General features: G+C 41.8%; 1 protein-coding gene across 6 annotated transcripts; it reads right to left on the reverse strand.

Moving 5' to 3' along the window:
* Positions 1 to 16,662: 16,662 nt before the first annotated feature.
* Positions 16,663 to 73,990, reverse strand: ZNF644 (zinc finger protein 644). 6 transcript variants are annotated; one of them, XM_064147981.1, is made up of 10 exons: positions 73,541 to 73,709; positions 51,025 to 51,066; positions 38,167 to 38,240; positions 34,852 to 35,662; positions 33,619 to 33,726; positions 32,627 to 33,182; positions 31,832 to 32,437; positions 28,806 to 28,928; positions 21,613 to 21,715; positions 16,663 to 21,156 (listed from the first exon to the last, which is right to left on the reverse strand). In XM_064147981.1, exons 4-10 carry the CDS (start codon positions 35,629 to 35,631, stop codon positions 20,964 to 20,966), a joined length of 2,469 nt encoding a protein of 822 aa, XP_064004051.1. In that variant the 5' UTR covers positions 35,632 to 35,662; positions 38,167 to 38,240; positions 51,025 to 51,066; positions 73,541 to 73,709; the 3' UTR covers positions 16,663 to 20,963. The 6 variants fall into 6 exon arrangements, with proteins under 6 accessions (XP_064004051.1, XP_064004047.1, XP_064004046.1 ...); XM_064147977.1 differs by lacking the exon at positions 73,541 to 73,709 and adding an exon at positions 73,842 to 73,990 and having other exon boundaries at positions 33,619 to 35,662; XM_064147976.1 differs by having other exon boundaries at positions 33,619 to 35,662.
* Positions 73,991 to 118,976: the final 44,986 nt, after the last annotated feature.

Below are 118,976 nucleotides of genomic sequence, written 5' to 3' on the forward strand. Positions count from 1 at the left end.
TGTGGTATTGCTGTCGACATATTTTCCCCTGTTGTAATGTTCCATGTACATTTATGTCATTTATAAAATACAATTAACAGACATTTTGGAACCCACAGTGTCCCAAAGAAGGGAGTAACAGAAGTAGAGTAACTGTGTACTTTTATTTCCTGTGACTATGCTGGCTGTGGTGACCCACTCACTACCAGCAGATGAGCAGCACAAAGGAAACACAATCCTGAATATTTAACAAGTGTGATGAAGCCATTCATAGCTCCATTTAGTTTAGCACAGACTGTACAATGAGGTTCAGCTTCTCTCTGCCTGAAGATGTTGAACCCCATTTGGCATCACAGCACACCTTACCTTTCCAGTAAGGCACTGTTATGACCTGCTGGCTCTTCCAGCTACCAAGGAAGTATCCAATCATGGTCACTCAAAATGAGCTAATGGAAGGGTTGTACCAAGTTGCTGTCCTTCCCTGAGAAAAGTCACTCCAACTTACACCTAACTTCACATCCCAAAGAAATTCTTTATGGGACCACCTGCCTCTTGTTTACAGTGAAAGGAATGGAATACAGACTGCCACTTCTGCAACTGTGCTCCCACAGAGCCCAAATTGTGGGTTTTAACATTTACAAACAGTTTTGTGCAAGTAACTGATTCTGCTGTAAAGAAAATGAATGAAATCAAAATGAGCAGAATCCCCTCCCGTTTAGATTAATCTGAAACAATAGTTCCCAGTTTTCTTTCCTCAAACAAAACAAATCCCAGACATTTTGCAATGGGAAAGATGCTTTGTTTCATCCAAAATGTTTCAGCCACTTGCAATAAGGGGAAAAAAATCCAAACCACAAAGGAAGTAAGAGGTTGGGTTTGCCACAGCTGCTGTCATGCCATTTTTATCCACTAACCCAGTAATTAGGGCAGTGACCCAGGATGTGGAAGATCCATGTTCAATCCTTTCACTGCCTGAAGGGATTTGAACCTCCATCTCTCATTTCTGAGAACAGCACAAGAGCTGTGGTGCTGCAGGGGCCTCATCTCTGCTGTCTCCTTTCACTCCGTCTTTCCTGGACAGGTGCTTCACATTGGCTAGACACCGTGTGTAGCTTGGATGTCCCATTTCACCCAGGCACAGCCCAACTCCCAGAGTGTGCAGTCACTCCTCTACCTTTGCCCTGCAGCTTGGTGAGTGCAGAGGTGCTGTGTGCCAGATGGAGGAGTTTCAGTATGTTAGATGACTCTCAGATACACTGAAACACAGCCCTGTGAGGAGAGGCTGAGGGAGCTGGGGGTGTGCAGCCTGGAGAAGAGGAGGCTCAGGGCTGACCTCATTGCTGTCTACAACTACCTGAAAAGAGGCTGTAGCCAGGTGGGGGTTGGTCTCTTCTGCCAGGCAACCAGCAACAGAACAAGGGGACACAGTCTCAAGTTGTGCCAGAGGAGGTCTAGGCTGGATGTTAGAGGGAAGTTCTTGGCAGAGAGAGAGATTGGCATTGGAATGGGCTGCCCAGGGAGGTGGTGGAGTCACTGTCCCTGGAGGTGTTCAAGCAAAGCCTGGATGAGGCACTTAGTGCCATGGTCTAGTTGACTGGATAGGGCTGGGTGATAGGCTGGACTGGATGATCTTGGAGGGCCAAGGGATATGATTCTCTCTCTCTACTGCACTCCCATGAGACCTCATCTGGAGCACTGCATCCAGTTCTGGAGCTCCCATTACAAGGAGGATGTGGATGTGCTGGAGCATGTCCAGAGAAGGGCCATGAGGATGCTCAGAGGGCTGGAGCAGCTCTGCTATGAGGACAGATTGAAAGAGTTGGGGCTGTTCAGTCTGGAGAAGAGGAGGCTCCCAGGTGACCTTCTTGTGGCCTTCCAGGATCTGAAGAGGGCCTACAAAATAGCTGGGGAGGGACTTTTTAGGCTCTCAGGGAGTGACAGGACTAGGGGGAATGGAGCAAAGCTGGAGGTGGGGAGATTCAGAGTGGACATGAGGAGGAAGTTGTTGAGCATGAGAGTGGTGAGAGGCTGGAATGGGTTGCCCAGGGAGGTGGTTGAGGCCCCATGGCTGGAGGTGTTCAAATCCAGGCTGGATGAGGCTGTGGGCAGCCTGATCTAGGGTAGGGTGTCCCTGGGCATGGCAGGGGGTTGGTAGTAGATGATCCTTGTGGTCCTTTCCAACCCTGAGTGATTCTATGAATCTGTCTATATAGACAAGAAGTCTATGTATAAATGTATTTATAGAGTCCTTGTTTAATTCAAAATTTCTATCAATGCACACCCTTTCCCTGCCATTAAAAATATCCCCCCATAGTAATTTTAATCTGAAATCGTTCAAGAGAGGAAAAACCCAGAGATTTTGAATCCTAAGTAGGAGGAGGGGTTTTGTAATGAAGCTTCACAGCGAGTGCAAACCCAACAAGAAGTTGCTCAGGTTCCCTCAAGCCTGGAGATGCAGCAACAGCCTGCAGATGCCTAAAACCTTGCACAAGGAGGCATGCACCCTTCTTTAGTCTGCAACACCAAACCACCACAAACCTGCATCTGGTTCTCATGAGTCCTCTTTGGTAAGCAGAAACACAGACACTGACGAGTCATGGCACATATTTAACCATGTCCTGCTGCCTGTGCTGGCCTCAGGCCACCACTGGCCCAGGTAACACCAAGCAGAGTTGTTGCAGCAGCGCTAGCACTGCACTGTAAGCTGCCTTCACAAACAGGTTGTGCTAGTTTGAAGCAGGGTAGAATGTTTTGGTGAGAAAAAGTAGATCATAGGCTGTGAAAGGAAAACAACAGTGATGTCTACTCCCCTCACAGTCTCGCTGAGATGTATGGGAACAAGAAAGAAAAACATTAGAGAACACTCTCGCCTTTTTTTTTTTTTTTTTGCTGCACTCTCTGGCTAGGCTCTGACTGAGCTGCATCTCCCTAACCTCACCTTCCACTCACCTTTGCTTCTTAACCTCTTGGCTGAACCTCTGTTCTTCTTTAGGACTGGGGTAAGGTTGAGAGGGGCAGGGGGAAGGTGCAGGGGGAAGGTGCAGGGGGAAGGTGCAGGGGGAAGGTGCAGGGGGAAGGTGCAGGGGTGGTTGAGAGCCCCTCCTGGGGACTTAGGTTTCTGGGAGGGGAGTTGTGTTTCTGTATTACTTTTACCTTGTATATTTCTGTCTATAACTGTATATGCTGAAAGTATCTGCTTGTATATTGTGCCAGCTGTAAATAAATAGCTTCATTCATATTCCCAGAGCCTGGCTGAGTCTAGTTGGATACTTCTAAAAGTGGGGGGGGGGGGGGGGGGGCAGGTAACACCCAAACCATCACACAGATCCAGAAAGAAAATAAAGCAAGACAAGTGAAGCTTTCCTACACTCTTAACAGTTAGCCCAAACACACTGGTTAGACCACACCTTGAGTACTGTGTTCAGTTCTGGGCCCCCCAGTTTAAAAGGGATGTTGAGATGCTTGAGCGTGTCCAGAGAAGGGCAACGAGGCTGGGGAGAGGCCTTGAGCACAGCCCTACGAGGAGAGGCTGAGGGAGCTGGGATTGGTTAGCCTGGAGAAGAGGAGGCTCAGGGGTGACCTTATTGCTGTCTACAACTACCTGAGGGGTGGTTGTGGCCAGGAGGAGGTTGCTCTCTTCTCTCAGGTGGCCAGCACCAGAACAAGAGGACACAGCCTCAGGCTGCGCCAGGGGAGATTTAGGCTGGAGGTGAGGAGAAAGTTCTTCACTGAGAGAGTCATTGGACACTGGAATGGGCTGCCCGGGGAGGTGGTGGAGTCGCCGTCCCTGGGGCACTTCAAGGCAAGGTTGGATGTGGCACTTGGTGCCATGGTCTAGCCTTGAGCTCTGTGGTAAAGGGTTGGACTTGATGATCTGCGAGGTCTCTTCCAACCCTGATGATACTGTGGTAATGTTGGCATGATCCAGAATCTTGGCCTGAGAATCCACCTGCAGAGTCATGGGCAGGGCACTAGTGTGATCCTACTGACTTACTGCTTTGAAGTGAGATGTAAAACACTAATACTGTCACTGGCCAGCAACAATCCCTGCCAAGAACTTCCCTATTCCTAACCACATAGGTGGCACTCTTAATGTAGTTTCACTTGGAGCACCAGATGCTCTAATTACATCACCCCGGTCTCCTGCAAGGTGTACTAGATGAACAAATGTTACATCTGTAACAGCGATAAAGACTGTTTTTAATTGCAACCATGATGGTTTCATTTTCAAAGCTCAGGAATCCTCTCCAGCAGGCCCATTTTACATTTTTACACGACCCCAGAGCCTCTGTGAGGGATTCCTGAGATACATTCACTTCTATCTGTTTACAAGAAGTTGCAGGCACATAAGGCCATGAACATTTCTTGCCCATCTGCTCCATAAATTTTTCTGTAGGGCTTACTGTAGAACGCAGTAAATGAGTTATAGGTGTTCAGCTGTTGCTTTCCAGTTTTGCCACAGTCGTTGCTCAGTATGTTACAGGTAGAATCCATACCTACCTTAGCCTGCTTGATGCGATCTCCTTTCCAATGACGCCGTTAGATCCAGCACCCAAATTACTCTACCTGCATCACTCCTAAGGATTCTCTTGTCAGACCCCACCTGGAGTACTGTGTACAGTTCTGGAGGCCCCAACACAAGAGGGGCATGGAACTGTTGGAGCAAGTCCAGAGGAAGGCCACGAAGATGATCAGAGGGCTGCAGCAGCTCTGCTACGAGGACAGGCTATGAGAGTTGGGGCTCTTCCGTCTGTGGAGAAGAGAAGGATTTGAGGAGACCTTGTAGTGGCCTTCCAGTATCTGAAGGGGGCCTACAGGAAGGATGGGGAGGGACTATTGACAAGGTCTTGTAATGACAGGACGAGGGGTAATGGGTTTACACTGGAGGAGGCGAGATTCAAACTAGATGTTAGGAAGAAGTTCTTTCCAGTGAGGGTGGTGAGACACTGGAACAGGTTGTCCAGGGAAGTTGTGGATGCTTCCTCCCTGGAGGTGTTTAAGGCCAGGTTGGATGAGGCCTTGAGCAACCTGCTCTAGTGGGAGGTGTCCCTGCCTACAGTGGGGGGTTGGAGCTGGATGATCCTTGAGGTCCTTTCCAACCTAGACCATTCTATGATTCATTTATCCCAGTTATATACAGGTGCTGGAAAGGACCTTGAGGTCTGCAAATTATTTTACTGGAATGTTATAGAAAATGGATGTTTTAGCCTTAACTCTGGTGACATGATTAAACTTATCTTGCAGCAATTAGAAATTCAATGCCTTGGAGACTTGAGATGGTTTGGGTGTTACCTGGCCCCCCGACACACACACCTAAGAAAATTACCCAGACTAGACTCAGAGGCTCTGGAAAATTGAATGAAGCTTTATACTTACATCTTAGCACAATATACAAGCAGATATTTATAATATATACAGCTATAGACAGAAATACACAAGTTAAAAAGTAATGCAGAAACACAACAGCCCTCCCAGAAACCAGAGTCCCCAGGAGGGGCTCCCAACCACCCTTCAACATTCTTCCCACCGCTCTACCTTACCCCAGACTTTGCCTTATGTTTAAGGTAGTTTGAAGTGTCAGACAGGGAATTAGGAAGCAGCTGGATTAGTCACACAGATGACAGATCAGGTTAGAGGGAAGGTCATGCAGCCCCAGAGACAGAGAGACTTTGTTATCTGTATTTATGTTCTTGTTCTTATCCATCTCAGCAAGCCTATGAGTGCAGTAGACATCACCATTGTTTCCTTTTCACAGCCTGTAATCTAATTCCTCTCACCAAAACATTCTAGCTGGGCTCAAACTAGCACAAGACTTATTAGCAATTTTCAGAGTATCCTTTTTGTGTTCTTACAGTTGATATTTTTATCACTGCTTGCCTCCATCCTCTCCAAGTATAAAGGGAACTCATGAAAAGTAGCTCTCTACCAACTGTAAGAGTAGTAGCAGTAACATCCAACACAATGAGTGAGAAATAACTCTCAGCTGCACAGAGATCAGAAAGCTAACATCTCTATCAGCTAGGACAAACAGCTCTAACACACTCAGTATCACTGCTCTCGTTTACTACAGGTCACAGAGTAGAACTTAAAAAGCCAGCCCGATACCTCACAGTATCACCAGGGTTGGAAGAGACCTCACAGATCATCAAGTCCAACCCTTTACCACAGAGCTCAAGGCTAGACCATGGCACCAAGTGCCACGTTCAACCTTGCCTTGAAGTGCCTCAGGGACGGTGACTCCACCACCTCCTCGGGCAGCCCATTCCAGTGTCCAGTGACTCTCTCAGTGAAGAACTTTCTCCTCACCTCCAGCCTAAATCTCCCCTGGCGCAGCCTGAGGCTGTGTCCTCTTGTTCTGGTGCTGGCCACCTGAGAGAAGAGAGCAACCTCCTTCTGGCCATAACCACCCCTTAGGTAGTTGTAGACAGCAATGAAGTCTCTCTTGATGCTTCTCATTTCAGGGCATTCATTGTGCTTGAAAATCCACATACAAAAGCAGTGAAACACAGGTTAAAGGGAGAAGAAGCACTACCTGATACGATGCAAACATGCTCACCTCTGAGTCACAGCTTAGCCACCCATTAAACTTCCACCATCCTCCACGCTTATTTCAGAGCAGTCCACTTCACAAACACCATTTGGGGCAAACAAAAGAAGGGCAAACAACGCAGCGTACCTCCTGCTCTGCAAGTATTGCCAGTCTTGCAAAATTGCAGGTCCTTTTCTCCACTCTACCTACTGCTGCCTTAGCACAAGGAAACGCAGAGCTAGCCCTCAGTGTATGCACTACTGAGTCTTCTGGCAACTGAGCCTGTCTGGCAAAATTAACTTTCCAAATTTCTTCATCATCAGAATATCATCTGTGACCACAACTTCAGGAATTCCACGTGGTGAAAACTTTTGCTGCATCATCCCAAGCTGCCTTGTTTGTGCCGTGAACATGAGGAAGCTTAAGACACAAGCATTTGGCTGGAATAACCATTTGTGGGATTGAGTGTCCACAGCAGAGCTGAGAATGTGTTTCTAGAGAGCACCAACATCTGTTAACGTCTGCTTCACTGATGCGTTTGGGCATTCCTCTGTTCAGGTGAAGCATTCAGATGTCTTCAACTCCAGTGCCTCATTTGCCTTTAAACTGTGCCTTTTGTCCCTGGTAGTTTGTTCTTTACACGGGTGAACGATCCCAAACCCACCTACATTAGGACTCCCTAATTTAAATATTTAAATGTTTGGATTTATATATTTAAATATTTAACTTGCAGGAACTATTTATAGAACTGTTATGTCTATAAATTATCCATTTCCTTGTTTACTTGACAGAATAATTTTCGTTGGTGGAACCACTGGGTCCAAACAGAGCCTTTCCAACACAGGCAATAAAATGATAGAATCACAGAATGACTTTGGTTGGAAAAGACCTTCAAGATCACTGAGTCTAACTCTTGTCTAACTCTGCCAAGTCTGGTGCTAAACTGTGTCCCTTAGCACCGTATGTACACATCTTTTAAATGCCTCCAGGGATGGGGATTCAATTACCTCACTATGAAGCCTGCTCCAGAGTTACCAAAAGAAACTTCTTCACTGAAAGAGTTTCTTTTGCTATCAGAATTAAGCCTACCCTAATGCATAGAATCATAGAATCAACCAGGTTGGAAGAGACCTCCAACATCATCCAGGCCAACCTAGCACCCAGCCCTCACCAATCAACTAGACCATGGCACTAAGTGCCTCAGCCAGGCTTTTCTTGAACATCTCCAGGGACGGTGACTTCACCACCTCCCTGGGCAGCCTATTCCAATGCCAATCACTGTCTCTGTCAAGAACTTTATCCTAACATCCAGCCTAGACCTCCCCCAGCACAACTTGAGGCCATTTTCTCTCAACATCTGTTACTGGAGGAGAGAGGCTGGCACCCACCTGGCTCCAACCTCCTTTTGAGTAGTTGTACAGCATGAGGTGGTCTCTCCAAGGCCTCCTTTTCTCCAGTCTAGACAAGCCAGTTCCCTCAGCTGCTGTTCTCCAGATCCTCCAACAGCTTTGCTGGCATTTCTGAACCTGCTCCAGCACTTCAATGTCTTTCTTGTCGTGAGGGCCCTAAAACTGAGCACAGTACTCACGGTGTGGCCTCACCAGTGCTGAGTACAGGGGGACAATCACTTCCCTGGTCCTGCTTGTCACAACTGTTCTTGATACAGGCCAGGATGCTGTTGGCCTTCTTAGCCACCTGAGCACACTGCTGGCTCCTGTTCGTCCAGCTGCCAATGAACAACCCCAGGTCCTTTTCTGCTGGGCAGCTTTGCAGCTATTCCCCCTGAAGCCTACAGCATTGCATGGGGTTGTTGTGGCCCAAAGGCCAGACCCAGCGCTTGGCTTTGTTGGAGCTCATGTAATTGGCCTTGGCCCATTGATCCAGCCTGACTGAGGCAAAAGGTACTGAGTACCTGCTGAGTTGGCCTCGCTTAGGCTGCACAGGAGCGGGAAAGACATGAGCTTATACCCACATGGTACACAGGTGGTCCATCTGACTATTGAAGCTAAGCGTGGTGCTTGTGTCGTGGAGTTCGGTACAGGGGTGTGTACTTCTGCTAGGCTTACACAGCAGAGCATGGGCTGCCCACACCCACTGACAACTGCCCCACTTAACCTCCCTTTGTGCAGCTAGCCACAACATTTGCTTGTTCCCAGGGCTAACCAGCCCGCCCTCCTCGCACAGCTCAGAACTTTCGCTGCTAGCCTCCCAAGGCCACTTGTCTGCAGCTGTGCCTCCTTATCAGAATGACCTAAGTCTGGTCAGTTAGCCCTGCTCAAACCCCAACAAGTACCTCAGCCCTTTCCTCATCCTACATGCTCCTTCCTGCATCCAATAAAGAACAGAGATTCTCCTCTGTCACTAAAGAAAGCTAAGGAGAGAGCCAATTTTCTTCTGTAACTTCAGGTATTTGTTACACCTTTGCCTACTTTGAGCAAGAGTATGATGGCTCTCCACAGCCCATGCTGCCCAGAACATATCTCACCTAGTGTGCTTGAGAGCAATAAAAGCACACAGTGGAGATCAATAGGTGTGTGCCCCAAATACACCATGTCCTTGGTTTTAATCTCTTTTGAATGCCATCCTCTCACATGAGGTAAAATTAGGGCCACATTCAGGCTGTTGTTATCAGAAGGTGCTGTGTCTACGTTCAAGCAAACATGGTGTGTCCCACTGGGTTATGTCATAGAATGTCATAGAATCAACCAGGTTGGAAGAGACCTCCAAGATCATCCAGGCCAACCTATCACCCAGCCCTAACCAATCAACTAGACCATGGCACTAAGTGCCTCAGCCAGGCTTTTCTTGAAGACCCCCAGGGACGGTGCCTCCACCACCTCCCTGGGCAGCCCATTCCAATGCCAATCACTCTCTCTGTGAAGAACTTCTTCCTAACATCCAGCCTATATCTACCCTGGCACAACTTGAGACTGTGTCCCCTTGTTCTATTGCTGGTTGCCTGGGAGAAGAGGCCACCCCCCACCTGGCTACAATGCCCCTTCAGGTAGTTGTAGACAGTAATAAGATCACCCCTGAGCCTCCTCTTCTCCAGGCTAAACAGGCCCAGCTCCCTCAACCTCTCCTCATAGGATTTGTGCTGTTCCAGGCCTCTCACCAGCTTTGTTGCCCTTCTCTGGACACATTCCAGCACCTCAACATCTTTCTTGAATTGAGGGGCCCAGAACTGGACACAGGGCTCAAGGTGTGGTCTGACCAGTGCTGAGGACAGGGGAAGAATAACCTCCCTTGTCCTGCTGGCCACACTGTTCCTGATGCAGGCCAGGATGCCATTGGCTCTTTTGGCCACCTGGGCACACTGCTGGCTCATCTTCAGCTTACTCTCTATCAGTACCCCCAGGTCCCTTTCCTCCTGGCTGCTCTCCAGCCACTCAGTCCCCAGCCTGTAGTGCTGCTTGGGGTTGTTGTGGCCAAAGTGCAGAACCCTGCACTTGGCCTTGTTAAATCTCATCCTGTTGGCCTCTGCCCACCCATCCAGCCTGTCCAGGTCCCTCTTCAGGGCTCTCCTACCTTCCAACAGCTCCACACCTGCTCCTAGCTTGGTGTGATCTGCAAACTTACTGATGCTGGACTCAATCCCCTTGTCCAGATCATCAATAAAGATATTGAACAGGACTGGGCCCAGTACTGATCCTTGGGGAACATCACTAGTGACAGCTGCCAACTGGATGTGCCACAGTCCTGCAGCCGAGCCAGATGGCTGGTGCAGAAGCTGCTTGCAGGAACACATCTCTGTAGAGGAGGATGTTGCACCGTACTGGGTGACCAGGCTGTCACTGAATGCTGCTTCGTCATGGTATTTAAATCACATTAAAGCTTCCTTTTATTACATACTCCCTTGGGATTTTGCCTGGCTACATTCTAATTACCAGCCTTGCTGCAGCACACGTGGGTTCCACAGCTCACTCCTCCTGCTCATTTTTAGGAAATTATTTATCTTGAACAACACTAAGATCCCTTTTCTGTTGCATTTGCCATTCTAAAGCCAAAGCTGGGTTTTGTGTGGGAGAGAGACAGCAAAATGGTAAGGTTTACATATGTTTTTAGAAACAGCAGATACACCTCTTACAGGTCTGTGAAGTATCACAGTATCACCAAGGTTGGAAGAGACCTCACAGGTCATCCAGTCCAACCCTTTACCACAGAGCTCAAGGCTAGACCATGGCACCAAGTGCCACATCCAACCTTGCCTTGAACAGCTCCAGGGACGGCGACTCCACCACCTCCCCGGGCAGCCCATTCCAGTGTCCAATGACTCTCTCAGTGAAGAACTTTCTCCTCACCTCCAGCCTAAATCTCCCCTGGCACAGCCTGAGGCTGTGTCCTCTTGTTCTGGTGCTGGCCACCTGAGAGAAGAGAGCAACCTCCTCCTGGCCACAACCACCCCTCAGGTAGTTGTAGACAGCAATAAGGTCACCCCTGAGCCTCCTCTTTTCCAGGCTAAACAATCCAAGCTCCTTCAGCCTCTCCTTGTAGGGCTTGTGCTAGAGATGGACCTTGTTAACCTGTGCAGGCAGAGACCACCTTTGGGTAGGGAGGTAGTTCAGATCTGCAGGGTGAAGAGGGGTTAAGCAGTCTCACCTTTGCAAGTCTTCTAGAAGTAACACAGACTTCTACCAAGACCTTCTCTAGTTAAAAATGATACAACTAACACTCTCACAAGGGCAGAGGAAAGGGACTGAGGGAGTACATACAGAGAAAATAAAAGTGCTCACATATTCTCTAGATAATAAATAAGCTCCCAATGAGAACAGCAAATACCAATGTTGGTCTGTGGGCAGCACATACTGTCATTTGCTGGCACCTGGAGTATGAAGCAGATGAAGCTCTAAACATGCTCAGTTTTTGTTGTGATCCCAAACTGGTCAGAGCTCTCTCTCCATGCACAATACTAACAGTAACAGCAGAACAGATTTGTCAACTTCAGTCAAATCCCCAGAGATGGAAAGCTAAAATAAAGCACCTAAATGCAAAGTCAGCCCCACTGCTTGTGGATGGAGAGCTCTCACTGGCCTCTTAGAGATCTGTCTGAAACCGGAGCCAGAGCTAGGCACCCAGCCACTAGCTGAGTGCCTAGCACTATATAGCCATGATTGACATTTTCAGTTAAGGAAGGCATCAACAGGATAAACATCTCCAACTTCAAAAGAAAAATGGATATGTCCAGTGGATTCCAGTGGATTCCAAAGGCTGAGTCCACTATACAATGTGGCACCTACAGTAGCAGATATCGCACACATCTAGGCTACAGATACTCTTACATAACATACCTGCTGTTTTCAATTGCTGAGGCACCATGAAGAAAAATATAGTCTGGACCATCACACAACTTCCACAGCCCAGCACACAGTATGTGTTGCAGCAAGACCAACTGAAAAGGCTTCCCTTGCCTCTCCCCACCCTTTATGAAATTCTGTGCCAGCTGCTGCATATTGCAGGAGATTACAGAAACCTGCAGGGTGCCTATTTTGTTTGCTGCTGGCAGTGGAGGGGGCTGCTTACTCAGTCTTGGTGTATTTCTACATCTAAATCTGAAATCACAATTTAACTGTGAAATAAATTCATGCTATCACCTTCATCATTTCCTAGTAAATGGGCTGAGGTTCTTATCTCCAGTGTTTTCACCAGTTTTTAATAGCTGTCCCTGTTTTACTCTGCTCAAAGCAGCTAACCAGCTGCTCACCCACAACGACCATTCAAGCAAATGGAACTTTCTAAATACTTCTATGGTTTCAGAAAGGCTACCAGGAAAAAAAAAACAGCCAAACAAACAAAAAAATCCCCAAACCATAGAGACAGGCCAGCAAGTCTTTATGCAAATGAAACAGAAAGATTGAACAAAATGCTCATGTTATGTAAAGTAGAATCATAGAATCAGTCAGGGTTGGAAGGGAACACAAGGATCATCTAGTTCCAACCTCCCTGCCACAGGCAAGGACACCCTACAGTAGCTCAGACTGGCCAGAGTCTCATCCAGCCTGGACTTAACCACCTCCCTGGGCAACCCATTCCAGCCTCTCACCACTCTCATGCTGAAGAACTTCCTCCTCACATCCAATCTGAACCTACCCATCTCCAGCTCAAGAGAAAAAGAGTTCAGCTCCCAACAGCAGAGTCAGTCCCAGAGTTCTGGCTGGCACTAACTGTATGACTCGTGGTTTTCATCTGGGTATTTCTCTTCCAAAGTGGCTCTAAAATCAAAACATCTCCTCCTCCCCTACTACTTAGGTACAGACAGCTACTGTCTCCATATAAAATAATCCAGAAATCAGGCCATGAGCTATGCTTTTAAGAAGACTAAGCAGTACTCTGCCTGTGTTCACAATGACACAATATATAGGACTTTCCCAAAAAAGCTTCACTGCTGGCAGCCAGTGGTAAAATAAAGTCCTAAAGAACAAGGAAGATTAAAACCAAAGAATAAAAAGCCAATCTGGATATATGCAAAAACTGAGGAAAGAGAAAACAAACCAAGCTAGGAATGAAGATAATGAAAACAGTCAGGTTAGTAGCCCAGTGAGATGTGGCTAAGCACAGTCCCCAGATGGGAACCTGGGCCTGAGGGCAAAGAAATGAATTTGAGATCCTGAAGAACAGTCATGTTCTGGGTCAGGGTCTTTAGTCACTTACTAGCAGTCATGGTCAGCTGCAGTCAGAGAACACTGGATATTGTAGTGAGAGCTATCGTAATGAGAGGAGAACATTATGAAATTATGGATGCCAAATGGCAAAGAAAAGATGTTTCAGGCACTCAGTGGTAAATCCTGCTTGAACAGAACCTGGAGAAGTCACATTCCAGTACCAGTTTTGTGACTGAGGCCATATGTGGGAAGAGCAGCTCATGTCCCTTCATGACTGGACCAAGTGTCTATAGATTTATATGCAGTACTTAAAAAGCATCCAGATGGCAAAGGGAATGGATATAGCTCATTTTCAACACAAGAAATAAGAATTAAACCTTCTTTTCCCTGTTGCTGTCTATTTCTTTAACAATTCAGGTTTGGAACTTAGTCTTTGGCTGTTCAGCTAAGGATAATATTTGCCCTAACCTCCTTTGTGCCAGGAACCCAAATACACCCCTGAAGATTTGGAGGCTTAGCCAAATGCAGCCATCAGCTGGATTTCAGGGGCTAAAAATGTCAACCTCAGGCTCATACTGTTGTCTTCTGTTTAGTTTCTGGTACAACCAATGGGGGGGTTGGGTTGTTTGCTTTTAATACACTTATTTCCCTGTTTCTTTAGCCAAACAAGGCTATTTTCCTCCTACTACTTTCACAGAGTTGTGGTTTTGTTTGCTTTTTTAGGGAAGAGACAGATGAAAGAATTACTTCTTGTCAGTAAGCCTTGTACCTGGGTGACATCTAACTCCTTCTTTGGTTAAAACACAGGTTACTGGTGTTAGCTTGTATTCTGTTTCATCAGCCACTTCTGAAGCCATTTCAAAAGGCACAATGGGATTCAGAGCTTCAGCATTTGTTGTTACAGCAATGAGGATGGATTTGGATGAGTTTGAGAGAGCTACAGACACGATTCACAGCTGCTGCTGCTGACTTAAAGACATGCAACGAAATGTTTAGGCTACATGAAATGCTAAAACCCATGTCAAAGGTTAAAACCCCTGTTAAATGTTAAACTGGTTTCCAGTTTCAAATAATCAAGTTTTGTAAAAGTGGTAGATTATATTTAGGACCACTAATCATACACCTCATGCAAGCATGTCTCGTGCTGTAGGGCTCTGACACAAAAGCAGAGGATTAGCATCAGCAACTCGGTATGCAAACCTCACATCTTGAGTTAAAAGTGTACTTTCAAGTGAGAATGTAAGATATGAAGGACAACTACATTGTGATTTACACATGCAGAACATAAGCATTTTGGAAGTGGTGAGAAAGCTGCAAGGCTCTCTGCTGTCTACAACTACTTGAAGGGAGGCTGTAGCCAGGTGGGGTTGGACTCTTCTCCCAGGCAACCAGCAACAGAACAAGGGGACACAGTCTCAAGTTGTGCTGGGGGAAGTATGGGCTGGATGTTAGGAGGAAGTTCTCGCCCAAGAGAGTGATTGGCATTGGAATGGGCTGCCCAGGGAGGTGGTGGAGTTACCATCCCTGGAGGTGTTGAAGAAAAGCCTGGATGAGGCACTTAGTGCCATGGTCTAGTTGACTGGGCAGCACTGGGTGCTAGGTTGAACTGGATGGTCTTGGAGGTCTCTTCCAACCTGCTTAATTCTATGATTCTGTGCTCTTTTGCTGGACAGTAAGAGCTTTAATTTTGAGGTCTCTGGGTGCACAGTTACCAGGGATGTTACTTGTTTTACTTGTAGCAAAAGAGTGGGCAGAGTGGACAGCAGAAAAGGACTTTCAGGGTTGTTAAAACAAACTTGGCTTCCACCTAGGGACTAGAGAGACACATTTATTTTGAGTTTCATTTCTAGCTAAAACAGCAGCATGCCAGTCTTCAGGCAACATGTGCAAACCACCTTCGTAACCAGTAGCACACCACACAGACCCCTCTACCTCCTGTTTGAGCTCGCTGGAGCCACCTGCATTAAGGCTAAGGCAGGCAGAATTGCTCCCCCAAAGGGAAAGCACTGCAGCCACACACAAGCTGCTTGGACCACGAGGTTTTTCTATTTGATGCCCTTGAGTAAAGTATAAAACTACTAAGTGTTGTAAGGTTCTACAAAAAAAGCTGTTAGCTGGCATATGTTAAAATCTTAGTATGGAAGGTAAGCCCCTGAAGTTTGCGTTCATAAATACAAGCCCACAGTGCAAAGGAGGACCAGTGCCAGAATATCAACCTCAGCAAGAGAGTGTAGAGAGAACTCCAACTCCAGCTCATCTAAAAAACAAAACACAAACCCAAACCAGCACCCAACAATATTTTATGCTAAATTTGAGCAGTCTCTGCTTTTTTGTTCTTTGTGTCTGTGTGAATGGTTGTGATAGGGCAATGAATTCTTTCATGCTGCAGCAAGAGACTGTGAGGAAGGGCAGGGTGCTAAGTAGACTGGGTTTTCCAGAATGCTCTGGGTCCAGGTGCATGTGGAAGCCACTGTACAGCTAGAGCTGAAAGGAAAACCTGCTTCCAGTTGGGAAAGAAATTACCAGTGAAACTAGATCGCATGCTAAATGGGAGGACACACACAGAGGAGAGCTGTTGTGATTTTGGCTTCAGATTTGTGCTCCTGGCTATGGCAATGCTCCCTCCACCACCAAACTTTACCCTTGGTATTCAATGCTGCAATGTAAATAACCTCCCCATGCCTCACCTCCCTGGATTTTCAGAAGGCTACAAATTTTCAGAAGCCAGCAAACTTGCCTTCTTTGCCTCACCATGCAACTATACAGTTTAGGGTGGAAGCTCTTGGTTTAAGCAATACAGAATTTCTTAGATTGGAAAAGACCTTCAAGATCATCAGGTGCAACCAGTAGTTTCACAATGACAAGTCCTTGACTAAACCAAATCCCTCAGCACAACATCTAATCACTATGAATCGCTCTGGTTGGAAAGGACCACCAGGATCATCCAATCCAACCTTCATCCCAGCATCCTTCATCACTAGATCATAGCCTCAAGCACCACATCCACTCTCCTCTTAAACACCTCTGGGGTGGAGGCTCCACTACCTCCCTGAGCAGCCTGTTCCAGTGCCTAACCACCCGCTCAGTAAAGTACTTCCCCCCAACACCCAACCTAAACTTCCCCTGATGCAACTTGGGAACATTTCCTCTTGTCCTATCATTAGTAATTCAGGTAGCTGTAGAGGGCAATAAGGTCCCCTCTCAGCCTCCTCTTCTCCTGACTAAACAACCCCAGTTCCCTCGGCCACTCCTCACAGGTCATGTTTGCCAAACCTCTCCCCAGCTTCATCACCCTTCTTTGCACCTGCTCCAGCACCTCAATGTCTCTCCTGTACTGTGATGACCAAAACTGGACATGGTACTTGAGGTGTGGTCTCACGAGTGCTGAGCACAGGGGCACAATCACCTCCCTATTCCTGCTGGTCACACCATTTCTGATACAGGCCAGGATGCTGTGGGCCATCTTTGCCACGTGGGCACCCTGCTGGCTCATGTTCAGCACATCCCATGCAGCTCATCTCCAAACAACAGGAAAAGACACCAAGAAGCCTGCAGTGTTAGAAAGGAACATTTTATTGCAAGAGATTACAGACCTGGCACTATGGCCAAATGTTTCCATTACATCAAAATTGCTACCCATGTATCAGGCAACAGCACCTACAAAGCATGGTGGGTTGAAATAACTTGAAATCATAACGTAGAGAGCTTTAAGTAAGTACCATCCTAAAAAGACTTTTTTTTAAGAAGACAATCCAAAACTATAGAAACCAATTTTTTTTAAACCATGAAATTGGTGTTAGGTATCCACACATTAACTACTGTGATCAAAAGTGGAAGTCTGTTAACCATAGCACTCAACTAAACAGGCTTTCTTTGCAGCCCTTACACCATTTAGTCAAAAGCCAGTACTTGTTATTCACTGCTCATCTTTCCATATTTGTTCAGCCAACATTTATCTTCTGTAGGTTTTCAGAACCAAGTAGAAGATTTAATTAATAACCCCTCTGTAAAGCATGTAGGAAATCTAGAACCACAACTGGCCCAGAAAAAGCACTGAAGTAAAAATAGCTTTGCAGTAACAGATCTCCTCATCTCAGTTCTGTGATGCTGACCTTTCAAAACTTTGGATGAATGAACATCTATGAGCCCCAGGTTCATAAATCCTGTGATCCACTTTCCTCAAAGACCTTGGTGATTTCCCTGAGTGTGGCTGAAAAGGTAGGACTCTGAACAGGCACATTGCTCAAACATGAAGTCTGGCCAGGACAAAATCCCAAACTGCTGCAATCTCCATCTTTGGTGCATTAGGTGCTCACCTTCCCTTCCCAAAGGCTAGCACTAGCTATTATCTGGCCTATGCCTTTTCTCCCATCAAGGCATCAGCAGGTCATATCCTTGCCTTGTGGGACTAGTACACCTAATATGGACTCACACAATCCATATGAATTAGTACACAGCAAACAGTAGTAAATGCCCAGGGATCTTTGTGAGCCAGTAGTTGTCATCTGCTTGCCTCAGCTTCCATTTTCCATCCATGCAGCCTGAAGAACACTACCACTTGGCAGCGGCTACCACAGGCACTTTTAAAACCACCTTTTCAAGGAACTCAAACAATATAACTTTTAAGATGCTTTCAAAATCTCACTGGGACCAGGGGATAGCGGGAAATGACCTTAGGAAGTGTGAGGGGTGGTCTTCTACAATTTCCCAGGCTTCTCTAGTACTCTCAAAATTCCTTCACAATTTATTTTCCAAAGGCTGCTAGTTAAGAGACCTTTACCAGAAACTAGGGTAACTCCAGAAACACGTAATATTGTGATAAGGAACCAAAATCAACACAATAAAAACCACTACGCCACTGCAACCTTTATCCCAAAGCAATCTAGCTAATGAGAACAGACTAACCACTCGTGTTTGTATGTGCCATTCTGGAAGCCCAGCTCCTTCGCACAGACTTCCATAGAACCTATCAAAGCCATGCATCTTGAAACATGAGATTCATGTCATAAAGTGACTGATTTCATTAACTCTCTTCTACTAAATTATTTAGAATCTCTTTAGCTCTGGAAAAAGGAATTTATAGTTCCTTGTAAGTAGCGACAGAAGATCTGGATTTCTGAGCAATAGAAACCAAGGAAACAAATTGCCCCTCTTGAGGAGTAGATGCTAAAGAAATCTTAAAGGTACTCAGTTGTTATTCTTATGTTTTTAAAAATAAGATCTTCGGTCTGAATCAACTATATATGCAATTAATTTAATCAGAAGAGTTCTAACTATATATATATTTAAGCTATTTTGTCAAGGATCAGATGCAAGTGGGGCACAGAGCTCCAGTGCACCTACTCAGAAAGCCTGCTGCTGGAAAACTTCTGCTCCTCAGAGAAACAATCTCATTTTGGAAGCTATCAGGCCCAGAGCTCTCCACTCTTCAAATGAAACCTTGCACTTTAGTGCAAGCTCACAACTGGGGTTTAATGACTTAAATAGAATTAACTAGGTTTTTATTACTATGAACCTAATAAGAGATTTTTGCTACTGCTAAATTTCACACAGTATGGCTTCACCTTACAGGCATTCTTAACAATACTAGATAAATATCATTTGCACTTCATTGATTTTTTTTTTCCATCTGTTGAACAGCCACAAAATATGGTGCTCTCACAAGCACCTTTTTTGGTGATAAGGGTAAACAAGCACTCTATTAAAGCATTATAAACATTCAAGGTGATTTGAATCATTAATCTCTGCTTTGTTGGATCATATTGATGTAGATCTTCCATTTTCACAGCGTAAAGAAAAACATCCCGCAAACATCCACTAACTTAGGAATTTGTTAGTCTGCATATACATAACTTGTCTGCACTACACTTCAAGATCCCACATATCTCTCCTAAAAATCTCTTATTTTCTTTCTTTAGCCTTTGAATGTACTGATGTAGATCTTCCAGTTAAACAAAATAAAACAACAAAAGGAACAAACGTGGACAAAGCTAAAGTTATCTGTAGGAACTCGTACAGTAGCAGTAATTTAATTACAACTGTGGCAGAGCTAGGATGGCCTTGTCTCAAGAGTCTGTCCTGCAGGGTTATGCATTTTTAACCCACCTATTTTTATCAGAACGTTCCAAGCCTTGTGTCTTAACTCTGAACTGCACACATGCAGGAAGACAGACACTTAGTTCTATTTTCCACCAATCAAATGTAATGCGTCTGTGAACAAGTCAGTTTATTGCAAATAAATGTACTTAAGATCATGAGAAGATTCTAATCTCAAGCAAGACAAATCAATTTCACAAACTTAATTCACACAATGCAAATAAATGCTTCACATTATAGACATTTAGATTTTCTTTAAACCTTTTTTATTTAGAGATTTTTCTGGTAAGGAGATATACCATAGGAAAGCAATTTTGCTGGCAGTGAGGTATGTATATACTCTACCAAAATACTCCTCTTGTTTGAGCTGCTTTTAACTTTATTTACATATAAAGAAAATATCAATGCATATTCCTTGGCTTAACTACAGTATCTGTTATCCTATTTGAGCAAAATGAAATGTTACTTGCATACAAAATTGATTTGTAGAGGAATCAGATTCGATTTAAACAAAAATCATGTTCTGAAGACAGTTTAAATGAACAAACACAATTCAGCATGACCAAGACACCTGCACCATATTTCCATCCTCACAGCACATTTATTTCAGTAATTCTGTAAGTAGGTCCTTAGCATGAGCATAGTGTTACAGTTTTCATACATATAATCACATCCAAAACAAGCTCTAAAATTTACGCTGTAAACATTCTCTTCATATGTGGAAATAGTTTATGTTCAAATCTTCTAAAATGATCAACCTTTTAAACAGAATTATAAAGGAAAAGTCTACTCTAACCGTGTAGTGAGCAAGGTTTATTAGTACATTTCTACAGTGTTAAATAAAAAAAGTAGAGAGGCAAACTTCAGTAAGCAAGTCAGACTTTAAGTAAATCATCATAAGGAAACAAACTTGTTAACAAAAAGATGCTTTGTAATAAAGAAAGCTGGGTCGAGTCTATTATGATACAAAAACGTAAGGGTAACTATGATCTTTGTTGACAAGTTGGAGGTAGCATGGATGCACCACTTTATTGTCAGTGAGAAATGCGACTGAAGTAAAGAATATTTCCTTACCACAAATTTCCAGTATTATGTACATATTTCTCTTAGAAATTTGTTTAAACAAGTTTCCCTCCACTTTTTAGTACAAAAAGCCTCATGTGATTTAAAAAAAAACACTTACACACCTAGATAGAAGAGTACTAATTGCCCTATTTGAATGAAACAGTCTTGAACTATGAAGTACATGATATTTAATGCCCTAAGTTGAGTAAATTGTATTAGCAGTTCTCGGTATGATACAAAACACTACATACATACAAACAAAATAGAATAATATCTTATTTTACTATGTAATTCTCTTTTTTTTTTTTTTTTTTGAATAAACAGAGCCTTGGTTTGGGTAACACTGAAGAGAAGGTGGTTTGTTTGCTTTATTAAAATCTGTCTTGTTAAGTACCCATGTGCAACAATTTAGAAAAGGGCTGCCGTACATGTAATGGTCTTGGATTGATAGAGAGCACAGTAACTGACAAAAACCATAATAAACCTTAAAAACACATCTTCCACTCTATATAAAATATAAAGACTACTTACTGTAACTGTTAAGTATTCAATTTATTTTGATGTTACTGTAATCCACTGCCTCTAGTTTTCTGTCTTTAGCATTTATAAACATAATTTAGTGTAGCAATTTATTTTAAAAAATGACAAAGTATTTCAAATTTACATCCAATTAAAATTTAAAAGGTTGCCTTCTTCTATGATGCTGCTTCTGCCATCAGTAAAGAAAATGAAGTTTCAGTAATTGAAGCAGGCTTTTTAAGTAGTGATGTGACTTCAACCATGCCAGCTCCAGTCCGTGGAAGATTTGCGTTAACAATGTGTCGCTGCAAGTGCTTTATCCAGTCTTCTTGAACAGACAAAGGTCCTCGAAAGACCAGACCACAAAACCTAGGCAAACATTAAAATTATTCCATCAAGATATAGCTAATTCTACTAAGAATATAAAAACACGATGGGGAAAAGTCTGAATTTTCTTACATGTTTAAAACTTTAGTAATTGAGTTGATTTATAATAACTGTCACCTCAAAAACACTGCAGTTTATGCAACTTACACTCTTCCATTTTTAACACTGGCAATAACAATCTGTTGTTCTTAAAAGGGGTTTCTTTTGAAGGACATGACCCAGCAAGACTTTAGCTAGAGAAACAGTCAGCAAACTAATACCTGAGTATGATCAATACAAAACCTCTTGGTCAAATTAATGAAAATAGGCAACTGCTTCTCCCCCCCTTATTGTTTATTTTAATCACAAATCAATTTGCAAGATATAATCTTAAATCTTCTAATTAAAAATTAGCAAGTTCTTAAGAATATGTAGTTTCAATAAAAGAATCCTATGTACCTGCATCTGAGTATGTAAACTTCATCAGCACTATGAGGTAATTGCAGCATTTTTTTCTTGCTTCCAGATCTTGACCTTGACTTCTTTTGCTTACAGTCTAAAGCTAAGAAGAGAGAAATTTTGGTATGTGAAAGTGATCATTCAATGAGTGTTAACCAAACAGAGATATTTAATAAACAACCCCTACAGCAATAGTGAAAAGCCATCTACTTCCTCGTTATTTTAACATAAATCCAAAACAATTAGAGCATGCTCAAAGAAATGCAAAACTACATGAAGCTATTTTTTTTTCAGTGTAGCACAGTGCTTGTTCTTTAAGAGACTAGATAATTGACATTTGGCAACGAACTGTTGTTTCAGTATCAGCAAACACCTACTAACCTACTGCAGAATTAAACAGAACCAAAGCACCACTGAAAATTCCCTTTCATGCATAAAATGCTATTGAAATCCCAGAACTTGTTTTGTAGCTAAGTATCATCGTGTAAGACCATTCATGTTCAACCAGTTACAACTTCACAGAGTTGTAGTTTTCAGAGAATACAACCAAGGGTTTCTAGTTTGAAAAACACCACCTGCAATTTGTTTTCAACAGAAAGCAAAAGTTCAATCTTTTACGAATGTCAAAATAAGCTTTCCCCTTGATCCTGTCTGAATTCTAATGCATCTTACAAAAATCATGCATTAATCCTTGGCAGTAGGAGCTGGTATTAGGACAATCAACAGGGAAGGCAAGGCCACTCTTAAAACTGAGTTTCAGCATTTGAAACTGCATATGAAAATGTGTGTGAATAGGAAACACATAGCAAATGAACTCAGTTAGCACTAAGGTCTGTACCTCCCATAACAGATGTAATAGGAATCTATAACAAAACCAGTAGATTCGAAGAAGCAGAGTTGGGGGTGAAGGGATTAAACTGAGTTAATATGGTTATGATGAAAACTGCTGATAAAGTTCAAGAAAAATCAAGAAGTTTGTGACTGCTTGAACTGAGAAGTGTATTTAGCTGCACTCTGTTCAAAAAAACCCAAGACACTGACACTAAAACGTCACAGAAACCTGAGTGAGGGTAACAAGTGGTACTGTTGACACCAAAGGGCCCAATGTAATGCTACTGAAGCCTCTTAACAGTAAACTGGAAAACAAAAAAAGGGTTACACTTCTCTACATTTTGACTCCTCTAATACAAACCAAAAGGATAAATCTTAGTATTCTGAAGTGTAAGAAGTCATCTGGTGAGCTAAAACATATTGTTTTAAAGAACACACAGTCTTAACAGCATCCTTCATTTTTCTGGCATGCTCCAAATGAGCACTTCTCAAAGCTTTTAACCTGTGCCCAAACTTTCAACTTGTAGATACGTCAGACATTACCCAGTTCCAGTCCCAAATTTAAAGATCCTTACAGCTCCTAAAAAACTCAGAATGAATTTTTGGTGTTTGAAGGTACTAATCAAACAAGTAGAACGCAGATACCAACTGAAAGAGACTTCTTTCAGACCCTGGGTCAAGACATCTTTAGGATGAGGCTAGAGTGCACTTTTTTATGATAGGAAGAAGGAAAGAAGTCTGGATATAAAGGCAGTAACTCAAGGTAGCAGGTGACAGAGAGACAGAAATGGCCAAGAGAACCTCTGGAAAGGTGAACAGGGGAAGGATTCTTAATACTTTATGCTCTCATTGGAAGTATATGCTTCATATAACTAGGAAGCAAAAACAAATGCTGCCTTTCAGGCTACAGGAACTACAAGTAGTATAAATATTTTACGAACCAAAACATCAGCAACATTACCATCAGAAATGTAAAGAGAAAATACTGAACCTAGACACCCATTCTCTGAAGAGAAGTATTTGCACGAGGGCCAACCTATCTGGTGCAGTTATTGCAGCAAAAGCTACAGAGACTTTCACAGGAAGGAGGTCAATGAAGTCAGTATTAGCTGAATACAAACACATCCGTGAGTTCTATCTGATGTCAGTTGAGGTCCATTGATATGAGTTAAAAAAAAAACCAATAGACAGAAGGCTTTTCTCCTAGAGAAGCCTACACACGTTTGAAACAAAAACTAGCTTATTTCCTTTGTGTTGGCAAACATCAAGAAATCTGATTATACTCATATCCATCCCAAAGATTTCAGAGAGCTTTCACTTTCGTATTGGAACTGAGTCAGTCTTCTGCAACAGAATTCCTGAAGCCTAATGGGTTTGTGTGTGTGTAATCTTTGAAGAACATCCTCTCCCCTCGCCCCCCAGTGACTGTGCAATCGAATAGGCAGCAACACACAGAGAAAACTGCCACAGCATACCGGGAGAAGTAGTTTCCACTTCCTAGAAAGGTACCACTTCCAAGAACAAGAAAGCAAAGGAATGTGCATCCTCTCTGAGCCATTCAATGAAGGCTCTAAGAAAGAGAAGTTACAAAACAAGGACAGCAAATATCACAGTAACAGACATCAAGAAAAAAAAATTAGATTGCTCAGTGCATTTTGAGTAATTTAGCTAAGACTGGAAGGAGATTTGCCCAAGGCAAGAAGCTGCCACAAAAGACAGAAAATACTACGAATACTACTAAACCTGTGTTCTGCAAGGAGTACTTTTTGTTCCCTTTGTCATTTCAACTAGTCCTTCACATTTTAGGCAGCACAAAGCATGTTCTGAAGTTACTCCAATGAACTCCAGAGAAGCAGGAAAGTAGAGAAAGAGTCAACATCTAGGTAAAGCTGGCTGAAAAGAGTATTTCCAACACCAGTTATCAGAGACACGTACCTTTAACTGTCATGTTAATGTCATTTTCATCTATCCAGACAGCAGCACATTTAAATGAAGTCACATGCACACACTTAAGTACTCTGCTGACACGATGCTTACAAGTATCAAGTAAGACATACCACTACCTTATCTGTAAGAAAACGTAGCCATGTTCTGATTAAAACTCAGTTACTGCATTTACCATCAAGAACCACGACCTCCTCGGCAAGTACTGAGTTTTGGGAGGAGACCAACGTTAATTTAGGTCTAGCAATCTGCACGGCAACTGCAGCAAATTGCCAGGGAGAGGTAGGACCTACCTACCATTAACACCTACTTTGTGGCTAAGGCAACTCTCAAACTACCATCCTTCATTCTCCATAAAGGCCCACATCTCTTTGGAAGAAGCCTCCTTCCTTCAAGTTGGGCCACTCCATGCTTCTTAGTTGCTATTTGAAAAGCTTTTTGGAAACGACTACCTACAGCACTGCATCAACTCTCTGAAACAGCATGACAGGGAAACAACACATTTAAAACAAAGACAGTCAAACTTTGGATCAATCTCGAGGCACTCAAATTCAATATCAGAACACACTATTCAGAAAAATAAATGCCAGACATAAAGAGGTTGTCTATAAAGACCTCCTTAACTTCTGTGACTACTTATCAAGAAGGACGATAAGCAGGAGGTGATAGTAGGCCCAAATGAGCACACCTAAATCAACATGAATTAGCTAAGGCAGAATCAGAGGTCTTTCATGCCATGACATTTGATCTGAGGTTCAAAATTACAAGTGCATCTGTGCTAATTGGCGTGCTCTGTTTCCTGATGCCCCCTGACATGGCATAATCATTTTATGAAGGCTGAATACTAGGTCTTTATTCAGACTTTGTGACTTTTATCATAGCGTATGTAAGCTAATACAAGTGATTGCACATATAAATGGATCTGATTTACCACTTAAACCCACTGCCACATAGAAAGTAAACAGCAAATCATCTTTCTTGTGCATTTATTCACTAATGTTTCAAATGCAGTAATTTGCTATCTATCCTCATCACTACTGCACAGTAAAATACATTAAAGGAAGGCCACCAATTATTTGCTCCCTGAAGGACTCTATAGGATACTAAAGATTATTACATTGTGCCACTTGATCAGTTTTAAGTGTAACAGCACAGAATGAAGACATGGAAAGCCAGTGGATCTCCAATTTCTGCTGTGGCTGCATATGCTTCCTTAGTAAACTTGCCAAAGCTGCAATTTTGAGAATGTGATATTAGAAGTTATTTGGCATATTGCTGGCCCAAAGGCCAAACTCCTTGGCTTGGTATTTTATTGCTCTCTCCCAAATTCCTGAAAAGGCAGTTACTATCTACAGAATCAAGGGATAAAGAAGAGAGTGGTGATTCCCAGATGATGATAGCTGGTAAGACAGTATGTGAGAAGAGATCTCAAAGAAAAGATGTAAAAAGCCAGGGTTCAAGAGAGTATTGAGGGACTAAGGGGAGAAAGAGAGGCCTAGAGAGAAAAGGAAGAAAGCTGGAAGAGAACTGTATTAAGAAGAATGAGATGCACTTGGAAGTTGTTGCACAGGTCTGTGTTGTTACTAAATCCTCTGAGAAACACTGATGTGTTGCTATTAATTGAAACAGGTATAAAAATGAGATCAGCATCTACCCAAGATGAGTGACCAAATCATTATGTTGTTCCAAACTGGGACTGCCTAACGGAAAATAAATTAATGTTCCAGTCAGACACATGAAGACTGTCATACAAAAGCAAGTGACTATCCAAATGAACCCAGACAAGCATTTGCTATGCAGTGGATCCAAAGAGCTTACTCACAGGCACAAATTAAGTGTAACAAACACTAACTCTGAACAGCCAACAGTCTAAAAAATTCCACTTCTAGAAGGCTTTTCTTGAGTTCATTCTCAGAATTTATTATTATGCTTAACTACGTTTATTATGCTGCTAAATCTATCAAGTTGCATTAAAAAGGGTAAGATTTAACTAAACAATCACATTACTAACTGAAGTGGGGCATCTGTTGGAAAAGCAATATAGTAGTAGTATCAAAAACATGCAGACAAACCGAAAACCCGAGCAGCAAACTAGCACGCAAGGTAACATAGTACCAGCAAAGGTCTCACTTTACTGACATGCAGGGATTATGTACTCCTCTTGCTAAACATTAATGCCTAGATAGTTCCCATAAAAAATGCTGAATAAAAGAATTACAGCATTCATGTTTACACACAATTGCTTAATTATGGCAAGAAACTGAGAAAAATAATTCAACCAACATGATTTCTTTTCAGTAGTTTGGTTTTCTCCAGAAGGCACAAAGGCTTCAGGAAAACACGTTACAGAACCTGTGTAAATATATCCTTGTCACCTCCATACAGGTTTTAGGCTGAAGCAAAACTGAACACACCCTGTGATTACTCTCAAAGGTAGCCATTTTTTTAATAAGAATAACTGAGATGTCCTGCAGAGTGACACTCACAGCACAATTTACAACTGATGTGTGATGGTGTAGTCTTGCATTAAAATAGATCTCTTCATAAAGTGGGATATTAAATAAATCCACTGTTTAAAAGTGTATTCTCTGGTCTATGAGCTTTGCACTGAGCTTGCTCAAAGGAAAATTTATCAAGCAAAGCTTACAAACTTTGCAGTTACAATGGTTCTAGTAGTACTAAGTTAATAGAGATAGACATGGACTACATAAAGGTGTAGCTAGAACTTAAGCCTTTAAGTCCATGGTTTAAGTGGAAGAGCTTTATCCACACATTACAGGCTACTTATCTGGCTCAGCTCCAGATACCGAAATGAAGGGTTTGGTTTTTATGTTTAAAGTTTTTCTCTCATTATCCCCTCCCAAGCTTTGCTTCTAACCTTGTTTTGTTTCTACCCTAATTTTAAACAAATGTCTAGGTCCAGTGACACAAGATTCAGAAGTTTTCTTTCAGGTCTTTTAAGGAAAGTGATAACTGTTCCTACGAGTATGGTGCTACTTCAGTAGCAAAAATGCTTTTCTTAAAGAAAACGAAAATCCCTGAAAGAACCTTAACAAGCTACATTCACTCTTCCCATTTAGCAAAAGGGAAACTGAGGTACAAGGAGCTTGTCCAGGATGCAATCTTGGAGTACTATCCTGATTGCCAGAGTTTTTCCTCCATGGAAGTGTTAGGATTTTAAGGCGCAATTTAAATATCTAGACGCTGAAAAATAATTCAGTGTAGGTATATGAGCAAAGTAACTCACTACAGGGATAATATCAAATCACAGCAGTGGGAAAGGAAGTCCACTGTTACCACTTTTCTACCAAGTAAACGTGAAACCTTTGAGGATCGCTAGCTAAAGGCACATACTCCTACATATTGGATATTACTGTATCTACTGACTCCCTTCTAAATCTACTTTGTTGTAGCATTAACTTAGCATTTTACAAGACCTGGCAGTCACAGGCCCAGTTTGTTAAAATATTTCTTTTAGCTTTCTGCAGGGAAACCTGAAACTCATTTTGCCATTCCTAATACAACAACTTAAATTTGCAGATAGAAAGAATTACATGTTTCTGAAGAACTGTATGAAAGTCCATGCTTACTGACATAGAAAGCTGATGGTTGCCCTTCTTAATGAGTATTCCAGATCTCTTGTCTCTGAATTTTCTTCACTATATACCACCTCTGCTCCCTAATTTGCTGATGATCATACAAAGTCTCACTAACGTCAGCTGTAATCCAAGTATCTCAGAAACCTGCCTACAGCCAAGTAAACTGCAGGTCTCTGGAAAGAAGTAAAAATGTGGAATAATAGATGAAATTAGGAACTGTATGTACTTTAATAAAAACACATTATCATCACTGCCAAATGCTGTACTACACTCACTCCATGACAGACTAGGCAGTGTTTGGGTTGTGAGCCAAAAGAGAAATGAAACCAACTACACACAGTACGTTGCTATAAATACAGACACTGTAAAATCACTTGCTTTTCCTATTTTAACTACAGTATTCATAGTAATTAGATGTGCTAGACTGTAAAAACTACTTGGTGGCTCTTGCAGGGCTTTGGAATTTCTTTTTTTCTGCTCTCATTTTTGAGAAGCTTTTATACACTTTATTAGAAGGCCATCTAGCCAGTTTGGACCTTGCAATACTGTAGCAGAATGAATTTAAGAGACCATCTCTTAGCTTTGCTTACATACCTTAAAAGTGTTGGATCCAAAATAAATGAGTAAGAATGAAAATCAGACATGAGAGTGGACAACAGCAACATATCTTTTCTTACAGGTTGCTGAAGTTTAATGGTAAATAAATTGCTTATTAGCAGAAGCTTCAAAATTATTTTGAATTAACATATGCTTTTGTCCAGTCTGATGAGGAAAATGTATCATAGACAGACTTGCTTTTACATCTGTAACAAAACATACCTGTCCCAGTCAAAAGTCCAGCACTCTTCTTTCGTGCATAAGCGCGTAAGTGGTTGGACAGGCTAACAGCACTTGTAAACGTCGTATTGCAATGCACACACGTTCTAAGCTTCACAGGCATACCTATCATTCAAAAGAAAACTATAATCCAGTTCTCTCTTCAAAAAAATGAAATTCTCAAAGCGTTGTAAAAAGTTTTCTGCAATAAAGATGCTTTAAAATATATTCACTGCATTGACGCCATTGTTTAGTATATTAGAAGGATCCAAGTTAACCGTCATTAGTTTTCCATGTAGCGCTTTAAAGCCAAACCACGTTACTTGAAAAAGAACAGAAAGGAGGCAACTTGAGCCCATTAGGCTACTCTGCATTTAATACCTACTATCAAGTTCCTATAGATCTCCATGTTATGAAAATTCTAATCCCAAAATACAATCCTGCAATTTCAATAGCACAATTCCGTTGAGAAATTTCAGAGCTTGCAACATTGCCAATAAAGAGAATTTTAAAAGTCTAGTTGACAAAGCAGTAATTAAAAGTGTTTTACCCATAAGACTGAAGAGCTCAATACTAAATTAGGCTGCTGTTGAAGGCTCATAGAAAAAGGTGGTAAACACACCACTGAACAGCTGTTAGACAAAACATTTTGTTCAGTGCGTTTTCTGTTCATTACTTTATGCGCAATTGATAATGAAAGTTAATGATTTGAAGTTTTTTGCTAAAATCTTTGTGCTAAATAAATGATCAACAAAGCAACGTGCTATTTATCACAGGGAAACAGTAAAACAATACTGAACTCCTCACTTACCAGACAAAGACACCATTATAACCTATTCTCTACTCCACCATCAAGTTTTCCCTTCATTTTACAGAGACAGAGTGTTTTGGTCCACTAATATTTCAAGTTCTCTTCTAACAAAAAACCTAAAACTACTCTGATGGAAAGCCTCTTTTTGCAGGAAAGAAAGAATCCTATTCTACAGCAGAAGACATGCTGTTTTTTAGGAAAGTTACAGAAGAATACCTGGTTGGTAAAAAACTTTAAAAAAAAAAAACCAAAAAAACAACTAAAACCAGAATTAGAACTATTTGCCATTTTAGGAAAAACAGAAGAATTTCAGCTTGATGTTAAATATTTTCTTAAAGTAACTCAACTGGCACAGTGCATTAGTTGTCAAAATCTGCTACCTCAGCCACAGACTTACAGAGCTCCATCTGTAACTGTTAGTATTACACAAGCAAATGTTTGGTTTTACCTGGTTGTTCATCACAACCCAATAGATGCTACCTAGTATACAGCAGCAAATGCTAACCAGAGAGCAATACACAGTGTCAGGCTTGTCGAGCTATTCCTATAAGCATTGTTTTTCATATTATTAAGCCTGTGAAAGATATCCTTCCTTTATGAAGCAATCTCCTATCCTGAAGGACAACCACAGATATCCAGAAGACACTAAATGTAAATCTGTTCCACTTCTACTGCATCATTTTAGAAAGCCACCTTTGTTAAGAAATTAATTGCCACACCTTTGCAGTCCCCTGAAAGAACTTCTGAACACACTGAGTTGCTGCTTTTATTTGTTTAAAGGAAGACAAGAATACAAGTGAAAAAAGAACTAGATGCTGCCAGTTTTACTAGCCTGTGCTGGCTAATAACAAGAAAACCAACAGAACCAAATAAAGTCGGGCTATAAAATTAAGATCCTGCTCCTCAATCTAAAGACTCCTGTAGCATCATAAAGTGGCGTCCAAACAAGAAACGGGTAAATGTGAGCTCTACATACAGATTAAAAAGGATGATGTAAGAATCTCCCAAGACTAGGCACAGCAGTTATGTGACAAGTAGGTTAAAATTATCACTATAAACCCCTGCTCTATTAGTATATACAGTATCTAGGAAGTTGAATACAGAATTGTTTCATTAGCACAACTGTCAGTGGAGGGGCAATTTCTGTCCATACCAGTCAGGGGCTGTACCTTAGAAACCAACTGACTATAAATGTATTCCAGCAAAGCTTGAACCAGTATGGGTCTTCACTCAGGATAGAAAGGCCCTAAGCAAGCATTTCTCACAGCAGCCACAATTTTGAAACAAACAAGAATTAATCTATATTGTAAGAGTACACTTGCCTAAAAACATCACAATTAGTTGACAATGATTCACCAGTTTGGAATACTATGCATTTATAATGGTATCAACAGTTCTGTTAGTTTGAGTAAATGCTACCTTGCACAAACCTCAAAGATTTAAACGAAGCATTTTCCAAACCAGCTGTTGTAATGATCAAAACCAGGGTTACAAGCCCAAACATTTCAGAACTGTTAGACTACCAAATATACATGGACATTTCAATTTGTTACAGCAGGATGTGTCTTCTTCCCTACTGAGGCTCATTTTCTGTTTGCTTTGAATTTGTATGCCCAAGCGTAAGAAGAACAAGAATGATGTCCCATGCAAAAAAAACCCCTCAGTTTCTGTTTTTGGTTTTTTTTTTTTTTCTTTTTTAGAATTGGTTTGTTTAGTGTTGGGGGCTTTTTTTGTTGCTGTTTTTTTTTTCACATGAGAAAAGACATGTTATATAAATTTGATGTGCTACTTCTTGCAGTCAGTGTCCTCTGCAAATCACAGAATCAGCCAGGTTGGAAGAGACCTCCAAGATCATCCAGTCCAACCTAGCATCCAGCTCTATCCAGCCAACTAGACCATGGCACTAAGTGCCTCAGCCAGGCTTCTCTTCAACACCTCCAGGGACAGTGACTCCACTACCTCCCTGGGCAGCCCATTCCAATGGCAAATCACTCTCTCTGTGAAGAACTTCCTCCTAACATCCAGTCTATACTTCCCCCAGCACAACTTGAGACTGTGTCCCCTTGTTCTGTTGATGGTTGTCTGGGAGAAGAGGCCAACCCCCACCTGGCTACAACCTCCATGGAACCCCAAATTACATACTCTGCATTTGTACATATTCTATGAATTAAAAGATTCTTTGGAAATGTTGTCAAGACCACGAGAAACATCTTCTTACCTGACTGCATAGTCAAGTCCATTTTTTGTGGCTGGTACATCAATGGACTGTCTTCATTTAATGGAAGAACACATTTTTGAACAAACCTCTTTCTTGCAGTTTGATTATGAATCTTTTGAGGGGAAATAACAGGATTCCTTTCTTCTCCTAACCTCTTATTTTTCAGGAGTTCTATCAGCGTCAGTGACTGATTTTTTTTTCTTGCATGTAGTACTGCTTTTGTTGCATCACATTCATTTAGGAAACTCAGCCCTTCCTCCTCTGATGCAGACACAGATGTATCTTCAGTCTTTAGGCCATTATGGTATGCTTCGAGAGGTATAACATTCTGAGACAAAAAGTCATCATTTGATGCAAATTTTTGAGCAACAAACGGTCTGGGAATAATGCGTCGACTGTTCAAAGCCTTTAGGATTTTTTCATACTTATCTTCATTTTGCATCATCTCGTTCAGAACACAGATCGGGGACTTGTGTGCATCCCACTTGGTTTTGCCAAGCCTCTTCAGGTGCCCTCGCACATGATTAGACAATCCAATTTTAGTATCAAACCAGCCTCCACAGAGCTGACACGTGTGCTCAGAGGAAGTTTCAGATTTCTCAATCGCTACAAAGAAAAGAACGATCAGGTTTTTAGACAGTTATATACAGTTAACCGCTACAATATTGAATCATAAGAAGTGATGCTTTACAAGACAAAGCAAGTCTTGTTCAGTGCTCACTACATCACTTCATCCCCATTACTTGACACCCCAATTAAAAAAAGAAACAATCCACCACAGAAAAACCACCTTACCTTTTCTAACACGTTTAACAGGAGTTCCTGTTCCAGTTCTTTTAAAGTGTTGCATTTTGTCACTTGTTGCTATCTGTTCTGGTGAAACAACATGACGGGCTTCATAGCTTAGTCCAGCTCTGTGAAGATGTCCTCTGACATGATTGGACAATCCAACACCTGTTTCAAAGGTTGCTGGACAGTATGGGCAGGACTTCTTTTCAAGTGACAAATCAGTCCAGTGGAAAACTGAATTATGCTTTGGCAATGCTGATCCTACGTTTTCCAAATTCTGAGGATCATGCAAATCATGCAGGAAGTTATTACCCTCGGCATCGTCGTAATACTCAAAATAAAAGCCATCATTCTGCTCATAACTAAGTGAAGATTTATCACCAGCTTCATGATCTTCCATTTTACCTTTGAATATGGGGAATAGGTTTACATGCTCCTGATTAATATCACTGTAAGATTCATCCTCCATAGACTGTGTAGTGTATTCACATAGTTCAACATTATCCCATGAACTTTCATCCTCCGTTTCATAGCTGTCTTTTTTTTCAGCAGAGTTTAGTTTCTGTAAAACAACAACAGCCATTTTATGTAGAAAATCTGGACAGCAATCCAAATACTCTCCTGTAACAGAGCCTTCCCTCCTGGATTCTTTAACCACTTTTTTACAGCTACACGCCTATGATCTTTACAGCCTTCTGCCCCTTTGCAAGCATTATTTGAATCCATGACAAAACAATTACTACGGGAACTACTCGATGAAGAAAATAAATGTAAGAAACTGACAGATTTGGACTCTTCCTTTTTTAAATGCAAAGGGTAAGAGTCACTAGATTTGTTTAACATCACACTGTAGTTTCCATATTTGTATCTACATAAATACTGCTTTTTTTGACACTAGCTTTCTGCTTTGCCGCTTGATGAAAACATTTAGGCTTCTGGTCAATGCTATTCCTAACTTAAAAGTTGTTGTTTGTAGAATTTAGATTGCATACACTTACAGATGACTGTGAAACGCTCTTCCGAGCCTTCTGTATCCTGTAGGGCCTCTTATGAAGTTTTGCGAAGCTACCGGACTGAGAAGTAGAGCCAAACGATCTTCTTACATCCTGTTTTAAAACAGAGTTCTTTGGAAAAGTAGAAGATTGTTTCATCAACTGCTTTGTCCTGCTACCAAATTCTAAAGATTCTTCTATCATCCTGCCTTTTCTTTTTTCTAGTCTAAGGTGGCTACCAAAGGGATCAATGCATGATGCTGGGTGCAAATATTCCATGTGTTTTTTTAAAATGCTTCTAGCTGAAGTAGTAAATGGACACATCTTACACATATATGTTGATGATTTTTTTGAGGATGCCAAATATGGATTTTTCAAGGATGCCTTTTTCTGTGCTTTCCTCTGGGACATGTCGCTACCGATAATGGAACATTTGACTACTGCTCCGTGAGCGATTCCTCGATGACATTCCAGTTCATTTTCCGTCACAGCCATGAAATTGCACTCCTCACAGCAATAATATCTCTTATCTTTTTCATGGGTCTTTGCATGCTGCACAAACGTTTTGGGACAATTGGTACCAAACACACACTGCGGACACTGTAACCGTGCACTCCTACCCTCATCCTGAAGTTCTTTCAGCTCACGTATTTCTTCCATCAGTTTCTGCCTTCTTTCTTGGTGAATTATCATATGTTTAAGAAGTGAATTACGATCTCGAAATGTCCTTCCACATTCCCTACATGCATAGGGCCTGGGGACGTTAAGATGTCGGAAATGACTGTTTCCATCTAAATGGTACATCATATGCCTATGCAGATGTTTCTTCTCCCTAAAATTCACATTGCACTTTGTACAGGGATAAAATGACGGTTCATCGGCACTAAAAGTAGATGGTGATTCAGAATCATTCTGTTCACATTGATTTTGTAAAGTGTTGGAAAGAAAAGTGCTAGTGTGAACAGGAGAAGTATCTTCTGCACAGTTACTAGTAGGACTATAAATGAGCTGCTGGATAGCATCAACAGCTTCCAGCTCCTCATCTGCAGATTCAGGCTTTACTTTACTCAGTGAATATTTTTGTGGTTCTATTTGCAGGTCCTCATTCTGCTCTAGGAAGTCAACATTTAACAGCTTTGATTTACTAGGAATACAACTGCTATCATCAAAACAGTCCTCGGTATAGCGTGTTATTTTACTAACATCCATTTTCCTTTTTCGCTTTTTTTCTGAGCCTACCTTACAGTGAACAGGAGACTTCTCTACTGTTTCTTCATTTGTCATAAGGAACTGGATGAACTCTTTCTGTGGATCCCAGCTGGGATCACATCCCGATCTGAAACCACCTGTACCTGAGGAAACGCCTGTTAATGTATCGACACAATCATCTTTTACTAGCGAATTTTTGTCATCCTCACAGACTTCTACGGGGCCTACTAAAGTGCTGTCTACACTAGTTCCGATGGACTTCTGTGAATCACAACCAACTGAAGAAGAGGTAGGTAGATTTTTAATGGAATGAGTCAGGCTCTTAGCATGTGCTACATCAGGTAACAAAAATAAAACTTGGTGCTGATTTGATTTCTGTGTTGTACTCTTTGCAGGCAGCTGATGATCACGAACCACTGTTAAAGTTGAGCAGGAATCTGTGTGGTGACCTACAGGCTGTCCGGTGGTTAATGAAACACTGCCTTTACTCATAATGGAAGTCTTAGTTGAGGTGGAGTGTGAAACTGGTCCATTAACAGCAGTTCCTCTAGACGAGATAAAGTTTTCGTTAGAAACAGTAGGAGCACCAGCGTGTATAAACAGAGAAGTCTGGCCCCCACTTAAGGCTTTTTCAGATCTGTCCCTTGATAGCTCCTCAGACAGAGTCAATGTATTGTTTGTCTGAAATGACGCATCGCTCTCTTGTGCTTTAGGAATGCCACCTTCTTCCTCAGATATGAAATTATCATCACATATGATTTCCTCTTCTTTAGCACCAGTGACTTCAGTATTTCTCTCTATATCATCCATATTGCTGGTCTGTCCATTAAGCACATTTACACTAAAAAGCAAACAAGAAAACGATGAGACAATCACAGAAACAATGTAATTTTCACCTACAGTTTTCCTTTAAAATCACCCTTCTTCACACAGTCATCTTAGAATCAGAATCATCATAGAATCATAGAATCAAACAGGTTGGAAGAGACCTCCAAGATCATCCAGTCCAACCTAGCACCCAGACCTATCCAATCAACTAGACCATGGCACTAAGTGCCCCATCCAGTCGTTTATTGAAGACCTCCAGGGACGGTGCCTCCACCACCTCCCTGGGCAACCCATTCCAATGCCAATCACTCTCTCTGTGAAGAACTTCCTCCTAATATCCAGCCTATACCTACGCCGGCACAACTTCAGACTGTGTCCCCCTTGTTCTATTGCTGGTTGTCTGGCAGAAGAGGCCACCCCCCACCTGGCTACAATGTCCCTTCAGGTAGTTGTAGACAGCAATAAGATCACCCCTGAGCCTCCTCTTCTCCAGGCTAAACAGGCCCAGCTCCCTCAGCCTCTCCTCATAGGGTTTGTGCTCCAGGCCCTTCACCAGCTTTGTTGCCCTTCTCTGGACACATTCCAGCACCTCAACATCTCTCTTGAATTGAGGGGCCCAGAACTGGACACAGGACTCCAGGTGTGGCCTGACCAGTGCTGAGTACAGGGGAAGAATAACCTCCCTCATCCTACTGGCCACAATGTTCCTGATGCAGGCCAGTATGCCATTTGCTCTCTTGGCCACCTGAGCACACTGCTGGCTCATCTTCAGCTTACTATCTATCAGTACCCCCAAATTTTTAACAAGTTCAAAATATAGGTTTTGGATATTCAAGATACATTTAAAATTAATTAATGAAGCAATAAAAAAAAAGATGTACTATTTTGCTATGCTATAGTAATACAGCAAAACCCCCAGTATCTCAGTTCAAAAAAAAGCCTGACAACCCACACGCAAGCAAGACGGCAGAAACAAGACTGTTAAAACCTGTTGTGCTAATTTGAGCCTAGCTAGAATGTTTTGGTGAGAAGAACTAGATTACAGGCTGTGAAAGGAAAACAAGGCTGATGTCTACCTCACCCATGGGCTTGCTGAGATATATAAAAACAAAACCCAGAAAATAGATAACTCCACTTCTGCTGCTGGCAAGCTCCAAGCTGCATCTCTCTTTCTCTAACCACACTCTCTTTGACTAATCCACTTTGCTTCCTGAGCCCCTGGCTGAACCTCCATTCTTCCTTGGGACTGGGGTAAGGTTGAGAGGGGTAGGGGGAAGGTGAAGGGGCAGTTGTGAGCGCCTCCTGGGGATTCAGGTTTCTTGGAGGGCTGTTGTGTTTCTGTATTACCTTTTACCTTGTATATTTCTGTATATAACTGTATATACTGTAAATCTCTGCTTGTATATTGTGCTAAGCTGTAAACAATAAGCTTCAACCAATTTCCAGAGCCGGCTGAGTCTAGTCTGGGTGATTTCCAAAGTGTGTGTGTGGGGTGGGTAACACACAAACCATCACACCTGTGCAAATACATTCTACATGTACATAGAGTTTATCCTTAGCTGTTTACTAGAAGTGAAACAAGTCAGGAGTAATGGCCACTTGGACATCTTGCCAGTCATTGCAGTGCTTGGTTGCTGCTGTTTGTTTTAAAGAAAAAAAAAGCCCCAAACAAACCAACCAGTAACTGTAATTTTCTTTAAGCACCTAGGAAACTAAAATAATCCTTATCTCAAGGTAGCAACTCTTTCAGAGTGTTTGTATACAACTGATCTGATGCTACACAGAAGCCTGCAAAAGTGTTTATAATGGTATTAAAGGAGAAGACACAATATCTGACACACATAAGAAAAGTTCAAATTCTCTGAAAAAATTACATATGTTCCCATTCCTTTCTCACATCAGGACTCTCCTAGCTTTAAAATAAATAAATCAGTTATACAAGTTCATTATAAATGATCAGCAAATAAAACAGCACCTTCTCAAAAACAGAAAATTTGCAATTGGAAAAAAAAAAATAGGATTTACCTACCAGAGGAAATCACTATTTTGAATCTAGAACATAACAATAATAGTATCTACTAGTACAGAAAACTAGCACATATCTATTTCTTCTGGAAGGGGCCTTGTGGACATAAATGTCTTCCTACAAATGACTTTCATTCATACACAGACCCATACCCAGCCATGCTCAATGCTTAGTAAGCATAATGGGAAATTGCCTGCACATGCAAATCTGCATGTAATAAACAGCAGCATGAACTTAAGTCCTCAGGCATTTACTTCCTATATGGGTCCTTAGAATACAGTAAGCAGAAGGCATTAAAACACCCATCTAGATATCAGAAATATCTATTTTACAGAAATTACGTATTATATCCTTAAAGAGTACTATTCACTTTGATCTTTTGGGGGATTTGATTTCTACCATCACGTGCTTAGCTTCAGTTACTAATTAACACTTTGATTAGAGTTAAAAGGAATTACTTAGACTCTCTGAATTAAGATGTTTTAACTCACAACTAATATCCATGGCTCCCTGCAATGGTCCTTCACCGAAATCAAGAAAGACTACTCTTGACATTCTTTTTTTCCTAAGGAGAGAGAACAACCTGGTTAAACAACACTCCTTTTATCTTTACACATTACACACTAAAGCGAGTCCAGCACATCTAATAGGTTTTCAATTCAATATTATGACATCTATCCAGACAATTCAAAGTTAGCTATGGTCCCATGGAAATTCTGTTATTGTCTTTGTTTTGTCTAAAATCAGTAAAAGGAAAAAAAATACTTTAGCCTATTTTAAATTTTCAAAAATACAAGTATGGTTTATTTACAAAATGAGTCATTTACTATTTCAAAGATAAAGTTAATTGTCTTTGGGGTAGAAATATAATGAAAACATGTTGCAATTAAAAAACTATTTCCTTTGCTACTCAGTGAACTACCTACTTTAGAAACACAGCAACATTCATGAAAGATGAATATGAAACGTTCAAAGTGTATTTGGCTGTATTATTTATGTGTAACACACCTTTATGCAAATATTCTACTAGCCACTCCAGTTTCTCATCTTCCCATTTCTTAGATTTTTGCATTTCTTTGCTGTTTTGAGATGGGTCGTTTGCCACCACAATAAAAACTTCCGCTAAGATCATATTCAAAGCTATCACTCTAAAATGGTGATAATGCACCACTCAGCAGGAGACTTTATGTCACCTACACAAGTTAGCAATACACAGTGCAAACGCATACTAACAAGCAAGAACACAAAACCAAATTAAAATATGGGAAATCTACAAGGATGCACAACAGCTCCAACCATTGCAACTGAATCATGTAAGCTTCACACAGTATCAGGTAGCAGAGCATAAAAATATTCACAGAAAGTTTAGAACAAATTTAGTAAACCAATTTTGCCCCAGATGTGCATTTTCCTCCTTTTACTACTACAGAGGTAGACAAATGTATGCTCAGTCAATTTGAGAGCCCGTATTAGCTTTTCTCAACAGGAAGCAATGTTGCTAACAAAGTGGTAAATTCAGTGATAATGAGTGGCTTCGCTGTTACCACCTCTGAGGTAAAACCTTCTATGTTCCAAGTTCCACCCATCTGTTCTGGTGTGAGAGGTTCAGAGGAAAAATAGACCCTTCCCATTTAAAGTGACTTCATTGGTACCTCCTGAACAGCAGGGAGGCAAACTGAGAATTTCATGCCTGCTTGGAGACTGCAATCCTCATTATCAGAATGGCTCCAGAAAACTTTTCACAGGCTTATCTGATGAAGGCAAACCCTTGTCGCTCTTTACAAAACCATACAGACACTAAACATTAGTGTTGAAGCTCAAGATAAAAAGGTGTCCAGGACCCCATATGATCACCTTTAAACCAAAACTCTCTTCAGAGTTATCATGAACGATATCCAAAACATGACACTGTGCAACAATGTAGGAGATTCCTTTTTATGTAGTATATTTATGAAGACTATGAACTATTCCATACAGATCTGATTAGAAGCCTTTCATACAGCTGTCCCTACAGATTTTAATGTCCTAATCAAGTCTGAAGCGCTTACTGTATCAATAACATCACTGTTATGTTTTACTCATTTTCTGCTAATTATCAGTTTTTTCCCAGCTACCAGGGTGGTACAATTCACTATTTTATGTGCAGGACAAGAAGCAGTTTTAACAGTAATGTATTAAAGAAAACATAACAAAACATATACAGTATCTTTTTAAATTACAGTAATTTAGAGTCTTGCAATAATACTGAGTCAAGATGCGATATCTCATTTACATTATCTATTCCACATGCAGAAATTTATGCAGTAACAAGTTTAACTAGACACATGTGAGAAAACAGTCTGCATAATGCCATCATTTTTGAGGAAATGTTATCTAATTTTAGGATCTATTCAGGAAGTTTAACACCCAAAAAGAAACATCATCTAATCTGAACACTTGGGGATTAAAAAGTCAGTCATTGTGAAAAGTAAGATATAACCAAGGCCATACATTATTCTTTGCATGCTTCTGTCACAGTTTTGAAAGTGTCTGCTATAGCATATCAGAAGCACACAAACATTTATGACAAAATATACAGTCATGCATCGTTACCAAGTGTATCTGAGAAATTAAAAATTAATCAGCAAGATCAAATTTCGAACTTGCTGCAAGTAGTGCTTGTTATATCCTCTACCAGGGCAAGCACTATACAGTTGTGGTAATTTGGTTTTAAGCACATAGTGCGATATACCCAGGAGATAAAGTGTAAAAATGGCAATGTTCAAAAAGCCTATCCAGGTACACAATCCCAAGCTTGTATCTTTCAAACATGCTTTATCTAAAAGACTAGGCCAAATTAAATGCAATTAGTTAAGCCTAGAATGACGGTAGTGCAGTTAACAGTGTCACTCTTGGTTTACATGATACGCTATAGAGAAATTATTTCACACTGAAATGTAAAAACCAATTATTTAGCCAACTAAGCCACATCCCACTCCTATTTAAGTACTTTTTAATTTACATATATTAGGTTTTTTTTTGTTGACAAAATATCACTATCTAAAATCATAATGAGTTCTGCAGATATGATTGCCTGTGGCCAGACACAGTAAGCATTAAAAAAGTGTAAGGTCAGACCTATCTTCAAGCTGACAGATCACAATTTAAATGCCTTAAGCTAATCTTACTGTCTCAAAAATCTTGAACATCAGTATTTTTGCAAACTATCAGCACTTGCTATAACACCCTTGCTACACTACATCTTGAGGTTACTACAGAAGAAATGAGGTGATAATTGCATATTAACATAATTATGCGTTAATTCCTTTGAGCAAGCTTCCTAGGTCACTCAGTAATTCAGATTAGATGCAACCTTCCCACCACCAATTTATGATGTCCACTTCCTGTTCATTAATAATTATTTTTGACAGAAATGCACTTAATGGCATTGTTCTAGGTACACTATTAATTGTATTTATTACCATTAGCTTTACAGCATTTTCAAGTTCTTACCTCATAATGATGCTTGCTATATGACAGGGTCACACACCAAGTTAAGAGTACTGCCTTCATGCAACACTAGTTCACTAAAGCTTACACTCCTGTTGATAAGCATACTACGCTCTTGCCTATTAGCAGTTCTAGTCAGAGATATGTCAGTTTGGTACAATCTCCATGTTATTTATAAGGATTTTACAAAAGATCTGAAAGCACACTGGAACTGAAAGATTAAGACAAGAATTTGGTTGAGTTCATGAAAGGCATCAAGTGTTTTCCTGCATTTTCCTATGAAGTTTCTCATTAAATGCATAAATTTAAGCCAGTGACCTAAAAGCACAGAGTGACTATTAAGTGGTACAAAACCTCAGAAGCAATCTTCTAAATTAACTGAATTTAATCAGCCTAGTTACTAGAGAACACAAATAAATATAGTGTCTTTCAGCAGTGCTGTAATGAAGGCAAAAATATACTTGTCCTCTGCTAAGTAACTTCTCATAAGTCAAGTTCTTTGAGTAGATACGTGAATTAGTAGGACATTAAATGAATTATTCAACTATTCAAGAGACAGGAAAGGTGTTAAAGGCTTGCACAGTTTCCATTTAGATTTTTCTTCAAGACTATTATGTAAACAGGGAAAACGAACAAAACTTACCATTTTACTGACAAGCATTCCTGTAACAAAGCTTCCTCAAATGACAGAGTGTATTGAAGACGACTGCACCAACATCACAGATTTTTTAGGCAACAAACAGCAGACCAGGGAGAGCTTAACTACATGATGACACAGGACTGAGGAATTATGCACCTTCTTATATTTTGTCCAATTACAGTCTACTCATTTGACAATCACAGTAAAAGTCAAGCAGAGTTTCTACCAAAAGTGAAATGTTTAAGCAGCTTTGGAAAATGACAGTTTGTAGAGAGTAGGAAATTAGCATAAACTAGCCATATCTTGAGGGGGAAAAAAGGTCATTTAGAGGATAGCTGCACAATATTTTTGCCTCTTCCATGCAGAAATGCACACGGTTCCCATCTCCTGAGTTTTGGATGTTATCCAGCAATGTGACTATCCAAAGTCAATAAATTAATAATATGTTGATCACTGGAAGAATGTTTTGTTTTCCACTTCCTTTTAAAATAGATATGAAGATCCACCCTTCATATAGAAACACTGCCATAGCCTGACAACCAGAGGAGTCAGTGACTCGCCTTCCTCCAGCTTCTACTCACGTTTGCAAACTAAGTTGTTGAGAACACGTTCCCTTCTGCACAGAAGAGACATGGACTATCTGTAAACTGCCTTACTTAGCTTTGAAACCTACAAATTGACCTGGACATGTCTGGATTTATTTTTAAACTTCTGCAGTGAAGAGACAGCTTGTTTAAATATGCACAACACCATGAACACTGCCCTCCCACACCTACTTTATATACAAGTCTATGGTTACTAATATAACTACAGTCTGAAGAGTTCCACTGACGACAAGTTATCTTTCATTCAGATCCATAGCTGTTCACATGAATCCAAGTACATCATAAAATTCTTAGAGCTAGACTCCTTTAGTAAAAATTACTGTTAAAAGCAGCACAAAAAGTCACTGGTACAACACAAAGAAGCTGCATTATTCCTAAATAACTAAATACAAAATTATAACCAGCCATAGTACAATCTTTTGTTATACTGTTGAAAGATTCACTAAGTTGTCACATTCTCTGTGGAAAAAGTTGACCAAAGAGAAACTCTGAATCATACAAAAGCAGCCTTTCTTTTCAGTAAGATTATAGTTGGAAACATCAAACCTGAAGCACACTGTCAGAAAACATACCTGAAAATTTGTTTCTAATGAAACAATTTCTTTAAAAGCTGTGCATCAGGTAGTAGGGAGACAAAAAATCCAACTTAAAACTAAATATTTCAGGAAAATATATGTATTTTCTGGTCTAAAATGTTTAAGAATGGTATTTTAACATCTCACATGTGAAAGGAAACGATACAGAACTGAAGAACGATTGTCTTATGATTCAGAGATCACAGAAGAGAATACCATGTACTGCCACCAATCACTCTTATTCCTCTACTATTGATTTGTTTGGGAAAATAAACCAGTTTGACACAATGGGGGTGCATCATGCTAAAATTCAATACTGAAATCAATCAAATAAATGATAATACAATTTCAATGTCATAAGAATCGTATGTATGACCTTAAAAAATACTCCAGTTGTATGTGCTAACGCAGAGGTTCACTGGTAGAGACTTTTCAAAGTGAAATAGGTATGTCCAAAAGATGTCTAAGCCATCTAGGGAGTGGGGGGGGAAGATGACTTTGAACCTGGTAACTTAGCAGTCACACATTATCTGGCAACTCCACAGCACTCCACAAGTGTGTTCACTTGGCATTCCTGCAGCTCTCGTCTATAGCTTGGATTTTTAGCAGCATAGTTTAGTTCTAATTCTGCAGCCCCTAGTTTATACTAAAGATGATTAACTACAAAATTAAATTTTCCCAAATGAAACACAAGTCTGAAAAATTACTTACCACTGTGATAATACACATTTTCTGTCCAAACCATTCCCTTACATACTTTTACATGCACAGATATGTTATTTTCCTTTATGTCAGCTCTCATGCTTTCACACCTATTTTCTCTCTAAAAAAACTAAATATCTGAGAAAATAATTTGCATCTCTTACAAAAGTCTTGCTCCTTTTTTTTTTTTCTTTTGCTATATTACCATTTTTATAAGGCTGTCCAAAAAGTAACAGTTCATATCAGTGGTACAAAGTGTAGTTGGTGGCCTGTAACAAACATTGTATCCTCTAGTCAATACTGGGTTGAACACCAATCAACATCTTTACTGATGACCTGGATGACAGGGGAGAAGGTATACTCAGCAAGTCAGCTGATACAAGACTGAGTAGAGTGACTGATACACCAGCACTTTGTGCTGCCACTCAAATGGATTTCAGCAGGACTGAAACTTTATGAAAGTTCAAAGTAAAGCATTAAGTCCATGAAGAACCCCAAGCACCTGCACATGATAGAATGCAGCGTTGCAGAGCAGTACCTGGAGGTCCTGTTGGACAAGCTGATCGTGAACTGGCATTGTGCCTTTTTTGTGGCAAAGGCAGGTAACGCTATCCTGTTCTGCACTAAGCCTGTTGCTAGCAGGGTGGTGATTCTTCCCATTAACTTAGCATTTGTAAAGCTGCATCAGCAGCACTGTGTCCCATTTTGGGTTAATCAGTACAAGAGAAATACGTAGCCATCAGAGAGAGTCCAGCAAAGGGCGACTAAGACACTTAAGAGACTGAAGCATCTCACATAGGGAAAGACTGATAGTCAGGACCATTCAGCCTGGAGAAAAGAGAAGGCTTAGGAAGACCTCACCAGTGTGTACAAACATCCAAAGGAAAGGTATAAAAAGATGGGTGTCAGACCTCTCCCAGTGATCATTAGTGACAGGATAGACAATGGGTACAAACCAAACTATGTGAGTCTCCATCTGAAGACAAGGAAAACTTCTTTACTGTGAGAGTGATTTGCGTAGGATGCTCAAAGAGGTTCTAGAACCTCCATCCTGGTAGGCATTCAAAAGTTGTCCAGATGTGATCCCTGGATGACCCAGCTGAAGGAAGCTGTTTTGACAAGATCTCCACAGGTCCCTTCCAACCTCAGCTATTCTGTGATTCTGTTTCAGCACACTTTCTCACATTGTATCCCAATTCTTTCTTATTTTACTCCTCCTCAGTTTTCCATATGCTTATACTACCTACTTTATTTAATTTCAAAATATCAGTAACATAAACCCAAGGTATTCTTAGTTGGAAAAAAGCTTCCAACCACTAACTTCAGATTTATCAGCGTGACAGCTTAAGAAAACAACACAAAATTACATAGCAGAAATGCATTTTACCAAGTTATAGAACCATAGAATCAACCAGATTGGAAGAGACCTCTGAGATCATCCAGTCCAACCCAACACCCAGCCTTATGCAATCAACTAGACCATGGCACTAAGTGCCTCATCCAGTCTTTTCTTGAACACCTCCAGGGATGGCGACTCCACCACCTCCTCGGGTAGCATAACAGGACTGTGATTTGTTTGACACCTTTCTCCCTTCTACATCTCTTCCAGCATGCCTGATCTCTTACTAAATAAAATAGTATTATCACTAAGTAATATTATCACATATTTATAAACATGCATTTCTCAAGTATTTTTACAATTCTGGACATCCCACAGGGTGAGGCTCTATTCTGTATCACAATTTATTTAGATGCCTCCTTCATACAAGACAGCTCAGAGAGGTCTAATGATGCTGGATTGTCAGTGTCAGCTTTTCAGGCAACACAAGTGAAAAACACTTCCTTCTCATAGAATCCACTCTTCTCAGCAACATTGTTCTAACTCCAGTCACAGTAAGATATTTCACAAAGAGCACATTTCAGGGAGTACCTACATTTTTTCCAGGCTCTAATCTCACCACTATAGTTCTTACATGTGGGATTGTAACAAAATAAAAGACCTGCTGTCACTGCAAAAGATTTTGGCTTACAGCGAAGAGAAAGGTGCCTCAACATGAAGCCATATGCTACCAAATTACCCTGCTGTATACTAGAATGAAGTTTTTCTCTGTGGCAGAACCAATTTAAGTAACTCCTGCCTTCTTTCACTTTCCTATATTATTTCTTCCACATTTTATCAACAATTTCATTATCCATTTTAAAAGGCTGGGCCCCACAAACTGCTGGATTGGCACGATTGAGAGGTAAAAAGTAGGAGTAAGTGCACAAACTTTTACAAGCTTTGTTGACAGAAAAAACTACTAGGGAGTACTTTCCAAAAAAATTGTATCAACAAATAAAATAAGTGAAATGCTGAGAACACTTCAGAATGCAAAAAAGATTTGGCAGTCCTCTATTTAGCTACAAAAGACAACACTATTGTACAAAGAACGCTACCAAAAAGCAAACTTTATGTTCTAAAATGACCTCAAGTACACTTCCTGAAGTAAAGTGCTAGAAGTAAAGGTAGAATAACTAAACCAGGGGATGGTAAATACATCTGAGAATACTGTTAATACAAGAAATAAATTACATATTAGATAGAATAGCAAGCTTTTCCATAGAGACACACAAACACAAATCCAGCAGGTTAAATAAGAAGTATTTTCATTTCTAAAACATATAAGGGGCTTTGATACATTTAAAAATAAATCTGCTCCCTCTTAACCCACAGTTGTACAAAATCAAAGCCATTTTATCTGCTCAAGGCCAAGTCTTTTTGAAGCCAGGTACTGCCACCAAGTGGTGGTGAAATTCTGTATGCAAATCTAATTATTCCCCATGTGCAGAGTATACAGAACTGAAAATGATCCCCCACTGCCAAACATGAGTGAGAGTGTACAAAGACATTTAAAGTTATTCAATCAAAGCAAAACCTACAGAATTTTCATATCCATGAATAAAACTGACTTTCAATTTAGATACTAAGGTTTTTCCCTATAATACTGTCTTTTTTGTTCAGACACCTTTTGTGGGCAGCAGGGCAAAGAACCCTTTCTTTCAATGTGAATCCAATAGATGAGCAAATCAACTCTAATAATGAATCGTTTTTCATAACTCTATACAAATTCCCACAGAGCTCTGGCTACAGAGGTCTTATTTTTATCATAATCCCAAATTTCAAGGAAAGCCAAACTCAGTAGTTGAAATAGAAGACCTCTTAAGATACAATAATTCATCTTATGAATTAGATAAGCTATTTAATGCACTTTGTAAAGATAACAACCAGACTGGGCAGTGTCAGTCCTACATATCACAGGTGAAAATTTGCATGACAACATGATGCTGCCCAATGGATTTACAGTCCAACTTTCTTTTAGACAACATTAAGGAGTTTAACCCATTTTATTGAGACAGATCTTTGACCATGATACACCTTTCAGCTTCAGAAAAATCCTGAGCTTTTCTATTATATTTACTAAGTTGCAATCCCGTTTTATCCAGCGTAACCCAAAACATATCTAGCAATTTCTTATGCTTTCTGGGTTTTTAAAAAATGTATTATTTTAATAGCATCACAAATTTGGTTTCTCTTGCTGGTGTAGAGAATTCTTAACTGCTAAAGCATGCTGTATTTACCAACTACAAAACCACTGTCCAAAATGAAAGCTCTACTTTTATTAATTTAATTTAGAACCTTACTGTAATGGATGATATTTACCCATCCTTACCAAGAAACTACCTCTCATCAGACTCTACATTCTTTCAGGGATCAAGGGTTAAAAAGATAGTAGTTTAAGTAACAGTGCCAGGTACAGGCAAAGAAATCCATTTTATACACTTTCAGATTATGAACAGTCAGCTTTGAGAAAGTTACTATCCTTAATGATGGACATATGAAATAATAGCTTTGTACATGAGCAGATGAACAAACAAACCTCTTAATTTCAAGTGACAAGAAAAGGTAAAGTCACTCCCCTAATAACTGTGTTTTGGCTGGCTGGGGATTTTTTTTGGTGTCTGCACTGAGTTGTGGGAATTAAATTTGTTATTTATAAATCTACAAGATACTGTAGCCACAACACTTGAGTGGAGACAGGAAACAAAATATAGCTGGAAAATGCAGATTATTTGCTAATTTTAAGTGTTTCACTTGTCCTTAATGCTCTTCACAGAACCTTCTTCAACTTTGCTATGTTGTTTTTCAGTCACTAAATTTGTACTCAAGAAGCAATACACATCACAATGCACACCTGGTGTATCAGAAATTTGAACAACAGGACCTGGATTTTGTTTTGTTCCCTGATAATGTCTAATCTTTTCATTGATCTACTGGCTATGGAGTTTTTTTCACCTAACTTTCAAAGCCTCGAGATCTCCTCTAAGCAGTAACAATATTGATGAAACATCATTACACTGTTTCCATGTATTCTTTTACACATTGTTCTGTGCTTTTGTAACATATGCAGAAGTACAGGCTTTATGCCCAGACACCTGATTTTTTGTATTACACACAGCTAACTACCACTAAGATGAAGGTCTTCAGAAACTTCATTCAGAAGATTTCAAGCTTAAAGAAACCACTGTTGTATATCAGACTTCTGAATTGATTTCTGTATTTAAACCACTAATGAGATAAATCAAGAAACAGAACACAAACTGTAAGCATCAAGTACTGAAAGCACTAGAAGGCACACAGAACAATCAGGAGCATCACTGTGACTTCAAGTTCCCACCCCAGCCACAATTCATGTTTTACACTCATCCTCTGTGAAAGAAAAAGATTTCCTTCTGCAGTTAGATTTATTCCTTCTCTCAAAGCAGCCCATTTTAGAAAACTGAAAAATGAGGTTAAGTCAGTAAATACTCTCTGTGCATAAAGATGCATGTAACTGCGGTGGTCCAGCTTACTTTTAATTGTTCATAGTTCAGAAGACAATACCTAATTGAAGTTCTGAATCAGCTACACATTATACAAAGCAACACTGAAGAGTTACTTTAAATTCCCCACAAAGCATTCTGCTAGAATCAGTATTTTGAAGTTGACAGCAGTCAGTTTTAGAAAAGCAAAAGATACAAAGCAGATCATGTCTATTTTAATATGAACATAGCACATTTTAAAAGGTATGTTAAGTCAACATATTAATTGGATATTTGAAATTAAGAAACAGCTCATCTGAGCAAGCAGAATCACCCTCTCATCTCCTCAGAGCATCAAGTTAATGACATCTCCGAATAGAGCTTCTTGCAGTAAGTCAAACAGCAATCAGGAAATGAGAAGCCAGCTTTTCTTCATTACGGAAGCCCATGTACAGGAGTCCATCATGTCCTGTCTCCACAGCAGAGAATTTACCAAACTGTGAAGCTCATCTACTCTCAAAAAACTCAAGCTAAAACAGACTAAGGCAAATTGTTAAGTGTTTCATATAATTCAATGGAGACTGGTTTCATAGTTCAAAGTATTCCTGGAGTACATTATCAAGTAGCAAGAAAAACAGCTGGGTTTAGCTATTTTTTTTCTCAAAATAAGGGTGGGGAGGGAGAATGAGGAGAGATGTTTTTCCTAGATGAAAACTTCACAATTGCAAATAATCATTTAAGTTCTGCAGCTCATGAGTACCAACAGTAAATCTTCAAATATTATTTTTTCTTTCAAATAACTCCCAAAAAAGTTCCTAAGGATTGGTAGGGGGAGGGGAAAAAAAAAAAAAAGGAAACCAAATCCACAACAGAATTTCATTATTAAAAATTGGATCTGTTCTTTTGGTAGCTGGTCAAATTTCCCATACAGTTACTTCTTAATAGTGTCAGTTTAACATGCTGCTTTGACAATGCAAACTACGCTTCCAGTATTTTACAATCAGGTAGGCAATATGCAGAGGATTAAATGCCTTTGAAATACTCATAGTTTTGGCTCTCAACACCTAGCAGAATGGCTTGATAGCTTTTTGACTATAATTTAGGGGGAGAAAAGCATAATATTTACTGTAATCTTGAATATTAAGGGGACATGTGCTTTGTTCTTATTTTGGTATCACAGAAGTGACACCATGCCCATAAATTACAGTAAGCAAAACGCAAGTTTCATAACAATTTTCACTGACCACTTTTTCTGTGTTTAGCAATATAACATAGAATCAGAGTAGTTTGGGTTGGAAGGGACCTTTAAGATCACACGGTTTCAATCTCAACTGCCATGGGCATGGATACCTCTTACTAGTCCATGTTGCTCAAGATCCTATCTGATCTGGCTCTGAACACTTCCAGAGTTAGAGTCTCCACAGCTTCTCTGGACAGCCTATTCCAGTGTCTCCTTGCCATGAATGGTAAAGAATTTCCTCCTAATGTCTCATTTAAATCTAGCTTCTTCCAGTCTGAAGTCATTAACCCCATAGTGCAAATACGTGCCTTTGTAAAAAGTCCCCCTCCAGCTGTCCTGTAGGCCCCCCTCAAATACTGGAAGGCTGCAATAAAGTCTTCTCTTCTCTAGGCTGAACAACTTCAAGTCTCTCAGCCTGTCTTCACAGGAGAGGTGCTCCAGCCCTCTGATTATCTTCATGACGTTCCTCTGGACCCACTCAAACAATTCTATGTCGTTCTTCTTTTGCAGGCTCCAGAGGTCGACACAGTACTGCTGGTGGGGTCTCATGAAAGCAGAGTAGTAAAGGAGAATCACCTTCCTTGACCTGCTGTTCACACTCCCTTTTGATGCAACCCAGGATATACTTTCAGGGCTGCAAGTGCACATTGCCAGGTCACGTTGAGCTTTTCCTCAACCAGCACACTCAAGTCACCCTCCTCAGGGCTGCTCTCTATCCATTCTCTGCCTAGGCTTTATTTGTGATTGGGATTGCCCCAATCCAGGTGCAGGACATTGCACTTGGCTTTGTCAAACTTCATGAAGTTGGCACTGGTCCACCTCTCAAGCATGCCAAGGTGCCTCTGGGTTAGATCTCTACCTTCCAGCATGCCAACTGCACCACACAACACACAACACGTTGTCATTGGCAAACCTGCTGAGGGTGCACTCAATCCCACTGTCCATGTCACTAAGATGTTAAACAGCACTGGTCTCATTTCTGACCCATGAGAAACACCTCTCTCCACATCAACCATTGACTGTTATGCTTTGAGTGTGATCATCAAGCCAATTCCTTATTCACCAACTGGTCCAACCTCTCTAAATCCACGTATTTCCAATTTACAGATTGCAATGTTGTGGGGGACAGTGTCAAATGCTTTGTACAAGTCCAAGGAGAAAAAACTAGTCCAGGTAATTATGGTATTTAAAAAAAGTTTAAAAATCTCAAACTAATCAAACAGCAAAAAACCCAAACAAATCACAAAACTTCTACTCACCTTTAATTAAGCTGTGAGATCCAATTCCACGTCAAAACAAACCTGCAAAATAAAACAAGAACTTACTGTACAGCTAACATTGCTTTTTGCTTGTGTTCTAGACTATCAAAATGCAGCCAAAGTACAAATAAACGCACAGATAGAATTATAGAATCACAGAATCAGCCAGGTTGGAAGAGACCTCCAAGATCATCCAGTCCAACCTATCACCCAGCCCTACCCAGTCAACTAGACCATGACACCAAGTGCCTTATCCAGTCTTTTCTTGAACACCTCCAGGGACGGTGCCTCCACCACAGAAGTGACACCATGCCCATAAATTACAGTAAGCAAAATGGTGGTCTCAGTAGAAATACCACAATTTCAGTGGCCTTCTCTCAAATTTATGTGTAATTTCCAAACAACACCACGTTGATGCTCCGATTAAGAAATCTACCAAGAAATCCTACCAAATACACACATGCTGTTAAACTAAGTGGAGAGAAAAGGGAAGAAAAAGTTGCATGGTAAGAAAAGCTCTGCTGCATTTTCTGCTAGTGCCTTCAAAGTCAGCTGTCTTAAGTTTCCTGAATGGAAAATGAAGCACAGAAAGAAAACAGTTACAAATGAAAGCTTTCTAGGGAAAAAAAAAAAAATCAACATATCCAAGATTAAGTGAGCCTCACTAATTACTTATCTTTCCTAGGACAAATTATTTTAAGGCTAGATGGCCCATTTAAAATCATAACTTACTTTGCCTTCATGAAGACTGATGAATGTCAGATTAAATGCTCTGATTTCTGTTTTGTTCATGATCTTTAACAAAATTATACATGGAAATTTTCACTCACGTGTGAAATATCTATACTGAATTAATGAATCCATCATCAAAATTTAACTCTGATAGAGGTATCTATCATCACACACTGCCTAAGATTCTTCCCCTCAATTTGTTTACAAACAACATTTTGATCCTGAGTCCTCCAGTCTGCCCATAGCTGCCTCAAAGACACCTGCTTAAATTACAAGGAGAGTAAGAAAAGACAGATCTTTTGAAAAAAGTCTTGCTGGGCAGTATAAAGCAACAGAAGACAAACAGCCAAGTTCTTTTCCCTATCTCCAGGATCATTTCCTAACTATGAAACTGTGGCACTTACACATTAGTATTATTTAAAAGATCTACTCATTTCTCAACTGCATTACAGAAAAAAAATCTTCACATTTTAGACTCATATTCATGTGCCTAGAAAAGCTGAAGTTTTACTTTCAAACAGCAGTGGAGTCCTACTGTACATTACAACAGGTAAATGTACAGTTACAGGCAAAAATGCTCACAAAATAGAACCTGTGCAGACTTTACATTGTCCAAAATCAAGATCAGCAGTAAGTCAGACAGCTCAGTAAACCTCTGCACTTTGACTGGGCAGTCAACCCCAGTACAGCACTCCTCTCACTTCCAAGAATTACATCAAGGACTGATCCCATGTAAAGCGGTCTCACAATGCCACTGCAGCAATTCTCACATCTTCAGAACACTGCAATTACCTAAGCACCAGCAGTAACTGTTCTCAACACAGATCTGGAGGATTGCGATTCAAATGCAGACAGAATCTTTGCATCAAAGGATTAAGTCCAGCCATCTGTAGATGACTCTGTTAGTACAACAGGTAGTCACAGGATCCCTTACTTCCATAGAAGCACATTATTTTTGACCAATCAATTTATTCTGCTTACATAAAATGGGCAGTCTTACCCCTCTATCTGGAGGGTGTGTACTCTTGTACTCAGTGAATTTACTCTTTGGAGAACAACTGAATGCAAGTACACTCGAACGTATGCATTCTTTGGTTCACAGGGAGCTCAGAGATCACTTCAGGGATAAATTTTGGGGTTATCCTGTATCTACTTCTGGCACAAATAGAAAAAGAACAGAATAAAGAAGATGGGACATCATAATTTGGGTATTGTCCAGCTGAAGGAAAGCTGACAGAAGTTTCACAAAGAGATCATCAACATGCAAACTGCTCAAGGATCAAGGGGCTGGCCACTGGAGCCCCGTGTTAGAAATGTCCAAGGATCCTATGAAATTAACTCCCCTTTTTGAGATTTCAAACCAACCGGTGTTCAAAGGCCCAGCCAATGGCAGACAGTACGTGCCCTGGCATGCAAATGGCTAGACCAAGGAAATTCAGTCTGCAATAAGACACCAAATTTTATCCCAAACTACTGACAGCCTTGAGAGTCTCACCGTATTTGACCTACAGATCCTATAGTACTTAACCAACACTCACTTCTCAAAGGTCTTTCTGCTGTCAAGGAAGATTCCTCTCAATCCAGCACAATCAAACTAACACTTACTGTTCATTTCAAGAGTGTTAAAGGTTGTATATATGTAAAACACTCTTTCTAGCTAGAGATCAGCTACAAAGGTTTCCATACTACTGCTTTCCCAAGTAAACAACAGCTATAACCACTACTTGCAAATTCAGGTTCACAAAGAACTAAGTTAACTACCTTCACATCTATAAAGACAGCAGAAAATACTTTCCATACCTCTTGCACCAAGTTCGTAACCATTCAATACTAGATTTACATAAAGACAAATAATCAAATTCAAATGTGAGCTACTACACATAACTTGCCTAACTGCTCCTCTTGTCATTAAAGCTGGATTTTATGTCAAGACTGAAGTTATTTTTATTAACTATTTACGTTAAGGCACTGTAATAAACTATTGCCTCTCTCTGAGGAAAATGTTTGAGAAATACTAGAATGCAAAGCTGTACAAGTAAATAAAATTTGCAGTAATCCTGACAACAGTTTTGAACTATTTATCATAACTGATACTTCTCCAAATCTATGTTATTCTAAACTTAATCAACCAAATTACAAATGCTACAATCAAATTTAGCAAACTATAAAAATCCAACCGAAACCAAACAGAATCCCAACACTCTTCTTTTATGGTAGTTAATGCAAAGTGATATGTAAGCGTAGTTACCACACTGAAGCTTGTATTATCCAGAAATCAAATTAAGCAAAAAGTTAACACCTCACAACATGGAGACAAAAAAAATTATGTCCTTTTACATGAGATGCTTCTGACTTCAAAGAATATGCAGTGACTGAACAAAAGACAGTAAGCAAGAGACTGCAAGAGAGGACTGCCTCTTGCATTTTGAATCTCCTGCTAGATTTTGAGCTATCTGAATAGTTCAAAGACATTACAGTTCTTACTTTGTCTACTCTTCTTAGTAAATGTCACATGCACAGTTCCCAAAGCTGTGGTAGGGCTTTCATATGGAACTGTTGAAATCTCTCATTCTTTGACTCAGAGAAAGTTTTGCTTTTTGACAACACCCCATATGGGATAGCGATGCACTTCAAGGAAAGTGTGACAGCACAGGAAATGAACACAGCTGATAATGCCTCAGACTGTGAAACTGTTTCAGTCCCAACAAGACAATTACACGTAGAAGAATGCAACATTAGAAATATCACAGCAGGGAAAAAAGCAGTCAGAGTAATTTCAATGGGGGAAAAAAAATCCCAAAAAACCAACCAAACACCAAAACAAAAACCTTGTGTTTTTACCTTCAATTACATAAAATAATGGACTGAATTATTATTTCAAAAATTTGTATTACTTAAACATAAAAAACTGAAAAGCCATCAGAGGGAAAACTATTCTAGGCAGACTGGGATATGGGCTAACCAAACATATACTGGTCAAAAAGGCTGCCTGCCTTCTCCATCACAAAAGAGATAAATAAGAATGTAGAGATGTACACAATAGGCACATAATAAAGATGGAAAGATATCTGGAGAGAAGCAAGGGGAAACAAGCTTAAGAGCTGAATACTTTGAGCATACAGTATCTCATAGGCAAATTTAAAAGCTAACTGAGAGTATCATAAAAGCATTAAACTGAAACATCAGTTTAAAAACGGAGTTATGGAAACATTTAGAATGCAAAAGTGGTAAGAGAAAATATTAATATGCTGTTTCTGAAGTTTACTTAAGAATGCAGTTTTCTCCTAGCTAAACTTAGGTGTGATATTCTAAGTATTGATATTTCATATGGAAGTTTGTAGTCCATAAATAAACTGACTGTCACTCTTTGCAGCAGGAATTACTGTAAGCAGTAAGCTGCAGAAAAAAAATTCACCTTCTTTATCATTTCTCTACCAGTTTAACTGACAGATGAACATACTGCTTGCCAAAAAGCCAGACATTTTTCAGTCACACTTCAGCCTATTTATCTTGACTATACAAACTAGCCCCTCACTTCTTGCATCTGTATACCTGAAATAAAACAGGTTGTCTTAAATAGGAAAAAACTAAACCACAAAATTACGTCATCATCTCCCCACTTCACTCCAGACTACCAATGGCACTTTAGCATCATGTTTGATGTTCTCCTTTGATTATGCTGCCAGCAAAATCTTGTCAATCCATTACCACTGACCTACCTCTATTCATCAGCCACCGAATCACTCTCTCCTCCCGTCTGAATTACTACATATTCCTTCATTAAATGCAGCCTCCCAAAATACAGTTACATACCCTCTAAGCACTGCAAAAAAGCACTCCAGAGAAATTAAACAAGATCTTGCCTATGCCACAAAAGCTGATTATGGTTCCTCACAAACTTCTAGCTCCAGGTTGCACACTCAGTTTCCCAGCTGAAACCACATAATTGGAAAACCAAAGCAGAAGTCTTCTTCATTCAAGTGCTTTTCTAAGGAATCAACATATCTAATTCAAAAGCATGCATTGTGTGTCTTAAAACAACCAAGCTTGTGATAATATGAGGCAGCACTTTCCATGTGCTCATTTTAGGAAAGCAACCTGTAATGTTTCAAGGTTCATTTTTACAATACCAAACTGTACAACAGTGTTAAGGCACTGTAATCTCACCCTCTTTCTACAAAATCCATGGATTTTTAATAAAAAGACAAAGTTAAGCACAAGAACAAAAGAAGTTAAGGTTGTGTACATCAAATTAAAAAAAATCTCCTTTTGTGTATTACCAGGTAGCAACATTCTAGTGTTCAAATTACTTTCACATACTATGCATTTTTGTACAGCTTTAAAGTTGCATTGCCTGTAACTTCACCAAGACTCCCCAAAAGCTAAATGAACTACAGAAAGTGTGATCTGCTACAGGTATATGGGACATAACACACATACAAGACACCAGTGAAGAGCAAACAATTTATTGTCAATCAATCCACAGAATCCTGACACACACAGAAGCACAGCAATTCATTTTCACATAGTCACTGTACTTCACATGTCCCTTTTCTGATGTACTGCATTACATTGAAATTCTTCACTGTAACTGCACTCTTCCCTATAAACAAAAACACCTGCAAAAAGTTGACTCTGCAATACTTACAATTACATCCTTATGAAATAAAACACAATGCAGATTCCACTCTAGAATCTATTCCTTATTTGTAGGTCTTCAAATAAGATTTTGGTTGGCCACATTTTACTTCTAACTCAAAATATGAAAAAAGCATCTTAGAAACTCTGCTGCATAAAATAGTCAACTAACACATTAAAGGCTCAGTTTCTGAAAGCCAGAAGTATGTCACCAGATACAATACACTTCACAAAATAGTGTCAAGGTGTTTAAAAAAAACACTACAGACATCAATATTTTGTATGGTTGGGGAGCTTTTTTTCCAGGAAGCTGCTTTATAAGGACATTAATAAAATTTAAATCCATTAAACATTTTCCTTGGGTGCAGAAAAAACAGTAAATAGGTTCTTTAAAATACATACTAGAAAGCAGATTTACCAATAAATAGACTGCCATTGTAAAACAAGAAGTCTGATGATATGTACTAATATCTAAGAGCATTTAAAATCTCTGTTCTCACTACAGCCACTTATAGCTAAAAGCAGTATCTTGCACAACACTTCTAATAGTTAAGGCAGTACATTAATAGTCAAGCTATGCTGTTACTGTAGCAACAATGATTCCTGGTAGCCATTTTCTTTTTAGCTTTAACACTGTCCCAAAGCCAATAGTCCTTACCTCAATTTCAGTTTAAACTCAAAGCTGACAAACTGCTTGGCAGTTTTCTCTTTGGCCACATACTTCAGATACTTCCCTTCAGACTGTCTTCTACAGTTTAATGGTTACTTACCTAACAGTGTTCTCTGGTGGTGGACTCAATACAATTCCCACTTACACCAATGAAAACATGACAGCATGGCAATCTAGGTTTTGAGGGGTTTGGGTTTTGTTTTTAAAACCACATATTTTTAGGACATTGAACAGTTGGCAGGACACTGGAAGGTCAGAGACGTACTTCATTAGTTTAACCTGCAGTCTCCAAGAACACAGCCCAAGGTTTATAACTGACAGCAGCCACAGAGTACCTCCTCTCACATTACAGACTGAAGTATCAGAAGCAATTGCTATAGCCAAATGCAATTTTAGTAGATTTGACATGTTCAAATTTGCTGTATATAGAAAATCATTTTAAGACAAAACTAGCATAGACATTCACTTCCAACTCCTCCACACTTTTGCAGTCTTCAAAATGACACCTGAAATGCTTGTCTGGCTTTCTTAAGACTGGACTTCAGGTGAGGGTTTGTTTTTAATAAAATCCTACACGTCAAAAATAGTGATATGACATTATTTCCAATTCTGTCAAAAAAACCATCTCCCTTTCTTGTATCATGACAGCATGAAAGAAAGCAACAGTGGGAGGGTATTAAAATGAAAGTGAAACACATAACCATTTTAACAGCAAAGAGTGGAAATACTGAACTGGTATTAGTGTGTTAAGTGCTCCCTATGAAACAGAAACCTAAGTTCAAGTTTGGTTCCTCACAAGTTTGTTACAGAATCATAGAATCAACCAGGTTGGAAGAGACCTCCGAGATCATCCAGTCCAACCTAGCACCCAGCCCTAGCCAGTCAACTAGCCCATGACACTGAATGCCCCATCCAGTCTTTTCTTGAACACCTTAAGGGATGATGACTCCACCACCTCCCTGGGCAGCCCATTCCAATGGCAAATCACTCTCTCTGTTAGGAGGAAGAACTTCCTCCTAACATCCAGCCTATACTTCCCCCGGCACAACTTGAGACTGTGTCCCCTTGCTCTGTTGCTGGTTGTCTGGCAAAGAGACCAGCCCCACCTGGCTACAGCCTCCCTTCAGGTAGCTGCAGACAGCAATGAGGTCCCCCCGAGCCTCCTCTTCTTCTGGCTAAACACCCCCAGCTCCCTCAGCCTCTCCTCATAAAGTTTGTGTTCCAGGCTCGCACTGGCTTTGTCACCCATCTCTGGACATATTCCAGCACCTCAACATCTCTCTTGAATTGAGGAGCCCAGAACTGGACACAGTACTCAAGGTGTGGCCTGAACAGTGCTGAGTACAGGGGAAGAGACACCTCCATTGTCCTACCAGCCACACTGTTCCTGATCAAGGCCAGGATGCCATTGGCTCTCTTGGCCATCTGGGCACACTCCTGGCTGCTCTCTTCCCAAATCAGTTTCAGGAGAATAGGTAGCTATGCTGGGATCATGAGCTCTAAGCCTGCTGTTGTCTGTCTAGACAGCATTTCTGACATTTCCTGTAGACCATGACAAGAAAGGCAATCTCCTGCTCACAGCCTCAGAGGACAGCTATTCTCTATGCATACAAAATCTCCAAAATCTAACAAAAAATTTCCCAGAGACCTCATGCACACTTCGAATTCACTATGTACTTGCAAACCTCTGCTTGTAAACTACTAATAAATATCTCATAGGTGAGGGCTTAAGCTTAAAGTGAAGGGAGGTATATGCAGAACTCTGAACCAGTCTGGTGTGGCTGAGACATTTTACTCTGATATCCCTGCAACAGAAACCTCCAGCAGAGGACAGAGTTGACTCTGACTCCAGAGTATGAGTCTTTAAGTACTAACTTGCTTACCAGAGGAAAAAAGCTGAGATAATAACCATCTAAATCCAAGTCCCAGTACTGCAGTAGTTTTGTTCAAATAAAATATACATATATTGTACACAATAGGATTCAACTACTACTTAGCAGATTTGAAGTGAAGCTGTAAAATACTTTGCTTTCTAATAGGTTTTGTATACACACTTCTACTTATGATGTATGAAAGATCGCTTAGGGGAGTCACATGTACACAACCAGTAATGAAAAAGTCTGTCCTTCATTTTGAAGGAGATCTTTTTTTTTTCCACAACAGAGGGTTGGTTTTAGTGAAGGAGTCAGGTTAGAATATGCTGCCAATGTTATCACTTGAATAGTTGTTGAAAATTATTTTTCAAGTAAAACCCCATTTCCTTTCTGAGCTACTCAGTGTTCACTCTTGATTTGGTAGGATTTTAAGCTTCCAACATTGACTATCACCTACATAAACAGGAAAAATTATTTCCTGCTTTTTTACATCTTCATGCTTGATAACTCTTAGGTGTTCTTTTGTTTTTGTTGTTTATAAATAGGAACAGCCCACATCTTATAACCCATTTTACACTACCACACCTGGCAAACAAACCAGGGCAAATGTTTCCACACACCTCTTCGACATGTAGTTCAAGACCACTAGTTACAATTTTACACTCCACTGAACAAGCCACACATCACCAACACCACAACTACAGATCAGCTCTGATACAGAACCACTATGGCTGGAAAAGAACTTTAAGATCAAGTTTAACCACCATTTAACTCTACCAGAGCCACTACTACACCATATCCTTGAGCACCATATCTAGATAGCTTTTAAGTACATGCAGGGATCCAACCACTTCCCTGGGCAGCCTATTCCAGTCTTTAATAACTCTTCTGGTATAGAAGTTGTTTCTGTGTAACCTAAACTTCACATGGCATCACTTGATGCCATTTCCTCTTCTCCCATCAGTTGTGACTTCTGAGAAGAGACTGACACTCAGCTCTCCACAACCTCCTTTCAAATTAACTGTGGAATGATAAGGTCTCCCCTCACCTTTTCTCCAGATGAAACAATCCCAGATCCCTCACCCACTCCTCCTAAGACTTATTCTTCAGACTCTTCACCAGCAGCCTCAGTGCCCTTCTCAGGACCAGCTCCAACACCTGTATTTCTTGTAGTGAGAGCCACAAAACTGAACACAGTACCCAAGGTTTGGCTTCACCAATGCTGAGTACAGGGGAACAATCACTTCCCTGGTCCTGCTTGTCACGCTAGTACTCATGCACGCCAGGATGCTGTTGGCCTTTGTGGCCACTTGAGCATACTGCTGGCTCATGTTCAGACAGCTGCCAGTCAACATCTCCATGTCCCTTTCTCCTGAGCAGCTTTCCAGCCACTGTGCCCCAAGTCCCATAGCACTGCATGATGCTGTTGTGGCCCAAGTGCAGGACTCAGTTCTTGGCCTTGCTGAAGCCCATATGGCTGGCCTCAGCCTATGGATCCAAACTGTCCAGGCCCCCAAGAACCTTCCTACCCTCCAGCAGATCAACACTCCCACCTAACTTGGTGTCTGCTAGCATAAAAAGCATGCTCTCAATCTCCTCATTGAGACAACTGGTAAAGATATTAAATAGGAGTGACCTCAGTGCTGAGCCCTGGGGAACACCACTTGTGTCCAGCTGCCAACTGCATTTAACTCTGTTCACCACCATTCTCTGGGCCTGGCCATCCAGTGTTTGATCCATCCAGGCCTATGGCAGTCAGTTTTCTCAGGAGGATGCTGTGGGGAACAATATCAAAGGCTTTTACTAAGTCCAGGTAAACAACACCCACAGCCTTTCCCTCATCCACCAAGCAGGTCATCTTGTCATAGAAGGAGATCAAAGTTGTTAAGCAGGACTTGCCCTTTGTGAACCTGTCCTGACTGGGCCTATACTGCCTGATTGTCCTATAAATGGTGTGTTATGGCAATCAAGATTACTTTTTCCATGGTCAGACTGATGTGTTTGTAGTTCCTCAGGTTCTCCTTCCAACCCTTCTTGTAGATGGGCATCATATTTGCTAATTTCCATTCTGTTGGGACCTCCCCCAGTTAGTCAGGACTGCTGACAAATCATGAAGAGTGGCTTGGTAAGTACATCTACCAACTCCTTCAGCACTCTTGGGTGTAACCCATCTGGCCCCATGGACTCATGCAGTTCAGCAGGTCATTCAAAACTTCCTCTTGGATTAAGGGAGTCTCCTTCTGTTTCCCATCCCTGTCTTCCAGATCAGAGGGCTGGTTACCCAGCTAAATACAAGTCCTGCTATTAAAGACTGAAGCAAAGAAGGCATGAAGTATCTCAACCTTTTTCTCAGTCACCATGCTTTTCCCTGCACACAATAATGGATGAAGTTTCTCCCCAGTCCTGCTTTTGCTGTAGATGTATACAACACCCATGTCTCATTAGCAATCTCCTATTTATGGTCCCTGTGTTCAATCAGACCATGTACAGTAGTTTTATTACTAGCACAGTCACTACACAGGACTGTTTCCTAGAGTAAAATTTCCAAGTGCTTTGTAAAATTACAAAGCCTCTCTTCAAAAATTGTTCTGTGAAAAGCATTTTGCCATCAAGCAGGTGTTTTCAAGACCCACGCCAAGGTCTTTCTACTCAAGATATGCAATCTGCTTTCTACACTATTTACTTCTATGGATTCTCCATGTCAAACTGCAAGATCATGTAACAGTCCTAGGCAGGTGGCACTTCAAGGTTAGGGCTCCATTAACCCTTCTTTCTTCAAACATGAACCTTTTTAATGCTTGTGGATTGTTCCACTGTTCATTTACTTTTGCTTAGCCATCAATCAGGCAAAAGCTTTCTGTCTTTCTTTAACCATTTGACCTATCTCTTCCAAACACATGACAGCAAATAGATAAAATCACTCCTTCAAACTTGGCATTTTTTGTAGTATTATCTGGGATTTCAGCTGTAAGTGTGCAGCAGTTCATTTACACACACATTGCTAAATATACCAGGTTTTACTGCCTTGTCACACCTGCAAGTATGTATCTTCTGACCCAGTTTCCACTAGTTAGCTCCAACAGTGCACAATCAAACTGAGGCAGGGCATACAGGGTTTAACAAACATATTTAAGAGTTACAAAGTACCTGCCACAGCACAAACCAGAAAATCTATTACACTGCATGGCCACTTCATTGCCATCATTTTGGTCACGTGACATATACTGCTACTCAAATGAAAGACTGATCTAGTGATAAAAGTGCTGATGCCTCCATTAGGGAATGAATTACAGCAGTGAATACACTTGTTCAGGAAAGCAACTCTCTGGTATGCTCCTGAAAAAGTTGTAAGGTTTTCAAAAACAGCAAGGGCAAAAAAAGCATGCCATGGTGGTAATTTTACCTGGGCATCCCACTGGCTGTCCTTGGGTACCTAATCTGGTCAGGAGGAAAAAAACAATCCACTCACCCCACACAAAATCACCACTTTATTTGTCAATTTTCCTGATCAACATATATTTTTCAACCAAAGTAGCCCAAGAAACAGAAGGGCAAGACATATACTCTAAATTTTCATAGAATTTAATAGAATCAACCAGGTTGGAAGAGACCTCCAAGATCATCCAGTCCAACCTATCACCCAGCCCTAGCCAATCAACTAGACCATGGCACTAAGTGCCTCATCCAGTCTCTTCTTGAATACCTTCAGGGGCAGTGAGTCCACCACCTCCCTGGGCAGCCCATTCCAATGCCAATCACTCTCTCTGGCAACAACTTCCTCCTAACATCCAGCCTAGACCTCTCCTGCCACAACTTGAGGCTGTGTCCCCTTGTTCTGTTGGTGGTTGCCTGGCAGAAGAGACTAACCCCATCTGGCCACAACGTCCCTTCAGGTAGTTGTAGACAGCAATGAGGTCACCCCTGAGCCTCCTCCTCTCCAGGCTAAACAACCCCAGCTCCCTCAGCCTCTCCTCATAGGGTTTGTGTTCCGGGCCCCTCACCAGCTTTGTCACCCTTCTCTGGACACATTCCAGTACCTCAACATTTCTCTTGAATTGAGGGGCCCAGAACTGGACATAGGACTCAAGACATGGCCTGACCAGTGCTGAGTACAGGGGAAGAATAACCTCCCTTGTCCTACTGGCCACACTGTTCCAGATCCAGGCCAGTATGCCATTGGCTCTCTTGCCCACCTGGGCACACTGCTGGCTCATCTTCAGCTACTATCTACCAGTATCCCCCAGGTCCCTTTCTGCCTAGCTGCTCTCCAGCTACTCTGTCCCCAGCCTGTAGCACTGCTTGGGGTTGTTGTGGCCACAGTGCTGACCCATATGAGAGTGAATCTGTCCAAGCCACGAGCTACCAGCTTTGCTAAGAGCTTATTGTGGCAGACAGTGTCAAAGGCTTTGCTGAAATCCTGGTAGACTACATCCACAGCCTGCACCACATTCACCAGGCAGGTAACCTGATCATAAAAGGAGATCAGGTTGGTGCCCTTCCTAAGCTCATGCTGTCTGGGCCTGATCCCTTGGCCATCCTGTAGGTGCTTTGTGATGGCACACAAGATGGCCTGTTCCATGATCTTGCCTGGCACTGAGGTCAGGCTGACAGGTCTGTAGTTTTCTGGTTCCTCCTTCCAGCCCTTCCTGTGGATGGGCATCACACTGGTTAGCTTCCAGTCTTTGGGGACCTCTCCAGTGAGCCAGGATTGTTGATAAATGATGGAGAGTGGCTTGGCCAGCTCAGCTGCCAGCTCTCTCACCACCTTAGGATGGATCCCATCCAGTCCCATAGACTTGTGAGGATCCAAGTGACTCAGCAGGTCCCTTCTTCCTCATGGATTACAGGGGGACTACACTGGTCCTTGGCTCCACCTGCCAGTTCAAGAGGCCAGTTGTCCTGGAGAAAATTTGTCCCACTACTGAAGACTGAGACAAAGAAGGCATTAAGCACCTCTGCCTTCTCCTCATCCTTTGTCACTATATTCCACTCTCTATCTAATGACTGGAGGTTGTCCTTGCCCTTTCTCTTGCCATTAAAATATTTATAGAAACAGTTTTAAATCTGGTCCATATGCTATACATTGGCTGTGGGGATAGTGGAAGAGAAATGGATCTACACAGGCTAAGGTTGTAAATGATCAAGAGGGGCAGTTAGCACGAGACATTCACATAACAACTCCATTTCAGAACACAGATACAAATGACAGGCTTTTAACAGGGGCAAAGAAACTTGTATGTTTCCCAGGCCTCCCTTGCACCTTAAAACATAACCCTGAGACAAAAATACTTCCTTCAAGTAAGTAATCAGGTCATGTTATTTGCACCAACAACAAAGTTACTTAAAACAAATGAAAGTGAGCACTTAAAGATACACTTTGCTGCTGTCATGACTCTCCAGTTAAAACAAACTGACTATCAGAAGAGCTCCTGAAAAAACTTCATAAATTCACATATTGACTAATATGTCATCAAAATCACCCACATCAGCAAATGTTATGTACCTATTTTTAGCCACAGAGTGTTAACTATTTGCTTGCTGACTGACCCCAGAGCTACTAACACTATTATCAGCTCATAATTTGTAATAGTGTAAATATACAAGTTAGGTTTTTCAAGGCTAGCTCCAGAATTTCATGTCTATTTTTGACTGCAATGCTGAAGAAACTATAATCAACTCTAAATGCATACAGAGTATCTATGAATGCAAGATCTTCTGGTTTAAATTGATTAAAAGAGAACTGTTCCTTAAGGTAATGGACAATATACAGGAGTATAATTAGAACAATTTTGATAAAAATGTTTAGAACATACTCAATTCATATTTATCAACTTTAAGCAGCAAAGAGAACAAGAACCATGAACCACTCTCCAGAACTCTATTTAAAATAAATACATAAAATATTATTAAAAATGTAATTTAAGCAATGATCTGGTTTTATCCCCTGATTCACAAGGCTAGAGAAGATTCAATAGAAAACAAAACCAAGCTACAGCACAGAACAACTCAACTTCTCCAAAGTCAGACTTCAGAATGCCATAACCAAAGCAACTGTTTGACTGTGTTTAAGTCTATAATAAAATTGATGGGAATTCTCAATATTTAAAGGAAATGAATTTGTTATCTTTCTCTTTAGTATTTTTATGAGATATAGGCACTTACATAAAACATTCATACTGAAGGCAAGGTAGGGAGCTTTTTTGATTGTTTGGGTCTGGTGGTTTTTTATGGCTTTATTTGGTTTGTTTTTTGTTTTGGTCTGGATTTTTTGTTTGGGTTTTTTTACACTAATAGGGTTGTCCTAATAAAGTGTGAAGAAAGTAATAAAAGGCAACACTAATATGTCTGTATTCTTTCAAATAAGCTCTTGATTAGCATACAATTTTGAGTTTTACTGATGAATAATATGTCCTTTAAGAAATGCTAACAAATCTACAGTGACAGAAAACATTAAGAAAAAGGACAACCTTAAGGAAAAAAAAGTGCATTTCCTCCTGCTGAAAATGGAATTCCAGAAGATGACCTAAAAAAAATGAAAGAAAAGTTAAGATAAAACTGTTTGTCAGAATCAAACTGAATTCAGAGAGCGATCAGCTTGAAAAAAAATTGGCTTGGGTCCTGGTATTTGTATTACTCAATTATAAGATGACTTTAAGAATATGGAAACCACAATTCATGGGACCACCAATTAATCTTCCCTCTACTATAGTTTGAAAATAATATGTATCAGCATGCTTCAGGATGAGATTATTAGATGGACCTAAAGCCAAGTTATTTGAAACTTATTAAATAGAACTTAATTTAAAACAGCACCCAACAGCTTAAGCATCAAAATGATCACCTTGCAAAGTCAAACAAACCCATTTCTCTCTAAATGGATTAGCAGAGAAAATATCAACTTAACCATTAATGCTCTAAATGAAGAAATACTCTGTTGGAGTACTTTTTATCCAAAAAGTATAAAGCCTTCTCTCTGATTCCGTAATGGACACTGCTGGACTTCTGAAGAGATTACAAAACCTGTATGCCTTCACAATTTTACTGCATGTCAATGTATTGCTCTGAAGGTGACATTACCCTACATACAGCCTTAACTTAGAACTTTCTATCTTGTTTCATAAGACAGTACACTTATACTGGAAAACAATAGATTATTTTTGTTGTTTGTTTCTATGTAAATATGTACCCGGATAGATAGGCAAAAACTCCACATATAAACTGTGTGCACACACAAACTCCTGCAATGATTACCAACAAAGAACTTCCCACTATGACATAGCAAATTACTGGTTTGCTTTTGACACAAATACTTGCTGGACTACCTCTTGCACATTGTCTTCTCTGTTTGCTTCTGCTTAAACTTCATTGGACTTGCGAAGGCAAATTCACAAGTTGTTTTTAATGTTTAAAAGACACTTCCAAAAATTAATTACCACAGTATCTGTATAATGCTTTTAGAAATATTGTGGCACTTCAGTTTTTTAGAAACCTGAATGTTTCTCTGAAGTTTCATTTCTATTTTTGGTTCTCTCCCTCGTGCAGAAATGTTATGCCTGTTAATGCACATTACTGCTGGTAAAATTGCACCAACAGCAGTCTTGCAGTCACCGTAGAGAGATAGACTTGGGGAACGTTTTTTTAATGGACGAGAGATTCCTCTTCCTCTCCAAGCCTCTCACACATCAAGAAAGAAATCAGACCTCTAATTCACCAGCACTTTCAGTCGTATCTACAGAAATGAAAATCACAGTGAACTTAGCCAGTAAGACCATCCACCTAGGAAGTCTGAGAACAGGGGCTTGTCGTTCACAGGAACATGACACTGTATACTAGTGATGCACTTTCCTTCCTTCAAAACACAAAAGAAAAGGTCTGAGACTCCGTGCTAAAATCAGCTCATCAGCAAGTCTACTACTTCCCATCACAGCATATCACTACCATCCAATACATTCCAAGGCTTTATAAGGACACAGAAAAAGACAATCACCATCGCAAAGCACTCAGACGAAAACAAATCAGATAAGAAGAACCTTCAGAGGTTTCCCCAAAGCAAAGACGCAGAAGAATATACAACAGACAGTATCAGAGTCCTCTTGGCTTGTGTACCACACAAACAACCTTTCCACCTCAGTTCCATCAATATTTCAGTTCAGTTTGCACACTAGACATGCAAGCTCTACTCCCTTCCATTCTGTAATTGTTCCAAAGCCTCTGAACTTTTTCATCACAGCTTATCTAGGTTAATTCACCAGCACGTGCTCCCTCAAATTTTCTTCTTCCTTTTTCTTCCAGGAAAAAAAATACACATATATATATACTTGTGTCCAGTTTCTTCTTTTGTGGGTCTGTGTGTGGGCTTTTTTAACAACTACCTTAGTAGGAAGCACTAACTGGTAATTTGTTCTCCACTTCCCATAGGATGAAAAATTGCTTTTAAAGTAACTTCAGAGGTATAACGTTTGTTTTAATTTGTATACATTGCAGTTATTTTGATTATATGCCACAGGTTCTCAGGTTATAAGTGTTGTTCAAGAACAGAAAATATTAGGGGATGATACTATGTGAAGAAACAAAGCATTTAATTTGGAACTTGCAAGGAAAAGGCTGTTCTCTTGAAATTATAATTTCTAATGCCAAGCCAACTTATAGTAACAATGAAATAAAGCTTTTGGAAACACTCCCCTTCTCTCTCCTCCTCGCCTATTATCACAGATAAGAGAGTATCTGGGGAAGGGCCCTGAGAACATCTGTAAGAATACAGAATTCCTTTGAAAAAAAAATCATAAATACAATAAACACTTCAATAACCTATAACCACTATTTTTAGGATATAAATTCTATAAAGATTCTACCTCTTCTGACCAGAAAATGTATATATGGAAAATTACTATTAGTTTCTGATATTCTATAGCCACAAAACTGTTTCATGTGCCTACATCTGAAGACGAAGAAAGATACCAGAAACAAGCTTTTTCAGAAAGTAGTCTCAAGAAGATACTAACAGCCACTCAAAACCACAAAAACTGACATTAAAAAAAAAAGAGAAAGGCAATAAGAACACTGTGAAAAGAGGGAAAGCAAGCAAACAAAAAAAATCTAATGAAAAAAGAAAAACAACCAACCAACCAAATCATAACCACCACCCATCACCTCACTGACTGCAGTCAGACAAGAAACAGATACCTACACCACATCCTACCAGAAGAAGCAAAAAGCAGCTTCAGAGCTGCCATGCTTTAGCAGGTAAAAATAACATCTTCCAAAAACAATCCCCTGACCGCCTGTTGTATGCCTTTACTGGAAAGAAATCTTGTGTGGAAAATCCATCTCTGTCAATCAAGGAGCCGCTCTGGGAAAGCACATGGGATAAAGCACAATTCACTATCAAATGCACCAAACTGCTTTTCTGTGAACAGGCAGACAGGAGTAATTTGTTACCAGTTTTTCAACATTGCAACAATTATGTTTGTTAAGAAACTTCTCATTTCTTTTATTAACACAAGACATGTTGGGTAAAAGCCTGTAAATAAAGGTGAATTATATAATACATGCATACTTTGTCCCTTATTTTGCTTGTGTTCTACCAATTCGTTACAGCAAGTACTTTTACAAGAGTATGCTAACAGTGGCCCCCCCAAAAAAACAGGAGTTACAGAAATTATCTCAATCCTTGCCTTCAGCTAGGATCCTGCACCTGTCATTTCACAGAATCAACCAGATTGGAAGAGACCTCCAACATCATCCAGTCCAACCTAGCACCCAGCCCTAGCCAGTCAACTAGACCATGGCCACTAGGGGCCTACTCAGTCTTTTCTTCAATACTTCCAGGGATGGTGACTCCATCACCTCCCTGGGCAGCCTATTCCAACGCCAATCACTCTCTCTGGCAAGAACTTCCTCCTAACATCCAGCTTATACCTTAAGACTGTGTCCCCTTGTTCTGCTGCTGGTTGCCTGGGAGAAGAGAGACTCCCACCTGGCTACAGCCTCCCTTCAGGTAGTTGTAGACATTTCTTCCATCCAGATGTGGCCTCTTCCCTGCTCTAGATGCTTTATGAAGACAGTAACATTACCAACTACCCCCTACAGGGACACAAAACACACAGTAATTAATATCACTCAATAATATCACTTTCTAAAAAAATTGCATTACTATATCTGATTGTAAATATCTTAGACTGCAACTTCCATCTTTCCTATTTCCACCTGGAAAACAGTAAGGCTGTACTCCAAATAGTCTCCAAAACTTAGTATGGCAAATATCTAACTTACAACATTAAGCATACTGAAAATAGTTATTACCACACACTAACAACAGGCCTGAAATATTTCCAAGCCCAGCAATTACACCTTTATTCTAAGTAGGAACTTCACATCCTTTCATATTAAGTTTCAAGAAAAATTGCATTACTGAATACATATAATTGACTAGTTAAAGGATAGTGGGGTAAGATTAAGCACTTGGTATCAATCAGTACTTGTCAGCTAGAGATTTAGCATTTTCAGGAGCTAGATTTGGTCACATCTATCAGTTCCCATACCAAGAGGATCCCTATAACCAACTCTCCTCAGAAGTATTAAGTCAGTCAATATTTAGTGTAACCAAAACATGCATGCACACTGTTAAGTCACTGCCTTACTCGCCTTTAACCTCACTGGCAACACAGGGGAATTGCTGCAACATTTCATCAATGTAATAGCTGCTGCCTACAGCTAAACAGTGACAGAAATGCAAAATGATTGGATACACATTTTTATTTGGATTATTTGCCTGCTTTTGAATTTAAAAAAGCTTGTTCTCGTTCACTGAACTAACACCACTTACGAGTAAATACCACAGAATTCTGGATAAACTTTGTACTAAGACAAAATACTTTTTAGATGGCACTGCACCGTGCACTAGATAACATGACTGATCCCATGACTATTGCACCTTTTCTTTTTTTTAGAATATACACACTAGAAGTCTGTACAAACTCATTTTATATGATCTTTCTTGACAAACAGCTGTGATTCGAGCATCAAATTACATTTCACAGTATTAGTGTTCTGTAGAAATACACTGTATTTGTATCTGGTTTTAAGTAACCAGGGAAGACCAGAGTGACCATTTCATATTCTTGCCTATCCAAGACAAGGGTCTCTGTGAGTTCTGTGAACACGGGAATGATTTTTCTACCATTACTGCTTGTGTGAATGGTCTGTATTAACTGACACGAGTTTTGACCCGAGACAACTGTATACAGAGGCATGAAAGTGTAGATGCTATTTATTAAAAAAAAAACCAACAATGAAACAAAACCCAAACAACTACAAACAAAACAATAACACAAAACTAAGAATGTAAAGAGTATTTTTCATGATACTACAAACTACACAAAACCCTTTAACTCAGACAATCCAGTAATACTTCTATGTGTATTAACCGGAATGATCAACATTCACAACTCCTTGGGTAACTTAAGCTCTTTTTCCAAAAGCTATATTGTGTGCCTATGCACTGTAAAAAAATTTATTATCAACAATCAGCTTTCATCTGGACTGCTCAAGAAGTGCTAAATTAATGTATCTTCAAGATACAAAACAAGACAGACTTGTTTTATTTCACCAGATAAACCTTTACACTGAAGATGGGTGGACATTACTTTCATATGAAGGGAATCAGGCTTTACAGGCTCTATCAGCTTAAACCAGTCTCACAGTCAGTTTAAAGGGAATGCATCATTGTTCAGATATAACCTAATTTTATTAAATGATGTTCCTCCCAATCTCTGAACGCATAATACAGTATAGTCACAATCCAAACACAGAAGGTATGAATTCAATCTGGCTTAAAGTAACTGTAACATTGAAGTAGTATATTTGATATTAAAATAATAGAAACAATAAACCAAGGCAGTCTTCTAACAACTGCACCACTCAAGTATTACTAAAGACAAAAAGTTGTTTGAAAACGTAAGAACATGAGGAAAGCAAGTTGCTGACTAGCCAAATGCTCACAATCAACAACTGTTCAAAGAACTTTAATTCAAACCAACTTCAGGTGAAACCGCACAGCAAGTGACATCACTACTCTCTATTTTTTCCAGCTTTAAGTTCTCAGATCTTTTGCAAGCTGGTAAGAAACCTGAAATTGTTTGTTACTGTGCATGAGCATGTGTGTGTTTCATTACTACAGAGAATTTTATTACCTTTTCAGTCCCACTTTTTCCAAAGTGACTTTAAAAACTTTCAATCAAAAGGAAAATATATGTGCAAGGAGGTTCCGCTAATGCTTGTAAGTATAAGGCCAAACTATTACACAAAATATTCCCCTGACAACCTTTGAATTCAGTGTCCACATCAAAAACCAACCCATCCTGTTAAAGTGGAAGGCATTGCCACTATTGTTTAACATCCTGTTTATCTGATTGCTGATGCTCCTATTTCAATCAATTGTTGTACTAAATCACCTCTCAAGGATGCTCTGTGATCAGTGCCTTTTCTCCTAGTATCCAGGTCACCTGTTGAGATTAAGACAACAGTATTTTCTTTTAGCTTTCATACAGAGTTTCCTAGATGTATTCCTTGTAGTGCTACTTCAAATAAACTATATGTTGGACTTAATGAAATTTCATAAAAAAACATAGTAATACACCTTTGCTCTGATTTTGTTAAATATTTGCAAATGTTTTCTTTTAATTTAAAAAATACCATAAAGAATAAACAAAAGTAAAAAAGGTACCCATAAAAAGACGAGTTTCTTTGGTGACACTATCTTTCCTCCCCCCTTCACCTTTTAAAACTCCTGTGGCAAAGAATTTTTTAACAAAAAAAAACTCAATGAATGCTAGACAGCAGAAATTATTTTTAGACAATATTTTGAAGACTATTTAAATTTCTGTTGTAATTCTTGTGCATCTGTACACATTCTTCTGCAGTTACATTAGGTTTGCAACAACAGCTTTTAGTAAGTGTAATAGGACATCACTGCTCTTCCATGCACTCTACTTAAAATCTTCTCCAGTAAGAAAATTGTTGCATTTTCTGTGAAGTTACATGGCCCACTAAAAGCTTCTCAGGATCTACTGTGCATTCTCTAATCAGCCTATTTATTTTGCCCTCAGATCACCTGCCTTATACACGTCAGGCAGTGAAAGATTCTGTGCAGAAGTATCACAAAGTTACCAAAACGCTGAAGCACTTCACTCCTAACCGTAAAGAATCTTTCCTATAGAACTGATTTCTAACTTGAATTAAAACTTGTTTTGTAAGTTGTATAAAAAAACACTGGCCAAACTTCCTCACTAAATGTGGATATTTAAAGATGCTTATCAGCCTTTTAAGAACATGATTGTGTTAATTAATCTACACATGAAATGGCTTCTTACTCTAAAATCTGGCGCACATTCACTCCCCATGTGTCTGAAAACTAAGTTCCATGACACAATCTTCATAATTAAATTATGTGCTAGAAAGAGGAGGCAGAAATCAGAGTACTGCTGTGAATGAGATTTTGCCTTAAAAGCTGGTTGTACAACACTAATGGAAACTGATTTTGATATGCCATTATTGTTTTTTATTATCACCGTGACTTGTCAGTTGAAAGCCCTTGCTACCCCAACGTTATTTCCAACAGACTAGAGGTTACAAACATAAGAAAACTAGATTTCAGATAAATTATGGTCATGAAGATGCTCATCACTGCAACCTGGTGCAACCCACACTTTGTCAGAAAAACACCCAGACCCTGAAGGCAACTCGAAGCCCGAACACAGGACTGCGATACCTGAACTTTTCCTTCGCTGTCTCAAACCACCTCAGCTCCAGAAGCCTCCCGCACTGCATACAGCAGTACTGCCCCCGGTACGTAGGGCACATCTGCCGCCCTCACGGCGGGTCAGGAACTTGCCGAGTCTTTTGCAACAACACAGTGCATTTCGGAGCCGCCCTGCTTCATACCAAGAAGGAATGGAATGAAGGGGAGGGAGAGAATAGCACGTTACCCCTGTCCCGGGACAGCAGCAGGCAGCCTTGCCCGCGCCGAACCCGAGTCCGTGTGGACAGCACGTATTGTGACCCGCTCTAGGGAAGCGAGCGGCAAAAAGTAGAACGCAGGTCGGCTCAGTAGGACCCAGGAGGGGACTGACGCTTGCCGGACCCCTCAAGGATGACCCTGGCCACCCTCGGCTGCCGGCACCTTCCTCCTTCGGCCACCCCTGCCTGCCGCGGCGCGGGCCATTACCTGGCTCCCTATAGCCCTGCATTGCTGGCGACCCGGCCCCAGGAGGCTCTCTCCGCGCCCTAGGCCCCGCGGCGGCGGCACCGGGCTGCCCAGCTTCTCCGTGCTTGGCAATGGCGGCGGCCCAACTCCCCACTCCCAGCTCCGCGCTCACTGGCTGCACCGTTTCATGTGACCGAACAAAACCCTCCTCAGCACAGCCCTTTGTGTCCGGCCCGGCCGGGACACCGGAGAGGCCGCTCACCGGTTCGGGGCGGGGGTGAGGGGCGACGGCAAGAACAGAGGAAAGAGACAAGGAGGTCCGGAAAACAGAGCATCTCGCCCGCCCTATCTCCACCGTGCCACCACCACAGCCGTCGCCACCTCGGCCCGGCCACTTACCGCGGCGCGGGGGGCTGCGGCCGAGTCGCGATGCCGCACCAGGTCGGAGGCGACCGCCATGTTCCCCGATGCGGCAGGACACAGGCAGAGCCGCCCTCCCCGACAACGGCCGCTAGGGCGGCCGGCGCGGGTCGCCGCGCCCGCCTCAGCCCGCGCTGCCTCCGCCCGGCTTGGCGTGCAGCGGCGCGCACCCCCTCCCCTCCCCTCCCCTCCCCTCCCCTCCCCTCCCCTTCCCGTCCCTCACGGCGGCAGGCGGGGGGAGGGCACTGAAGAAGGAAAAAACGCGTAACGGGAAACTCACGGGCTCGCCGGGGCTGCGTCACGGCGGGTTACGTCCTGCGCGCGGCGGCCTGACGTCACCGCGCACACCGGCCCGCGGCGCCGCTGCTCTCTCGCACACACACAGTGCCCCGCACGCGCACGCGTCCCGGGGGGCGGAGCGCGCATGCGTGCGGCCTGCCCGCGCCAGCTCTGCCCAGCCCCCACCCCCCGCCGGAGCCCTCTGCCCGCCGCCGGCAGGTGCGCGGCTCCCGCGCAGCCACCGGCCGCAGCTCTGCAGCCAGCTCCCAACGGTTCGCTCCCGGCAGGGCTCTGCCAGCAAGAAGGAAATACGCCCCGCAGGCGGGAGGACCGTGTTTTTAAAGGCCCGCCCGGTTCGGCCGCCTCTCACCTGCGCCAAGACACGCAGCGCAGCCGGGAGCGGGACGTCGGAGCGTCGGTTGACTGGCGGCGCCTTTCCCACAGAAGTGGGAAACTAGGTCAAGTACAGCAGAAGCTGTACTAGTGAAAAAGGCGCCTGCGACAAGCCGTGGCTGGGGAACGATGCGAGGGGACAGGAAGCCTGAGAGCGGAGAAGCGACAGGAGCAGAGAGGAGACGACCCAGGGATTGTCAGTCCATCTAAACAGGGACGGGGAGGGGCAGGAAGCTGTGAGGTGACGCCGAGAAAGAAGTATTTATTCAGTGTCCTGTTCAGATAAATGCTTCTGATGGCAAATGGCGATTTCAAAGGGCAGGGATTCAGGGAAGAATAGTAAATGCGTAAAGTTAAGACTGCTTTAATAAATAACTTTTCTTTTTCTCTTTGATTTGCTACGCCCGGAGGATTTCGCGTTAGAGTGAGAACTTGATTAAGGCAACGTTGAGAGGGGTAAGCAGATGTCCCTGAGGGCTCACTAAGATAGCTGAGACTTCAGGAGAGAGGAAAAGGAAAAACACAGCACACACAACTCAAAAGGGAGGAATATGTAGAGCCAAGAACTGTCAGTCATTCCAGCCTCTATTCCCAAAAAAGTATTGATACAAATAATCACATGTCTTTAAGTATATGGTAGCTAATGAAGTGGTAAGTTACAGCCAACATAATTTGTCCAGGAAGTCTTATCAAGCCAAACTCATCCCATGCTGTGACAGTATAATGGGAGTAGTGGTAGATCTGTATGCCTTAAGTGAGGCTTTTGACACCCGAGTCAGAGTACTCTTAATTAAGCAAGCAAAAGGCACATCATAATGAAAACTACTCTGCAGTGGAGCAAAAGTACGTTAGCAGTGCTCCACTGTGACAAACAATCAGTACATAGCAAATACGGTTTCTTGGAAGTGGGTGTGTTCTGTGTTTGGTACTGAATCTAATTATGTGAATGACAGTACAGTTTATGTTGATTGGACTTGCCAACAATGCCTATGAGGAGAGGCTGAGGGAGCTGGGGGTGTGCAGCCTGGAGAAAAGGAGTCTCAGGGGTGACCTTATTGCTCTCTACAACTACCTGAAGGGAGGTTGTAGCCAGGTGGGGGTTGGTCTCTTCTGCCAGACAACCAGCAACAGAACAAGGGGACACAGTCTCAAGTTGTGCTGGGAGAGGTCTAGGCTGGATGTTAGCAGGAAGTTGTTGCCAGAGAGAGTGATTGGCATTTGAATGGGCTGCCCAGGGAGGTGGTGGCGTCGCCATCCATGGGAGGTGTTGAAGAAAAGCCTGTCTGAGGCACTTAGTGCCATGGTCTAGTTGACTGGATAGGGCTGGGGGATAGGTTGGACTGGATGATCTTGGAGGTCTCTCCCAACCTGGCTGATTCTATGATTCAAACTGGCAGAGCTGGAAACAGTTTGCAGGGCAAGCAAAGAATTCAAAATATTCTTGACAAACAGCTTGCAGAAATAGGATGCAATTGGATAAATCAAAGTGCCACCTTCATCAGTTAAGCAGGAAAATAATTGCCCAATTGCAGTAGTGGGAACAGATGAACAAACACCAGGTCTTCAGAAAATGGCTTGAGGATTAGAGTAGATCACAAACTGAACATGCGTCAACACTGTCGCACCTCCGTGAAAAAAAAAGCTTCAGTACAGAGAGATGTGATAACAGAAGTGTCATATCTAGGACATATGAAGAAATGATCATATTTAATGCTGTAATACTGTATTCAGCTTGGGCTATGCATTTCAAGAAAAATTTCTTTCAAAGAAGTCCAGTGAAGAGCATACAAAGAAGTGTGTGTGAAGGAAATAATATTTTTGAAAGACATAAGTCTAACTGAAAATCAGAATTCTTAGAGTTTTTTTTTTAGCCTAGAGAAGAAAATACTACAGAGAGAAAAATATGTTGTTCACTAAATCCATTCCAGACAATAAAAAATAACGGTTTCAAGCTTCACTGAAAGAAATTTAGGTTAGACATTAGGAAAAGTTTCACTATGATATGGACATATAAAACTGGCATATGTTCTCTAGAGGGCTCTAGAAATGCCATTAATATTTTATAAGACTTAAGTTAAACACCTGTAAGTAGATCAGAAGCATTTGACTGCTGTGAAATAATGGAAGCAGGCTAAGTAATCATTGTTTTCAGCATAATTTTCTATAACTGAAGGTACTACCTAGATACCTGTTCTAATCCTACTTTTTTTTTTTCCTGATAAAAATAAATCCATTTAAACATTTAACATGTTGGTATGATCTAAGGCACAGGTGTACCTATCCTGCCTTTGGGAGTCTCTCTCACATTACATTCTATATAGCTGTCTGGCAACATATGCTTAATTTGCTAATCTATAAACTTTCTATAGCACTATAAACTCCTGTTAAAAACTGTGTTTGTTAGTGCTCATGTAACTACTGTGAATCAGGCTTCTGCTGTTCTTCTTATTTATATTTTTTTTCATGGTACCAGAGATTAATTTTCCCCAGAATGCATTACAGTTTTTGGTTTTTCTTTGGAGCTTGCCAGTTACCAAAAGGCAGTGTGAAAGGTTTATGTTTTGGGACAAAGACTCACCAAACTCGTCTCATTAGAGATGACTAAAGGGCCTTAAATAGGCCGATTTTTAATCTCCATTGAGTTAGATGGAGTTCAAACTGATAGCCCTCAGGAAGAAGGCTATGAATTTCATTAACAGTACCCTAAAGCATTCAGTCCCCTAATGAGTGCTAATATTATTCATTTGAGAATTAAGCTTGTTTTCTGAAAAGATACATTTATAAAATCAAGTTCTGATATTTTAGAGGATGTATAGACAGTTTTCCACTGCTCTTAAACACAAGAAGCATTATTATCCCATGCAATCCCCAAATTTCTATGATTTTTGATTGTATGTGCTCCATGTTAATCAAAATGCAGACAATAAAAGAATGAAAAAGTAAATACTACTCGCAATGCTTCTCAAAGAATATCTTCTCTTTTATTGTGCCAAATTATTTTAAGGTCATCATACTTATGTGTAATTTGTCCCCTGGCAGACAATTTTTATCAGTACTATACTCTTAAAAAAAAAAAAAGCTGCTGAGCCACATAATCTGTGGATCCAAATTAAAATGTCCATTTGGTGTAAATTCATACAGCTGCAACATTTAATCAGAATGGCAATGCAGTAAAAGATTATACCCAGTGGTGTCAGAACTCTTGGTTTCTAATTCCACCAGCTTTGCCACTTATAATGTGTGAAAACTAGTAGACAATCTTAAAGGTTGCATGTTGGATTAAGACTTGAGAAATGCACACAGAATCATGCAAAACTGGGGTTGTATGTGTGCATGAAATAGAAATTTTAGGACCAGCCTCCAACAAGGCAGTCTAAGATCAGTGAAAGAATGTGTGCAGCCACTAAAGGACCATATGGTATGATTCTTGAAAATTAAGCCATATACTGCATAGCTGGATTTTTGTTCCCAGGATTTCTGGTTGTGTCCTGTATCATCTCTCCACCAGCACTGACAACACCTAATAATGGTTAAACCAGCATTTGAAAACCTCTTGAGAGAAGGTTGCTACCTAGTTCCTCCTGGTCTTCAATGTGGTTATAAAAAGCTTAAGCCCAGGCAGGATCTTTTATGTTAGCAGCAAAATATGATTAACTGAAACCAATTTAGAAACTGTTTCTTCATATAAACATTTTTGTAGCTGAAGCTGCAGGGGGAGAGTCAGAGCAGGTCTAAGCTGAAGCATTTTGAATGAAAGAAGACTGCAAATGCCTCCTTGTAAAACGCACAGCAAAATCCCAAATGCCTAGAGGGAAAAACTTTCTAATGATAATTTCTTACATTTATATAGCACCTTTTATTCCCTAGGACCCCAAGCACTTCATTAACTCTATGCAAAAAGCTTCACCATGGAAATATGCATCATTTAAAAAAAATCATTTCAGTTGATACATTTCTTTCAAGAGCAAAATATTCTGCTTATCCTGTGTATAGCAAACAACAAGAAATACAGACTAAGTTATATCATTTCAAGTTGTAGAACAATTTAAGCCTATATGACTTTGAAAATAGTAATGTAATCATGTAATGGGTACACTGCATTTATCCCATCCACATTCACTCTCCATTTCTTACTTTGATCTCATTTTTATACCCTAGCCTTTGGTAGAAAATGTTGTCTGCCACACCATTTTAAAAATGTAAATGATCCTTGATGTCTGAACTTCAGACAAAAATGGGGTTTACAGGAAAAAGTAGTGTCTTTTATTAAATCCACTACTAGAAAATGAAAAAAGGTTGAGAGGTGTTTGAGTACCTAAAGCCTAATGCTATTCTTTTTCAGATACAATGGTTAGTTTAATAAATTGTTTTACATTTACCTATAAAGTTTGTCTTGTCTTTGCCCTTAGACCCTCCTAACTATAAAAACAAGGTCCCAGAAACACGATGTGAAAGGTACCTGTGTGCTACTGCTCAACCTGCCACACAGATTTTATTTTCATCCTACAGAGAAGTTTCTCTTGGCCCTTCTTAAAAAGATACAGTACTCATCTCACCAATATGAAACAATTTAGGAATTGAATGTACTGGTTGTTTCAATAAACACTAATTAGCAGCCTTTCCACTCAAATTTTGTAAGAACTAATAGCAGAATGAATTGGAGCAGTTTGATTTATTTCAACATTGTAAAAATGGAAAGAGGAAACATTTCTTTTTGTTGTTTGAGCTGTTGATTCACATTTTGCTGTCTTCCTTGTTTCACAGACTCTTGAAACACAACTGTCAGCATTGATTAAAGTGATTAAGTGGTCTATTTTTCACAGCATCACAGTATCACCAAGGTTGGAAGAGACCTCACAGATCATCAAGTCCAACCCTTTACCACAGAGCTCAAGGCTAGACCATGTTCAGACAGAACAAAAAAAATATGAATTTAGCTCTGCTGTAAGTCAAGACATTCTAGTAATTTTTTTCAGTATCAACTGAACTTTTGATCTGTCTGTGAAACACTAAGAGAGCAATAAGAATGTACAGGTAAAAGTAAAGACATTAGCCATTAAAACCTGTGGTTCTTTTAACAGTGATCCCAAGATAAGCTTAGTCTGGAAATAAAATACTTTTCAGTAGGGGGATATTTAGAAACTCTACCTAGGAAAACACTAGTGCTTGTCACTGTTCATAGCCTTACTCTTGTAAGTGTTTTAAGTCTCCCAGCTAGGGAAAGATTTCCCACATCACATAGTAAAAGACAACTGCCACTCTGTTTTCCCATTGCCAGGCTTCTGTCCATAGGCACCAGTATGAAAACACCATGTCTGTTGCTTAGACCTGTTCCACTCCACTAGGCCTGCACTAACAATTACAAAACAGCATTTGACAGGAGGGCAGCAGCTCTGTATTCTGCCTCCCACAGTTGTCTCCGGTTTTCAGTCTCACCACTAAGTGCTACTGTCATCTGCCACCCATCAGAGGAGTCAGATGTGGGGGCAGTACTCTGCATGGCACATGAGGCTCCATTCTTAGCTGCTCCTCAGGTACCACCATGATAAACATTATCAATTAACAAATCCTGGATTAGTTATCAACAATAATTAACCTTCCTCTTTATGCTTATTTTCTTTTTTCTTGTGTTATCCCAATTCACCCCACATTAAAAAGATGATAGTTAAGCCTACATCTTTGTTCCCTTCGGGAGGATCTGACATCCCTCTTCTCATGTCAAGAGTTACTGAGCTCAAGTCTGGCAGAATTCAAAGACAAGAAAGCAGATTAGTGCAGGAAAATACCACCATATATTACAGCATTGACCTTCTTAAAAGCAACAATGTATTGCCTTGGAGGGTTGCCATTTGCATTATTCACAGGAAGTATTAACATATGAAAATATGCTGTGAGCAACAAAACCATAACAAATTTCTTCCTGAGACTCCTGATAAATTGTAATTTAGTGGAAGAGGAAGAAAGCTGTGGCAATAAACTGCCCTCCAACAGATGATGAATGTATATACCTAAATATACACATACACACCTAGATATAACAGCAATAATTTAATCTAGTTCTGTTTAACCCAGTCTGATAATTCAGATCACATTACAGTGCAAAAATGATATGCAGAGATAAGACAATGATAGTAATTTCAATCTCCCAGTTTCAGGTGTCACACTGCTAACCTTAACATATCTCTGCAGAGGACAAGGCATAAAAACACCCAGCTCCTACCACTCTTGATCACATACCTGACTTTTGTTATGATTATCCTATGCAAAAGGCATTATCAGTGGGAAGGAAATTGCACTAGACTTGCAGAGTGCCATATTCTGGTCTCCTTTTACTTCTGTTGCACTCCACTTCTGCCTAAGCCCACTTCTGTGATTAACATTAGGGTCACACCCACATCTCCGTCAGATATTCAAGACCTCAGTAATGTTAACATGGGAAATCAGTGGCAATAGCCTTTCCAAGCCTACTCCATCTCCAAATTTGTGACTTCTGTTCCAGAGAGGGACACAGGTAGCACAGCATGGGAAAGTCACCTCCCTCCCATACAAAAAAGGAAAAGGTTTTGGCAGCCAACTCCCACCATTTCTGTACTTAAAACTCATTTGCCTAGATGGAAGACAGGACAAAGGTGAAAGTGAAGACATCTTCATCAAAAACCTTTGCCTTTAGAAGAACATTTTAGCAGCACCTGAAAAATAACAGCATCTCTCAGTTGTCAATGTCATTGCCATTAGTGTATTAGTGTAACTACAAACCAGGCATGATTTCAAACTGCCTTCTTTCCCCCACAACTTCCCATTGTTCTGCCCAGTAGGCAGTTGTTAACGTCAGCAATTGTGGTTTCTTTCATTAAGCCTCATGGTCTTACACTCTCTCCTTCTTATGCTTGACAAGAACAATTATGTAAATCTTTATTTTTGTTTGTTTGTAAAGCACCACAGGTTTGTGTATGGGAAGACATGGTAATACTATTTTAAAAGTAAAGAAAGCAAAAAAGCACTTTCATAGAATCACAGAATCAACCAGGTTGGAAGAGACCTCCAAGATCATCCACTCCAACCTAGCACCCAGCCCTAGCCAGTCAACTAGACCATGGCACTAAATGCCCCATCCAGTCTTTTCTTGAACACCTCCAGGGACAGTGACTCCACCACCTCGCTGGGCAGCCCATTCCAATACCAATTACTCTCTCTGCCAACAACTTCCTCCTAACATCCAGCCTATACTTCCCCCGGCACAACTTGAGACTGTGTCCCCTTGTTCTGTTGCTGCTTGCCTGGCAGAAGAGACCAACTCCCAGCTGGCTACAACCTCTCTTCAGGTAGTTGTAGACAGCAATGAGGTCACCCCTGAGCCTCCTCTTCTCCAGGCTAAACAACCCCAGCTCCATCAGCCTCTACTCACAGGGCTGTGTTCCAGGCCCCTCACCAGCTTTGTCACCCTTCTCTGGACACGTTCCAGCACCTCAACATCTCTCTTGAATTGAGAGGCACAGCAGGTTCACAAAAATGAAAAGAGGAAGTTACAACTTCCAGTTATTACAATGTTAGTTCTATGCCAACAGAGAAGAAGCATTCTCAGCTTGGCCACGTTCATTACCAACTCATCTGCCAAGAAGTATTTTCAATGCAATGATGGAAGCTATATTAAAACTTCTGCTTCTTCCTTGTTCATTCCAGTATTTCCAGATCACATCCCACTTAAAACTCTCAGATTAATTATTTTGAATAGCAGTTCGTTTTCCATTATCCCATTCACCAAAGACTGTTTTAGGTTTGGGATTTGCAGGCAGAGCTTGTGTTACAACACTACTGCTTTTAGTGTGAAGCTCATAGGAACATAAAATGCCTCATTATAAGCTCAATGAAATAGTTGCAAAGACTTTAATGAGCTTTTGACCAGGCTGAAAGTAAGAAAATTGTAGCACTAATTTTCCTAGTAACAGAAATCTAAATATTTAAAAGAGCTGTGGAATACTTATTTCAGTACCCTGGAATGCATGATGAGTAGAGGTTTCTCAGACAAAAGAAAGAAACAAGAAATCTAGAAGAAGAGTTATGTTCACTTTTACAATCTGTCTGTTTCACAGCCCTTGGCTTTGGTGGTTTACAGCAGTGTGTTCATAGGTCAGTGTGTGGAAATGCAGTAAGACTTTGTTAGTCAGGCCAGGCAGATACTTCATAGAGTAAAAATAGGGTATCTGTAAAAGCACAAACAGCCACCAGAGTAGTTTCAGTTTGGGAATTTCAGCAAAAGAAACTGCATCTGAATACTCTGAGGAAGTACTCAAATATAGTAGTGTATCAGACATCTTTCTCTAGCTCCATCCTAACTACATTAAAATTCCTTTTTAAGAAGTTAGGTGTGAATTGTCATTCAAGTATACCTCTGACTTTGAGCTACCAATGTTTATATTCTGCTTTAAAACAGCAGAACAATTTTTACTTACTCTGTGCAAAAGAGAATCCTGATTTTGAATGCTAACAGGAGCCAGATAACAGTAGTTCAATATTTCATGCAAATGTCTTAATCAGTCATTTCATAGAACCATAGAATCAACCAGGTTGGAAGAGACCTCCAAGATCATCCAGTCCAACCTAGCACCCAGCCCTAGCCAGTCAACTAGACCATGGCACTGAGTGCCTCATCCAAGCTTTTCGTCAACACCTCCAGGGATGGTGACTCCACCATCTCCTTGGGCAGCCCATTCCAATGCCAATCACTCTCTCTGTGAAGAACTTCCTCCTAACATCCAGCTTATACTCCCCCCAGTACAACTTGAAACTGTCCCCCCTTGTTCTGTTGCTGCTTGCCTGGCAGAAGAGACCAACTCCCAGCCAGCTACAGCCTCCCTTCAGGTAGTTGTAGACAGCAATGAGGTCCCCCCCGAGCCTCCTCTTCTCCAGACTAAACTTTAACCCAATCAATGTAAGACTGAGAGTACTTTTAAAAGTATCCCTTCTACAAATAAGCAATAGCCATGTGTTGGTCACATTTTATCACTTACATGTTCTAAAAGAGCAGGGTGTCATCACATTCGTGGTGGTACATTAGGAAGCACCACTCTTCACAACGACTGTTCAAATGGCACATGCTGGGGAAAACTGTGCTGATCAGGATTGATTTAAGACAGTGGGTACTCACTAAGCATGAATTGTATGTCATTACTTTCATCATTAATGGCATTAGAGTTCATATCATCCTTTAAAAAGAAATTAAACCTTGAGAATTCTTTTTTTTTTTCCTGACAGAATCTAAATTCCAGCCCCAAGGAAGCAGAACAGTGGCTCAAGGCATGCAGCACTGCTGTGCTGCAGCAGGACAGTGCAGTGGGCAGTTCAGGACAGCAAGACAGAGCCAGCAGATCAGTACCACACTCCAAGCCTGATGTCACCAGCAAGGCATTGAGTTCTTTAATTATGGGTTAATTGACACATCAGAAACAAATGGGATATAACTGTCACAAAGGTGGGAAAGGATCCTAGCTCAGGAGCTAATAGGCCAAGCAGTACTACAGGCTGGGGACAGAGTGGCTGGAGAGCAGCCAGGAAGAAAGGGACCTGGGAGTACTGGTAGACAGCAGCTGAACATGAGCCAGCAGTGTGCCCAGGTGGCCAAGAGAGCCTGGATCAGGAGCAGTGTGGCCAGTAGGACAAGGGAGGTTATTCTTCCCCTGTACTCAACACAGATCAGGCCACACCTTGAGTCCTGTGTCCAGTTCTGGCTCCTCAATTCAATAGAGATGTTGAGGTGCTGGAACGTTTCCAGAGAAGGGCAATGAAGCTGGTGAGGGGCCTGGAACACAGCCCTGTGAGGAGAGGCTGAGGGAGCTGGGGGTGTGCAGCCTGGAAAAGAGGAGGCTCAGGGGTGACCTCATTGCTGTCTACAACTACCTGAAGGGAGGCTGTAGCCAGGTGGGAGTCTGTCTCTTCTGCCAGGCAACCAGCAACAGAACAAGGGGACACAGTCTCAAGTTGTGCCAGGGGAGGTCTAGGCTGGATGGTAGGATATTGTTGGGACCCAGTTCTCTCAAAGATCTTTATGAATAATCTGGATGAGGGGACTGAGTGCACCCTCAGTAAGTTTGTACACTAATTTGGGAGGGAGAATTGATCTGCTTGAGAGTAGAAACACTCTGCAAAGGGACCTGGACAGGCTGGATTGTTGGCCTAAGGCCAACTGTATGAGCTTCAACAAGGCCAAGTGCTAGATCCTGCACTTGGGTCACAACTCCATGCAACACTACAGGTTTGGGGAAGAGTGGCTGGAAAACTGCCTTGTAAAGAAAGATCTGGGAGCACTGATCTTCTGCCAGCAGAACAGGAGCCAGCAGTGTGCTCAGGTGGCCAAGAAGGCAAACAGCATCCTGGCCTCTATAAGGACTAGTATGACAAGCAGAAGCAGGGAAGTGATTGTCCCCCTGTATTCAGCACTGGTGAAGCCACACCTTGGGTACTGGAGGTGCTGGAGCAGGTTCAGAGAAGGGCAACAAAGCTGGTGAAGGGTCTGAAGAACAGGTGTCACAAGGGGCTGCTCAGGGAACTGGGCTTGTTTAGTCTGGAGAAAAAGAGGCTCAGGAGAGACCTTCTCAGTCTGTACGATAACCTGGAGGTTAGAGCCAGGTGGGTGTCAGTCTCTTCTCCTTACTAACAAGTGATAGGTTGAGAGGAAATAGCTTATAGTTGCACCAGGGGAGGTTTAGATTGGGTATTAGAAGAAACTTCTTCACTGAAAGGATTATCAAATACTGGAATGGGCCCCACAGGGAGATAGCGGAATAGCCACCCCTGCAGGTGTTTAAAAGGTGCACAGATGTAGTGCTAAGAGACATGGTTTAGCACCACATTTGGCATGTCTATCCCATGACATCAGCAGAATTCCATGAAAGGCTTTGCTAGTACTCATGTGATACCAGTGCATTTGTATCACACAGAACTTGCAACATACATGCTCCTAACTTCATGAAAAAAGCCTTCACCTATCACCACCCTTCTGATCTTGCTGCAAAAACCAGCCTGTTGATCTCTCCCCCGGGCAACCAGCACCTCTGTAGTCTCTCATTCCGTTCTGTGATGACCCACTCAAGCCTTCACTTACGAAAAAGACTCTGTAGTGCTCTCCTTTTGCTTCACAGACAATACAGAGAAGGGGATCACTCTTCCTTCTGGGAAAGACTGTGGCTGATCCTCCTCTGCATATGGGAAGACTGTGAGTAGGCCAAAGTGTTTGCAGATGAGAGCTCAGGGCTGGGTGGAGGGGGCTGGGGTGGCAATGAGGGCACACCACTGCAAACCAGAGGGCGGCATGGCCAGATGGTGCTGAACAGGTCTGAGCAGGTATGGCATGAGTACAGGTGTGGAGCTGCAGTGTAAGGGCCAAGCCATATGGCTCTGTTGGACAAGTACAGGCATGCTCCAGGGAAAGACACTGAACAATGGAGGTGATCCAGACTGTATGTGGAGTGGAGCAAGGGAACAATGCAAAGTTTCTAAGGAATCTCCCCACAGCATCCTGGCTGGAGCACTCCCAGGAAGCCCCAAAGGGCACATGATGCTCAGGTAGAGTCCTAACGAGGGCATTTCTGCTGGACAGAAGGACAAAGCTAGCTGGTTTCCCTACATTTGGCAGCTCTTTTGTTTGGAGTGAGATGACTGTATTTTCCTTGCAGGGAGGCTGACTGAACAAATCCCATTTCCCAGTAGGAGCAGGAAAATTAAATGGCTTAGGGAGTTCCCCACTGCTTATTTGAAATGCTATGCGGGTGATTACCTGTGCACCTAAAAGGAAAAATAACCCAGTATAAAACATAGCATGTATCAAGGCCAACTGCAATGCATCTTAACCACGGGATCCTTTCTTCCAAAGGTTATATGACTCTTAAAAATATGCCTTAGAGGCAGTGAATGGTGAACAAAAATAATCTCAAGTCCTGTATTTCATTTAATGGTTTTGTTTTGGTTTTTTTTTTACACTGGGTTGGGTTTGAAAAGACTATGGAAATAGGTACTACCATGAAAGAGCTTGTAGAAGAATCCAAAATGTCTCCTAATATTTCACAGTACTTCAATGGAACTATAAAAGAGCTGGCTTGGTCATAGAATTAGAGAATGCAGTTGGCTGGAAGGGACCCCTAGAGGTCATCGAGTCCAATGCCCCTGCAATAAGCACGGACACCCCCAGCTCCAGCAGGTTGCTCAGAGCCCCATCAAGCCTGAATGAATGTCTCCAGGGATGGGGTCTCCACCACCTCTGTGGGCAACTCATTTCACTTTCCACCACCCTCATAGTAAAGAGCTTCTTCCTAATACCCAATCTAAATCTATCCTTCTCTAGTTTAAAACTGTTGCCCCTTGTCCTGTTGCTACATGCCCTTGTAAACAGTTCCTCCCCAGCCTTCTTGTAGGCTCCCTTGAGCTTGTTCATTCTCTTCTAGAGCCTGGGAGACCTGCAGAGGGAAAGCCTGTGCCTTACATTCTGATTTATGTGAATATTATTTCAGTTTTTATTTTACTACTATTTAAAAGCACTTACTAGCAACTCCCACAGCTGTTTGGTCACATAATAACAGACAGACTTTAATCTTTCATGCATGGCACTCAGCATGGTGTGTCAGAAAAAAGGCCCTAAACCTGCTCTTGCATTCTAATTAAGTGCAGTATGTCACTTTGTAGGAGATCAGAATCCTGTCCAAACTCAGCAAAGTCTAATAGAACAACAGTTGCCAAATGACAAAACCTATCAGAAGAAACACAGTAAAAAGGCACATCTTTGTTTCTGATCTTCACAGCTTCAGTACAGGCAAGAGAAATGTCAAGGCTTCCAAACTAAAGCCAGTTAACCACTGTAACTGCCATTAAAATATAAACAAGGACATAAAAACAGAGGTGTTGGAAGCTAGGATATGAACATTTGAAACAGCAGCTATATATACAATTATGGTTTTGTTAACATCATCTACTCCTGGGGCCATGCACTCCGCTGGCTGCAACTGTGCTGGGAACAAAGGCACGGACCTCTGGAGCCCACAGCATCTAATCAGCAGTGGGGAATCTCAAAAGCAAAATGTTTGTGCAGTGATGCTGTGGTGTGGTGGGAGGAGAAAAGGGACTGTAGAGAGGTGTAGTTTCCTCCTCTTTACTGTCATGCAGGACACACATTACACAAGGAAACAGCAAAAGTACCTTCATTGTATGCAAATTTGAGTAAGACCCTGCAGGTATTCAAGAGACGTGTGGACATGGTACTTCGAGGCATGGTTTAATGGCCATAGTGGACTTGACAGTTGGACTTAATGATCTTAGAGGTCTTTTCCAACCAAAACAATTCTATGATTCTGTGATTCTTCTCAGTAACTCATCATAGAATCAACCAGGTTGGAAGAAACCTCCAGCATCATCCAGTCCAACCTAGCACCCAGCCCTGTCCAGTCAACTAGACCATGGCACTAAGTGCCTCAGCCAGGCTTTTCTTCAACACCTCCAGGGACAGTGACTCCACCACCTCCCTGGGCAGCCCATTCCAATGCCAATCACTCTCTCTGTGAAGAACTTCCTCCTAACATCCAGCCTGGACCTCCCCTGGCACAACTTGAGACTGTGTCCCCTTGTTCTGTTGCTAGTTGCCTGGCAGAAGAGACCAACCCCCACCTGGCTACAGCCTCCCTTCAGGTAGTTGTAGACAGCAATGAGGTCATCCCTGAGCCTCCTCTTCTCTGGGCTAAACAACCCCAGCTCCCTCAGCCTCTCCTCATAGGGTTTGTGTTCCAGGCCCCTCACCAGCTTTGTCACACTTCTCTGGACACGTTCCAACACCTCAGGTCCCTTTCTTCCTGGCTGCTCTCCAGCCACTCTGTCCCCAGCCTGTAGTGCTGCTTGGGGTTGTTGTGGCCAAAGGGCAGAACTCTGCACTTGGCCTTGTTAAATCTCATCCCATTGGCCTCTGCCCACGTGTCCAGCCTGTCTAGGTCCCTCTGCAGGGATCATGTTACTATAAGCAAGCAAGCTAGTTATTTTACAAGCTCTGCCAACATGCACTGGTATCCAAACTCAGGAAAAATCACTTGGATGATGACACAGGAAAGAACTTAAGGGGCATCAGTAAGTGTGTTTAAAGTATCACCATTTTTCTTGCACAGACTCAGCTGCTGAATAAATGCGCTGCTCAGCGCTGACCACCCATGTGACAAGGTAAATGAAGATGGCACATTCCTACGTAAGAATTATAGTCCTGTCTGTACACAGAAAATGGATCCATTCAATTTAATCAGTACAGAAATGGATGCAGCACAGCCAACATGTACACAAAACGTAGAGGTAAAAATGACACTGGATGCATCTACTCAGGACTGAGCATTTAGATTAGAATCATAGAATCAGGCAGGGTTGGAAGGGACCACAAGGATCATCTAGTTCCACCCCCCCTGCCATGCCCAGGGACACCCTACCCTACATCAGGCTGGCCAGAGCTTCATCCAGCTTGGCCTTAAACACCTCCAGCTATGGGGCCTCAACCACCTCCCTGGGCAACCCATTCCAGGCTCTCAGCATTCCCATGCTGAACAACTTCCTCCTTATGTCCAGCCTGAACCTACCCATCTCCAGCTTCGTTCCATTCCCCCTAGTGCTGTCATTCCCTGATATCCTGAAAAGTCCCTCCCCAGCATTTTTGTGGGCCCCCTTCAGATACTGAAAGGCCACAAGAAGGTCACCTGGGAGCCTCCTCTTCTCCAGACTGAACAGCCTCAACTCTTTCAGTCTGTCCTCATAGGAGAGGTGCTCCAGCCCTCTGAGCATCCCAGCGGCCCTCCTCTGGACATGCTCCAGCACATCCATATCTGTCTTATGATGGGGGCTCCAGAACTGGATGCAGTACTCCAGGTGGGTTCTCATGAGAGTGGAGTAGAGGCGGAGAATCACCTCCCTCAACCTGGCCACACTTCTCTTGATGCAGCCCAGGCTCTGGTTGGCCCTCCAGGCTGCAAGTGCACACTGCTGGCTCATGTTGAGCTTCTCGTCCACCAGCACCCCCATGTTCCTTTCCCCAGGGCTGCTCTCCAGCCACTCACTGCCCAGCCTGGATTTATGCTTGGGATTGCCCCGACCCAGACGCAGGACACAGCACTTCATCTTGTTGAACCTCCTGAGGTTGGCTTGTGCCCACCTCTCCAGCCTGTCTAGGTCCCTCTGGATGGCATTCCTTCCTTTTATAGGTACTATGCTGGCATTTTTTGTCTGAACACAACATATAATGATCAAGATTCTGGATATGAGGATGAAGACTGTAATCCACGACCCCCTGGAGTCCACACTTATCTTTTGGGAGCTGCTAGAAGCAACCAAACAAGCTTGTTCATCTGTAGAATTGGACTGAGAAATACAAGACATGGCTATTACTCGTTTATTCCCGGTGCTTCACTTATACAAAAGAAATGCACTAAAATAATTAATCAGTGTCATTAAACAGCTGTAGCATTGCACTTGAACATAATGAATGATGACAATTCATTATTTCAGGTTTATGACAATACTTCTGTGAGAAATATTCCTACAAATTCTGTAAGTCAGATACACGAAGGAGAAGTCTGCACACTATAAATTGCCACAAAACTGAAGACTTGTCTAAACAAAATGAGCTATAAACCCAGTAATATTCAGGCAACGTCACTCTCATTAAACACCTAATGATGCCGCAGGCATATTAGTGGGCAAATGCTCATGAGGCTCATGAGAAATTAGGAGGAAAAAAACCCAACAACAACAACAAAACCCCTGCCCCTAAAACTGCTTGCCAAGCTGTTTGTACATTTTGCCACAGGCAATCTCCTGAAAAAGATGGAGACTTGAATGGAGACAGCCAGTGACTGTTAGATGCCCATGATGGTGAGAGCAAGCAGAAGAACTGATGCTTCAGATGAAGGGCTTCATTTTGTTCGCAGTTGTGCCTTGCCTGTGTCAACATTTCATAGGACCTGAATGGCTCTGTTACATAAGGCATTTCTCCTGTCTATGCTGCTGAGCAGCCATATTCTCCCTTCTAGTAGGGATATTGTCTTGGGAAACTTGCCAAGCTGTGACAGAGCAGTGCATAAAAGGAAATCATGTTCATAGGCCGGGGGGATGGGGAGAGCTGCAGGTGAAGAGATTCAGTGCGGCAATGTATAAGCTCCTGTCTCAAAAATTCATGGCTTAAATTAGGTGGGAGCCACAGTATTTCTCTCTTAAAAAGCACAGAGGGCTGCTAGAGAGCAGCCACAGGGCTGCTAGAGAGTCCTCCCATTCCCTTGCTCCTAGGAGGGTGTGGCATGGTGCACTACAATTGCTCAACGCTGCGCTGGCTGATCAGAAGAATGAACAGGGATTTCTTCTTAAGACGATAAAAAAGCCCCAAGCAGTTCTGGAGTCCATTCCTGATGGATGCCAAATACCTCCTTTACACTTAGGGAGGACCTGGACCTTGTAATTAAGAACAGAGGGAAATAAGGGTGGACCCAGGCTCTTCTAGGAGTAAGTTATTGCATGCCTGCCAGGACCTGCCTGAAAGGTATTTCCTATAGAATTCAGTGAATGCACTCGTTCATAAGATCTATTAATTATTTTGTTTACTAATAGCCAAGCTCTGAGTAATTGTTTGCCTTTCATCTCTAGACCTGAAAGTGCTTTACAAAGGAGAGCATTATCGACAACACAACACAGACATTTACAGTTGGGCTTTGCCATGTAAAGAGCACTTTGGTTCACCTATGAAGTAGATTTGTCAGTCAGCTTTACTCTGGTCACCTGTCCTGGAAACAATGGGGTACTGGTAGATAGTAGCTGAACATGAGCCAACAGCGTGCCCAGGTGGCTAAGAGAGCCAATGGCATCCTGGCCTGTATCAGGAACAGTGTGGCCAGTAGGACAAGGGAGGTTATTCTTCCCCTGTACTCAGCACTGGTCAGGCCACACCTTGAGTGCTCTGTCCAGTTCTGGGCTCCTCAATTCAAGAGAGATGTTGAGATACTGGAATGTGTCCAGAGAAGGGCAACAAAGCTGGTGAAGGGCCTGGAACACAAACCCTATGAGGAGAGGCTGAGGGAGCTGGGAGTGTTTATCCTGGAGAAGAGGAGGCTCAGGGGGGACCTCATTGCTGCCTACAACTACCTGAAGGGAGGCTGTAGCCAGGTGGGGTTGGTCTCTTCTGCCAGACAACCAGCAACAGAACAAGGGGACACAGTCTCAAGCTGTGCTGGGGGAATTCTAGGCTGGATGTTAGGAGGAAGTTGTTGCCAGAGAGAGTGATTGGCATTGGAATGGGCTGCCCAGGGAGGTGGTGGAGTCACCGTCCTTGGAGGTGTTCAAGAAAAGACTGGATGAGGCACTTAGTGCCATGGTCTAGTTGACTGGATAGGGCTGAGTGATAGGTTGGACTGGGTGATGTTGGAGGTCTCTTCCAACCTGGTTGATTCTATGATTCAATCTCTAAATCCTAAATGACAAGGGCCAAGGGGAGAACTTCTCAACTGAAGTTCAGTTACACAAACAACTACAGGGGATTAGGCAATCCTGCACAATGCTTCCACACCTAGCTCGAAGATGTAGAGGTCAAGGACACCTTGCTTGAAGGCTACAACACTGGAGCGACCTCCAGGCATCTCTAGATCAGACCAGGATTCATTACTACAAAGTACAGGATTACAGCACTGAACACTTCTAATTGCTCCTTCCCTGAAGAAAAAAACATTTGCTGTCCTTCTACCATCTTCAGATGTTATAATAAAAGGCAAGTGAGGAAATGTGCTTGGGTTGATACATTCTTGGGCAGACTTGCACTGCATACAGACTAGGATTTTTCATCTTAATGACCTGCAGCTGAAACAGATGTTTTGCTTTAGTGTTTTAAAGCACTTCACAAAACTTAACACTAATTTATTCTTTCACAGTGCAAGGGGGGAAAAAAAAGTTTGATATCGTTACTCACATAGCAGAACAATGTGAAAAATGGAAACAGATGTTTCTCATTTAAGCATGAATAAGAAGGAAGTGGAAGAAAAAAAGATGATGTAGTAGTAGTAGTAGTGATTAAGAGAAATATGATGGCTTGGTTAATTCAAGACAATTTCTTATGGATCTCCACTCAGTCCTGAAAGATCTTTTCTAACAGCTCAGTCCCTCGTTTGGCAAGCACATCAAAGTGATTAACTCCAGCTGTGGAGACTGTCTCACAGGCTTCATTTATAGTATTTTTAATAGCTGTATAGCCAAATGAGTGCTTTACAATTAGGAGTTGAAGGATCAACAGCATTGTTCCTGTAGACAGCAAAGCGTTGACTGTTTGCACAAACTTCAGACACCTAAATTTGAATATCAGAATAAAGTCAGACTGAAAATACATTGTTTCCTGAAAGACAAAGAAGTGGTTTAATTTTACTGCAGCACAGACAAAAGCATTGTGAGACCCAAAAGCAGCAGCCAGGGACCCATTACATGTGCCACACTGACAGCCCCAGCCTCCCCCAGCACCTGGCAGAGGAGGATCTGCTCTGCTTTGGCAACTGCCTCTCACCTCTCCCTGTCCTAACAGAAGGCAAAGTCCAAATTCAACTGCAGGGCCTTTCCCAGGAAAAATCTTTCAGAAACCTCCAGTGCTGTAAGTTTCACGGATGGAAATGCACTCAGTGAGTGGTCTGGGTGCAGAGCAAAGACCTCATCTTTCATTGTTAGTACTACTTCTTGTCTTAGACCTTCGGAAGACAAAGGAAGCAAACAGGGCAGTACAGACAATGAGGTCTACACAAGATTGTTACCCTCCTTTCAGAGAGCAGAGACCTGCTTCTGCCCTGGAAGCCCTCCAGCTTCCACAGGCCTCCAAGGTGCCATAGGGCTCATCTCTGTAGAAGACAGGACAGACCTACTCCACCAACACTCACAGTCAGGAGAAAATTGCATCGATTTCCCCTGCCATAGGAGAATTCTCCTGGCAATTCCATCTCACCAAGCAACTGCTCAGACAGCTTTCACTCTTTGTTGCTCCTGAGAAAATTATGCTCTTTCCAGCCTCACTGAATTATTGTTGGTCCATCTGCACCAACACATTCTGCTCTTTTGAGGGCAACCTAGCCCTAACTGGTAGCAATGTAACTACACCTGATGTTCCCAACAAGGAGGAAAGGGAAATAAAACATTCAGATTCCCTGTGGATTACAGCACCATTAAAAAAACAACAAACAAACAAACCCTATCCCTTTGTTTCCAGGCTGTATTACTCTATTAGGAACTACTAAGCAGAAAGATAAAGCAGTATAGAATGCCTTTTACAGAGGAACTCTTAGAAGGAAAAAAATTAAACTAAGTTTCTGTGATGGTTTGTGTGTGTGTGTGCATGTCCAACCCCACTTAAGAAAATCACCCAGACTAGACTCAGTGGCTAGAAAGTAAAGAATGAAGCTTCATATTTAGAGCTTAGCACAATATACAAGCAGATATTTACAATCCATGCAGCTATAGACAGAAATAGACAAGTTAAAAGGTAATACAGAAACACAACAGCCCTCCCAGAAACCAAAGTCCCCAGGAGGGGCTCCCAACCACTCTTCCACTCCTTTCTACCCCTCTACCTTATCCCAGACTTTGCATTATGTTCAAGGTGAGTTTGGAGAATCAGCCAGGGGGGTTAAGAAGCAGATGGATTAGTCAGACAGACAGCAGGTTAGAGAGAGAAGGGAGGCAGCTCAATAGCCAGAGAGCAACTCTGTTATTTACATTTATGTTCTTGTTTTCATCCATCTCAGCAAGCCTATGAGTGAAGTAGACATCCCCATTGTTTCCTTTTCACCACCTATAATCTAATTCCTCTCACTAAAATATCCCAGCTAGGCTCAAACTAGCACAGTTTCAAATCCTCTTGTTTGAGTTTTAACTACCATAGGAAACTGTCACTTTCTACTCAGCATTTTTAATATGAAAGTAATGTTTCTGAAATTGTCTGATTGTTGCTGAGAAAGATTTGGGCCTGTATGCAGTCCACAGACTGTGCATGCAGAATTAATAATCTCATTAACATTACTATATGCAAATGCTCCCAGGACACAAAGAGAAATTTGTATTTCAGATTAATATTTTATGGGAATTTTGTGTGTACACAATAAATGAATAAATGGAAGGACACAAGGGGACATGAAGAACATGTGAATCATGTGTGATGAAGTGTTTTAATTCTTAAATGTTTGCAATGGCCACAAGATGGTTAAGGAACAAAGAGACTTATTGTAATTACATAGGAGGAGAGAGTAAGAAGCTTAAAAAAATAAAGAGATCAAGGGAACCATTTCATGGAGAACTGGCATGAGAGGTTCTCCAAACCCTCCTGCCCTGATCCTTTCCACCCTATTTGCCTTCCTATTACCATCCTTCTAATTCTGCCAACTCAACCATTTGCATGTTTCAGCTTTAAACCAGCTCTAATAGCAGCATAGAATCACACCCTTAGTCTACTTGGTCTCATTCATTTTCAGCTGCTATACAATGAGGGTCAATACCATATGAAATCTCAGCACCTACACAGTGCTGTGGATGCTAAAAAAAAGGCACATCAGAGAGGCCAAGAACAGGCCTCAGAATCTGAGGGTTTAAAAGGATAGTTATTTGGAGAGAACTATCACTGGTTACTCACTGTTTCGGCTTCTGGGTCACCCCCTTCCTCACCTCTTCAGATCTCTCTATTCCATTGTAGTTTTATTGCTACTCTGGAACGACATGAAGCTCTCTCACACTTTACCTATAAGAAATGTAATATTGTATTTGTCCAAAAACCTACATGAGTTAAAAAAGATCCCTGAGGGGATATTATTAACTGCCTGCTACTTATCACTGATGGTTATTCTCTGAGACAACTCTCTTGTTTAATCTTTATGCTCTCGACAATAACCCTTCTCTCTTTTTGATCAAGTGTTTAATTTTCTTGAAAGATTTTCTGTGACTTTAGTTATTACTGAAGAGGATTTTAATTTTACCCCAACTCTTTAATGGCTAAATCTTGCATATCCGCTATTTCAAATAGGGGTATTTCAGTTACTCTAAGTAAATAGTTCAAGGATTTGGTCTTGATAGGTAGCTGGAAAATTTCAAATCAAAACAAAATTGAAATAGCAGTTTCTTTTCCACTCCAGAATGGAGTTTTTAGTCTCCCTGAGTGACCTGTCAGTGCACTGGAATAAGAAATGGATACTGCTAGACTGCTACAGAATATACTCCAATGCCAGCAGAACTTCATCAGCGTGAGTGGCAGCCCTGTATGGGAATTAAGTTATCTGGTTATTTCATCTGCAGGTGATCAAAGATAAACAAGATAAAAAAGACAAACAAAGGAAAATGGTGATGTAGAATGTATTCTTACTTTCCTAGTCTCTACAGGCAGTGCTCTTGTTGAATTTCCTCTAATTGTTTATAGTAGAGCTTTAAAGCATGACAGGAGAGAAAAATATAAAAACCAGTAGAGGTTCAGCAGAGAGCAAAGCCCAGAAACTCTTGAAACCTGCTTGCTTTCCCTTTTCTACAAGCATTCCCAATCCTTCCTCATTGTCACTGCATCTCCACAGCCCAGTGGAAGTACAGATCATGAGTAAATACCTAGTAAGATAATAGTTACATTTAGCACAGCCCTTAGAGCAATGAAAGATTGTATCACAGGTCTGAGAAGTCTTTTTTAGGAGGCTTGTTTTGTTATGTCATACTGGGCACTCCCACTCTAATGACCTTGTTGTCCATGATAGTTACAACAGTCTCCAGTTCCAGAACCAAACAAATTTGGCCCATAATTTTGAAGCTCTCATTTCTATTCCAAATATTGGCTCATTGTCTGCCTGTCCAATTTAAATGTGAATGGAAGCATGGAGTCTTGATCTGCTCCCTCCTCTACAACCACTTTCTTACCCTGGTACCCAAGATCAAAATGGGAGCTTAGAACTTCTGCCTTACAGTTTGAAGCAAAACACTCACTTGCCTTCCTCACCCCTTTTCTACAGCAAGCCATCCTCACTGCTACCCTCCCTCCCAGCATGAGCTTGCTTACAGGATTCCATGAGAGATGTGGCAGGACTTCTGCAGGACACACAGCTGCTCCATGACCAGGAATTTGGGCGATGAAAAGATTGAAGTGAAAATAAGCAGGGCGGAAAGCCCAGTTAGCAGATCTGAATCTACACATATAAACCTTAAGCTGGCCCATCTATAAAGAACATGTTGAAATACTCCCCTGTTTCTCAATAAAGTTACTGGGGTTAACAAATTATTACTGCTTACATAACACCATACTGTCAGAAAGATCTCTCCCTAAATCAACATTTCAAGTATTTCAGCTGATGACAGAAGTTGATTTCATAAACAGGTACAACACAGACTACAGTGACTAAAAACCTCAAAATGATCCCCTTAAGATTAATCCAATACTGCAAAACATTTCAGAGTATTTATTTCTTGATGCATTTCTGTTGAGGCAGTTGGACTCAGTAGCGCCATTTGCTTTCTCAGCATCTGATGCCAGAGTACACAACAGTACTGGTGGAAAGATCACAGCAAGACAGAGATGTATTCACCAAAGAAATAGAGCAATAGACTTAAAAAGAGCATGACTCTCACAGCAGGTCAGCTGAAGCAGCAGCTGTGCATTACTGGGCTGGTACCAAGTGTCCACTACCACCTTACAAGAGCCTTGTGGCTTTAGATTTTATTCCTGTTGACTGAAATACATCTATATTTTCTAACAGTACTAATATTGCTTTTCAAAGTGCTAGTTCAGCCCTAGCACAGGACAAACTTTCACCAATGCTTAAGTTTTTCTAATCTCCAAGGTTCAAACAAGAGGAGAATTTTGTGTGCTGTCCTTGCATTCAAATCTTCCCTGTTTGATGAGCCATGGGCTGTTGCTCTGGAACTGAGGACATTAACAGTTCAGAAAAAGTAAACCCCTGCAGATTAATCACCTGGCTTCTTCATGGGACCAGTTCCAATGAGCAGACAGTGAGAAAGCAGAGTATCTGTATACTCTGCCTGACTGATAAGCATATTAGCTGATCACTTTGCCTGGCGTTGTCAAGCATATGAGTATTTTGTTTATGTCAAATGAATGCTAGAGGTCTCCAAATGTCATTATATTCACAGAAACTAACTGTGCTGCTCTTGTATGATTGCCTTAGCACCCCCCCCACTTCTTTGTGACAGTAAAATGGTATCTATTTCATACTTCCTGATTTTTAAAGTGTATGTTTTATTGCTTTCCAAACAGCACTTTACTGCTAGGTATCACTTCTGAGTTCACTATGCAGTACTTCTTACAAAGAAAAGGATCTCAGTTACTCTTAGGTAGACTTTGCTAGCAACTGGCCACAGACTAATGGTACTCCTGCTCTTTAGTAAACCACTGGTAGATTTACTGCTACTTAACCTGACCATTCCATTTAGTATAGGAGGAAGAAGACAGGATTAAGTGTTGGCCAAAAGGATGGCAAATCCATCAAAAGCCCTTTGCCAAACTCTGAACGTAGCATAGTGCTTAATTTACTGGAAACACTGAGAAAGGACACGGTCAAAGAGTTGCACGGTGAGCATGATTTCCCTCAGTCCAGAGCAAAGTAATCTCAGAAAAGACAAATGAGGTCAGGCATCCAACAGTTAAACATACCTGAATTGCTACAGCTAATGCAATGACAATACCCTCCCCATCACCACAACCCACCTTTTCACTCCTGCCCACCTCAGCTCTCCATGGTTCAGGAGACTTTTTGAATAGAGTGAATCATAGAATCAACCAGGTTGGAAGAGACCTCCAAAATCATCCAGTCCAACCTAGCACCCAGCCCTATCCAGTCAACTAGACCATGGCACTAACTAAGTGCCTCAGACAGGCTTTTCTTGAACACCTCCAGGGACAGTGCCTCCACCACCTCCCTGGGCAGCCCATTCCAATGGCATGAAGGAAATACCAGCCCCATCTTTTGATCATTTCTTATTCATCTTTATCTTGTTGGATCAAACCTCAGTCTCACTGAACTCCTGATTTAGCCTATCAGTGAGGAAGAGTAAACCCCTATCCTCATTTCTTTCCTTCACCTATCTTCTAGATTGTTTCCCACATTTCCATTTTTATAGTCCTTAGAGGCTACAGGAGAATGCTGCTTTGATTGTCTTTACCTTATCCTTCCTATAGGTCATGCAGGTCAGTGGGATACCCGGAATAAACTCAGACTTATTTCAACCGACAGTCATGCTTCAGCTGGAAGGCAGAGTCCTGTTAGCAGGGATACTGAAGTGCTGCAAAGCAACCTAGAGGACAGTAGTGTCTTTGATGGCAACTGTGTACTTCAGCTCCTGCCTCCTAACAGGTATCCATGGGCACCGCTGTTCCCCTGGCTCTGTTTCCCTTTGATCATGTTGTGTTGCTAGTGGAGCATTTCAGTAAACAGGCCCCAGAGCAGGGTGCAGTCAGTGCCTTTGTAACCATGCACCACAGGCAAGATCCTCCACAAACAAAAAAAAAAAAAAAAGAAGAAAAAGCCATGGTGTTTTCCAGAGCTGAGGATTTAGCCCTGTATCCTTAATGTTTCTCTGCCACTGAGCAGGGCCTCATCAGGCAAGACACTGAGCAGTGTTTGATTAAAACTGGGGTGGATAGAGCACACACAGCACCACAGGTTCCTCAGAAATGGCCCTCCACAAAAAAACACCTGGATGCTACAAAATAAGCCACATGTGGCACTTCAAACCAGGCATCTTTGGAGAACTTCAGCCTCTACTGAGGTCACAAGCCCTGTATTTGACCATGTTCATTGCTTCTTCAAAAAGGCAAGAACACTGCTGAGAGCAATGCAAACATGTTTGCTTTATGATGACACATAAAGACTGCCTGAAATCTTCTGAAAAAGTCTTCCTTTTAGTGGCATGAGAACAGTGCACATTACATGCTTTAAATGGGATTCAAGTCAATTTTTTCATTGCTACTAGAGCAGGTACTGCTGGAGATAAAAGCAACTGTCTCGGAAGAGCAGGTATGACATCTGGTACATAGCACCAAAAATAAATCTTTAACTTCCTCTCATACCTGCCAAACCTGCTCCAAGGAAATAAACCTGGGAAACATTACAAAGACACACTTCTCTCAGATTTCAAAGGAAGAACTGACCTATTTTTTTCTTTGCCCATTTTAAACATTTCCTATGACAAAATCAGTTTGCTAAGACAATGGGTTCTGTTTGGAATAACCCAAACCATAAGACAAAATTGAATGCATATAAAAAAGGCAAGTGGCCTGATTGCACTGGAGATAATTCAAGCTAATACCACTATTTATAGTGCAGCAGCACCTCAGGGACCCAGTCATCCTCAGCACACCTACCTGGTAAGCACTATGCAAACATGAAATCTGATAGTCTTTCCCCTGTAGTGTACTCACACTTGTGATTTATGGAAACTTGTTGGGTAATGCCACATAATTTAGGAGTGGCCCTTTGTTTAATTATTTTCTCTGGTCATATTTGTGTAGTAAGCATTTTCCATATCCTTTCAGTAGCTGACCTGGCTTACAAGAAGACAAGAGATTTGTGTATTGGCAAAGATGACCTACTTAAAATCAGGAACAATTAAAGACCCAGTTCCTATTTACAAAAGGAACCACACACACAAATCAAACTGAAGCAGCCATGGAATATTTTTTAGTGCTACAGTTCTGGTCATATGGGAGAGTCTATTGGTGGGGGGGTGTGTGGTCAGAAAAGAAAGTGCATGTGATCCATTATTAGCAATGTAAATAGGCCACATTTGGAGGCTGCCACCATCCTGATCGCTCATCTGCTTTTATTAGCCCTCATTCTTTATTCTTATTGTCTCTGGTTTTCTGTGCTTGTTGTTAGTTATGTTATAGGTACCTGTTTAGCATATTCTGTACGAAAATGCAAATGGAGATGGAAAGCAGTAAAATAAATATATGCAGCTTTCCTGTCATGTATACGTTTGACTGCAACACATCAAATAGAACAGAACTGTTTATCACGTGGAAAGTCTGCTTGTTCATTACGTGCATTACTTTTTCACCAGCAGATGGCAGTTTACCATTAGTTTAAATAGATTCTTTTGTTACTATCAGATGTTTTAAAGCTCTGAGAGGTGGATAAAAAGCTTTGAGCTCATTGCAGTTATTTTTAAATGCAATTTCCTACATCATCCCCTCTAGAAAATGCAATCAGGCCTGAGCTATTTGTTTCAGTTTACACTCCTGCTGCTGATAGAGGCTAGACACAGAGTTACTTGACAGCAACTTCGTAGAGCACCAGCGGCTATTACCCAGCTTCAAACACTCACTGCTGCTACCGGCCTCCCCTGAGGCACGCTTTACACTCCCCTAATGCCAAAGCTGTGCCTGGCGAGTTGTGCACAACATTATTAACAAGGGCAACATGAAGGATAAGACTGTACAAAGGGGCCTGTGGTTTATTTACTTCTGTGTTGCTTGGACACTCTTTTAGGTAACAGAGTTTAAGCTACCATCCAGTCAACGCTGCACCACCTCCTGCACTGCAGCTAAGGAGGGACAAGGACGCAGGGAGTCTGTGCCAGGAGATGCAGCCTGTAGCAGAACTCCTGCTGCTACTCAAGGCTACCCTTTAACCCAGGCAGAGGTGCAACTATGAGACCATCTCCCCTCGACTAACAGAGGGCTGCAAAGGAGAGCTTTTCTACTGAAAAACTCCAGGAGGGAGCAGAAGCTGGGTCTGTCAGTTGTACGCTGCTTTAATACCCGAGTGCAGATCCACTCTGCGCATCATCTGACGTGCAGCCCTCACAGGCACAGCAGTGCCATTCCAAGGCACCGGGGAGAGACCCATGCACCAAGACCCTTCCTTTCCACTGACCCTGTGGTGACAGTGCTGAGATTGTTTGAGCCCACCTTCCTTTCCTGTCCAAACAACTCCCTCCTTTGTGTCACTAGTGGCATTCAGGCCAACCTGATGAAGCGATGCCCTAGGTCACAGCTGGGTGTGTTCCGTCATCCAACTCTGCCACCACCACAGCATACAACACTCATTTTGGCAGTACCAGACAACACGGTTTTGCTGAAGTAATCGTGTGAACCCCCACATCTCAAAGGAGCAGCACCAAAACAAAAAGAGGAGAACTACTCCTCTCACCTTACCCCACAGGCATGCCAGCTCAGCTTTTCATAAGGGGGTGGCATGCCAGACAGAGTTTCTGCTAACTCACCAGCCCCTGCACACAATGGTGGATTGAAACAAGCTGTACAGACAACAGCTGGAAGGGCTTCCCTCACCTGCCCACCTGACAGGCCTGGGACAGACTGGTTTTGTGGCTGGGCTAGGGCTTTGTTCAGTTAGATTCCTGTTTTGCTTGCATGGCAAATGGGCCTTTCCCTAGGGCTGCACAGGTCCTTTCAAGTCCTGTAACTTCTGAATTTGTGTTCCTTAATATCCTCAAAGTGAAGTAGCAAGAGAGATGCAGAGATCATTTTGCATCTGTTAAAGAACTAAAAGCTAGAAGTTCCCAAAGAAAGAGTGCTGAAACACAGCAGTCTGTAACACGTCTTGGGAATGCAGCGTTTTCTTTTACAAGCAGTCCCACATAGCCTCTTTTTAATGATCTGCAGAGAGACTGAGAAATTCTCCAGTGGTTTTAAACTAGATGCTGGGAACAACAGAGACAGCAGATGCATTATAGGAATGGGCAGAGAGATGAAAAACCTGGGAAAGAGAAAGGAAATGTGGCAACATTTGGGAAAAATGGGGGAGCATTACAGTGTGGGGAACAATAAGACACATGTATAGATGGTATCAGGCACAGATTGACCAAAGGAGATCAAAAATTTGTGAAGAGCAACAGTTCAGCAGAAGAGGAAGAGAGACTAACCAGTCTTCCTTCTCCAGTGCCTAAGATGCCTGAAGATGGGGGTTGCTGGGTACCCATTGTGGTAAAGTCCTCACGAGGAGAGCTGTGATATAAAGTAACATTGATAGAATTCCAAGAGGCTTTTGTTGGAACAAAGAGCAAAGGAAAGTATGAGTCACAGAAAACACATCGCACACGTCCACATGAACCTGACACCATCCTACCAACTTTTGTTTCCAAGAAGTACTTTAAATAACATTCAAAGCAGCCTTAACATCAATTATTACTCTGTTTGATTATCACATTCCTAAGATAATGGGCTTCAAAATTCTATTTTCTAGCTGAAGATTAAAGAGCTACTTCGAGGCTTCCTGCCTTCTTTAATAAAGTAAGACTCAATCTAGTCTTCAAAGTTGAACATTAATATAGAAGAGATTTCCTGTCAACTTAGCAAGTGTGAGCAGTAATCATTTGGCATTTCTCATACGTTCTCATCCAAACCTCACCTACTCACGTTGAGAAGCAAACCAGATTTCTTACACACACATGCCACCTTCATCTTGCAGGTACTCATGGATGCCTTCCACTGTTGCACCCCAGCTTTTCCTCTCTGCTTCAGAATGAAAGTAGGTTTGTGCCTCAGGGCAGAAAGAGGGCAGCTTTTCACACCTGTGATGCACAGGTGTCCCCCTGACCTTCTGAGCAGCCTGCTCCCCCTCCAGCCAGCTTACTGCAAACAGGGTAGAACACTGCTGGCTCACCGCATGGCCAATCTGCACATAGCATGTAGCCACATTTCATGTTCAGGTATACACTTGGCATTGGAAAGCAAAACACATTCCTCCAAAGAGCAAGACAAGAAGCAAACCGTGCTTTGCAACTGTCAGATCACACACATCAAGCAGAGGAAGTCCATTCAGCTATCCCTACATTTCTCATATGCACATTATCACCTTCATGTTGCAAGCAGAGTCCCAGAACTTCCCTATGACTATAGCATACAACCCCAGAAATAGAGGTAGAGACAAGACAAGGTGCAGAGCTGAGCCATCTCTATCTCACCTTGCAAAGCCATGAACATGTGAGCTCTTGGCTCTGTTGCTGGAGAAAAACAGGAAAAATCCCACATCCTGATGAGAATCTGAAGCGGAACTACGCCCTGTGGATTTCATTTGAGATAAGAGCATTGCTTGGATCAAGTCTAATTGCCACAGAATACAGGATGGAGAATCTCTGAATTCCCCCAGAATCCACCTCAAACTCTCAACCCCCCCTTGAAGAATCTGCCTCTTACTTGCTTCAGAATCTTGTTCACTGATTTTTATTAAATCAGTAGTAGGCCTCAGCCTCATTTGCAGCTGTATGAATGTGCACTGCATTGGGAGGGTGAGTTGCAATCCGAGCCTAAAAAGCCAGGGTGTGCATTTCCACTCCCTGCTTTCCCCTGGCTGTATGCCAAAAGCAGAAGAGCAACCAGGTGATTTATTTGCTGTCAGTACCTTCTACTTTTCTAAGGTTTTTATTAGGGCAGAGAAGCCACGATGATTAAGAACTATGTTATCTCACTTTGCATCACATTTCCCACCTTTCTTTGTGACCTACCCTGCCAGAAATCTTTTGTCATTTGAGTGATACAGAAAGCAGGAGATGAAGGCTCAAAACCTGACCTTCTCCCTTGAACATGCAGTAAATGTCTCATTAGAAATAAGTATTTATGTGCTATGTTCCTCTACTACAATTTGTTCTGCCCCGAAGTATCACTACGGCGTCACCTGGAAACCAAGGAGGGTCGAGCTGAATTCTTCCATTGGAGAAACGTAGCAGAGCAGCATGTGGGGAGCAGAAGCAGGCTGGAGGGGGACAGTGCATGGCTCTATAGAGATGCCGCCCTGCAGGACACGGACAGAGGGGCCCAGGGACAGAAGAGCTTCAAGACATCAAATACCTGGTGTCTGAGAGCTGGTGCAGCTGCAGCAACCAAGCAGCGTTTGTCCGCCCCTGCTGAGCGGGGCCGAGGGCTGCTTCCCGGTGGCGGCGGACGTGGGCGAGTCACGTGCGGCCGTGTCCCTGGAGTCCAGCTTCCTGCAGCGTGTTCGGCAGAGGGCAGCAGCTCTGGCAGCGCAGCGACTGCAGCCTGGGGGGGGGAAAAACACCTCTCTCACAAAATGAGTCACTGCGGAGATATCCCTGAGCAACATCCCTGCCTTTGCTTCTCGGTTTGTAGGCAGAACTAAGTCCCAGAAATAAGTGCATCAACCCTGACGCCGTAACGTGCAGCTTCCAAATAACTGGATGCTTAAAACAAACCGAACGGCACAACGTGCTGAATGAAGTTGGGAATAAAACATGTGCCAGAAAGTCAGCATTTAACTGTGTGTCATCATAGGATCACAGAATGTTAGGGGGTTGGAAGGGACCCAAAGGGATCTTCGAGTCCAACCTCCCCCCTGCCAGAGCAGGACCACACAATCTAGCACAGATCACAGAGGAACACATCCAGACAGGCCTTGAAAGTCTCCAGAGAAGGAGATTCCACAGCCTATGTGGGGAGCCTGTTCCAGTGCCCTGAGACCCCTACAATAAAGAAGTTCTCCATCATACCCCATTAGAAATGAGACTATGATTAAAACTGGGAAGAAACAGGGCCTGAGCACCTACAGAACGGAGAATACCCTCAAGTGAAGCAAACAGCTGAAACAGAAAGAACAACTAGAGTCAAAACCCTCTTTGGCTGCCTAGCATGCTGTATGTATGTAAACACTTGGCCTGAACTGTTGGGTTTGTGACAAGTCTTCTTTATGAACTCGTGAGTTTAGTCCAGCATCTGAGGAGACCCTTGGCCAAGCCACATACTGCTACTACTTTCACAGTATCACACAGTATCACCAGGGTTGGAAGAGACCTCACAGATCATCAAGTCCAACCCTTTACCACAGAGCTCAAGGCTAGACCATGGCACCAAGTGCCACGTCCAATCCTGCCTTGAACAGCTCCAGGGACGGCGACTCCACCACCTCCCCGGGCAGCCCATTCCAGTGTCCAATGACTCTCTCAGTGAAGAACTTTCTCCTCACCTCAAGCCTAAATTTCCCCTGGTGCAGCCTGAGGCTGTGTCCTCTTATTCTGGTGCTGGCCACCTGAGAGAAGAGAGCAACCTCCTCCTGGCCACAACCACCCCTCAGGTAGTTGTAGACAGCAATAAGGTCTCCCTGAGCCTCCTCTTCTCCAGGCTAACCAATCCCAGCTCCCTCAGCCTCTCCTTGTAGGGCTGTGCTCAAGGCCTCTCACCAGCCTCATCGCCCTTCTCTGGACATGCTCAAGCATCTCAATGTCCCTCCTAAACTGGGGGGCCCAGAACTGAACACAGTACTCAAGGTGTGGTCTAACCAGTGCAGAGTACAGGGGCAGAATGACCTCCCTGCTCCTGCTGACCACACCATTCCTGATGCAGGCCAGGATGCCACTGGCTCTCTTAGCCACCTGGGCACACTGCTGGCTCATGTGGCTGTGGGCAAGTGCAAGGCTAATTCTTTAGCCAGAGCTCATCTACTATGGCAAATAGAATTAATCTTAATTCTAAATACACTCACTAGGGGCAGTGGATCCTATACATTACAAGTGGTGTGAGAGTTAGTGACAAAAGAAATTGCAGGATATACTGAGTTTCATTTATAGCATGTATTACTGAAAGTATCCTTACCCAGGAGTGAATCTTGCTCAATGAAACTCAAAGTTTAAGTAAATGCAAATAGCCTATACTGAAAATGTGAAAAATAAACAAAATATCATTTAATTTAATTTGAGCACCCAAGCAAGTCATTTGCAAGTCTGTTTAATGTTTAGGAAGAAAAAAAAAAACAACCTTATTTCAGTCTCTACAAATGGTTTTAGTTACTTCTGTGACTTTCCATCTCTTGAGGATAATCTACTCCTAATAAGGACAATTGCTTAGATTTATTACCCCACTGAGATCTTGTTAAAGATCTAAAAAAAAAAAAAAAATCCTATTTAAATGAAAATGACAATAGAATCTTTAAAGTCAGTGTAGTGTTTAATTAAAACCTGAAACAGAATCCAGGTCTTTATGCATAAGAAAAGCAAAAACAGATTTCAAAGCTGTTAAGCTACATGTAATTGGCATAAGCTAGCCATTGAGCCAAGGGGGGGGAAAAAAGTAGGCTACCATACAGAAATTACAGCCTATTAATAAATAACAAACCTGATACATGTGCATAGTGCCATATTTTTGCATGTATTTTTTAATTTGCCTAATTTGCTAGGCATATCTTAAAGCAAACATGAGACACACCAGCAGTTAAGTTGAACAAATCCAAAAGGGACAAAAAGACTGATTGAAATAAATGTATTAACATGCACCAGCATTTAAAAAACATTTCATAACGTTCCCAAAGAGAGCATGTAAACTGCAGCAGTGTCGGTGCAAAACTGCTATAATCTGTGTTCCCATGTACTCATCAGTCACACATGGGAGTATACGGTTCCTACAGTCGTTTTTCATGCATGAATAGTTTAAAACCCCAAATCACTGACATAAATACACAAAGGAGGCTACTTTCTGAAAAATCTTACAAACTTTGAAAGGAAATCATAGAATCAACCAGGTTGGAAGAGACCTACAAGATCAGCCAGTCCAACCTATCATCCAGCCTTGTCCAATCAACTAGACCATGGCATTAAGTGCATCATCTGGTCTTGAATACCTCCAGGAACAGACTCCACCACCTCCCTGGGCAGCCTGCCCCAATGTGAAGACAGATACCAGTCCCTGTGCTGACACAGCCCTCCTGCAACCACAAACACATCCAAACCTTTCCCATGCTGGGAATCGCCACTTGGCTCCTAGCTCCAGAGCCAAACCCAGTAAGGTTAGGACAGAGTGAAGCCTTACCGCTTCTCCCTTCCCCCACTGGCATGCAACTGAGGCCACACATGTAGGGAAGGAAGGCCACTCCAACAGCTACTTTGGGCATCTTTTTCAGTAAAATACTTAATTTTGAGACCAAAATAATTCCATGAGCCATTTCTGCATTAAAGAAACAGCACTTTCCCCTTTTTTCCACATGATAAAAGGATGATCGGCTGGCTGAGGGCAGGCAGACACACAGTCGGGCTCTGTGCAGAGAGGAAAAGCTCTGAAACAGCAGTAAGCATAATACAGCAGCTGGAAAAGGTGACCAAATGGTGGTCCTCCCCTCCTGGCTAGCTCACTTTGCATCGGATTACTAGGAATGACAAAGCAGAAGTCATCAGGGAATTCCAGCTCTGAAGTGAGTCGCACAACTCATCCGGAAAAAATCCAGCGAGCATTCTCTGCAGTGTCCCTTGTTTAATGATCTAATAAATTTTGGTGAAACACGTTTCAAGTCCGCAGTGAGCTGCTGTGAGCCCCGCTCGCAGCTCATGCCAAAGCAGGCGCTGTAGTGGGCGCCTTTGCTTTCAGACTGCCTTTCTGTACCAGTGTTGAGTATTTAGGGTCACCTAAAGCCAGAAAAGCCTGCCAAAAGCCAGCTGCGCGCTCAAGCAGCAGGTCCCTCCTCAGTCTAGGGAGAAGGTGGTGGCGACCCCGGGTCCCTGCCGGCAGCTGTGTAATCCCTTCCCACTTGAAGCTCTGCTGTCTCTTGCTGCCGTGGGTCGAGGGGTCTTCGGATAAACACAATGAAATACACAGTATCTCCGTTACGACATAAGCTCTGCAGTACTCCAAACTCACCTTGCACCTGGTGCAACGCACACTAAGGCGGAGGGCACAGTAACACGCGAGAGGCAGCGCTTACTTTAGCCCAACGCCAGGGCTGAGGCATACAGCCCGCTCCCGGCCCACCTCCCGCCGGCAAGCGGCGGCGAAGATGGCCCCCGCGCTGCGCCCCGCCCGCTGCGCGCCGGAGCGGGCCCGCCAGCCCCCGTGACGGGAGGAAGGGAGCGCAAGGAAGTGGGGCGCGGCACGGCACTGCCGGGGCCAACCGCGCTTGGCCCGCCGCGGGCTGGAAGCATGGGCAGGCCGGCACAGCCACAGCGGCGGCTCACGGAACTCGACCTGTGCACCCAGCCGGCGCCCCCAGCTCCCCGCAGAGGGGCCGGTGCGGGACGCTGCAGCCGAGCGCAGGCAGCACGTTCGGCCCAGCAGCGAGCGCCGCCGAACTCTAGTTTGTATGCAGGAAAGGAAGGGCGCAGGAGCGCCGTGATAAATGACGGCTCGTTTCCGCGCTCGGTTTGTGCAAGGCAGATGGAGGATTCCTCAATGTGCCCCAGGCCGGCGATTGGGAGCATAATTAGGAGGGGGAAACGTCCAGTACAAGGCCTCTGTGAAAGACACATTAAAACACTTAGTGTGCGGTGCATCCTGGGGGTTGTATTCCTCAATGACCTTTGTAAAGAAATATGCTCTGAAATCTCTTGTCAGAGTCTGGGGGAAGGCACAGATGTTTACAGATGTTAACTAGTACTTGAAATTATATTACTGATTCCACTTGGTGGCAAAGAGCTCATTTCCCATTCCATCCACACAGAGACTGGAAATTTAATGCTGCTCTTTTTTCCAGCTTTCATTAGAGATATCCAACACAGCTCAGCTTTAGTGTGGAAGGCTGTGAAGCTGGGATGAAATTTGGGGAGCTGCTCAAGGACTTCCAACAAGCAGAACTAGATTTTGGTGAATCATAGAATCAACCAGGTTGGAAGAGACCTCCAAGATCATCCAGTCCAACCTAGCACCCAGCCCTAACCAATCAACTAGACCATGGCACTAAGTGCCTCATCCAGGCTTTTCTTGAAGACCCCCAGGGACGGTGCCTCCTCCACCTCCCTGGGCATCCCATTCCAATGGGAAATCACTCTCTCTGTGAAGAACTTCTTCCTAATATCCAGCCTAGACCTACGCTGGCACAACTTGAGACTGTGTCCCCTTGTTCTATTGCTGGTTGCCTGGCAGAAGAGGCCACCTTCAGGTAGTTGTAGACAGTAATAAGATCACCCCTGAGCCTCCTCTTCTCCAGGCTAAACATCCCCAGCTCCCTCAACCTCTCCTCATAGGATTTGTGCTCCAGGCCCCTCACCAGCTTTGTTGCCCTTCTCTGGACATGTTCCAGCACCTCAACATCTTTCTTGAATTGAGGGGCCCAGAACTGGACACAGTACTCAAGGTGTGGTCTGACCAGTGCTGAGTACAGGGGAAGTTATTACTAAGCCACAAATAATTAAAAAAAAAAACCACACTACTGCAAATATATTAATAAGTTGCCAATAGCAATTCCAAGCAAGATTTGGGATCTGTGTTTTATTAGTGTTATATAGGTCACTTGTGTATTATGTGAAACAAAGGCTCTTTTCCAATTTATGGGCGAGTGAAACTAACTGTGGGAGACAGCGTTTTAGCCTGCTTTACGCTTTGCACACACACACTTAGTGCTGGCAGTAACAGTATTGCCAAGAGACAAGGCTTCTCAAAAGGGAGCTGTGGTGTGTGGAGATCACTCACACAGTTCCTTTAATTTCACAGAACGACTGGTCTGTACAACAGCTGGGTGGCACAGGGCAGGAGCTGAGCTCAGCAGCCAGCTGCATCAACCACTTTTTTGGGAACTGGCTGAAAAATGGGGGGCATGAGCCCCTAGAAGCTTGTACAATCAAGCCTTAGCTGTAAGGTCTGAGTATTGGAACTGCAGTAAACCACAGCGCTGTGTGTGAAGAAGCTCAAAGGAATTTGTCCTTGAGCCTTCTGATAAACAGCTTCTGTGGCACTGTATCCAGAGTAGGAGTGGAATAGGAGGGATATGCAAATTCCAACACTTAGGTGCACTAAATGCTATAACAGTAACTGCAAGTAGGGAGGATTATGCATATTCCATATTTAGATGCACTAAATGCTAGTTAACAGTACCATGTTGCATGCTGCATGCACTCACTTTTCTTACCCTAACTGAAAAGTATGTGCCTCGTAACTTGAAGTCTGATGCTCTCAATAAAGAACTGGATCACCTTGTAAAGCTAGCTCATATTGAGTCGTCTCTTGGCTTTCCCGACCCCACACCACCTTTTCTGCCAGGACATGCTTAATGCAGAATAACACTCTGAATGAATGTTTTCATTACTGGTTGGGTTCCCATGTCACCACAAACACCCCAATCATACTAACTTCCACAAATATACAGCCAGTTAGTGCAGTGTTCTCAAGCGGTAGAAAACATAGCATCTGCATAAATTTTGTCCATAAGAGAGAGACAGCAAAATACAGGTAAGGAATGTCTTAAACTTCACATGCCTACACTGCTCCAGAAGCCTCAGTGCTTTATGTAAGCAACAGATGGTTCCTAAAGCTGTGTCTCTGACAGAGGCAATACTTTGTCCATAATTTCTCCCCTCAACTTTTTTTCTTTTTTAAGTGAAATTAACAAAATTAAAAGTCTTAGATCAGATGCCATTCTCCCACAGTAAAAATTAAAGTACTTTTTCATAAAAACACATCTATCGGAATCACAGAATGCCAGGGGCTGGAAGTGACCTCTAAGGATCATCCAGTCCAAGGCCCCTGCCAGAGCAGGATCACCTATACCAGCATCCAGGTGGGTTTTGAATATCTCCAGAGAGGGAGACTCCACAACACCACTGGGCAGCCTGTTCCAGGCTTCTGTCACTCTCACAGTGAAAAAGTTCCTCCTCATGTTTACATGAAACTTCTTAGGCCTGAGCTTTCACCCCTTGCCCCTTGTCCTGTCATCAGACATCACAGAGAAGGGCCTGGCTCTGTCCTCTTGGCACTCACCCTTTACATATTTATAAACACTGGTGAGGTTCAAGCTAAAGAGCCCCAGCTCACTCAGTCTCTTCTTGTAAGAGATGCTCCATTCCCTTAAACATCTTTGTGGCTCTGTGCTGGACTCTGTCAAGCAGTTCTATGTCCCTCTTGAACTGGGAGGCCCAGAACTGGACACAGTACTCCAGATGCAGCCTCGCTAGGGCAGAGTAAAGGGGCAGGAGAACCTCTCTCGATCTACTAGCCATACCCCTCCTAATACACCCCAGAATGGCATTGTCCCTCTGAGCCATAAGAACACATTGTTCACTTATGGTCAACCTTCCATCAAATAGGACTCCCAGATCGTTTTCTCCTTCACTGTCTTCCAACAAGTCAGTCCCCAACTTATACTGGTACCTGGGATTGTTCTTTCCCAGGTGCAAGACTCTACATTGCCCTTGGTGAATTTCATTGAATTTCCTCCTGCCCAATCCTCCAGCTTGTCCAAGTCTTGCTGAACAGCAGCACAGCCTTCTGGTGTCAGTCCCCCTACCCAGTTTGGTGTCATCAGCAGACTTGCTGACTGCACTCTGTGCCCTCATCCAGGTCATTAATATATTGCACAGAACTGGTCCCAGTACTGACCCCTGTAGGACTCCTCTAGTTAGAGGCCTCCAACTAGACTCCATCCCATTGACAGCAACTGACTTCTTTCCTTCAACCAGATCCCAGTCCACCTCACCACCTGAAGGTCCAGACCACAGTGCCTCAGTTTAGCTAGAAGGATGCTGTGGGAGACAGTGTCAAATGCTTTACTGAAATCAAGATAAACCAGATCTACTGCTCTGTCATCATCAATCCACCTGGTTATGGCCTCACAAAAGGCTATCAGGTTGGTCAAACATGACTTTCCCTTGGTAAAACCATGCTGACTGCTCCAAATGACCCTACTGTCCTTGATATGCCTAAGGATAGTGCTGAGGATAGGCTGCTCCATTACCTTTCCAGGAATGGAAATGAGGCCGACTGGTCTGTCATTACCTGGGTCCTCCTTCTTACCCTTTCTGAAGATTGATGTTTGCCCTCCTCCAGTCCCCAGGCACCTCTCCTGTCCACCATGACTTACTGAAGATGGTGGAGCGTGGTCTGGCCATGACCCGTGCTAGCTTCCTCAGCACCCGCAGAAGCTTCCTTAGTGAACTTACCCTGCTGGGGAAAAGGTTTGTTGTCCTTGTCCTGAGGCAAGCTGCTCTGAGAAGGCAAACACTGCATGATGCGTGGCTGCTCCGTGTGCCTTTCTTGATTCCCTTTGCAGGCCTGTATGTTTTCGTGTTTGACACCAGGTCTACCTATGGCTGCAGTTACACAAGTTTCAGTGAACACCCATGCAGCTACAGCATGTAACACTGATGCCAGCCTAGTGCTTCCAGAACACAGAAAGGTTATGGAGGAATACCAATAAAGTACTTACTTCTGTGCATCACCCGCCCCCAGAAAGGAACACAGGGCTTCAAGTAAGCAAAAGGTGTGGCCTACAATTAACTAAGGCCACAAATACAAGCATATTGATAATTACTTCAGTGGATAGGCAAATGTTTCAATGTTAGCACCTGAAACCTTTAGCACTGCAGGATGCATTTTAAAATCAATTTTGAAGTGACAAACAACCCAAAGGAGAATAATATGTGGCTATTTTGGAAAACATTAATGCAAAGTGAATCCAGAAGTCATAACTCTTCTGGTCCTCTGATCTGCTATTCCAGAAGAAAAGCATTTTAACAATGTGACAGACACTTTGCTCTGGACCATACTCCAGTCCAGTAGAGCTCATATATACTCAACTGAGCAGGCCTATCCCACATCTGTTGCAATTTAACCACTTGCAGGACCAGAAGCCCAATTGTGTCTGTAAAGGTAAACCCAAATAAACCCAGAAAAAAGCAAGGTTTAAGAATACTTAGCTTTTTCAGATCCTGTCTGCATGGATTCTGAATTAGCAGTTGTCTTTAAGTAGAGGTTTTTTCTTCTGATAAGTACACCCACAGAACTCAGATTTCTAAGAGTAGGTGTTAACAGAATGGCAGGACAGAATTACTCTTTCAGTCATAGTAACTTTGATCTTTTGACAGCTAAGTTACACAGGAAAGCTTGAAAATTCATCTCCCCATCTTGTCACTGCTGGCTCAATCTTTCAGTCTTAACTTCCAATATGAAAATTTCCAGATTGTTCACAGAGCACCACAGATCCCCCTCAGCATGCTCTACCCCACTTGGGAGTGTCAGGTGTCAGTCACTCCTGAGAACTGCATAGTTCCTCAGAGGCAGTGACATCTCTCCCTTTCCACAATAACTCAGAACACAGGAGGCAAACTGGCATCTCCTTGCAGCCTTCTTCACGCCCTACAAAAGTCCCAGCAACAGAGTATAACAGGTAGTACTTCTGCAGTGAACTAAAGTTCATCAGACACAAGGAGGGAAGATTGAGGACAACTGAAGAGGGACTTGGGCTTTGCTTTGAGACAATCCTTTTTGTTTACACAGGCTGTAGAAGACTCAAGCATTCACGAGCACAGTTAGATTAAAACACAAAAGGTGGTTTCTTTGTTAGGAATTCACAGGGACATTCTACTGCACTAAACCTAAACATGCTTTTAGCGTTTTGCTGCATACGTTTCTTGGTCACTACGACTAATCCTACTTTCCTGTCACCTTTCCTCCATTACTTGTGCTGCATTTTGAATGCATATACATGCAGCTAATGCCCATCCACTAAACCGAAATACAACAAAGCCTCTACCCAGCTTTGAATCTGCTTAAACTGACAGTGAAGCCACGTGGTACACTAGGAACTACCTCTGAGTATTCTCGAGAAAATGCAATTCAAACAAGCAAAAATAGAAAAATAATGTATGCCAGGTCCTGTAAGAGCTCAGAGAGGAACTTGAAGTGATACATCCTTTCTTTTCAGGTTACCACTTGGTTTGCACTACATTTAAACACTGGGAAATGGTGGCAGGAGAAATGTTTATGTTGTTATTCCTCCAGTGTTTCTCTAGGCACCATAAGACAGTCATTCTCCAGAAAACCTTCTGCAGAGGTAGGGTGTGGTGATAGAATGCATTTCAAAATGATGGCCAGATGGAGGCACAGTAAATGCCCCTCTTTTGAAGGGCAGTACATGTCTATTAGAAATACTCCTTGTTCCATATGCTTATCACAGAGGATTAGATACATATACACTCCTCACATGGAACAATCACCTCCCAAAACACATGTCAGCAGAGTATTTACTGCCAAATCCAGAAGGAGTCTGTGATTCTAACACTGTCTCCATTAATGAGAAAAATGTCAGTAGACAAAAGCTCTTTTTTCCCCCCCTCCTTCTTATCAAATCCTTCAAACAGCTGATAACTAGCTTTTATAGATTGGAGAGCCAGATAAAATCCTGAATCTATTATTTTACTAAAACCCCAGGGGTCAACTTATCACCTGAAAACTATTTTACATGGACAAATTGACTTTCATCTGGAGTATCAGAACATACCCTAGATGGAAATCTAAAATAAATTATATGGAGCACTGCCTTCTCTGTGCTGAAATTTATCGGTCCCATACTACAATAATTTTGAAAATGGTATCCCTTAAGCTACAGTGCTGAGGTATTATTAACTGCTTGAACTGGAAGAGCTGCTCTGATTGGCTGCTATAAAGTCTAATTTCTATTGAGCCACATGCTTATCCAAAGCTGTTTTCTGCCATTCCAAACTGCCAGTTTTATTTTCTTCCAGAACACACAGCCCATTTTATTACTATCATCTTCAGTATCCACTGTCATTTCAGTAATTCTGTTCCAGAAGCTAAGAATGCATCTAAGCTTCTGCTAATGTGGTTGCCTGAGACAATCACACCCAGGAGAGAAGGAGAGAGATCCAGTTGTATCTCTTATCTTCCTAATACAGGTTATTTTCCTCACTAAGCAAGCCTTCAGTCTCTGAAGTGCATCTCTATGATGTATCACAAGATAAATAGATGTATTTCATGGTCAACCCTTTCTGAATCACTTCTACTGCCATACTTTTTGAAACTGAATTATTTGATAACGCAAATGCATTTTTCACATCTATTAGTGTAATTTTTAGAAACTACCCAACTCACCTCAGAGCCCAAAATCTTTATAACTGGAAAAGTTAATGATCCAGCTGCTGGGTGACTATTCTTTGACGAGAAATTCCTGTCCAGGCAGAAAAACCTCCTCTAGGCATAACATGTAAGATTCAAGAATGGAGCTCTGGGATAAAAGGAATTTATTTCCTGCACCCAGTAACCTAACAGGACTGGAGTACAACAGCTAAAACATTCCACTGCAACCAGAAAACAAAGTAATAATCAGAATCCCAGTGATAAACTCTACTGCCTCATTTTAATTCAGATTAATAGCCTTTATGAACAGAAAGAAATCAATTAAAAGGTAGTTTTGACCTCCACATCCAAGTTTCTAGACAGAACTACTTTCATTTTTTTCTTTACTAAACAGAATCAAGCCTCTCCAAGAGGCATCTGGACTCATGACAATTGGCTGTGGCCAGTCAATCTGAGTAGACAAGTTATTGCTTCTGGCAACAGCATTCAGATCAGTAAGGCTTTTGTCAAACAGGGATTTGAAAACAAAGGTTCGGCAAGTCTCTTCCAAACTCTTTACTGTCTGGCTCTCCAACATCTTTCTTTTATGTTGGGATGTATCTGGAAAGCAGCAGGAGACTGTCAGTAAATTAACATTCCATCACAAAGCCACAGTCACAGCCTTGGGAGGGAAGTGGCTAGCTGACTGGAACCCTCTGTTTGCTTTCTCTCACGTTAGCTGACTTCCTAAGGATATTCTCCTCAAGGATCTAGAGGAGCTCTGCCAGCTTGCTTAGAAATGTTAGGAGTCTGCTCTGCAGAGCTGGGCTTTGCTGGTACCTCAGCTGTGCGCGCCTACTGGGGCTAAAGTCATGCCAAACAGTGTAACATCTGAGTTCAGCAATTAGATGCATAGCACACTGAAGACTGTTCATTATAAAAATCATCTTAGAGTTGTACTTCTGCTGAAATAAATGTCATTATCTTAGAGAATTTGTGCAGTGAGCTGGAACAACTGACATAAAATGTCATACATAGCTTCAACTTTTAAACACTTGGTTTTTTGTTTTGGCCAAGCATCTCAGTTAGTAGTAGTGGTCTACACCAGGCAGAAATTTTAGAAGCACAAACTTATTTGACTAGAAGAGGTAGCCTGAGGAAACTATTTGGGACAGTAAAGTTAACATCCCTGCGTTTGCTTTAATTATGCCCTACCATTTATTAAAGTGAGTCAAGTAAGTTAGGAGGATTTTTTTTCTGTCTTTTCCCAACAACAGGAATTCCCTTGTATCACAAATTCACAGTACCAAAGAGAAAGTGCCAAATTTGGAGTTCTTCACTTGCATTAATAAATATTCCAGGCACTTTGAAATGCTTAAACTTGTTAAAAGATATGTTTTGTAATCCATTTTTACAAATCAAAAGTCTAACAAGCTCAAAAGAAGAAATTCACAATTTAAGAATGGGCACAAATAGTAGAGCCTGAATCTAGCTGTAAATGTGATCAGGTAGCAACATGCATCAACTGAAAAAAAAAAAAAAGTTACACAATTTGACCTTAATATGTGTGACTATCAGGTTTTCACTGCAGAAATATATATTTTTCAATATCCTTTTCTGAGCAGAAATCATGTCATTTATATGCAAATCAGACTATATTCTGCAGCTGTTTCATTTGTGCTGAAGCCATGGGAATTATTTGCACTTAATAAAGCCTCCTAAATAGGTTTTGCCTCTAAATGGGTGGGGGAGAAGCAAATACATCATAGCCATTTACAGTTACAATCATCTTTCTATTTTGAGAATTATATGCATCCTCTAATAGGAAGTTTCACAGTTATAAAGGAAACATTGTTTCATTTATATAAACAAAGTACCCTTACAGCCTCAAACCAAAACGTGTTGCATTTTTTCTCTATGCAGGCTATCTAAAATGTAGAAATTTCCCTGTAGTATTAATCAGAGGGACAGCCTGTACCATCATTACATGCTAGCTCTATGTAATATATGTTGAATACAGGAAGAAATTCCTTGCTTTTTTATCTAGGCACTTCTATTGTATTTGAAAGAATGTATACCTTCTTTATACAAAGGATGCCCACTCAGTATAATCTACATGTCTACAATATGTGTAATGTTTTCACACACCAATCAGATATGCCCCTCAAATCCTGGCACATGGAAACAATTTTAAAACTGCAGGAGTGCACTGCACAAGACCAGGATGAAAGTGTGGCTTTGTGTGGTAGGTGGCAATACTAAAGCAAACTGCAAAACAACTTTCCCTATCTGGTATAAACTGTCTGCATTGGGACCTCTTGTTAAAAATTGGACTGCAAGCTAACAGTGGCATGGCTTTTCCAGTAATTTTCCAGCCACAGGGGGAAAGCAAATGATCAGCACTATGTAGAGAAGACAGGAGACAAAAGGGCCCCACAGCCCCTATCACTTAGGAGGATGCAGTCCTTACTCCAGCTCATGCCAACTGAAACACCTGTAGAGAGCACACGGAGACCGAGAATTACAAGACCAGGTGAAAAGGAAGGCAGGAACAAATGCCGTCTTGTCTCAGTGCGGCTCCACTGGGGTGGCCCCTAGTTGAAGCGTAGCAGCCAACAAACCACTGCTCTTTTTCTATCTGTTTTTGTCAAGCTAAACTTCACCACTGCAAACTATCAGCACACTGCGTGCCTCAGTCTATTCTCATGTAAGCCTCCAATAAATTTAGTGTGGTGTTAGTCCTCTGCAGGAAGTGAGTTTTGCTGTGACTAGCATCACCTCTTCTATGCCCTTGTTAAGCAAAGTAGCTTTGGATCACATTTCATGAGTGTAATTTAAAGATTCTGTCAGCTAAACAATTGACAGGATACTGCATTCTTGCAAGAAGGGGCGACATAAAAGAGGTAATGAAAAACACTCTTTCTTCTAGAAGAATTTCCACTGATGATCATTATGATGCCTTAGAGAAATTCCAATTGTGCTCTACAAAATGACTGATTTAAACTATTTTTCAGGTGCATTTTGGTTCCATCCCATGACTTCTGCTCCCTCTTTATCATTATGCTGACTGCCTTTAAGAAGATCAAATTTTAAACCTCATGTAAGTATTCTCTGAAGGTATATCTAAGTAAAAATACACCCAAGAGTCTCACTTCTCTCAACTGCTGTTATTATTTTAACTATTAATGGATTAAACATTATGGTCTTCAAATACATGAGTAAAGACTACATAGCTAAAATGATCATGAGACATGCTGCATACAATTATGACACAATACATCTACAGTATTCTATATGCTATAAACGTACTTTATACACCAACGTGTCTGGCAACATGTTTAAACACCACACTTATTTTTCTGATAACAGTTTTTAGGGATCATGTTTTTGAGTGCATATTGCATTTTCTTCAGGCGCAGATCGGGTTGACCTCAGTTTGTATTTTGTAACCAATATATGTGATAGGACCAGGAAGAATAGAAGGAAGTTGAAGTTAAATTAAAAGCAGGTATGAGCATGCATTTTGTTACAGAGAATCAGACAAGATAGATAGTAAAATCTGACTTCTTGTCACATTGAATTTTCTTTCACTACTCCATTACAAGAAAGAGTATTTTTATAATGTAAATTTCATGGAATGATCCCTAGACTAAAGTCTGTGGCATTCTGTTGTATCTTCTAAAAATGACTTATACAATCCCATTGATTCAAACTGAAGCCACTCATTTAATGTTATAAACTCTATGCAGAATTAAAACCAAAGATTCCTTCAGACTTGAACAATGTTTTTATGTGTTTCAGTCTACATTTTATCTATTGGTAGTAGCTTATTGAAATTACCTGACATTACATTGTTGAATTTAATTAGGCTGTTTTATCATCTGGACAGCATTTGCTGTCATGTGTTCTGATGGATCAAATTAGAAATGGAAGCCTTTTTAAAAAATCAAAAGGAAAATATATGTAATACAGTATCAGAGAATTATTCAGCCTGGATCTTGTCCTGCA

Source organism: Pogoniulus pusillus, chromosome 8 (genome assembly GCF_015220805.1).
Source record: "Pogoniulus pusillus isolate bPogPus1 chromosome 8, bPogPus1.pri, whole genome shotgun sequence".
NCBI classification, from domain to species: Eukaryota; Metazoa; Chordata; class Aves; order Piciformes; family Lybiidae; genus Pogoniulus; species Pogoniulus pusillus.

What these genes read in the sequence shown, in the direction of transcription:
- ZNF644 (XM_064147979.1), bottom strand. Translation starts at nt 35,631, where the DNA reads ATGGATGATATAGAGAGAAATACTGAAGTCACTGGTGCTAAAGAAGAG. An exon ending in AGAGCGTTTCACAGTCATCT is followed by an intron (nt 33,183 to 33,618) that starts GTAAGTGTATGC and finishes GTTGTTTTACAG; the next exon opens with AAACTAAACTCTGCTGAAAA. An exon ending in TGTTAAACGTGTTAGAAAAG is followed by an intron (nt 32,438 to 32,626) that starts GTAAGGTGGTTT and finishes TTTTCTTTGTAG; the next exon opens with CGATTGAGAAATCTGAAACT.